Genomic DNA, 144,179 nt, shown 5'->3' on the forward strand with positions numbered 1-144,179 from the left:
ATGTTACCTATAGTAGCATGATAAGTAATCACATATCTCATTAAAGATATTAATGCCTTCATTACAATATGCTCAATTATTGATGCACAACTGTATCATGATTGAGAAGGAAGAATTTGTCTTAAATCAAAGTCTTAAACATCATGTTTGATTGTTGCCTGTATAAGAGGGTGAGAGACAAGTACCTCGGTCTATATACTAAACCAAACGAATGACCCATTGGGATCTCCATATCAAAACAATTTACCTTATGTGCGGCCAGAATCAGAAAACAACATTGAATACCGCACAGTACTTGAGCAAAATGGTTCAGTTGAGATCGGCATACGTGGGACTGATTGGGGTAGATTGTAGGGGTGACACTGAAATATAATTTTATCATATTTTTTTATTCATATATTAAATTATTGTATTTTATTCCAATCTCATTTTAATTGTCTTTTATTCCAATTCCATTTGAAATTGTTTTTATCGGATTTTAGTAATAATTTGTGTTTGGAACTCTGCACTTTGATATGGCCCATAGGCTAATCAAGAAAGTAAATTTAAACTCATTAAAGATATTAATGCCTTCATTACAATATGATCAGTTATTCATGCACAAATGTATCATGATTGAGAAGGAAGAATTTGTCTTAAAGCAAGACCTACACCAGAGGTATACAATCTTGGCAACTTTAAGACTTGTGAACTTCAGGGAGTTGAATTCTATAAATTTTAAAATTGCCAAGTTGGACACACCTGACCTACACAATGGCAGCTATTTTTTGGGAACACATTCCACACCAACCCGAAACTTATGCCTGTCCCTGAATTACAGAAACCCAACGTCTGCCATCGGAGCATCAGAGGGTTACAGAATATAAAACAATTGGTTAAGCCAACTCTACATTAATACATGTTTTAATTTCAAAACATCTGCTTTCTAGTCAATATCTTGACCTGAAAGTCCTAGATAATCAACTGTTCTTCAAGGAAACTATTGTCCTAATCAGAAACCTCGGTGGAACTGCATATATTGACTATAATATACCCTAATTTTCCCCAGGGATTTTTTCCTTTGAACATACATAGTTTATACATGTGGTAAGAACCATAATGAGGGTATGGCTATGTACTCCAGGGAACTATTTGTCTTCTTTAACATAGCGAATTTGCTACTTCTCTTATTACTTGCTAGTCTTAGTCTGCAATTCCATCTGCATTGTATTTTTTTATTATAACAACCAGTTAAGACAAATGTTCTCAGAAAGTAGAATATTTTTAGTATAATAATTGAACATATAAATATATTTATGAACATAGATTCAATATTTTTAGCTGAAAGATTGTATTTACATTACAGCATCTTGCAAATTCAAGATTTAATTAAAATAAGGATATTATGTTATTTTTGAAAAGCCATCTCTCCATCATGAGCTTTCCAGGAGCATGGAAGAAAGGTATGTACAGCCAATTGGATCTTCTGACTTAATGTCAAATCAAAAATACAGTTTACTTCAGTTTTTGAAACATATCAAATCGTTTTTGTAAAACCAAGCAGAATAAAAAGGAACCAGGTACTCTCCGATATATTTCTCTTATCTTTCTTTCTTAGTACTGCATTCATTGATTTTATTAATGTCACTTTCCCCCATAATAACATTATTTTAATTCTTTTGAATTGGACAAAATCATGGCCATTTTATAGGGAAAGTGGCTATTAGCCTTCAATATGTCAAAAATATTGATAAATTCTCTGTACTGTAATACATTTGGCATAAAATAATAATGTTAACCACCTGGTGGAGCTAGTGTTTGTAAAAAAAAATTGAAATTCTACCAAGTCTGACTTTTCCTTACTTGTTTTCTGTGTAATAGCAGAGCAATAAATATTTGCTACATAATTTGTATATTTCAGGCTAAGATGACATACCATAACAATCTGAATTGCTGTTTTTGTACTAATGCAACTGGAATTCAAAAAAGCTTCTCAAATTAGGTGTTTTAGAAATGTATTGTGCTACAACTTTTATCATCTTCAAATAGTCTGTGGAATTATGGAGTAGTCAATACATCTGGAAACCACAATGAAATGAGAAGGCCAGGTGTTACATATGAAAAATATATGAATAGCCTGTTGGGAGTTTGTTTTAGGTATTCTCAGTGAAGTATAAACACAAAACATTCATGTTTGGTATTGCTATTTGGATAGAATGCAACATGCCACTTTACAAGCCATGTAGGACAGGGGTATCAAACTCGATTTCATTGAGGATCGCATCAGGGTAGTGTTTGACCTCGGGGGGCCTGGGGTGGGTGTGGCCAGGGTAGTCATGGCCAGCTTGACATCACTTGTGTCAGGGGCGCCTGTGGTGGGCCGAGTGCTCTGCCAGCGAAAACGGGCTCACAAGCTCCGTTTTCGGCTGGGAAGGTCTCCTGCAACCCTCTACATGTGGCCCTCCCAAACTCCGTTTTCGCTGGCATAGGCACTGTGGGCCAGTCCTTCGCTGTTTCCAGGACGGCCCCATGGGCCAGATCTAAGCAGCCCATGGGCTGGATTCGGCCCACGGGCCTTGAGTTTGACATCCCTGATGTAGGGGAATTCATACCAACTTCCTGATTCAAAAAGTAGCTTTCCTCATATCATAGCCATGATACAGGATGTAAGTTGGTTATCCTGCTCTTGGATCCTGAATAGTAGGTGGTGGTTGTTTCTCCTTCTCCTTCTCCTCCTCCTCCTCGCCCTCTCTTGCCCCTTCCCTCCCCCATCCCTTCCCCCTCATATCTCAATATCCAAAGTAAAAGCTAGCCAGGGGAAGGTGACAAAACTATTTACAGGGCAGGATCCACCTTCTGATGCTCTATTACTCTTTAATGTATTAAAGTTTTTAAACAACAATTATTTGAATTTACCAGAATAATAAATAGTTCAAACCTGAACCTTTTAGCTCTGTTTTGTTTTTCTTTGGGCTCAGCATAATCTCCAGTGAATAAACTGAAGTAGTTTAGTTAGTTAAAAGAATAGCTTTGTCACATAAACAGCATGTAAAATATGAAAAAAGGTTTACATTTCAGCCTTGCACAAAAATAAAATCCCTAAAATGTAATCTATCATGTAACTATTTTCAGCCTCTTTCCCAAAAAAATGCTTGCAAATTCTCTACCCATTTCCATCATTCCTCTATATCTATTTGTATGAATCATCCGTCATAGAATATTTCCATTGCTGTATTCATATTTTACGGACAGTCTACTTACAACTGCATGCAGCTGCTTCTGGAAATCGGTGAAGGCATTTGACTTACAGAAAGAAGACTTTTCCTGACCTATAGCTGTACCATGAAATAAGGCTATTATTAGATGCTCTACTCATCCACTTGAAAGCTGACTTTACCAGGCACATATAATCTTATTGATAATAAATATTATTGCTATTTTCATTGTGATGTCCTATGGGATAAATTCTCTAGCTTTCTGAAATATCTAACATGGTTAAAAAAAATCTAATTTTTTTCTTAATCCTTTGGTTAAAATCTTCTGCTGTGGCTAGAGATATGCAGATCAATTTAAATCTCACCCAGTTTGTGAAACTGATTTCCATTCACACAGATTTGTGCCTGGGGTTTTTTTTTAGTAAAAAAACCTTCACACATAAAGATGTGGATAAATTTTGTAGGGCTTGAAGGTTATACTTTTGAAAAAGCACAAGAGGGCAAGTTTCTTGGCTTTTCCTTTTTATCAGCAAAATGGCTCTGGTTTCTGTAGCCATGCAACATCTTGATAGCTATTCCTTGTAGCCTCTCTTTGAGAATTCATGTAGCCATACAGAGCTCTGTTTTAGAAACCCATTTCATGTAACTTCCTATCTTGAGATTAAACCAGTGGTGGGTTGCCCCCGGTTCGCATTGGTTCTATAGAACCGGTAGTAAAACCAGCGGGAGGCTTTGCCCACTGGGCCTGACGTCATCAGAACGCTTCTGTGAATGCGCAGAAGAGCACGTGCGGCCCCATTGCGAACCAGTAGTAAAGGTAAGTAGAACCCACCCCTGGATTAAACTCATATGCAGCTCTCCCACATAATTTCTCTTCATATATAGGGAACTGGCTCAAACATAGCTTATGTCATGGAAGATAGAATATGCTTGCTAAAGAAAATCAACTTTGCTCAAACTAAAGTATTTAAAATACTGAACTACATATTACAGATAGTGTTTCTTTAGAACATGAGGCCCATTTGTTCATCTGGGAAGGTGGTTAAAGCAGGAAAAGAGAGTGATATATAGAGTGCAAAAAGAGTGCTGAAGAAAATGTATATTTCCTGAAGATTTAGAGTGTATATTGGTAAGAGTGAAAGCCTGGTAGTTCTAACTCATAGTTAATGATGTGTAGGTGAGAAAAATATATGACTAAAGAAAATCAGTAGTAAAAAAATAATGTTCTAAACCTTACAGTCTGCTGATCTATCTAGCTAATATTTTAAAGCTTAATGATCTGCTAGATTGTTTCTTATTCAGACTCCCTATAACCTATCATGAAATGAAAACAGATAGCAAAGAGAAGGGAGTACCTAATCTAATTTAGGAAATCTAAACAAGTCTCTCTCTAAACATATTTGATAGAAAATGACTGTTAGGTTTGAATTCACAAAATCTTTCAAGTAGTTTACTAGGACCAGGAAGATAGAGTGGGTGGATATTGAGAGAAAGTACTGATGATTAAGCACTATAGGATGAGGGAGGAAACAAGAGTTCACCCCACAGCATTCCTATTTGAAGAGTGTAATAAATGGTTGCATCAAGAAATAGAAAGTGACAATGATAAGGTTGGAAAGTCATATTTTGACTTCTCAGCAAGTGATTTTTTTGCCTACCAGTTAACTTATTTTCCCTATGCAAAGCTAATTTAAACAAAAACAAATTGGAGAGTTTTGGGGGCAAATCTGTGCATCTCTTTAGGACTTCCAAAACTTGGGAAGCCAGGAAGGGAGGGAGGGCTTCTTCTTCCCACATTGACCTGTTTCTGAAGGATAAAGCAAGGGGCCTCTTTAACAGCATCCTTGATTGTCCAGTTAGGGATTTGTGGGCTACCTATCCTAAATGAAAATCCACCCATTTAGTATGATAAGAACACCTGTGGAAGCATTACAGGTCCCATAATTAAAATAGTTGAGAACTTTTCTTAGATTCCATTTATTTATTTACCAAACATACACATTTTCAATCTCAATGAACTTTAAAAGCAGTGTGCAATGTATTTAATATAAAACATAATAAAAAATTAAATTAAACCAAAAGGGGGCATTGTCACATCTGGGATTAGTTGTTCCACTGGATCAAATTCCTACAGAGAATACCAGCTTTTGAGTCCTTTCTGGAGACCCCTTTTGTTTTCCATAAATAACAATAATTTCAATTCTTATTTATGGAAGAGGAACCCAGTATGTCACACATTCAAGAAAGAACATTATTAAATGCCATTCTGCGAATGTGTGCACTTGTCTCCTGAGTACAAGAGATGATCCTGGCAGCAGGGGATCTGGGCAATATTGGAGCGGAGCGAAATGATCCTTTTTGTGGCACAAAGATGGAGGTGATCTTGTTTTCTTGCATGGAGAGCTTGAGGCAACATTATGAGTCTATTAATGGACTGACCCATACATTACTGTAATACTATTTTACATTAGGCAACAATTGTAGGCTCCTACAAATAAAAGTGGATGCTCTTCATGTTATATGATTTTAAATAACAGATTACCCCAGATTACTTTACCTGGTAATCTGTTATTAAAAATCATATGTGCCTGTACTTAATGAAGTATGAAATGAATGAATCCAACCATTTTGGACCCTCTCTGAGTCCATGGATCTGAGTTATAAATACAGATGTAGTCTTCCTTCTTTTTAAAAAAAGAAATAGGAAGGAGACTCCCCTTTTGTGGGCTTCTCTGCACACATGTGGTGTGGGACATACTTTTTTGTACCCGGAGTCTTCCAAAATCTGTCATCAATCTGTCACCAAATGACTGCTTCCATCTGTTTCCTCCATAATCATTCTACTTCTACAGGGCTGAGAGGCTTTCTTAGGTACCCCCTGCCTGCAGGCAGCAACAAATTGTTGAAGAGTAGTCGGTCTCTTCCCCTAAATTATCCGTGTATTCGGCCGGAATAATGCAACATCCTCTGGCACAAAGGCCGGCTGGAACCTCCATTCCCGATTTGTCTCCCCTCCCCGCCTTCCTCGGGGGTTGCCCTAAAGAGCCCGCCCAGATCGGAGGTCAGGCTCGGAAGGGGAGGTCCCCGGTTCCCACCCGGCCCGTTAGTTTTCGAGAGCGATTTCTCTCCGCGCCACGCCCGGCTCGTTCCCAGGCCAAGCACCGCGCCGGGCGGCCCCACCGGCTCCCCCGCCCCCGAGTCGCTGGCTGGGAGTCTCCGAGGCGTGGCGTGCTCTCCCAAGCGCCTCTCAGGGCCAAATCAGCCGCCGCCTCGCTGACAGCACGAACGGGGAGAGGCGGCTCTGCGCTGCTTTATGTCGCCTCGGGAGTCTGACATCGCCGCCCCTGCCCCTCTGCCCCCGCCGCCGCATTGCCTCTAAGAACGAGCGCCGGGGAAATTGGGCTTTTGCGAGACCGCAACCCGGGCGCGTTTAGGCTTTGTCCCGCATCCCTTTTTAAGGCGGCTGCGGGCCGGAGGAAAGAAATAAATAAAAGAAAAGAAAAGAAAGAGAGAGAGAGAGAGAGAGAGAGAGAAAGGAAGAAAGGAGAGAGAAAGAAGAGAGAGAGACAAAGAAAAGAAGGAAGGAGAAAGAAAGAAAATACAAGAAAGAAAGAGAAAGAAAGAGAAAAGAAAGGAAGAGAGAAAGAAGAGAGAGGGAGACAAAGAAAAGAAGGAAGGAGAAAGAAAGAAAATAAAAGAAAGAGAGAAAGGAAGGAAGGAGAGAGAGAGAGAGAGAAAGGAAAGGAAGGAAGGAAGGAGAGAGAAAAAAGAGAAGAGAGAAAGAACGAAAAGGAGAAAGAAAGAAAAAGGAAGGAAGGGAGAGAGAGAGAGAGAAAGAAAGCAAGAAAGCAAGAAAGCAAGAAAGCAAGAAAGAAAGAAAGAAAGAAAGAAAGAAAGAAAGAAAGAAAGAAAGAAAGAAAGAAAGGCGGAGGAGGGGGATACGGCTTCCCCCCCTTCCCCCCCCCCAATTGAAAAGCGCCTTCCGCCAAAGGACCGGGTGCAGCCAGGGATCCCGTCCAGCCCGGCCGCTTTCACCGTCCCCAAATCCCCGTCTTAGTAATTGCTTTTTAGGTACCCCAGCGGGGAGTGAGAGGAGGGCGCTGTGGCCTCCGGTTTCTCGGCCTCTCTCTCCCCTCCCGCCCCGAAAATATGAGGGCAGCCCTTGCGGAACACGCCTGAAGGGAGGGACCCCGAGGCTCCTCCCGCGCCGCTCCAAGTGCTTTCTAGGCGCCCGCCCGCCGGAGCGGGAGATGGATAGGAGTGAGCTGGATGGCAGCAGCAGCACAGAAGCTCCCCAGCAATGCTGCCGGGAGGCTGCGCGGGCTGTCGGTGAAGCGGCCGGAGCGGCTATGGAGGAGTCCGCAGCGGAGGCTTCTTCTTCAGGGGACTCGGTTGCTTCGGCCCCCAAGGCCGTCAGCCCTGTCAGCGCTCCCCAACAGGAGCTGAAGCAGCAGCAGCAGCAGCAGCAGCAGCAAGGGGTCAAGAGGCACCATCACAAGCACAACCTGAAACATCGCTACGAGTTGCAAGAAACGCTGGGCAAGGGTACCTATGGCAAAGTCAAGAGGGCCATCGAGAGGTTCTCAGGCAGAGTGGTAAGGGCTGAAAAAGGACTGGCCCGGGAGGGGCTGCTGGACTAAGCTGCAGGGGGAGAGTTGGTGGCATTATTGAAGCATCTAAGCAGGGCACTTCTTGAGTGGACCTTTTATGTAAGGTGATGGTGATGGGGACAACTATTTTGCTTTGTAGGCTGCTTCTGGAGCAAAGGGGTTTCAACATCTTAAAAATAAAAAAAACAAAAGACATGAACTCACATCATTCTCAGCCATTAACTACAAAACCTAAGAGTCGTGGGAGTTGTAGTTCTAACACCCTGGGAGGGTACCAGCTTGGGGAAGACTATTTTGTGATACACCTAAATTTTCAAAGCTTGATGGTGACTGTAGTGCTGCTTTTGCTTTTGCTTTCTTTATCTCAAGCTGTATGTAGCCTTCTCTTAGCCTCTAGGGAGTTTTTTATGTTCTTGCCTCCTCCTCTCTTTCTGAGATCCAAAAATTCACTGGAGGAGTGTTTATGACTTCTCCAGAACTGTTTGATCATGGAATTTTATTTTGAGCCTTTCTCTCCAGATGTCAACTGAGCCCATTTATAGAAATCAGAGGTAGTTCCTTGAAATAAGGAGAACTGGATCATTTGTACATTGGCATTATTTGTCTCTTCCCTTCCAGCAACCAGACATTGCTCTGTCAAAGCATGGACATAACATCCATTGAAATACATAGCCTGGTTTTCTAACTAGAGATGCCTTTGAGATTATACAATTTTAAAGGCCAACAGTGTGTTAGTGGGGGTGATGACATGGACTATATTAACCTTTATAGCAAACACATTGATGCAATTGCTCCTATCAAAGTGAAGTTTAGAGTCCACTTTATTTTGCAAACTAATGTTGCAGTGTACTGTAACTGTCCTGGGCGCAACTTTGGTGCTTTTTGTCACCTGAATAAGTGCCTGAATATCAGAAAAATCCAGGCACATGTATCAGGTTTCATGTAATAGACTAAAAGTATGGCTATTTTCCTTTAATGCTGTCTGGCTACATCTGATGGTTCTGCATTTAAATCAGGTATGCATGTGCTTTCTGCAAAACCATACAATTGTTTGATCAAGTACTTTGCAGTAGATTTGATACATGCTCCATGTTTTGTTTGTATTTTCGATTTTTCTTATTGCTTGCTCAGTCAGTGTTTTGAACAAGAGACTCAAGTAAACAAGTAAGCAAACAATAGAGTAGTGAAAAGCACCTTAGCTACATGTGGTGTGATTGTGTATGTGAGAGTGTCCATTAAAGAACATTTTAGCTTTTCCATGGTTTGATTTGTGGTTAAAAACACTAAATCCTAGCGCAGTGGTCAAAATAAATAAATAATATCCCAGTGCTGTATAGCATGAAAAGAATCTTTAAACACCTGGTTCAGATAAGTCTTAATGTTGTATTATGCTCTCTGTCATTTTACTAAATCATTAAGATAGTTAATCAAAAGCAGAAGTGAGTGCTCATGTTCTTTTTGGCTGCCTCTTTTTTTCTTTGAAAAAGAACATTGTCTGGAGTGTATCATATTACAGGGGTTTAAAATTAGCAAAACATCTAGCTCAAAAATGTACAAGTCTAAAGAGTATCATTTCCAGATTGTATTAGTCTGCTCTTTTCAAGAATTTTGTGTTTATTAATTTTATGACAGCGCGGATAGTTTTTTAGGTTTGCTTTAGAGCAATGCAACATTTGCAGTTAGAGACAAACAGAGAAAAATGGAGTGAAATCATCAAAATGCAGTAGCAGTGATATTTATAATATATTTACTTGTTTATGATTCTTGGGTTTTAATTTGGAACGTGTGTTTTATGCCTCAACGATAATGCTTGGTTGTGTTAAAAATGGCAATGTACTTTACTGAAAAACATATAAACATCTCTGTCTGTTAATATGTGTTATATATTCATAAGAGTGTTATGAAAAGTATTTGGCCCAGAACTTAAACTGGGAATTCATTTAGCCTTCTCTTTCCTATCTGTGCTATCTTTCTTTCTCCTTAGTCATAATTTATGGAATCATTAAAGGGCTTTGATTAGAGTGACTGTATATTGTAACCAGCAGAGGGGGTCCTTGGTACAATGTGACCAGTATAATTCCCATTGTGATCTCATGTAGAGAAAAGTTTAGGACTGTATTAGAAATCTCAAGGTCATATTCTCACCTATGTAATTTGTTTGCTGTCATATTAGTAGATGACAGCAGATGAGGTAGCATTTTCCTACACAGTAGTATGTAAATATTTGGAAACATAGGGCAACATCTAGAAATATCCTTGGTAGCTTACTCTCATCAGGTTATCTAAACAAAAACATTTCCATTAATATTTTATTACTTGTAATTTTGGTTTGAAGCATACAGCTGTGGACTTTTTATAGAAAAATCAGATACCATCAATTAGAATGTCAGGTACTGGCTATTCCTTTGGCTTCTGAGTGAAATCCTATGAAATTTGCATGAAAATCTCCAAACATCCCCAAATGGGAGAAAAGATTCAAATTTGCATCCAAAAAGGTTATATAGTAAAAATTATAATCTGTGTGCACTCTTTTCTTTAGCTTTCCTACACACCACACTCCTCCAAGCTAGATATTGGCATCTAGGAATTTGACTATTTTTTTATTCTAAAAAATGCTTATAAGTTTGACATTTGTTTTGAGAAATGTATAATACTTTCTCAGCCCTAGTTTATGTGATGGCTGTTGAGCTGTGAGTTGGATTATAGATATGTTATATTTAGTTTGTTGTTAGCAGCAACTTGTTATTTACTCTTGTTTACTTAATAATGTAGTGGAGATTAGGTTGTGTACTGAATGAAATGAAAAACAGGAATACAGCCTACATATACTGAGGCAGCCTACCTGCCAAGCATTCACTGGGATTCTGAAGTTCAAGTATGATTTATATAAACATGTAACACTAGTAATCTGTAAAGTAATCTGTATGGTAGGCTGGTATTTAAGGGTTGGTTGTGTGCCATGGATTGCATAGAATTATATGCAAGGAAGAAACAATCTTTGATAAGGGTTATAGAATCAAATCTGGCCATCTAATTTCTCATTCTCTTTCATTGATTCTGCCTAGTCATGCCAGATGTTGAAGTGCTTCTTTGTGTCTCTCTTCCCAGTGAAGATAGCTAATAGCTTCTAAGTAAACCAGGCATACGATTAATTTAAAAATACATTGTGCTTTGCTGCAATTCTATCCATTCTTAAATAGACAAATTCATTTTTGCGTGGGCACATTTTCAAGGCTACTATACTGAAAAAAGTGGTCATTTTGTTAATTCACTCAGATACAGCTCAACAGAATTTTATGCTTCATGCAAAATAGGAGGAGGAAAATGGGGTATGTTTGCCGCCTTCAGTTATTTGTAAAAATATTAAAGGCGGAATACAAATAAATGAATAAATAAATAGACATTTATCCACTTTAAATTGCAATTCAGGTAGTCCTTGCATGGTGAGCACAATTGAGACCATCATCTTGGTCATTAAACAAAGCGGTTGCTAAGCGAATTTGTGATTATGCTCATTATTTTATTCAGATTTCCTTTATTTTACAGAACTGCAAAGGTTATAAATGCAAGAATTGATTGCAAAAAATTTTTATCACCATTTTATCTGTGCAAACAGTCCCTAAACAAGGCAGTTGCTAAACAAGGTCTATCTGTACTAGCAATCTGTGGGTTAATTCTTGAAGAAATATCTCCTAGAGGTCATCAACAGAACAGAATAGCTTGATTCATTAATCCCTATAAAAACTCTAACCAGTATCTACATCTACATCTGCATCTGCATCTATCCCTATCCCTATCCCTATCCCTATCCCTATCCCTATCCCTATCCCTATCCCTATCCCTATCCCTATCCCTATCCCCCAAAATAAGACCTATCCTGAAAATAAGCCCTAGCATGTTTTTATGCATGCATCTAATATAATGCCTGTTCCCAAAATAAGCCCTTCTTAAGAGCTGGCCGCCTGCCCATTCAGTCTGGTTGCTCGCGGTGCCATGGCCACGAGGCGAGGCGGGGGAGTGATGGAACTGTCCCACGTGCCCCTCACCAGCTTACATCAGGGCCCCCGCAGCCAGGCCATCCATGCCCTGACACCTGCCTCGCGGTGGCAGCACCAGCAGCTATATGCAGCAAGAGCCCATGTGGCCGCCGGCCCATTTCTTTTTCTTACTCATGGTTGCAACAGAGCAGGAGGCCAAGCAGTGTGTTGGTGTCGCTTCTGCGAGTTGAGGCATAGATGGCCTGGCTGCGGGGGCCCTGAGGGAAGCCAGGGTGGGGCGTGTGGGGCAGCTCCACCTCATGGCGGTGGTATTGGTGCGCCGCACAGCCTTCTCCCCTGCTGTGAACAAGCAGAAGTAGTGGGCCTCCCATACATAGGAAAAAAATAAGACACCTCCTGAAAATAAGCCCTAGTGCTTATTTTGGGGCCCAAAAGAAAATAAGACCCAGTCTTATTTTTGGGGAAACACGGGTATAAACACACTCACACACACCCCTATTACTGAAAGCTGAGCAGGTGGAATTGGAAAGGAGACTATTAGGAAATCTCAGAGCTTTGTACTTAAGAGGAAAGTTTAAAAAGCATCTCATAAGAGAGCCTTGGCAAATCATTCCTGCACTGTTGCCAGGAAACTCCATTGACATATCTATAAAGTTACCTGGAGTTGAACTCAATTTATTATTTAAAACCCTAAGTATAAAGAGTATTCAAGGAGGAAAATGCCTAAAACTGTCTTCTCCCTCTCCCTCCCTCCCTCCCCCTCTCTCACATACCCACACCCACCCACTCTCAAACCCACACCCACCCACCCACGAAAAGTGTTCTCTCATTGTGGTGGCATTGGGAATTCTCTTGCTTTTCTCCCATTTTCTTTTCCAAGAATTCTGCACATCAGATTGGTTGCTTGTTAGTATAAGATTTTTTTTCCTGATAGTACTTAGTATTGCATTTTACTTTCTATTCCATGTGAAAAACTATTTCCCTTATACAACATTTGTTCCTTTATTCTCACCTGAGAACTTATTTGTAATAAATAATGGCGTGCTTACAGAGGCATGTTTGTAATATCTTTGCAATTAAGGAAAAAAATTCTAACTCCATTTGTGGACTGTAGTCAAAAGAATTCATATGATATCAATTTTATCTACAAATCAGAAGGGTAATGAAGTCTATTAAATCAGGGGTCTCCAACTTTGGTAATTTCAAGATTTGTGGACTTCAACTCCCAGAATTCCTCAGCTTAGCTGGCTGAGGAATTCTGGGAGTTGAAGTCCACAAGTCTTAAAGTTGCTAAGATTGGAGAACCCAATATTAAATCATTAAATTGTTCATCAGTATTTCATAACTATATCTTAAATTCTACAAGAATACCTTCTTGACTCGCTTACAAGTATTGTTAAGACAGGGACACCAGGCAATGGCTAGTGAGCTATATGTAGTAACCCTAGGCTTTTAGAAAGGAAAATATGAATTGCATAGCAATTGCAGCACACCTACATAAACATAAAGCTACATAAAGCTTTAATTCTTGCAGGTTAATCATAAGTGAAAAAGCTACATAAAGTGAGGATAATTTCTAAAGGGAAATCTAGCAGCCATAATACAAAGTTATAATCAAGTATCATGCAAGGGTTAATAAAAAGATAACCACTCTGTTATTTTGTTTAAAGGAAAAAATAATTCTATTTATTTTTAAATCAAAATCAGTCTAGTTAAGTTTTGGCTTGTCATATGTGGAGAGATGGAGGGCTTGTTTCCATCCAGCATGAAAAAGATTCCTGGGAATGCCGAGATACATATTTCTCAAATAACTCTTCGCAGCCAATGTATGACTGATTTCTTGCTTCAGTGACAGGAACATCTTGGAGCTTAGTCATTTTATTCAATGGAATCTTTAAAAGCTATTTTTTTTAAAATATTGATAATCAATTAAAAAGCTTTGGTAATGTAAACACAAATGCTTGAGGTAACTTTACCTGAAGAGGGTATTTCTTAAGATGGTCATATTAGAGCTTTTTGGACATTACCATTATTGATAACTTCACTTGACATCTTAAGACAGCATCCTTACAGTTATTTCTATCATCTATGAAAAATTGATGAACATTTTGCCCCAAATTTAGCTGAAATAAATGAATGTGCTGTAGAATCTACTTGCCAAGTAGCTCTTAACTAAAAGCACTATTGCATTCTAACTAAAAGCACTATTGCATTCTCATAAATGGTCACTAACAATTTCAAGACCACATTTGAGAAGAAAGATCATAATCAAATTGATAAAATAATGTACTTTGCAAGTGGGTTTCTTAATATAATTATATTTGAAATTGGGAAATTATCTGACATGGAGGAAATTTAATCACTTGGGGTGAGTCACTTCAGGTGAGATAGGCAGCCATATAAATTTAATAAATAAGTAATATTTCTGGAATAAAGCTTTTCGGAACAAGCAGTTCATGCATGAGAGTATTTATTCTTCACAAAACTTGAGTCACACATTCTTTAATTGGCATACATCCTATGTAACAAATGCTGTTCCTTTTCAACAGATTCTGTGGGAGTTTATTTAGTACAATTAAAAATGCATAGTTCTCTTGCCGAATATTTTTATAGGAAGAACAGTGAGAATTATAGGAAGAACAAATATGCAATATTTGATGACTAGTTCATTAAAGCCACAAGTGTGCTGAGGCTTTCATTTGTGTTTTCCTGCTATTGTTTCTTGGACTCAGCCTGTGCAGTCAGGCATAGGATTCTCATTTGTCTTGCCCACATGAAAGTCCTCAGCATCTGTAAGCTATAGTTTGTGAAGTACAGTTTCAAACAGCACATGTGTATCACCATGTCTACACAGACAACACTGTACATTTGAATAAATTAGGAGGTTTCAGATGCAGAACATTAGGGGGATGAGTGAGATATTGCATGGGAGTTGAATGGTTGCCATGCTGATCAAATATCTTGGATTCATATCAGAAATTCCAGATGTTTAATGCATACAAAATCCCCTCAGTAATGTTCAGTTTTAAATGAGAAGGAATGCCTGTGTTCACTAGTTAAATGTAAAGTTATTTGATATCCAAACTGTAGCAATAAAATATATAAAAGAAACCACATGTATACAAATGAGTCATGTCTCCTTTACATTCAGCTATCTTAGATAATAGTTATATTTCGACTCGCTTTAGGATGAAAATTGGTTATTAACATCTATGTTTCATTAAAATGAGAGATCTTAAAAAGTAAACTGGTCTAGTATTGTAAAACTAGTGCACATATGCTTATTCAGATCTTATATATTTAGGGGATATGAATAAAAACTATTTGTGAGAAACTATTAATTTTAAGAAAGAATGGCTATGAAAAAAAGCTTCCAGGATTAGAATGATATAGGATCTGGTTATTGTCAAACAATATTTATATATTTATTACAGGGATATCAAACTGGATTTCTTTGAGGGATGGATCAGTATTGTAGTTCTCCTCCGTGGGCCGGCAGTGGGGGTTTTTTTGGCCTGGTTTTGGTCAGTTTTCAGCCTAATTTTCAGCCGGCAGAGTGCTGCAGGAGGCCATGGAGGGTGAAAATGAGGCATGGGGAGCCACACGTGGCCCCTTTTATCTGTCAGAGGCACAGCGGGCCGGTCCTTTGATATTTCCAGACCGGCCCTGTGGGCTGGATTTAAGCACCCCGTGGCCCAGATGTGGCCCGTGGGCTTTAAGTTTGACACACCTGATTTATTACATTGATAATTTACTTTACTTTGTTTACTACCTTTACTTTGTATAACTCAAAGTCGTAGCTGAGCTACTAGAACTAGTCCAACACCTTAGACACTACACTAAGTAATGCTAGACATTGAGCTAAACTATGATGGTGATTTAATTTAGTTTGGCTCAGTATGGCTTAGCATATTGTGGAAACCAAATTAATTTTTAAAGTTGACCATGGCTTAGTAGAGCTTGTTATTTTTCAATAGTATTTCATCATTTTATGTATTTCAAAGGTTTCTCTGGTTTTAGATTGTTCATACATATTCCCCAGCCATGATCCCCACTTATAAAATAGAGAGTTGAGTTAAGAAACAAAATCTGAATAGAATACAGCCTGATTCCAGACGTGCAGCCCACTTCTTAGTTTATCAAGATTGGAATCTTAATTTGTGTTGTGTGAACCACTGGGAAGTGAGCTTCTGAATTCATTTGAAGGTTCAATAAGGTTTGGAAGACCTCTATGTGAGCCCTTTTGAAGATGCCCCCAGCGCCAGAACCTGGGCTATTTGGTACATAGGAAAACATCTGCTCCAAGCTACATTTATATAAGTAGAATGATAGGGTATGCATTGAATAGCACCCATTACAGGTTTCCTATAAATTGATGTTTATGATTATAAGATGGCCACAACTTCATTAATTTGCAAGCATGGGCAAGGTTAATTTAACAAAGGCAAAAAAAAGCCATTCTTTTTATTAATCTTTTCCATCTAGTCTTACTATCATCTGGTCTACCCTGTTGAAAATAGGTATGCCTTACTAAGATCATGCTATCCCAAGGAAGATAAATAAATATCCTTAGCCAATCTAGAGGAAGTTGCTGTTTAGATTATAGAATGATTTAAAAATTACCCAAGTAGCCCTAAAAATTGTAAGATTCTTTTTTGGAGCCCAGTTTATGATGCTCAGGTTCTCAGTTACTACGAAACAATTCTGTCCAGCCTTCCTTGGGAAAATTTCCTGCTCCCAAATTGTTTTGTCTCCCTTTGGCTCCAAATTCTATCTAGTATTTCCCAATACTATGTTGATTAGTGGAAGCAGTTGAGTGTATTTCATAGTATTTGTGCATAAATGTGTAATCACTCTTTTAAAATATTATTTTTAAATCTTACTGTACAGTGTGTTTTTAAAGTGTGGTAGGAAAATGACAATTGATTTGTAGCAAAAAAATCATATTATTTAAAACATTTTTAATGTTCATATATATTTAATTTTCAACTTAAGCTTCTCCAGTAGAAATTTCAATGTAGATATATTGTAGATTGAATGCTATATCTTTCTGGGCAACTAAATATTTACAGAAATCAGGAAACATGCAAATGATGATCATTAGCATGGTTTAAATGCCTGTAATCAGGTCATAATTACACTGTCAGTATGGCTGCCAACCTGAACAAGATCCTCCCTCCCTCCTTTAATTAAGAATGATTTTCAGTTCAGTCTTGCATGATCAACCCCAGAAAATGATTTTAGAGCACTGCTTAAACCTGAACATATGATGATCTGGAATTTTTTAAAAAATAATCTTGTTTTCATATCAGTCACCTTTTATAATGGAATGCATAAATACAGTAAATTCAGATTGGTTTTTGTTACTGCATTTTATCGCTTTTTCAATCACTTTCTTTTTTCTAGCTGTTTTGCCCACTATCAGTATGATCAAAAGTTTTAGTATGATTCAGGTTTATTTATTTGTTTGATTTTAACTGTAATATATTGTTAAAATATTTTGCATATCTTTATGAGAAGAGGGCATGGATTTCCAACTGTGCATTGTGACAGAAATTCCTTATTGTACATGCATCATTTACACAATGTAAGTATGTAAGGACTAGTGCTCGTTTTGTGACATCAAAATGAATATTTTATCATTTTAGTAAAACCTTATCTTGCTGTGGACAGTGCTGGCAGGGAGTTGTGTTATCTGACATAAGTCTAATGGATCACTTCTGCCTGGGGCTCTCCTGGTTGGACACCCTCTTGGAAAAAACAGCTTCTGAGTCAGGGCTATGCTCATCTGGACTTTGGTTATCATTTGTTGGTTTGTTGTTGGAATATTTATATACTACCTACATCACTACCCAGTTTACTGTCCACAAACATAAATCAATGCTTTCTTCCCTGGGGTTTAAGTTAGTTTTGGTGTTGGGTCCCTTAACATTATCATGAAATAGGCTTGACGTGATTGTTACTGATTACTTTTTAACCTCTTCTTGTAGACCTCTTCTTATAGACCTCTTCTTGTAGATTTCTTCTTGTAGACCTCTCCACTTTTTGGATTTTCTTGACCTGTATGGAGGTTCTGTGCAACTAGAATCAAGTTGCCAAGTCTTAAGAGTTATTTATAGTTATTCAGGTAGAAACTAATTTTGCATATGTCAGCCATCTTGAAATTTATTTTATTTTTATTTTAATAAAAATTTATTTTATTGCTGAATTTTGAGACTCTTCTATGCATTGAACAGGCATACCATTGAAGTCTTAACTGGCAGTGCATAGAGAAGTCTCAAAATTCATCCTGATCAGCCTTTTTAAAGATAAAATAAAATATCTTCAAGATTTTTGAAATGAAATCTGAGAAAATTGAATTTATTGCTAGGTCCAGAAAAGAAAATGTTCAGCCAAGATATGCAGATTTTCCCACTTCAATGAAATGAATCAATATACATCTAGGATTAAAATAAATATGAGGCTACTAGCAGACACATAGATATGAATTCAGATCAAATAAATTCATATGTAAACTTATTGGAACAGATAACTGGGATTAAAAAAAAGGTAAAGGTTTCCCTTATCCAGTCATATCTAACTCTAGGGGGCAGTGTTCATTTCCATTGCCTAGCTGAGGGAGTCAGTATTGTCTGAAGACCCTTCCGTGGTCATGTGGCCCAGATGACTATAGGCCGAGGCTCACAGAATACTGTTACCTTCCCACCAAAGTGGTACCTATTTATCTACTTGGATTTGCATGCTTTCAAACTGCTAGGTTGGCAGGAGCTGGGGCTGGAATGGGAGCTCACCCTGTCATGCAGTATTTGGGTATTGAACTGCCAACCTTCTAGTTGTCAAGCCCAGTGTCTTAACCGCTAGGCCACCACACCCCTTGTCACTGGGATACTCTGAGGATAAATTAAATCAGTCACTATGTAGTGCAATTTGTCTTCTTCCAGCCTCTTGATAGTAAGAAAAGTAAGCATTGCCACATATACTATGAATTCCTGAGATTCTTGGAATTATCAGGAAAAGAAAACAGGAAATTACATGGCTGTTGGTATCTCTTGTGTCTTCAGAATTAAGTCTTTTGCTTCAGTGGAAAGTACAACAGAGAAAGTATATTAAGGATGTATTTAAAACAGTCTGTGTTATTGTCTGTTGAGCTAAGTTTGTTCTTTATGAACTGGATGATCATAAAGGCAGCATAAATCATGTAAAGAATTCTCATTTGCTGTTTCTGCTTTTTGCAGATGGAGCTTATAGAGTAGAAATCCAGTCTGCTCCAGGATATTTTAGCTGAACTGAATGAGTCCATTAAACAAATGTAATAGGTTTTTGGAAAGACTTTCCTATGCATTTGAAACCAGATGTTTTACACAGAGAACATCTGGGAAGTATGGGTGTTCGTGTATATATACAGCACATTGGAAAATAGCTTTATTGAGCCCAGCTGGGTAGCTGCTTGGGATGTTGTTGTAGAATATAACAATCCAGTTGTTATAAGAAATAATTTATTTGAAGTGTTGCCATCAAATGAATGTTTGGCACAGGAGCCAGCATCTTTGTTTCATTTTGTGCACAAATTCTTCTCATTATCATTCCAACAAAACTTGCTATGACATTTTATATCCTGTTATATAAGCTAATTCAATCACGAGCATGCTTTTAAGTTGGTATGAACATTATAGAGCACACTGCAGAACAAAGTCAGTAGTTAAAAAAAGGGGTTGCTAAGATTAGGCTATCAAATGCAGTCACAGGATTTATGAAGAAATTGTACAAATTCACTTGTCTTGTTGCAAGGTATCATTATTATTTATAGCTTCATTCCTGTGCACTTGTTAAAGCAATATAAAAGTAATTGCATGGGAATATATGTTTCATCAGAGTCTAATGAAATAATATACTATAATATGTTTTTATGTTTTCATATCATATTTTCATGCCATGTTTTCAAAGCAGTTTTCATTTTAACAATTATTGGAATTATTGATATTTGTAAAAAAAAAAAAGAGTTTAATTCTTAGTAGGATCCTTTTTTTCATTTTGTGTTAAATTGGTTTTTCCACTTCACTTGATTTGCCAAGTACAGGAAATATTTTTCTAGGTTCTGATGTAATAGCATAATAATTTCATTTCGGATAACTTAAATAGAAACTTTAAAGTCAGAAAGACTGGCTTAAATTGGTTGATTCCCATGGTGCAGTATAGGTAAACCTCAACTGACACAATTGGGACCAGAACATCCATCACTAAGTGATGCAGTCATTAAGTGAATAACACCCAATTTTATGACTTTTCCTGGGGTTAAGTGAATTGCGTGGTTGTTAAGTGAATCAAGCTTCCCCCATTGCCTTTGCTTGTCAAAAGATCCCTGGGAAGATCACAAATGGTGACCGTGTGACCCCAGGATGCTGCACAACTATTGTAAATATACGCCAATTGCCCAAATTTTGATCATGTGACTGCAGGAATGCTGCAACTGTTCTAAGTGTGAGGACAAGTTGGCATTTTTTTTCAGCATTGTAACTTCAGATCAGACAGTTATTAAACAAATGGTGTAAGTTGAGGGCTATTTGTACAAGTTTTAAAAATAGTTCTCTACGGAATGGCATGTTTTATAGTATTTGCTGAAATTAAATTCTAGCTAAAATAACCAGAATAAAATGTTCTATATGCTGGATGTGGTGGTATATCATGTTTGTGATAAAGAAATTGATTTAACTTACAATATCTGTTTTTTTAAAGGATGTGAACTAGGCAAAACTTCTTCCCCTAGTCTTATACTCTGAACAATGTATGAAGTTGAGAGTGCTGATACACATTTTTTAAAGTGACTTAATAGATTAACAAATATGTTTACCTAACACATAAAAAGGTAAAAGGTTCCCCTCGCACATATGTGCTAGTCGTTCCCGACTCTAGGGGGCAGTGCTTATCTCCATTTCAAAGCAGAAGAGTCAGTGCTGTCCAAAGACGTCTCCTTGATAATGTGGCTGGCATGACTAAATGCCAAAGGCGCACGGAATGTTGTTACCTTCCCACCAAAGATGGTCTCTATTTTTCTACTTGCATTTTTAACGTGCTTTCGAACTGCTAGGTTGGCAGAAGCTGTGACAAGTAATGGGAGCTCAGTCTGTTACGTGGCACCAGTGGTGGGTTGCCTCCGGTTTGGACCGGTTTGCAAGAAGGCTCCGCCTACTGCAGAGTCAGTGGGCGGGAGGCTCCGCCCACTGACCCGGACGTCAGCATAAGTGATCTGCACATGCGCTGAAGAGTGTGCACATGCGCACGAGCACAATGCGAACCAGTAGTAAAGTTAAGTAGGACCCACCCCTGCTAGGACCCACTAGGGATTCAAACAGCTGAACTGCCGACCTTTCGATCGACAAGCTCAGTGTCTTAGCCCTTGAGCCACCGTGTCCCTCTGCCTAACACTTAAAAGGTAAAAAAATTAAAATCAGACATAACCCTGGCAAAGAGATTCCATGACTGTGATAATCATTGCCCAAATAGTCTCAGTATCCCTCCCCAGGATGTCTCTAAATTTCATAAATAAAAATGTAGACTAGAAATGAATTGTAGGGACCTTATTAATAAATAATTTTACCTTCACAGGTTTCATAGAGAACCATTCACTATTGCAAAGTTATATTCTAATGAATCCTTGTTTTATGTTACGCCTGAATTCTTTTTAATGCTCAATCACTCCAACTTGGCTCCTGTGTCAGTGAGAACAGCTAAATTAACCAGGAGTTGCCGTATGGTACCAGTGGTGGGTTTCAAAAATTTTTACTACCGGTTTTGTGGGTGTGACTTGTGGGTGTGGCATGGCTTTGTGGGCGTGGTTTTGTGGGCATGGCAGGGGAAGGATACTGTAAAATCTCCATTCCCACCCCACTCCAGGAGAAGATTACTGGAAAATTCCCATTTCCTCCCAATCAGATGGGACTTGGGAGGCAGAGAATAGATGGCAGGGCCAGTCAGAATTTTTACTACCGGTTCTCCGAACTACTCAAAATTTTCGGTACCGGTTCTACAGAACTGGTCAGAACCTGCTGAAACCCACCTCTGGTATGTACATTGCAGTAGGGAAAAAATAGTGTTATGTCTGAAATGGGACTCCTGGTGCTGCTAGCAAACTAATAATTGAAATTAGTATTTGAAGTTGGCCTTTGAATTCAAGCTCCTTTGAAGAGCAAGAAGCCAAGATCTAGATTTGGTTATATCTCTTACCTTCTTTATCTTGCTTAGTTCTTGGTTGTTGTTTTTTTATCTTTGCATGCCTCTTACCACGGCACACACATGGTCTGGTTTATAAAAGTATGCTCATGGTTTCCCACCCACCTCCCCTTCTGTATTCTTCTGATGCCTCCTTTGTCTCATGTCCAACTGAAGCAGCTTAAAGTCATCCTTTGCTATCCCACTTCAGCTGTAGTATTTTTCCCTCTTTCCCTGGCACCTTCTTTTTTTTTTTTTTTGCTGGCTCAGGGACTACTGGTTAGCACTTTAATTCAGCCATCTGGAAGAGCTTATTTTTAATTTTTCTCTGTTTGCTATTCTTAAAAAGTTATGTTGAAGATCTTGTAATATGTTGGATGCTTTGCTTTTTCAAACAAATGGATTTAGACTTGGAAGTTGATGATTAAAAACCAAAGTTAATAAATGAAATATATTCAAATCAGGTTGAGAAACATCATGAATGAGCCAAACTGCACCTTCATGATTGAGTTTCTCTATGAGCAGAAGACTGGGAATGAAAGCTCCATTGAAAAGTGAAGTTTTCTCCTGCATGTAAAATATGATAATATGCCTCTTCTGGTGTAAAAGCAAGAGAGAAAGAATTCTTGTTATGTAAAAAAGCATTCCCTTTTCATATATATAGGAAGCAAAAAAAAATTGCATCAACCAGATAAAAGATTAAAATTAAGACAGGTATTTAGAAAAAAGAAGACACTTTGTCTAGCCCTGCACAGGATGGATAAAAAGGACTTGTAGGGCATAGTAAGGCCAGGAACAAATTTTTTACCCCTGATTTAGTTTATCATGAATGGAATGACACATGGTCAGGTTTTGAAATAGTCTGCCAATTTCAACCCATTTGTAAGAAATGCCACCAATTTGGCCAAGTGAAAATGAAGACCAAAAATAAATAAAAGTTAGGCAATTTTGATACAAACTAAATATAACTGCAGTTTTAGTTTTTTTTTGGTGGACTTGGCACTCAGTATTGGTCAACATTGCTAATGTCAAAATGATGGCTTCATGTTTACAGTTGTGGAACAGTTTTCATTTTCATTCCAGTTGTGAAACTTTCTGAGAACTTCTCCACCTCTTTTTTGGATGAGATGTGAGTTTGTTTTGAAAGATACCCGGGTTTCTTTTTATTCATGGCACTTCTTGTGGGATAATTATTGGTGCTTGTTTTCTAAAACAGGTTACGTCTTTGACGTTTTGAGAGTTCCTCCAGATTTCTCTTCTTTGTTTCAAGTTACTTCTCTCCTTCCTGCCATGTGTCATTTTGGATGACAAAATGTGTGAAGTTCTGGTAATCATAGATATTCTGTAACCACAAAGGGTTTGTTCTCCAACGCGCAGCTTGGAGAATCCAAAGCTTTGGGTTGTTCAGTAGTTGGATAGCCTACACTGAGTGTGTTCCTTTAAGAGATTTATCTTCAGACACGCCCACTTGCTCAACAGAGTCCCAGTTTAGTTCACTCAGTTGAGCCTGTGACACTGTCTGAATTTTTCTCTATATTTCTCTACTAAACTGTTCCTGAAGCTTTGGATTCTCTTCATAATTTTTCTGCATTTTTGTTGGATTAAATTTCTCTCTTCGATTGGTTGGCCAGGGGTGAGTTTTTGCCTGCCACCTCAGGCAGGCTGTCTGGGACTTTTTACCTTCTCCGGGACCCTGGCCACTTATCTGAATCCCCGTTCCACTTTATAGCCGCTGGCGTGTGGGTAGGTTTCCTGGCCTGGCCGGTAACACCGCCCCCGCCCCTTGGACTTGATCTTGGACATTAGCGGCTTGGGATAGTTGCCCTGCTCCCAGCGGCACTTTCTCATTTAAATTTGATCTGGTGGCTGGCGCTGGGATCGCTTCTGAACGATCGCGCGCCTGGGAAGCACAGGGACAACGCCGCAACTTCCCCTTGCCGATACTTCAATCAGCAGCTTCAATTTTAAATCGCAAGCGGCTTTTCTCAGCTCCAGTCGTCCCACGCAGCCCTGGAAGTTCTTCTCAGGCTTCAGCTGCTCTTCTCTATCGTTGGCTTCCCTCCTCGTCCTCTCGCTTGCTGGGCAGCGGCGCTAGGAGCATTTGACATTTTCGCGCCCTTTTTCGCCCACCTCAGCGCTCAGAGCCGCCATTTGTGACAGCTCACGCCAAGTTGCCTGTCCCTCCGGCGAGCCTTCTCTAACCCTCCCTACAGCTGGGCACCTCGCTTCCACCATCAGGGGAGGCGATAAGCAAAGGACTCCCTGCCAGAAAAAAATCATTTATTCTTCTGCAGCCCTCCCCTGAAGCCATTCCCTCCACGCTGGTGCAAGGAAGTCAACGGCTGTTTTATTCTGCCCAGCAACTGCCTTGCGCATGCGCAGTTGGCTGCTGGAAGCCAAAGCCTCCTGCTGGCAATTTCTTGGGCTTATGACATTGCCTCTGTGTTATAACTGTTGGAGTTCTTAGTTCTCCCATTGTTCTTTGGACTTACCTGCTGTGCTTCCTTTGGTTCTTCTACTGTAATCATCTGTTTTTACATTTAAAAAAAAGAGAAGAAAAGATCCTGATTAATTCACATTCAGTTATAAATATTAATTAAAAAAAAAAAAAAAAAAAAACTTATCTACATAACCATAAAAATATAAGATACTTACTTGAAATTCATCTTCATCATCTATAAAAAAAAAAAAAAAAAAAAAAAAAAATTAATAATAATAATATAATAATAATAATAATTAAAAAAAAAAAAAAAAAAAAAAACAAAAAACAACGAACGGGAAAGAGACAGAACAGGAAGCGAAGGTTCCGACATGGCGGAACGTGCTCTCTCCTCGGATCTGGAGGACAACAACAGCTCTCCCGAGCGCCTCCACGAACAGGCCAAGCAGCGTAAAAGGTCCCGGAAACGCGCTGCGCATCCGTCTTCGTCGGCTGCTCCATGTTCTAAAAAGACAAAACACTCATCAGCTGCTGACAAGGACGCCTCCAGGAGACACAAGGCCCTGGAGCGCCAGTTCGAGAAAGCGCGCAGCCAGTCAAGGCAAGCGGCACTCACTCACTTACCGACGCCACTCTCGCCCGTTGTCGAAGCTACGGTCCAGCCCGTCCATCAGGCTCCTCAACAACATTTGCAACCGTTGTATCAATCGCCAAACATGGAAGTTTTCCCTGAGGCTTTTTCGACACACTGCTTGGAACCGGTGGACCTCTCGTGTAGTGCCATTCCTCCTCGGCGGTCTCAGCCGGAGGCAACCTTTACTCCCACGGCGGCAGGCTTGCGCGCCACGGAAGCAGCTCCTCCACCTTCTCAGTATGATATTCAGCAGATCATCTCTGACACGGTTACCAGGACACTGGCAGCAACTTCTCAACAAGCTGCACCATATGGAGCCTGGCCTCAGCCACGTTTTCCTCCTCCTCCTCTGGCCCGGGACTCTCAACAGGTCCCTGCCCAGTATCAGACTATGACGCATGGGTCCGAGCTCTATCTGGACCATGGTCACCGCGAGGAGTCTTCTTCGGAGGAGGGAGAGTGCGACCCGTCGGATATGGACTTATCTGATGATGCAGATATGCCACCCGAAAAGCCAGCCTTCTCTGGGCTCTTTCGGCCCTCGCTGTTCAAATCGCTCCTGCGCAAGGCCAAGTTGGCCACAAATATGGCTGACCCAGTCTCTCAAGTTGATCAACCCGGTACCTCTCAACAACATGAGGCCTTGTTTACGGCGCCTAAGGCGCAAGCGGACTTTATTCCATGTCCACAGCTTTTTTCTGAGGTGGTCCAACGATCCTGGACCACGCCCTCCTCCTTGCCCGCTCCTTCGGGGCTAGACAAAAAGCTTTATTGTTCGGCGCCTAGTCTCCAAGATCTCCTTCAGTTGCCGACTGTAGACGCGCCAGTGGCCAATCTGACGGCTTCCTCTGTAATTTCCAACGACGTCGCCGACGGTTTGCGCTCAGAGGACCGAAAAGCTGAGTTTAACTTCCGACGTACTCACAACGCGGCCGCCTGGGCGGTTAGGGCAGCCACCTCAGCTTCCTTCTTCAGTCGTGCCTGCTTAATCTGGCTCCGCCAACTTCACGAGCGCCTTCCCCCGGCGGATTCACGCCTCCGCCAAGACGTCAACAAACTGGTGGCGGCTACTGAATATACGGCGGACGCTTCGCTCAATGCCGCGAAGTTCGCTTCGCGCGCCCTGGTGTCGTCCGTCACATCTCGCCGTCTATTATGGCTTAAAAATTGGAGAGCTGATGCCAAGTCTAGGTGGCGCCTCGCCTCAACTCCATATAAGGGTTCCCGTCTTTTTGGAGAGGCCTTAGACCCCATCCTTGTCGAGGATAAGGATAAACGGAAGGTGATGCCATCCTCGTATAAGAGGGCAGATCGTAGACCATCGTCCTACTTCACCAGGCAGCCCTTTCGGAACGACTCCGGCCCTTCGGGGTCCTTCTCCTCAAGGCCCTATTCTCAAGGATTCGACCGTTCCCTCGATAGATCCTCCTTCAGAGACCGTGGTCGAAAGGCCTCAGCACCCAAACGGCCATTTCGAGGTACGGGATCCCGTACCTTTCGAAGAGGGAAGTGACTACATCCATCTTCCCATTGGCGGCCGTCTGACTCATTTTCTTCCCCAGTGGGAGATCTCGACGTCGGACGCCTGGGTGCTCCAGACAATCCGTCTTGGCCTTACCCTGGAGTTCCGCTCCAGACCTCCCTCACACTTTGTCCAATGCCCTATTTCTCCCAACCTGGGCAAGCGCCAACTAATGGAGGCAGAAATCCATCACCTGCTTCAAATCCAAGCCATCGAACCGGTTCCCCACCATCATCGCGGGACCGGCTTCTATTCAATTTTCTTCCTGGTCCCCAAATCATCCGGGGGTCACAGAGGCATCCTAGATCTCAAGAGGCTGAACGAATTTATAGTATATCATCAGTTCAAAATGGAGTCCCTCCGATCAATTCTGGCTTCCATTCGACCATCGGACTGGATGACCTCTATCGATTTGAAAGAAGCTTACCTCCACGTACCCATACGACTGTCCCATCGTCGTTTCCTACGCTTTGCCTACAACAACAGGCATTACCAATACAGAGCAATGCCCTTCGGCCTCTCCTCCGCCCCAAGGACCTTTACAAAGCTCCTGGCAGCAGTGGCGGCCCATCTACGTCAACATCCGGTCCGGCTCCACTGCTACTTGGACGATATCCTAGTGCTCTCCCCTTCTCCGGCCCGGGCATCCCGAGACCTAGAAGCGGTGTGTCGCTGCCTTCGTCATCATGGCTTCTCCCTCAACATCCCGAAGAGCCAATTGCAGCCCACTACTTGCATTCTCCATCTTGGGACATTAATAGATTCTGTAAGGGGCCAGGTGTTCCTGTCAACGGACCGGTGTTCCAGTCTCCAGTCATTAACATCCCAGATCCTCTCCTCTCGGAAGGTGCCCTTGCTGCTCCTGTCCCGCCTGCTCGGCAAAATGATTTCCTGCCTGTCTGTCGTCCCTTGGGCGAGATTCCATTCACGCCAGCTCCAGTGGTTCCTCCTCCCCTTTCAGAGAACCAGGAGAAGCAACTCTCCCACGCAAGTTTCCCTCCCGCCAGAGGTCTCAAGGTCTCTCCTCTGGTGGTCCTCCCAGAGCCTACATCAGGGCAGCTACTTCCAGAATCTACAGCGCCTGGTAGTGACAACGGACGCCAGCCTGACGGGATGGGGAGGTCATCTTTTATCCCACGTTGCCCAGGGAACGTGGTCAGCAGAGGAGAGCCTCAACGGGATCAATTGGTTGGAACTCCGTGCGATCCGCCTCTCCCTCCAACGGTTCCAGCAGATTGTGTCGGGGCACCATGTCCTGATACGCACGGACAATGTAACAGCAAAGGCGCACGTGAACCGCCAGGGGGGGACTCGCTCGGGTCCATTGATGGAGGAAACGACCCTACTGCTGATCTGGGCGGAGACGCACGTCCTGTCCCTTGTGGCGGAGCACATCGCCGGGACCACGAACATCACAGCGGACTGGCTCAGCAGGCAACACTTGGACCACGCCGAGTGGCGACTTCACCCAGATCTGTTCGCCGAGATCGTCCGCAGATTCGGCACGCCTCTAATCGATCTATTTGCCAGCCGCGACAATACTCACCTCCCCAGGTTCTTCACCCGGTACCAGTGCCCTCAGGCGGAGGGAGTCGACGCCCTCGCCTCTCCCTGGCCCAGGGGTCTCCTCTATGCCTTTCCCCCTCTACCGCTCCTTCCTCGTCTGATCCGCAGGATAATAGCAGACAGGGCAGACGTCGTTCTGGTCGCACCCCACTGGCCTCGGAGGTCCTGGTTTGCGGATCTGGTGGACCTGTCAGTGGCACGGCCGTGGAGGATTCCAGGGGACAGGATCGTTCTCAGCCAGGGGGTCATTCTGCACCCAGACCCGCAGTGGTTGCAGTTGACCGCCTGGCGCTTGAACGGATCTTGCTAAGGCGAGCCAACGTGCCTAGCAATGCGATCCCCACGATTCAGGCGTCAAGACGGCCGTCAACATGCCGCATTTATAACGCAACCTGGAACTCCTTCTGCTCCTGGTGTGCTAAATTCCACCTGGATCCAACGTCTGCTTCTGTCCCCGAAGTGCTGGGATTCCTTCAGCGGGGCATGGACAAGCACCTTGCGCCTAACACTCTTCGTCGCCAAGTTGCTGCACTTAGTACGGTCCTTTCGACTTCTGCAAAGCTTCCTCTCTCCCAGGACCCGACGATTCGTGACTTTCTGCGAGGGGCATCCAACCTGCGCCCTCCTGTTATACATCGATACCCGACCTGGGATTTGACTCTGGTCCTTCAGGCCCTCATGCACCCTCCATTTGAACCTCTCGCCTCCATCAGCCTCCGCTTTCTGACTCTTAAGGTGGCGTTTCTGGTCGCGATTACTTCGGCTCGCCGTGTATCCGAACTAGCTGCACTGTCTGTGAGAAGCGACCTTTGTGTCTTCCACGCAAATCGCGTGGTACTAAGACTAGACCCCTCATTCCTGCCTAAAGTAAATTCCACATTCCATCGAGCCCAGGAATTGATCCTTCCGGACTTCTGCCCCGATCCTCGACATCCTCGGGAAGCGGACTGGCACCTGCTAGATGTCCGACGGGCTCTGCGCCGGTATATTAAGCGGACTGAGCATTTCCGGAAATCTGAATCGCTCTTCATTTCCTTTCTGCCCGCTTCCATGGGCCGGAAGGTTTCTTCCACGACAATTGGGAGATGGATTAAATCCTGCATCTCTAGGGCTTATTCGGCTCGGAACAAACCGGTTCCGCAGAGAATTCTTCCACACTCCACCAGGAGCGCCGCCACTACGGCCGCCTGGGCCACTAATGCCTCCATTTCCGACATATGCAGGGCGGCTACCTGGTCATCCTTGAACCCCTTCATCAGGCACTACAAGGTGGATACCTTTGCCTCGGCGGAGGCATCCTTCGGCCGCCGGGTGCTCCAAGCTGTATGCAACTCTTCAGACGACGTACAGCAGCCGGGTTCCCTCCCTGTCTGAACTTGCTTGGGTAAATCCCGAAGCTTTGGATTCTCCAAGCTGCGCGTTGGAGAACGGACGTTGCTTACCTGAACGTCCCTTCTCGACGCGCAGCTGGAGAATCCAACCCACCCAACTTGGCTGCTGGACATTCCTTCCTTACGCTCTACTGCTCCTTACTTCGTGAACAAAACTGGGACTCTGTTGAGCAAGTGGGCGTGTCTGAAGATAAATCTCTTAAAGGAACACACTCAGTGTAGGCTATCCAACTACTGAACAACCCAAAGCTTTGGATTCTCCAGCTGCGCGTCGAGAAGGGACGTTCAGGTAAGCAACGTCCGATTTCAGCTATTTGCTGTTTCGAGCTACCTTTTTTCCTCATGTTTTTAAAGTACAAAATTTAGGAAATACGTTAGCAACATTACATTCTTGTTCCTACTAACTAGACACCAAAGTATGTGTTGTTTATATCATTTGTAAACATTCCACATACTATAATCATCACTGCTCTAAGAGAGAAAAGTAATTCAGGATTCTATTACAGAACTTCTGAAGCTTTTTGTCTTTTTCTCTCTCACACACACAGACATGTATATAAGTATTAACATCATTAAATGTTGCTTCCTAGGTAAATCCTCTAAACGAAGTCTGCACTACCAGATTTACTTTGAATTAATTAAAATATGGTGCATTATTCTTTCTAAGTGCAAAAATACAATTTTCCAGAAACTTTTGCGGGATATAAGCCAAGTTGCATTTGCACTGTAAGGTACAGCAAGTATGAAACAATGAAGGGATATCATTCTTTAGCATGCAGAGTTCAGGAAGTACGCATAAAAATCCTGTTATCACATGTGGGTAGGAAGGGAGTTGCAAATGTACCTTCCACCCTTTGGCTTACGTAACTGTAGCATAAATCATTTAGGATATAATTGCTTATTTTAATTACACAGGCTCTCTTTGAATCTGTGCATCATTGAGGGACTAAATATTTTCTTCTAATCTTCTAATTTCCCTGTTGAAAGAATGTTTCTTCCAATGAGAAAAATGGAGAAAATGAAATTGCAATTTAAAAGCATCCTGGTTATTGTACAAAGAATACATCAAATTATTAAAGTAACATATTGCATTGATACTTGATTTGTGATGCCTAAAAGGGAAGTATTTTTTTCAAGCTGAAGCATATGAATTGCAAAGCATCATACATTTTTAGTCTTTTTTATATAGATATATTGAGGTTAAATATTATAGCAAACTGTTAATTATTTACATGAATTCTCTTAAACCATCACAATAAAATCATTTTAAAGTCAATGTGCAAAGAATGAAAATAAAGTCTAAGGTGTTTCGATCTCTTGACTCTTATGCATAAATAATGCATCTTTGCTCCTTGATGCTATTTGCAAGAAAAATGTAATAAAAGAGTTTAATTTTAAAGTTTCCTCTTTTGCAGTTTCATCTGTATTCTTTCTGGAATCTTTTAGGCCTCACAGGCAGATGGCATCAAGATAAATAATTGTAGAAAAATAAAATATGTAAATTGCAAAGGAAAATAATAGCAAATCCAAAACACCTGAGGACACACTTAAATTACCTTGTGTTGACTGCAAATTGTCCCACTGATTGCTCTTTAGGATTATTGTAGTAAAATCTTTTAACAGTCCCCCTAAATACTAGGTTTGTATCACTTCTAAATACAGGTAGTTTTCAATTTACAATTGTAATTGCACCTGTAATTTCCTTCGTAAGTCATGATGGTTGTAACTTGAGGCACCTACCTGACCAGATCCAATGTTATGACATGTTTTGTGGTGGTCATTAACAGATTGCAGGGATCATTAAATGAACGAAGTAGTGGACATTATACGCACCCAGTGGTTATTAGAGGAATCAATGTATTCCTAAGGTGGGTTTTTTTTGCCAGAAACTGACTGAAAAAGCTGAAAACTGGCAAAATGTGACCATGGAATGCTGCAACCGGCATGAGGTGAAATGGTTGCCAAGCGCCTGAAATGCAGTCATGTGACCGCGAGGGGAAAGGTATGCAGCCATTGGAACTCTAGAACCAGATGATAGATTGCTTTTGGGGGGTACGTTGTAACTTTGAACACTTGCTAAGCTACTGGTCATAAGTTGGGGGCTGCCTGTAATGAATTTGATTTTAGATGTACATTATTGTCTTTCTAAAGCTACACAGTATATGGAGACAACCTGGCTTAAGGGAACAGAAAAATTGATATGTGCAAGCAATTTAACTGTCCCATCCTTAACTTTCAAAACCTTGCTCTTCCTCTGGAAAATCCTCTGAAATTTCCCTGGTTTTGATTTGAAATAATTTCGTATAATAATACCAGGATCATAGTTATTCTGCAATTTGGATCACTCAATAAACCAAATAAACATACATAATTTATAATATATTATCTACCTGTGTTTCCCCGAAAATAAGACCCTGTCTTATAATTTTTTGAACCCTGAAATAAGCGCTTGGCCTTATTTTTAGGGAGGTCTTATTATTTTGGGGTGCGTGGAGCAAGATGGGGTTACTCTTGCCATCTTACCTGATTTCCAGCTCTGTCTCCCTAACCCAGGGGTCAGCAACCTGTGACTCTGGAGCAGCATGTGCAGGGTGGATTTGATTTAAATCGAGTTGATTTAAATCACAATTTAAATCATGATTTAAATCACTAGTAAAAAGGCTTGATTTAAATCAACTCGATTTAAATCATAATTTTTAAAGAGCAACTGTCATCTCTGCTACTCCTTTGACCCACTGTTGACTCACCGATAGTCCCAGTGTTGCAGAATATACAGCCTCATGCTGCATAACTAAGCTCCATTTCATGCTGAATAAACTAAATTATTTATGTATCTTAAATAGAAAACTATCTTACGATAGATTTTTACCCCAAAAGTTTTTTATTAAAATAAATTCGATAAAAATAAAAAAAATCCGATTTAAATAAAAAAAATCCGATTTAAATCAAAGAAATCTGATTTTTTTGATTTTTTTAAAAAAATCATTGATTTTTATCCACCCTGTGCATGTGGCTCTTTCACCCCCCTGCTGAGGCTCCCTGTCACTCAAAATATGCATTACAACCTCCAATGTGCAACATCCAACCCTGGTAGGTCAACCATGGATAAATCCAAGAAAAGAAAAGTTTCAGAAGAAAACAGAACATTTAATTCAACTACATATGCTAGTTTTGTGGCCACTCAAGAAATAGTCAGGCACGGGAAGGGTTTTATAGCTTCAAATGGCTCTTTGAGTGTTTAAGGTTGCAGACCCCTGCCCTAACCCTAACCAGAGGAAATGGTGTGACCTGCTGTGCATGCGTTTAAATATTTTTGGGGAGGGCTTATTTTCAGGGGAGGCTTATTTTAGCGCATGCGCTCAAAAGCCCGATTGGGCTTATTATCAGGGGATGTCTTATTTTTGGGAAAACAGGGTATATGTAATGAAGGAACTATTAAAGGTGAAAATGCTTTAAAGCAATTTGATACATTTTAAGCATATTTCCCAATGGCAGAAATATACTTCTCACCATCAGGGAACTATGTTTATTTTTATTCTTTCCTTTCCAAACTAAAATTCTGTTCCAAACATAGATTAGAATTCCAGCTGTATCAAATTACTATTTTTAAATCAGAAATCAGATGGGCTTAATAAAATGCACAAACTTAATTAGGATAGAGTGTTGGGGAAATGAAATATATTTTAAATCATTTTGTTTTTTATTGTTGGGTCTTCAAGATTAAATAACATTTATTTCTACTTATAATTTAGATATTCTTTTAAATAGAAATTTATCTTTTTGTGGAAACACAAAATGTAGATAAATAACCAGAAATTCTGAAATTCTGAGAACTATTTGTACCTAAAATTAAAATTGTAAGTGGATGAAATTAAAATTAGAGAAATTATGACAAATCATCATAATAATTCAAAATTCAAATTGCCTAGAAGGAACGTCATCTGATAATCCATCAAGTATCCTTGTTTGTCTTCCTAAGACCATAAATCATCTTTAGTTGTGGATAGTGCTGCATTTCCCCTACACATACAGAGACAGTATACAACTAGGGTTAGGGTTAGGGTAGGGAAGAGGCTGCAGCTGTGGCCAGGAGGGCCTTTGCACAGCTTCCTGTTGGTTACCAGTTGTTCTCTTTCCTGGACTACAAGGTTCTGTCCAAATAATTCATGCTTTAGTCACATTCTGAATGGACGGCAGTGCACTCTACATCTGACTGCCTTTAAAGAACATCTACGGTAGAAGATATAGCTCATTTAGAATGGTGTGGTCAGCTATGTGTACTCCTCAATCAGCACATATTACTGCTCTGCAAGCTGCAAGTTTGAGTCTGGGTTCAATTCATGATCCTGGCTGTAATTTTAAACCCTTCATGGCTTGGAACTGTGTATTTGAGGGACTGCCTCTTGCTGATTATGTCTATCTGTCCCATTAGAGACAGAAGAGGTATGCTCTGTGTTCCATTTGTCAAGGGCTGCTACCTAGTGAGGCTGAGGAAAAATGTGGTCCTCACCCTTTGGAATATGATTCCCCCAGAGATCACATTGACCTCTTCCCTCTTAGCCTTACATAAGGTCTTAAAGACTTGGTTATGTCACTAGGCCAGGGGTCAGGAAGTGGGGCTGTGCATGTCCATCAGTTACATTAATTTATGATTGTTTTACTCCTGGTTGCTGTTTTCACATGTATTGCTTTTTCTTTTCTTGTTTTTTATGTTTCTATATTTTCTTTCAACACTGTTATCATGAATTAGAAACCCTGGCCATATAAATTAAAATACATAAATCCAAATTTTGTAGAAATATTTGTCTACCTACCACGTATCCTGATTCCCCCCCCCCAAAAAAAGGGAGGGAAATGCAGGATTATTGTTTTCTCCAATAATATGAGATATAGTACTTAAGAATGAAACAAACATGTTTTCCAGGTCTTAATTCACAGTAAAATAGACATTCAAGGAGAGCAAGAGGAATGGTCTACAGCAGCAGGCTTCTCCCTGAATCTGTTTTTATTAGAATATATATAAAGAGTCGGTGTATAGTTTACTATTATTATATTTGCTTTTTACTTTCACATAAACTTGGTAGTCATATTTTACTTAAGGAAATAGCAACAACAATGTATATATTCATCTATAAGCCTGTCCTTGGATAAGCCAACTCTTGAATTTTTAATCAAAATATCATGAAAAATGCACCATCTGCGAGTAATCCAATCCTTGAAATTTTTGTATTTTTACTTTTCACAATTGGTTTATCTGTGGGTGGTGCATTTTTCATGATATTTTGAATAAAAATTTGAGGGTCTGCTTACCTGCAGAAGGGCTTATATGGATATACCTGTACTTTAAAAATATATTATCATATATACTTGCATGTAAGCCCATCTACGGCTAAAACAAACCCAATTTTTCGGGCATACTTTGGCACCTTAAATTATAATCTTATCCAGGAATCTATGCTATTGTTAAATTCTATGGCCATTTGGATAGATAATAAGTTTCAAACTATAATTATTTTTAAAAAACATTTCTGGATCATTGCAGACTTGTTGAAATATTTCCTTGGATAGTGTTATTAGAAATCAGTTCTTTTGGAATATTTTTCTATCTTGTGATAGAGTGCACAGTTGTGAGTGTCCAGCAACTGTCCTGCAGTTCTAAGAGGACTTGAAACATAGAAGAATTATTCTAGAGAAAATTGGAGACAGTGGAAGAGGAAAAGGAAGAAGGAGAAAGGGAGAGAAAAAGAGAAAGAAAAAGAAAAAGAGGAAAAATTAAAAGACAGCTTTACTAAAGTTTATGGTCAAAATATAGAATATTTTTGTGATACTATTTTTACTCTCATTGAATTATGGAACATCATTTGGATTTGCCTCTTATATTCTTATACTTGTACATATTGTGTGTTATACTTGGTGCTGCCCTTGAAGATTTCTCTCAAACTTCATTAGTTTGGGAGAAACACATTTCACTGTCCCTTAAATCAATAGCCAATAAGATGTTTTTCATTTCAGAGAAGTAGTGCTTACCTTTCAAAAATCTAAATGACTTTATATTTAGTAATCCAAAGGATGAACTTTTTTGACTGAATCCCATCCAAACTTTGTATTAATAATTTAAAGGGGGAAAAAAAAATCTCCTTTCTATTTAGAGTTGGTACGTAAGATTATCCAACACTGGATGAATTCCAGCTTTGTATGTAGAAAGTCCCAATTTAAATCCCCATCCTCTCCAAGAAGGCTAGAAACATCCTCCTCATGACAATCTGGTGTGCAATCAGTGCCAACAATAAAGGCCAGGAAGGAAAATCTTCTTACATTATAGCTTTTTATATTACCATATCAGTGCTTACTTTGAAAGATATTAATAATTAAAGCAAGTTTAATGTTTTATGAATTGAACAGTAGCTCTTAAACCTTGTAATATATTGAAGTATTCTTCTGAAGGAAGAGTATACTGGTAGTCCTTGACTTATGACTATTTGTTTAGTGAATGTTCAAATTTATGACGGCACTAAAGAAAAAGATCTATGACCCATGGCCAAAGTTATGGACATTGCAGTGTCTCTCTGGTCACAGGATCAAAGTTTTGGGCACCTGGCGGCCTGCCCACTTTTATGACTGCAGAAGCGCTGAACAGCCCCCACCTGCCCATCTCCCACCCACCCACCTGTGCACTTTTGGTCCCCTGCTGCCCAGTGCTCTGCCACCCCAGCTGACCTTCACTGTATACTTGCTTCTACTGCTGACAAGATGAAGAAGCAAGAATACCGGCTGGGGCTGACTTTGCACTGTGAAAAAAAAATAAATAAAGGAAAAAGACCCAGAACTGTTCCAAAGAGTGAATGAATGAGGCTGGGACTGGCTTTATGCTGTGAAAAAGGAGGGGGAAAGCCACAGGGGCTTGTGCTGCAAGGTGGTGAGGGAGATTAGGACTGATCTGGGGCAGCTTTCCAAGGCATGACGAGCTGCCCCATTTCTAGGGCTTACCTTGCAAGGCAGGATGCAGAGAAGCTATGTGATGTCTTGCTTTATGATTGCATCACTTAGTGACAGAAATTCAAGTCCCAGTTGTGGTTGTAAATCAAGGACTACTTGTAAAGCAACTCTTCATGAGATTTAGATCTGAATTAAAAAGAGTTTGGAAGGAACATTTGTTAAGTTTTATACAAATCAAAAATTATATTCTGTTTTTCAGGATTAGATTTTTGTACTGCATGCCATTTATGCTCTCATCTCCTATTGATCATGTAGACTGAGATCCCAAGTATATTCCCTTCCCTATGTGGTATGATTGTTTCCCTTACCCAAAATGGTGAAGAATTTATTCTTTTCTATGTTTGACAATAACATCCTTTTAACATTCTTTCTGAGAACCAAATACAGAACTATTCTATGCTATACATATTTTAAAATCAATGTCTATATTTATTTTTTTCCTTAGGAATGCATGCATGGATCCAAAAACCACCCACATGCTTTTTTTTTCATGCTTAGAATATATGCACTTTCATAGCCTCTCCCACAGAACAGAATGAAAGAAAAAGAAAAACCACACTTTTCTGAACACTTGAAACTGCTTTCTGTCCCTCAGGAATTGCTCAAGGATTTCTCTTTTTAAAAAAATACCAGGGGTTAAATGCTTCCGGTTCGGACCAGATCGCCTGGTCCAGTAGTGATGGCGGCGGGTGGTTCGGAGAACAGGTAGCAAAAATCCCTACACCCCCCCCCATGCCCAGCTGAGCCGCGCGATCATCAGAGGCTTTTTTTTTTCTTTTAAAAGCATTTTTTCTACCTCTTTGGCTGAAAAAATGCTTTTAAAAGAAAAAAAAGCCTCTGACGATCAGGCAACTCAGCTGGGATCGTCAGTGCCTTTTAAAAGCATTTTTTTAACAACCTCTTTGGCCGAAGAGGTTGTAGAAAAAATGCTTTTAAAAGGGGGGGGAGAAAGTTGGCCACACCCACCCAGTCACATTATCCACCACCACCAAGCCACGCCCACAGAACTGGTAGTAACAAATTTTACATTTCCCCACTGAAAAATATGTATTTAAAATGACATCCAGCCTAACTAACAATAAAACCGTTGAGCTGATCTCTCAAATTAAAGTTATGATATAAAAAGAATATAGAAATATAGTAAGTTCTATATTATAGGAGACCATGATGAAGATCACCTTTTTTCCTAGAAGAATAGAGGTTTTATGCAGGAAATCCTTGCAATCTTGTTTTTAAAAATGTGATGATGGACTTTACTGTTCAGGGGCAGGAACTAAAATAAATTGGCATTGCAGCCAGAAGATAGAAACATTTTTTGTTCATATTCTCCACCTAAATAAAATAAATTACTTATTTTGAAAATAATATGCAATTCTATTCCTGAGTAAATCAAATAGTAAATTAAATGTACTCTAAACAAAGCTAATGTTTCATAGCATGTGAATAATAACTTCATAGTTATTCATAAAATATTTTGTATTGTTGGTGAAATAACATGCAGAATCAGCCTTAAAAATAATAATGTATATTAAATTACATTTGATAGCCCTTTATGTATTTTCCTCTATCTTCTAGTATCTGATAGTAAAAATTAAAATCACACAATGAAATTAATAGAAAGTTTCCTACTTCATTTTAACTTAAAGATAAGACTTAATGATATATGTTTAAAAAGGACTATTATTCAGAAATATTGTGGAATGAAAAGTTATATATTTTGAACCAGATAATCTTGGTTATCAAGCAGACGGAAGCATTGACAAATAATTATATCATAAAAGTCTAAATACTATCTATTAAAATGATTCAGCTGTTGCATATCTATGTTTTGAAAACTTGCATCTTGTATTTTAAAGGAAATTATATGTATATAGAGGCAGAGGTTTATTCATTCGGAATAAGGATGGTTCAGATGTCCACATCTTGCTCAATTTGATCTTGGTAGCCTTTTAAATTCTTGCCTCTGACATGTAATATATATTTCCATGACTGCCCAATTATGATAAAGGATTGGCTATTGTTTCCTCTGTTCCCATGGATTTTTTGGGGAGGGGAGGTAGATATCTACTCAGATGATTAAGGAAGGATGCAGGAAGGGTATGGTTACTGAGTGATTACTAAGTGCTTCAGGAAATATGGAAGTTCAGGATTCAGAGAGCAATATGAGAAGTAAGACTTTCTTCTGGAATCATAGCTAATGGAAATAGATCATGAGTTCATATCTTAGATTTTTTAAAATTTGTTATACTGTAGTTTGTATATGAAATTAGACAGTAACAACAACAACAACAACAAAGAATTTTGGCCTAACCAGGAAACTTCCAATGTTTAATTTTGGAGTTAAAATTTGCACAACTCAACTCAACTTTCATTTGATTTTTATTATTTTTTCATGTGCATATATGCTGTGAAGAAACACAAGAAACCATATCAGTATAATAATCAAGCATCTTATAAATGTGTTTTGCTAGTTGGGGCATATAATCATAAAGAAAGAAATAACTAAACACATATCTCAAGTATGCTATTACTGCCTTTTTCAATGTGGATGGTATTTGGCATAATGCAAAATATATATGTATATATGTATGTATATATATGTATATATGTATGTGTGTGTGTGTGTGTGTGTGTGTGTGTGTGTGTGTATTTGCTCATATTTGTGTGTGTATATTTTGCTCATTCCATGTTTTATCAGCATCAACCATCTATATTTATTTTATGAACTCTCCTTATAGATCACTTTTATTACTTTATTTTAAGAGTAATGATCAATTTCCTGAATTTATAGGTTGCAATAAAATCCATCCGTAAAGACAAAATTAAGGATGAACAAGATATGGTACACATCAGACGGGAGATTGAGATTATGTCATCTCTCAGCCATCCTCATATCATCACCATATATGAAGGTTAGTGACATCATTTATACCATTTAAGTTTTCTTAAAAGCAGTTTAAATACCAGCAGATTTTTCTACAATAACTACTTTTCCAATGTATCTCCTTGGATGACATGGTTAAGGTATGTTCATGAATGAAGCATCACAGATATTTGATATAGAGGCACTTGTTAAAATATTTGTACCATTAGAGATTAGTTTCTCAAGGAACTTCAGGCCAAGAAACTACAACAAAATCTAGATGTCACTATGCATACTGTATATTCAAGTAGCAGTTTCCTTCCTCATTCAAGCTTCAAAAATGAATTCATCTCCAGTGTATCAAAACCATGTAACAATAGTGTCACTACCACAGAAATTGTATAGAATCCAAACTTCCAGCCATTGTTTTTCTCAGGGGGTTCATTGATAGGTATAGTATTGTGACTTTGCTTCATGCTGAATGAACTTGGATGGTTCTCAGAACTGAGAATCTGTGGAGCAAAGAATTCTGCAGACATAGGAAAAATAAATGAAGGCCAGAGACGAGGAAAGATTTTATTTAAGATTCTTTTAATCTGAGTCCAGTTTGGATCAAACTTTCAGCTGTTATGACAATAGTATAAACATTATCATCCCAGAGTAGGTGGTTGGAGCAAACCCATATGGACCTTCTAAATTGATCTTGCTTTTGCAGACATCTATTTAGCAGATGAGACTTAGAAAGTAGTGTCTTACAATAGTATATACTATATTAATTGTCTCCAGATGCTTTGTTGAATTTTTTTTGTTTTCATATTTGTCTAGTAGTGTCCATTACTTTAGATAAAGCATTTATTAAAATGTGTTCTTTTGGCAAGCAATTTTTTCCTAAGCTGCCATCCATGTCATTTACACTTGTGCTATTATAAGGAGCTATAAACTAATATAAAACATAAAACAACCTTTAAGTCCAACCTAGTTGCTTCCAGTTTATTTAATTTAAACCAGTGTAACATGGGCAAAGATGCTGTAGGTGGTTGCTTCCTACATTTGTAACTGGCACATTTGTCTGATTAGACGACTTTGATGGGAATACCAAACTCTGATTCAATTTTTCACTTGCAAATTTTCAGTCATTTAATGATTTTTATTTTATTTTATTGACATGTGGTTGTGTCATTTAAATAAGCCATATATGCCATGGGGCCTACATTGGTAACGTGGCTTAAATATTTTGATGATCAGGCTGTAGTACAAATAAAGGAAGTCCATAAAGAGCTGGCTGTTTTTGGACTATAGTGGCTGGAGCCCCCTGTGTTGAATGTTAGATGAAAATGTTTGGAATATTTACGGTCTTGTTCTTTTTCTCTTTTTTCTGCTCTGATTTGAGTTTTTTGTTTCTTGTTCTGTATTATAAAGTTTAGGGTATTGTGAGCCATCCAAATTGTTTGGAGTTGAGTGTCACACAACTAAAACAAATAAATAGCTATTCATCTGATTCGTAGTTGCAAAGGCAGAAATTGATTGTAATTATAAGTGTACATCTTACTTTTATATTCACAGATATTAAAGCAATTAAGGATAGAGGCATGTTCATGATTCACTAATTTGAAGAGTAGTTTTGAGTTCTTGATTTATATGGGCTGTATGTCTAACTGATTTGTGAAGTAAGATGGTTAGAGAGTATTCCAGCCAAAATAGCATGCTGGATCCCCAAAGCTTAGTCTGCCAGGCTTCCCAGAGAAAAAGCTAACACAATCCTGGGTTGTATAAAGAGAGACATAGAATTAAGATCACATGAAGTATTAGTACCGCTCAGCGGTGAAATCTGACCGGTTCGGATCGGATCAGGTGAACCGCTAGGGACGATTGGATTGAGTTTGCCGAACCGATAGCAATCACCCCTGGTTGGCCCTTCCCATGCCCGCCTGGTTGCCCGGTCGCCTGTTCACTGCTCACCTCTTCCGGCTCGCTCGTCCCTTTTGGCTCGCTCACCACTTCCGGCCACTCTGGGCTTCTGGCTGCTAGGCCCACTCACCCCCAATATAAGTTCCCTTCACCACACGGCCCAGCTATCACCTTGCCAGTTGCCTCGCCTGCTCAGCTCACCAAAGGTAAGCAATGCATGCTGCCCGCTCACCCTTTGCCTTGGGTCGGGGGCCAGGGCCCAGGGAAGCGCCATTCCTCAGGCCCCCGGAGCCACCACCTGCTCACCACCCACCTCATCCGGGTTGGGGAATGCACCATTCCCTGGCTCTCTGGCCTTGCCCCAGAGCCGCCGCCCACTGCCTGCTCTCCCCTTGCTATGCGGCGCGTCCTTACCTTCCTCCCATGGCTGGCTGCCAGGGAAGGCAAGCCAGGGCTGAGCCGTTGCTGCTGGGCTCCCCACCAGCCCACATCTCACTCCCTTGTCTTGAGATTCCTGCAGCCATAGCCTCTTTATTTCTGTGCTCCTGGAGGTGCTTCTTGCGCTGAAAGATGCAGAGGCTGCAGGCTTCTTGCAAACAAAAGTTACCGCGGAGCTGTTCCTCTTCTTGAATGCGCAGCCACCATCGCCGCCCTGTTCCATGCGCTGGCCATGCATACGCACACTATTCATTCATCATTCATCAGTGGCAGGTTGGGTGTGCGCGGGCGTGGCCAGCCCATGGAACACGGCGGAGATGGCGGTGGCACCTTCAAGATGGGGAACGGCTCCGCGGTAACTTTCGCTTGCAAGAAGCGTGCAGCCACTGCATCTTCCGATGCAAGAAGTGCCTCCAGGCTCACCGAAAAAAAAGAGGCTGCGGCTGCAGGCATCTCGCGACAAGGGAAAAGGAAGAATAGAACTTTTTAAAAAATTCCTACTGGGTTCTGTGGGTGTGGCTTGGTGGGAGGGGTCAATGTGATTGAGTGGGTATGGCTGTGAGTGACGTCGAGTTGGCCATGCCCTCTCAGTCACAAGACACCTCCCCCACCAAGCCACGCCCACAGAACTGGTAGGGAAAAAATTAATTTCACCACTGGTACCACTTTATAAAACCGTAGTAAGACCACACCTGGAATACTGCAACCAATTTTGGTCACCATACTACAAAAAAGATGTTGAGACTTTGGAAAAAGTTCAGAGAAGAGCAACTAAGATGATCAAAGGCTTGGAGACTAAAATGTATGAAGAACAGCTGCAGGATTTGGGTTTGGCTAATCTGAAGAAAAGAAGAATTAGGGGTGACATGATAGCAGTATTCCAGTATTTGAGGGGCTGCCACAAAAGAGGGGGTCAAATTATTCTCCAAAGTACCAGAGGGCAGGACAAGAAACAAGGGTTGGAAACTAATCAAAGAGAGAAGCAACCTGAAACTAATGAGAAACTTCCTAACAGTGAGGTCAATTAACCAGTGGAACAGCTTGCCTTCAGAAATCATAGGGCGCTCCATCACTCAAGGTTTTTAAGAAGGGACTAGACAGTCACTTATCTGAAATGGTATAGGTTCTCCTGCTTGAGCAGGGGGCTGAACTAGAAGACCTCCAAGGTTCTGTTCTGTTCCAAAAGATCACATGCTGCATGGACTACAAGTTGTGGAAGCCATGGTTCATGGCCTTGCTCCTCTAGTACAGCATTTTCATTGCTGATTGCCAGTATAAGCAAATGCTGTTAATTATTGCAAAGACAAAATGGGATCTTTGAATGTAAAATAGAAGTATGGCATATCTTTTAGCCTGATTCCAAGCTGGGGAAGATTTTAACTTTCTTGTTCATCCAGAGTAGTACGAAGAGGAGAAAATTGGCATGTCTTGCAAATGCTTCCTTTTCTCACATTCTCATTGATCAACTATGGAAAAGAATTATAATTTTCAGTTAGGACCTCTTGCACAAAGATAGTTCATATTTCATTTTTGGCAGTGCAAGAACAGACAGCATTGCCTTGGGATTGCCCTTAATCCATAGGAAGACAACCTCCACCTGAGTTTTTGTCTATCTTTTAAGGTAGGCCAGGTCAGGAAATAGACATCACATGCACCATTGGAACTCTACTTTATTGTTATAGGTTATAATGCATAATTTTGAAGGCTTGGTAAAGATTCTGTCTTACTTTTTTTACTAAGTAGAATCAAGACAAGGCAACCTTGATCCCTCCCCCTTTATCCCTCGTCTCTATCCTGTTTCCCCTAAAATAAGACATCCACTGATAATAAGCCCAATCGGGCTTTTGAGCTCATGTGCTAAAATAAGCCTCCCCTGAAAATAAGTCCTCCCTGAAAATAAGCCCTCCTCAAAAATATTTAAATGCATGCACAGCTGGTCCCCACCATTTCCTTTGGTTAGGTTTAGGGAGACAGAGCTGGAAATCAGGTAAGATGGCAAGAGGAGCCCCATCTTGCTCCACGTGCCCCAAAATAATAAAACCTCCCCGAAAATAAGGCCAAGCCTTATTTCGGGGTTCAAAAAAATATAAGACAGGGTCTTATTTTCGGGGAAACACAGTATTTGGCTATGCTGATATGTAAGTTCTTTAAATTTCTCCTTAATCCAATAGGGAATAGGGAAAAGAAAGCAGGTATATTTTGGAGATTCCATAGAGATGTTTCTTGTTATCTTATTTCCACAGAAAATTTGGGAAGGAATTACCAGTATATTTTAATCTACTGTTAGAGCTTTAGTTGCTGACCTATTAATTGAATCAGTTAAAACTTATAGGATTAATGGAAGTCCAATTCCAATTGCTTGAATCACATACTGAAGTATTTTAAAGGATTTTTGTTTGTTTGAAGAATAACTGACTTTTTTTAATTACGTAAATTTTTTAACAGGCTTTAGAAGCAGAGAAAGGGAAGATTGCTGTGTCATCATGAGGAAAACAAATGGACCAAATATTCTCCCAAAATTCTGTTTAGTGCAAATCTGTATCTGGTTTAATACTATTCATTAAAATAATTACATTACATAATGGCCCTTTCTGAAGTAGAATCAGGCAAACTTGAAGCTGTATTTCTGAGGCTGTCTGTAGACTGAAAGATACCGTAAGTGAAAACAAAGAAACATTTGTAAGAAAGTCCATCAATTAACAATTCTAGTATACTGTAGCAAAATGCTGCTTACAAGATGAATGTGTCTTACAATAGCATTACATTTTGAAAATAATCTTCAATTCTCATGTTGGATTCTCTTCTTTAAAAAAGAAATCAATCAGAAAATCAAAATTTATAACAAGAAACATTGTCATATATACTATTGAATGGTTATTGTAAACTGCTTTCAGGTTTTCTATAAAGCGGTGCTATAGAAATAATGTAATAAATAAAAAATATTAATCAGTAAAATAACTTAAATAATTAAATCCCCTTTTTTCTTCTGTAGCACACTAAATATATGAATGATGAATAAAGATGGGCGAGAGGAAGAAAATAGAAAAAAGAGAGAGAAAGAAATGAGAAGTAAGGGGGAAAGATAAGGGAGAGGAAAAACTTAACATCTGGCAAAACCTCCCCCCCCCAATCTCAAATAATAAAACCTATATTGGAGTTGAAGGTTCTGCATCTGGAAAAAATGAAGACTACTGGCTAATGAATGCACTGAGTCTCCGTAGTAAGAGCTGGAAGACCTTTAATAATATCAGGATTCCAAACATGTGCTTTCTTTAAACAGAATCCATGTTTTTGAATCTTTTAACCTTGTGTGGTTAAAGGTGATTCACTTCTGCATTTATCAATTTAGCATCAAGACAAACTAGCCATTTTCACTTGTAGCCAAATCCACATGTATATAAAAAGGATTTCTTCTTTCAGAATTCTTTTTGGAACTTGATTAAAACAAATGTGTCTCTTGTATTACCGGTAAGAAGCAGACTCACCATTCATAATCAGAAGAAATTCCATCTTCTCCGCAGGATTGTAATTGGCAGCCTTTTGATGGCAGCTGGAAGGAAAGTACTTTCAAGTAATTTTTAAGGATTGGATGGATTAAGCTGGCTTCTCCAGAAGCGTTTTGATTATCATGGCATACATTTCAACTTAAAAAGAAAAGCCCTTACTTTTCTTTTAACTTTCTCCTCCCACCCCTGAGTCCTGTATTCAATAACTAGAATAAAAAAAAGTAGAAAAATAACCCATCTGGCAATACTTCATATACTTTTAGAATTTGAAGAAAAAAATAATATATAGTTCCTTACTCATGTGGAACCCAAAAGTGATATTAACTAAGGTGTTAATAGATGGATGGTTTCAAAAAATCATTTATTTATTCTTTCATTCATTTATTCATTCATTCAATAGAGTCATAGCCCACCTTTGATTTGGAATCCCAAAGTGTTGTATATAGTGTACACTCTTCTTTTTTCCCCACAACCGTAACCCATCAAAATGCATTGGGCCACAGAAGTGCCTGACACAAAGTGAATGAACTTCTATGGCTGATATCAGTGAAGATTCTCAGTCATCCAGGTAGAGTTGTCTGGAAGTTGCATTATGGCAACTTGACTTCTTGTTGGTTTGTTGGTTTGTTGCTTATTCAAGTAGCTTCTTCAGTATGGACAAGTTGGTTATGGGAACCTCATACATGTCCTCCAGGAGAGTTTCATTTGTCACCTAATCTGGATAGGCTCATTAGGTGAGTAAGCAGAGAGTGATTGGGATGTAAATATTCTAACTCCTAAATCTTTTGCCCTAAGTGGGTTGTTAAGTCTGACCACTCTAGTGAATCTGTGAACTGGTCTTAATCTTCCTGGGTACTGATGAAAAAGCAGCATAAAAAATGGGGGACAGGTTGTGTCTGAGGCCTCCACCTTTATTGAGGGAAAGATTCCTTCCCTCTTCTCCCAACCCATGGCTGAGATCCTAGTTATGGGTCTTTGTGCTCCTAATTCAACATCTTAGTAACATGTTTTCTGTGACAAGGGAAAAAAAGGATGGAAGACAATATAGAAAGGTTACAAATGGAAAATAACATCTAAAGTACGTAATATTTCCATTGGCATGGGCCAACCTATCATTAATATATAGATGATACCCCAATTATACATCTTCATATTTGGTTGGGTAGTAAATACAGTATCTGGTAGCTCTTAGGATCTGAGTGGGGAATAACAGCTCAAACTGAATCATGGTGAGATGGAGTGACTATGTATTCAAAGATCAACCAAATTTTAGAATAATCCTTCCTTAGATCTTGAGAGTATTATTCTCTCTTGGACAGAGATTGCAATTTAGGACTCCTCCTGTTTGAGCAGAAGGTGGAATCTGTGGCCAAGAGGCCCTTCCTTGGCACATATGTTGCAACAACTGTGGCACTTTCTGGATTAGGAGGCATGATTCGCCTTCTTCTTACTTTGTAATTAGACTTATAATTTGTTCTGTATGTGTCTGTCCTTGAACACCATCCAAAATTTCAGCTGGTGGACCATGCAGTGGCCCATGTAGGTATAGATGTCCCTATATTTGTCCATAAGACTACTATGGGAGCTCGGTCTGATTCTGGTGCAATTCAAAATCATGATTAGCACATGTCATGACATTTGCTTCTGGCTGAATCTGCCCATCCAGTTAGAAGTAGGAGAAAAGATTCATTAAGGGTCTCATCATTGAGGGAATGGCATTTGCAAGAACCTCACAATCAGAATTTCTCATGAGGAAGACTAATAGTGATGAAGCTTACTATGAACATAATAATTTTAATACAAACTCTGTTTCCAATATATCTTAAATTTATATGAAAAGCGGAAAAGTCCACTCAGAGTCTCCTTGAACTGCAAGATGGTTGCAAATAAATTTGACAAATAACATAAATAAATAAAAAACAGTGTATGCTAAATTATATAGCAAACAGGAATGTATACTTCCTAAAATGTGGTTTGAAGACAGTGCAAAATCCTTACTGAAGTTAATGTCTAGAAATAACTATTTCTTTAATCCATGGGGACTCCCAGTGGCTACAGTGGGATATTGCCTAAGGCCCCTTTACATTTTAGTGCCACATGTGTTTCAGAAATTATTTAGAAGACATGCATGTCCTCTTACGTCAGTGAAGCATCTATCTGCTAGTCATTTTTCATGTGAGCATGAAAAAAACGCCAATTCAAAGCAATGTTGCTGAATCTGATCTGGGGAGGTCAGGCAGGTAGACCATTGCAGTTTCTGCAGGTTCATGTGTGAGAGCCTACTAACTGCCTCAGCACAACTGTACTAAAAGCATTTACAATCAGCTGGTTAGAACCCTGCTTACTCCTTTAGTGCTGCTTGCCTGTATTAATGGTCAGTCAGACAGAGAGAAAGTCTACTTGTCACTTTAGCCCTGCCTCTCTGCATACTCTGAGCACTGGTTCATAAAATTGGATTAGTGATTGAAAACCGGTTGGTTGAAGCATAAAAGGAGAATTATGAGCAGAAATATTCAGAAATCTGACAATAGTTGAATAATCTTGAGTACAGTTACCAATGGTGAATCTGTATGTTCTGTATAAATACAACTGCAAACTCACATATACTAACCTCCCTCTCAGAAATGTAATACATATGATAATATATATCTAAGCAGGGGATTTAATTGTGCTGGTGATGCATTCTACTCGCCTCCTTACTACTCAGAAGTTTCTATTGAGAAATATTATTGACATATTGTGTTCAAATTGTGATGGAAAAAGACGAACAATAAATTAATTGAATACATAAAATCATCAGGACATGTTTTCATAGTGGATCTGATATATAACTAAGTTAACTGTTATAAAAACTTGAAAAGTTGCTTTGTGAACAGAATATATAGATTACATGCGCACATAAAATGCACATTAATATGTGCAGAATTTGATTCCCAGTACTTCATTTTGGATTCTTTTTTCAAAATAACACGTTTAAAATTTCATTTTAAATGCTTTTAGTGCCTATTCATTGATATTCTTCATTAAAAAAATCTTCATTAAATAAAACAGGAAAAATCATGTTGGGCTGAGGTTCACCTTTGTCAACTCGAAGAATGTGTTATGTCAGCCATTTAGCTTAATTGCTTTAAAAATAGTATTTAACTATTAACTACCGTAATTCAGTTCCTTTTAGTTCAACTTTTGGCACTTCTATTTCTATTGTTTGTACATAGTAACACCCAAGACGTGTGTGTGTGTGTGTGTGTGTGTGTGTGTGTGTGTGTGTGTGTGTGTGTGTATGTAAAACCTAATGATTGAGAATCAATTAATCTAATCTCAAAATCACATGCTCCACAGTACTTGACATCCTTGCAGTCAGTATAATTTAACACCTAAAGCTCCTTATTCAAAGAAATCCAGACTATCAAGGTTAAACAAAATTGGCAATTTGCCATATTTTCTAAATTTAAATAATTTATATCATACACTGTGAGCCTGGGTTTCTCAGACCTGGGCCTCAGTCACATCTTTGTTCAATTACTGTAACCTAGTTGTAGGTAGAAAAAAAAAGCATCTTCTCTAATATCCAGATATATTTTATGGCAGTTTGTTATGAAGGCAAAATAATTTGCCTGAAAATCTGAAAACTTGTTATATGTTCATTGGGGGGAAAATATTACATTGCCCTTGAGCCTCCCGGTGGAAAAATCTGCTTATAAAAACCAGAGAATAAATAATAGAATATTACAATAATTTTTTCTGAGAAATATTGTAGGAAACTAGGCAAGTGTTGCATTCTCTTTTTAGAAGTCATGCTGTAGGCGTGACTTTCTTTTGCTGAAAGAGCTAAGCTATTATAGTATGCATTAGCTGATTCTCATACATATTGTACTGTTGTAAGATCTTATCAAAAGTAGCATAAGGGCCTCTAGAAAGCAGTAAGAATGATAACAGTCATGATTATATGAAAATGCTCATACATGTTTAATTGACATATATATGATTATAGTTATTAACTATGGTACTTTGATTTTGAAAAGATGCACTAACAAAATATTTAACTTCTTTTTAAAAGAGACATGAATATGCCTGAGTTTAAGTCTGGAACTCTAGAATTAATAGGAATCTAGATCTTAGCATTTTTTATCAACAAAATATTTCCAACTTTATTTTTTATGTATTGGTATTGTACTCAGTGTTCTATATCTAGTCAATTCATAAAGAAAACAACCTTCAGTGTTTAATACATATTGCTATTAACAAATGCTTTATAATATTATGTTTAACATTTGATGATGATGATGATTTGAATGATACCTAATTAAGTGACGTTTAGGAGACACACATTTGTACCTATTAAATTGCATGAAACATTGTTTGATAAAATTTCAATATTGATGTAATAATTTAAATCATATTCTAGAGCAGGGATCAGCAACCTGTGGCTCTTTCACCCCTCTGCTGCAACCTGTGGCTCTTTCACCCCTCTGCTGCAGCTCCCTGTCACTCAAAATGTGCTACCACCAATAGCCTCCCACCGGCCAGTACGCTCCCATAGAGAGGGGCTCCTCCGGGTGCCATCGGCCAAACAATGTCGACTGGCGGCCCCTAGGGGGAGAGCCTTCTCTGTGGGGGCACCTATGATCTGGAACGAGCTCCCCCCGGAGATACGGAGGATCCCGGATCTGCGCACCTTCCGCCGCGTGCTTAAAACGTTTTTATTTCATCAAGCTGGCCTGGCCTAAATCTTCTCCCTTTTAAAATTTTTTAAATTCAAATTTTAAACACTAATTTTAATTTGTTTAATTATGGGATATTTTTAAAATTTAGCCAAATTGTTTAATCTGTTTTAATCTATTTTAAATTTTGTATTTCTGTATTTTAACTTTTGGCTGTTCACCGCCCTGAGTCCTTCGGGAGAAGGGCGGTATAGAAATCTAATAAAATAAAATAAAATAAATAAATAAAATATGCGTCACAACCGCCAATGTGCAACACCTGCTGGCATGCGATTTATTGAGCTTTTCAACCTCCGGTAGGCCAACCATGGATAAACCAAGAAAAGAAAAGTTTCATAAGAAAACAGAACATTTAATTCAACTACATATGCTAGTTTTGTGGCCGCTCAAGAAATAGTCAGGCACAGGAAGGGTTTTGTGGCTCCCGATGTTTTCTTTTCTGTGGGAAATGGGTCCAAATGCTCTTTCAGTGTTTAAGGTTGCAGACCCCTGTTCTAGAGCATTGGTAAAGTTATATTCAAGCAATGTTAATCGTATTGGACTGAACAGATAAATTGTAATATATTTTAGATAATATTTTTCCAATCATTTAAATATATGTAAGAAAAAAAAGGCTTTTTTTTCTTGAAGAATTTTAGCTTTTGGTCAGTGAAAAAGTTATACTGGCATGTGTCTCTGAAATTATGTTCACTTGCTGTTCTGATTTGACTATCATTTAATATAGGAGCACTTTGTATCATTGCAATGGTACTTCTGACTGTTGCAATGGGGAGGGGGATGTTAATAAAAACACCATTTTATGGAAAGACACCAGATGGAAGGAATGTCAACACACTGAAACTAATTTAGAAGATTGTTCTGATATAGAGCAAAGGCATGAGGAGAATTCAGATGTTCCAGTGTGAGGCGATTGACTGCCTCTCTTAAAATAACAAACCAAAATTTTTATCCTGAGGTTACATGTAAACAAAAAGTAACCAACTTTCAAGGTAGATGTCTGTTTTTTTGGGAAAAAAATTAAGCATCTGCAGTTTTCAATGAAATTTTAGGATTCCAAAATAAAAAAATAAATTCCCATCTTAGTTATAAAGTAACACTTATAAAAGATCTAAAAACCATGTAAGAATTAGGCAGAATGGTCCATGACTGTTTAAATTCAGTTTTGTTAGAGTATGTCACCGCTCATATACCAATGTACCAGTTTCGCTTTAAAAACATGTTGGCTTAATAATGAAGTCTCAGTTTTCTTTTTAATGACCAAGTATGTTTTAAAGAGGAATATGATGCCTCACTGGATGCAAAGAATTCGAAAACTCTGAATAGGCAGAAGTAGAGGGAAGTCTTTGTGCTAGCGAGGTTTTCTGTTTTATAGCTCTAAATAGAAGCTGAGCTCATCATTTCAACATTCTAAATATAGTTAGACAAATTACATTCAGGAATTATTATGAATAGTAGAATAATGGGCTGAGAAACGCTATGTTACAAAATGTACTTTGACTCAGACATATCTTTGGTAACTAGAATTAAATTCTTTCCCAGTTTTTACATTCCTTATGTTTTAGTAAAATCCAAAACCAAAATATGTGTTTTCAATTAGATGTTCAGAAACAAGGAATTAAAAAATAATGCAGAGACAAAGATATCAAATAAACAAATTCCTTCTTAGAGTCTAAGGGCGGAAGTAAATATATTCAGTGTTTGAACATAAATACTTTAGACTAATTGCATAAAAACCTTCTGGAATAGTTTATGGAACTGGAAAAAGCATATATACACATCCAATTGAAGATAGTTCTCGACGTACAACATTCCTTTAGCAACTGTTCAAAGTTACAATACAAGTGAAAAAAGTGATTTATGATCAGTTCTCATACTTATGACCACTGATTACAGTGGTCTCACAGTCATGTGATCAGAATTGTGGTACTTGGAAACTGGAATGTATTTATGATGGTTGCATCATCCTGGGATCAGGTGATTGCCATTTACAACTTTCTGAAATAATTTCTGGCAAGCAAGCAATGGGGGAAGCTGGATTTGCTTAATGATTGTGAGATTCACTTAACAATTGCTTTGCTTAGCAACAGAAATTCTGATCCCAATTGTGGTTGTAAATCGAGGGCCACCTGTATCACATTTTAGGTTTTTTCCTGCAGTATTTATTTATTTGTATCCCACCATTATCATTTTTACAAATAAAGCAGTGAACATATCCAACACACTTTCTTCCTCCTCCTATTTTCCCCACAACAATAACAACCCTGTGAGGTGGCTTGGCCTGAGAGAGAGTTACTGGCCCAAAATCACCCAGCCAGCGTTTATGGCTAAGGCAGGACTTGAACTCATGCTCTCCCTTTCTCTAGCCTGGTGCCTTAACCACTAGACCAAACTGGCTTCTCCCTCCCCCAATGATTTTTGTAGAGATGAAATGAAATTTAGTTTGCTGGATAAATAGCAATGAGGTAATATCTGAACAGGTAAATAAATATTTATAGGAAATATTTAGTCATCCTGTAAATTCTTCCAGGGCTACATCAAAAAATCCAACTTCTATTTCAGAGTAAAGTAGTTAGTTACATAACAAGATTCTTATTTAAGGAACTTTCTTTTTTGGAAAGGATGTGGGTGGACAGGGGGCAGGTGAAGATGGAAAACATTTGAACATTGAATCAAGATGATTAACATGGATTGCCAAGACTGAAATGTAGGCAGCTGTTAGAGAATAACTTAGAATCAGAGCCAAAGAATCCCACATAACCACAAAATCCATTGTTTCTTAAACAGAATCACAACCCAAGTAGGACCTCTTTCTAATCTTTTCAGGCTAGGGGCCTTATAATAATTTTAAGTAGATGAGTTCAATGTAGGGACTGAGAATACTTCAGTTTCTCAACCTTGGTAACTTTAAGATGTGTGGACTAGAGTTGAAGTCCTCAATCTTAAAGTTGCCAGTGTTCAGAAACAGATCTAGGGTGAGGTTCTGATGACTTGCTAAAAGGCAGCAGTGCAGAACTGAAATGTAGCCATAGTAAATAGACATTCTTGATTGATAGTTCTTATTATATTATATAAGTCCTATTCAAATCAGAGGTGGGTTTCAGCAGGTTTTGACCAGTTCTGAAAAACCGGTAGCGGAAATTTTGAGTAGTTCGGAGAACTGGTAAATGCCACCTCTGACTGGCCCCGCCCCCATCTATTCTCTGCCTCCTGAGTCCCAGCTGATTGGGAGGAAATGGGGATTTTGCAGTATCCTTCCCCTGCCATGCCCACCAAGCCACGTCCACCAAGCCATGCCACACCCACCAAGCCACACCCACAGAACCGGTAGTAAAAATTTTTGAAACCCAGCACTGATTCAAATCCTTCAAAAACATGACTTGGTTGCTTATTTATTGTTTCTTATATCAGGGAATTCATTCATTCATTCATTCATTCATTCATTCATTCATTCATTCAGAAAATATATATGGCTGTCCAACTCACTCTTGGTGACTCTAGGTGGCTTACAAACATAAAATCCCAGTATAAATCCTTATGGCTTCCAACATCCCTGGCCACAACAATCAGACCAGCCACTTGATGGGCTCCATATCGTTCTAGGGTCCCTAAGCCTGTAGGCAGAACCATGTCTTCATGGCATTAAAAAAGAGTGTCAGAGTATAGGTCAAGGGATGACATTCCACAGAGAGAGAGTCACTACAGAGAAGGCCCTCCTTCTTGGTCCCACTAGATGGACTTCCTTAGGAGGGGGGATCTTCCTAAGGGAAGGTTTAGGGTTAGGGTTAGCAGCGAAAGTACTGAGTCCTCCTTAAAGTTTAAAGGTTTCCCCTGTCCAGTTGGGACTAACTTGAAGGGCTGGTGCTCATCTCTGATTCTCAACCAAGGGAGCCTGTATTGCCTGAGAGATGTATCCATCATCAGGTTGCCAGTATGAAAATACAGAATGCCTTCCTGCCAAAGTAGTACCTATTTATCTACTTGCATTTGCATGCTTTCAAATTGCTAGGTTGACAGGAGCTGGGGCACCATTGTGTGGTGCTCGGGTCTTGAACTCGCACTGTCGAGCTTCAAGCTGACAAGCTCAGTATTTTAACTGCTGAGCCATTGCCCCCCCCCCCCCGAGCCTGCAGAACCCTGTGGATGAGGGCCAGACCTCTCATTTCCTATCAATACTGACTGAGATCAACCAAAGAGGAAGGAAGTGAACCAGAGCAACATAGTACCCACCACTCCTGACCCCCCCCCGCAAAGCTCTCCAGAAGGATACTATAGTTGAGGGTACTGAAGGCTGTGGAGAGCTCAAATACAGCAAAGATGCATGCACCACCCCATCCCGTTCTTGCCAAAGGTCATCAAAAAGCACAACCAAAGCCATTATAAGGAAGGTTTTTATTTGACCAATTCATGTAAGAAAAGGAACAAATGAACCTTTCTGGTGAACAGATTCCTAACACCTATTTTAAATAATCTGCTATGTATCATAGTCACTCTACAGTATCTCGTATCTGCAAGCAGACATTTCTCATTGTATTTTTTCTGTGAATTAGTTGGTGGTAGCAGCAGCACAGAGCCTATATAGAAGCTCTCCCAGATTTAGAATAATCTGCATTACGATGACAGGTCATAAATCAAATGGAGCAAAAACACAGTGAGCCAAGCATTCCAAATAGTTATACCAGAATTGGTTATAGTATAACTGACTATATTTAAACTTGAAATTTAGATTTTAATAGGGAAGAATACATATTTAATTCTTTTTTATTTGTAATAAATAAAATTACAGCTAAAAATGTTTGCACTTAGCAGTGTTACAAAATACAGTATATTACAAGATGATCGCTTAAACGTATCAATATCTCAGAAATTGATGGCATAAATGCTTACCTAATGGAAGTGTTTATTTAAAAAGCTACCCAGAGAGATAGTTTTTCCAGGTTCACTTATGAGCAATTACCATTTGGTAATTTTATTTTACTGAGACCTGAAAAAGTATCTACTAGGAATCTTGGAAAGCTGTTATCAGTCAAGATCCATAGAATTTTATCTGATCTTAGTAAGTACAGGATGGTTCTGCCATAAACATGGAAGAAGCATGATAGACACTCTTCACTTTTCCTCACTAGCAGCTGATATGCAAGATAGGCTTCCCTTAATTCTGGACTTAGCAAACAGCCTTCCTAAGATTTACCGTAAACCCACTTCCACCAATTTATCCATCTCTTTTAAAATAACCTACTGTATACGGCCATCACTATGTGTGATAGTGAAGCTCTAAAATATATTGGTGTGGCCTTTCATAGACAGTATCTATTGGGCAATGTTGCGCTTCAGTCACCAGTTTCCTGACATTTCACAGGCAACTATGGTTGGCATCTTCAGAGGCAAGGTGGTTTGTGTGGTGCATAACTCCATACAGCTTTGGGATTATGCACCACACACTCTCTGAAGATGCCAGCCACAGTTGCCTGTGAAATGTCAGGAGACTGATCTCTGTGACACATAACCCCAAAGCTCTATGCACAGTTAAATATTTCATTGGCCTTGAATATCCACATACTTAATTTTAATAGCATATTCATTTTCCTTGACACAGGAATACACATTTATTCCATAGTGAAACCCTGGTTCTTGGAGACAGGCAAGGCAAGCGGAGTGTGTAAAGCACTAGAACATGTTTTTCTTACTTTGCAGCCTCCTATGACAGCCAGATGTCTCTTCAGTTGAGCTCACTGGATATTGTGCTTCCTTTATGAAAAATTGCTCTAATTATTTTTGTATAAGTGACTTATAATATATCCACAGCACACATTATTTTACATTTTACCTATTTACCCTCTTCAAAAGAGCATCGACCAACAGCGTAGGTTTTATATTACGTGTTGATTGCTAATTCAATAGTAATCCATTCTTCTCTCTTAATGTCAGCATGACCAAGAAAAAGGTGTAATTTCAGTTTCATTTGTGCTCCAAGTGGGAAATTAATATTTTTATTAGGCAAGGAAGGAAATGTATTAAATATTATGTTGATAATTTATTATATTCCTGAAGCAAATTCTGCAGCCCATATAAATTACTTAATTGGTTGCCTGTGCGGATCAAAGTTATTTAGTAAACATTTCCCCCCCTATTCACAATATACTTCTCTTTTTTGCTTGTTCTTTCCTAATTAAAAACAAGTCTTCAAATAAAATGTCTACTTATATTTATGAAAATGAGAAAAAGATGCAGTCACAACAATTTTAATGAGGTTACTAGAAGAACCTAGGGAAACATTATGGGAAAATGTTATTGAATTTTTATTTCTATTTGCATTTAAACACTATCTGTTGATTAGTAGGCAGATTGGAATTAATTTTCACTATTTTAAATCCTTTGGTTCAATTTATGGTTCAAAAATGTATCAGTGTTTATAAGGTATGGTGTTTATAAGATATCTACTCTATGACAAAATTTTACTTGAAATACATATTTTGATAGAAAATATGCTTAGAATTGTGAAAAATATTTCAAAGTATTATAAACTTTAAAAGTATTTTAAAATTTTAAAATGTGTCTAATTCTGTGTCTAAACTGCAAAAATGATAAATTAAGAAAGAGCATACATGAAACTATTTTTGACTTGAAACTGAGTAATTTGTGCATCTCTACATTGGAAGATGCTAGCTCTTTATTTATTTATTTATTTATTTATTTTATTAGATTTTTATACCACCCTTCTCCTACTGGACTCTTATATATGAGTATTTTGCATTTAATTCATCAATATAATAAAATAAAAGTGTTTGGTTTTATCTTATCTTAGTATTTGAGAACAAAGATAAAATAGTGATCATCATGGAATATGCAAGTAAAGGGGAATTGTATGATTACATCAGTGAGAGGCGAAGGCTAAATGAAAGAGAGACAAGACATTTCTTCCGGCAAATTGTTTCAGCAGTTCATTATTGTCATAAGGTGAGTAAAAAATATTTGGAGGTATGTGATGATAATCTTTGCATTATGTGCACTTTCTTTCATACCCGATTTCAGACTATAAGATTAAATTATATCAGAGCAACTAAAACTAGGTTTCAATTTAGTGTAGGCCTCTCTCTCAAACAAGTTGGCTTCTAGACAAATAGCAACTCCATCTTTTTGAAAATTCAGTTTCAGTCTGTTTTGTTCCATTCCACTGTTTCCACTGCTTTTCCTGTCCAATAAAATGATACCTCATCCTGAACTGACCAATATAGCATAGTCTTTGCTTATTGACTGCTGAAAAAGGAGATTTACAACCTCAAACCTGCAGCCGTCACAGCATCCCAATGGTCACCTGATCACACATTTGGGTACTTGCACACAATCAGTGTGCATTTAGAATAGTCACAGTGTCCTGTGGTCACTGGATCACCATTTGCAATCCCCCCCCCACCATAGCCAACTTCGCATAAACAAAGTCAATGGGGAAGCCTGCAGGAAGTTGCAAGTAGTGGTCACGTGATGTCGTACTTAATGTCTGCAGGTGATTTGCTTAACAACTGCAGCCAGAAGTGAGGTTAGTTGGATTCAGTCATATTTCATATTATGACTGCATTACTTAGAGATGGAGCTGCCAGTTGTGATCATTAAGTAAGGGCTACCTGTACCTTTACCCAGTAGTTTCATGTAATTCTGCTGACTGCCAGCTGCTAGCAGTTTGGCAGTTCGAGTCTCACCAACTCAAGTTTGACTCAGCTTTCCATTCTTCCAAGTTTGCTAACATGAAGACCCAGATTGTTGGGGGGAATATGCTGACTGTGTAAACTGCTTAGAGAGGTCTGTAAAGCAGTGTGAAGTGGTATATACCGTAAGTGTAAGTGCTATTGCTATTGCCAAGAGCTTGATTGCTCCCTCACTCATTATCAGTGACTGAAAATGTCCACTATGTTGCTCCCAACCCCTGCACAATGGTGCCCCCTTCCAAATGATAGTCCAAAAGAATGCCATGGTCAATAGTATCAAACCCAGCTGAGAAATTCAGTAGGCCTGTACTCTTTTACTTAAGTCTTAATCAGATCATCCATAAGAGTGACCAGTTCCGTTTCAATCTCATACCTAGATCTGAAGTGTTGAGTTTCAGGATTATTTCTAGCTTCTGTACAAGAAGGGAAAGTTGGAAACTGTGCAGGATTTATCCAACATGATGAGATGAAGAAGTGGCCTCTTCAGGAAGGGGTGTACCACAATCTTCAAGACAGGAAGCACAGCCTCTCTCAAATTCAAATGCATTCACCCTACAGTATCTAGCTTTCTGAAGAGCCTAGTGTAGCGTGAGGTCCACCCAGAGAGCTCATGCTGCCAAAAACCCTGCCCACCCTTTCAGAGTTCACAAGATCAGAAGAATCCCTGCAAGTTGTTCTTGCATAATAATGACACAGTAAGAGAACGCTCCAGGCGGATTATATTGTTGCAAAGTGGTTCCAACAGGATTAATTTACACTGTAGGGAACATAGCATGGAATACATAAAGCATTTTGAAGAGGAAGGCAGACAGTTTTCCACTTAAAACACAGGTTGTAGTTTTTACTTTTTATAATTTTAACGTTAATGAATTTTAAGAAGTTATTAGATTTCAGACTCATATTTAAGCAGCCTTTGAGGGGTACAATATAAGTCATCATGCCTAAAAAGGCGAGCTGATAGATTTATCAGGTCTTTTGCAAGTACTGTACTAACATACCTTGGTAGGGATTGTTTTCTAAAGTCTGGGAAGACTATATTACTTTTACATTGTGAAGGGCAGATTGGGGTTAGGATTAAGTTCCGAAAAGAGTTCCCCTGCTGTTTTACAGGCTTTGTGGGTGGACAAATTCCAATCATTCTTCTCCTAACCACACAGCAAGTGACTAATGCATCTCCTATCACTAGTTACTAGTATTATGACTGAAGTGTAAATGCAAAGACCACCCTGATGCTTTGCTTCTTTAATCTGGCCAATATTACACCGCCCCCCCCCCCCACATCTCTAGAATCTCCTTTATATTCATCTGCATGTTTTTTTTTTAAATTTCTTCTTTCAGAATGGTGTCGTTCACAGGGATTTAAAACTGGAAAATATTCTTCTTGATGACAATTGTAACATCAAGGTAAATATCCTTCATAATCTATCTATCTATCTATCTATCTATCTATCTATCTATCTATCTATCTATCTATCTCGCCTTAAACATTTTTATCAAGGTTGCTACTTTGCAGCATCTGTTTACAGAATATAGAGACCATCTTTGTGATGATTTAAAAATGAATTAAGACTTTTATTTAGTTTAAAACTAACGTAGCAGTTTTCCTCCCTTTTAAAAAAAGCAATAACAGCAATCAACACAAGGATCAGTAGATCCCTTTCACAGGGATCTGCATACATCAGATAATATATTTTACAGATGACTTTTTTGCTGGCTGTCAGGACTATGCACCGTTTTTTGGCTTACAAGTTTCAAGTGCTTATTTCGCCCTCTGAACATTCCTTTGATTGCATCTGAAAAATAAGCAAATCCACTTTCAAAATAAACTCAAGCAGAGCACATGTCCTTCATTAGGAAGTGGCCTTAGAACTCCAGGCACAATGATAGCTTTCACATTAGTTTTTGGTGATGTCATAACTATGTCAAAAATCTCTAGTAAAAGCATGGGAATGACCTTTTCATTCTTCTTGGAAAAAAGGAATGGCTAAGATACAAGCTACGTGATGCTTTGATGGGAAACTATTCCTGCTTCCAAAATTCACATTCCATTATTTAAAATTCTAAGTATGCTTAATTGTATAATATTATAATTATATAATGAATATTTTTCTTATATTGAATCAGGTTTCTTAAGGTATAGCATGACAGCACATGATGTTGTAACCAGGGTGGTGTAAAACAGATCTGAATCGGGTCAATAACTACAATTGGCATGCCATCTGAGAACCCCATTAGTGCTACTTGAAATATAAACACATCCCTTATTTCTCAAATATATGTAATATGTAATACTTAATGGGTTGCCACCGTTGCCAAGACTGCAACTAGAAGTCAACGTCCAGCGACCTTGCGGGTGCCCAAAACAGAGATGGCAAGACACCATCAACAAAGATATGCAAGCTGTGGGCCTGCGCCCTGGAGACACAGCTGACCATGCAAAGTGGTGCTCAATGATGTGAAAAGCGGACCCTGCACTTGCGGAAATATGCTAGGAAGGAGGAGGAAGAGGAGGAGGAGGAAGAAAAAAAATACTTAATGGATGGTATTGGTCCATATCTAAGAGACACCCTTAGTAATAATTCTTTCTCACATGATTCACGAAAGTAATATTACATATATCACACATTTATTGTATTTCGTTGCAAAGTTGCTATTTGGGTTGTCAGGTTTGGTTGCATATATTCCATAGGGATTGATCAGTTTATCCAATATAAAGTGTGTAGGAGAAGAATAGAAGATGCATTTGGTAAAGTGAGCTGTTGTTCATAAAAGCTTATACCTTTTAATGAAATGTGATAATTTGAAAAGATGCTTCCAGACTTCATGTGATCTAATATAAAGTGTATATGGATATTGATTGTATATATTACATTGAACTAGAAGTAATTGTAAGGTTCTTCCCATGAAAGTCCCTTGAGGTTCTGAATAATATTAGTGTTGCCCAGGCAGTTATTTAGTGGAAGTAACATTGGAATCTACTTCAGGACACGGGTGAGGGGGAGTGTGTGTGTGTGTGTGTGTGTGTGTGTGTGTGTGTGTGTGTAATATAAAATGTGCCTGATGTCTTCATCTAAATGTAGCAACCTATGTGGTTGCATCAGAATTTGGGGCCCAAGGACAAAATAGTGGCTTTACATTGTCATATTACTATACGTATCACCGTTCTGGCTTTCTTGTAGGTTGATGTTGAGGGTGCCTAGTATCTGATTCTTGTATTTGCGTTAGTATGAACAAAGAATTGCATAATGAAACAATATATTCTACAAATTAAATTCTTCATGAAACAATTGAACTAGAATTCATTAAAAGTTCTATCTTTTCTATGAGTTAAACAAAGTCTAGTGTTTCTTATCTTCAATACATGAATGCCTCTGTCACAGCTAACCACTGCTTCAAGGTCATTGTAATTCTTGCAGTCTCATCTCTCCTTTTATATTTCTACCTATCTTTTCCTGTTTCTCTCCTTCCCCCCCCCAATACTATACAATATGTATGTGTGTATGTGTATGTATACGTACACGTACACGTACGTACGTATACACACACACACACACACACACACGCACACACATTTTTTCAGCATTATACTTCATGAATCTCACAGTGTGGACTGGGATCCTATAAAAAAGTACATTATATGCATTTAGATGGTTTTAAGCAGTGGTGGGTTGCTCCTGGTTCGGCCCGGTTCGGGCGAGCCGGTAGTGGTAATGATGTGATGTCACCGAACCAGTTCTCTTTGACTGGGAGCTGGGCCCTCCCACCCGCCCCCCGCGTTATTCCTATCTTTATTTCTTGTTTTTTAGCCCAGCTGATAGGCGCGGCAGAGTGGATTGCCGCACCTCAGCTGGGCAGAAACCTAATGTGCTTAGGTTCGGCGTGCGTGCGAGTGAAGCGAGCATGCGTGTGGCGATCGTGCACAAAGCACGTGTGCGAAGAGAACCGGTGGTAACACCAGTTGGAACCCACCACTGGTTTTAAGATACTTTGGAGTGTATTTTTTTCATAGAAGACTATAAGGCTAGAAGGCTACCCTTTGTGGGGGAAAAGCATACAACCCTTATTAAAGTCTAATTTTAACATAATATAAGCAAGTGCTTTTTATATCATGGATATATAACTGATAATACTATATTATAATAAAACTGACAGCCTTTGACAGTGTGCTCTGAGAGATAGACCAGTGTTTGGTTTTTTGCACTATTGCCTAGATTTTTTCCCCTTGATGTTTAGAATGAGGTTTGTATTTTTTTTTATATAAACCATAATTCCCCAGAATAATTTGGCCAAAACCAGAACCCTTCTGGCAACAATCATTCTACCTAATCATGGAAATTGAATTCAGTCCTCTTCCAAGATACCCTTTGTGGGATCTCACCATATCTGTTACTTCCTTGTAAGAAATGTAGGATGGGAACTGTCCTCCTTCTACTTCTGTCTCTTTTTCCATTGTAAAAGACGTAAGTACATTTGATGGGTTTTGGCCAACATGCATTGAATTCCCCTCCCTGTTTTTTCTCTGTCTCTCTCTCCCAGTCTGAAACCGGACAAATTTGTTATGTCTGCTAGACAAGGAGTCACCTTCGGTTATGTGGCATCTCTTACAGCCTCTTCCCTTTCTCCCTCCCATTATGTATTTTTCCTAATGTGAAATTCAAGAGGAAAAAAAATGAAACTTTGCTTAGTTTCTTCCCAATGGCCCGGTATCTGAACTATGTATGAAAAATAACTAGTGAACCATAGTCTTACCCAGTGACTTACATGGTTAAGCCAGATTTACTTAACAATTGCAGTGATTCTCTTAACAACAACGTGGCAAAAAGGTCATAAAATTGGGCACAACCTACTTAACAACTGCCTTGCTTAGCAACAGAAATTCTGGTCCCAATTGTGATTGTAAATTGAGGACTATATATAAAGCCAAAAGTTGTTTTGTTACTCTTTGTACTCTTTTGGTTGCAAAATCCCTTTCAAGCCAATGCCCCTTTAATTTTGGATTCAATTTTGCTAGTATTCCATTTATATAGTGGAACAATGCAACCATTTGTCCAATAGGACAATGCAGTCCTGTTTTGAAATTTCTGTATATATACAGTACACATCTAAACCTACAGTTTTATATTTCTCAATTTTCACAGTGCTTAGGACTTCCTTTTTCTAAGTTGTTTTCTTAATAGCATTTGTTTAAAGTTTACTTGATGAGCAATTTACTCACCGAGTGTAAAGCTTAAAGCAAGTGCTCTCTCCACTATTACAATTTAGGTCAAGCTGAAATTGTTCCCTTAAAAATGTTCATTTACACTACAAATACAATGATATTTACTCACTGAGTGTGAAACTTATGGTCCGTCCAATTTTGAGTTAATTCAGATTACCCTAAACTCAAATATTGAAGAAGGTATAAGCATCATATTCAGTGAGTAAATTTCATTACATTTAATATAAGTAGTGGAAACAATCATTTCCTTGAGGGTAAGGGAATACAGCATCTGGTTTTTTAGCAACCCCTCCCTGTTTGGGAAACATTTGAATTCTTTGGCTCTGTTAAAGTGAGAAGAACTTGAAGGAATCTTGGCTACCATGATTTTGTTCTCCACAGAGGGGGAGGGGAAATGACAGTTTTAACTAGAAAATCTGATAAACTTGTGAATATAGGAGTTGGCTGAAATAGAAACACTTTTTCCTGAAGGTCAAAAATGAAAATGCTTTGGAGCCAGTTTGAGATTTAAACTTTACACACCCATTTGCATGTCGGTACCCATGTATTTTGTAGATTGTAGGACAATAAGAGCATAGATTGTCTTAATAAACTGTACAATGAATGTCAGAAAAATCTGCTCTACAGTCTAAGTAAAGGAAATCTACTGATTCATGGAGTTGTGATTATGAGCTCAAGATAAATTTCCAACACACTCCTCAGAGTGATTTGATAAGAACTTAAGGAAATTAACTGCAAACTGAACTTTGAAAATTTGCAGACTGAAGTTCTACACCAGCTGCTTCTAATGGGATTTGAGACATTCAATGAAGGCTTTACACAGGGACCTTTTTTCCTAGGATTTCTTTGTACATGCAATTCCAAAACTGTGGAACATTAATTGAGATATTGATCTTGAAATGATAATTCACTAATATAGCTACTGTCTTGTCTTGGAATATCCTTGTAATGAAATATCAAAAAGGACAGCCTGGAAAATGTTCTACAGCCTACCTATGCAGTTTTCTTACTTCAGAGTAGGACTTTCCACCACATCCAATCATTAGCTTAGTATACTCTCCATTATACTATTCAAGAAGTAGATACTGAATAATTATCTCCTGCTAGGAATGCATGTTAAATTCACAGAACACTTTAAGGCCACTTGGACAAATGACCCTGTCAATTTTTATGCTGTAGAGAAGGCAACATTCCTATCTAGTTTGATAAATTAGAGGGGAGGATTGTAGAAACCTTGCCAGTATGAGGTAAAAAGTGTTCCTATTTCATTAGCCTGCAAGATACAGGTGTTCTGAAATTGAAAGAATCCTCTTCCCCTAGTTTTATTTTCCCCCCCCCTCTATAGCAGGGGTGTCAAACTCAATTTCATTGAGGGTCGCATCAGGACCTTGGGGGGCCAAGTGGGTGTGGCAGACTGGGTGGCGTGACCAGCTTGACACCACTCTCCAAACTGCTGGCATGTTTCCTCTTCGCATGGGTAGACCAGGAACAAGTGATGCGGCCCGGCCCCTTACAATTTCCAGGATTGCCCTGTGGATTAGATCTGACCACATTGTGGGCCAGATCTTGTCCGTGGGCCTTGAGCTTGACACCCCTTCTCCATAGGGACACAGATTGCTGTGACTAAACACTAACTTTTGCTCTGTACTCAAAATCTCAAATCTCAAAGGGGGTGAGCAACAATCCTTCCTCTTCCTCTTATTTGCTATTGAATAGAGTTTCTCCCAAACAAGCTGGAGCTTATTTATTCTGAAATAGTATAGGGTCTCCTGCTCAAGCCGGGGGATGGAGTAGAAGACCTCTAAGGTCCCTTCCAACTCTATGTTCTTATTCATTAGATTTTTATCCTACCTTTTCATTCATTTTCATCCCCTCTTGTCATTCATCCCAAATATATTTTGTTATAATTTTAGGAATCTGCTCATTCTTTTTCATTTCTAAGCACATATTTGGATCAACTAGACTTCCAAATTGCCTCACTCCAAGAAAGACCCCAAATATTAGAAATTTATTTTCATTCTAAGTTTTTATTTTCCAATTTTTCAGAATACTGTTCAAGAATATTTTGCAGCCTCTAACCACTATTCTTATTCAATTAGCAGTACAATGTGTATGCAAGCATAATTTTTTTGCATAAAAATAGTTTTAGCATAACAAATATGTGCTGTATGGTTCAGAGGTGGGTTCTACTTACCTTTACTACTGGTTCACAACGGGGCTGCGTGCACACTTCTGTGCATGTGCAGATTGTCATTTATAATGTCTGGGCAGGTGGGCGGAGCCTCCTGCTGATTTTACTACCGGTTCTATAGAACCAGACAGAACCGGGAGCAACCCACCACTGGTATGGTTCCAATGTTTATTTTATTCACAATATACATGTACATTTGAGTTGTCCATAAAAGACATATAAAACATGATGTATCTTGGCTTCAATGTTTTACTAACACAATAACACATGCTTTATATAACTGAAATATAATATAATATATAATGTATAATAATAATAAAACCAGAATTAAAAGAAACATAATAGCTGTTATAAACTCTTCATGCTACTATTCTGGAACTAAGAAAGGAACAGAATGGAAAAAAACTCTTATTAATGTTACATATTATTCATCAGCCAACTGCTTCTAAATTTGTCTTTATAGATTGCAGACTTTGGTCTTTCAAATCTTTATCACAAGGATAAATTTCTCCAGACTTTCTGTGGAAGTCCACTATATGCATCTCCTGAAATTGTTAATGGAAGACCTTATCGGGGACCAGAGGTAAACAGAATTCAGAAGAAAGAAATGTTTAAAAAAAAACAGAATGAAAAATATAAAATCATTTATTGATGAATTCATTTTATATAGCTGATTTGTGTAAATCTTCTGTGTGTCTGGAATTTGGTGAAATGGTTTTTTTTTAATACATAAAGGAATAATCTTTTGCATACAAGATGTTTTAAAGTCTTGTTTTCATTGTTCATTGATGGATTTTCTACAGAATACTTATGTGTTTTTTTAATAATGGTAGATGGATGTTTTGTTTTTTTTGTAATTTCAGCATCTTCAGGAGTCACCCTATTTTACTCCTTACATTTCTTATCTTTCTGCTTTAGGTTGACAGCTGGGCTCTTGGTGTTTTACTTTATACTCTGGTTTACGGAACAATGCCCTTTGATGGCTTTGATCACAAAAATCTGATCAGGCAGATCAGTAGTGGAGAATATCGTGAGCCAACACAGCCCTCAGGTATCAAAAGATGTGTCATAGTGCATTGACATAATAGGGATTTCTAATAGCTTGTTTTACATCCTTTCTGATGTTTGATATGTGGAAGAGTTGGATGGATAAAACAGAAATACTGCAATATAAACTAAGGATTCTCAATTTGCATCAAAGGCTATCTGGCTGCTTTTGATTTTCAAAAGGGTATTGTGAGAAGTTTGAGGAAGGTAGCTGTCCAAAGCAACAAGTATTTCTGATGTATGATAGCTGGAAAGTATTATCAGCTGCCCTAAAGGGGCAAGGAGAAGCCATAAATTATTTCTCAAGTCTATACTTGAAAATATGACACTGTATATGTCCACAGCCTTTCTCAACAGAAAGAGACAAGCACTTTGGAATAGTACAAGGAAAATGGTGGATTCCAGAGAGTTACAAGTACCATTAGTTAGACAAAGCTGCAAGCTACTAGATGAATTAAATTACTTCAAGGAATTAAAGTACCAAAACCATGACGATACATAACCCATTTTTTCCCCAGTCACTGGGTCAGGAGAATTTGATTCTCAACCTGTTTGTTAGATAGAATTTTTGTTGTTAATTTTACTATATTTTATATGGAATTATTTTTGTTTTCTTGTTTTATTTCTACACTGTCCTGAATCATTTTGAAAAGGTGACTACAGAAATAAAGGCACATATATTCAATTGCAATCCACTTGAATATTTGCCACAATTTTAAGATTCTCTTTGATGTTTAATTTTCCCTTATTATGTGGGTACCATAAGGACTTCATGTTTTGTGATTCATTTTCAGTCAGTTTTCACCTCTTAGATTACAAATGGAAGCCCCTATAAAGCAGCCAGGATTTTACCAGGAAGTTCTATTGAAAATTGTTCATCAATAAACAGTTTGCCTATTCTATGACTCATTTTAATTTCTTTCTCACAGATTTGGGGTACCTAGGTTCTAATAATGTCCATGAGTTATCCTGCTGCCTTGACTTGAAACTAAATTTCTAATCTTATATTTAATAATTACTGGCCAATCATTATTCAGTCCCTTATTTCTGTAAGGGACAGAACTCCTATAATAGACAGTTTGAAGACAGAGTGAACTGTATTACAGCTTCCCTCTTAAAATGTTGGCTGCCAGGTGATTATTGCCATGTTGACAGGCTAAAATATTGCTGCTGATCATAATGTCTAATGTCCTAAACACTGACCAAGAGATATCTGCTTTTTTCCCTCATGTACCATAGCAAATCTGAGTGACAGGGACTTTTCAAATGTGCTATAGCTAGCTAGGCGATAGTCAAAAGTCTCTTAGTCTTTACAAGGAAGCTACAAAATGTTACTTGATAGAGTTTCATTTCAGCCATTAGAATTGTGTATGTGTGATTAGAAAAAATGTAACAGACTTTGGAGAGCAAATCATTGGCTTAAGAATTTAATTCTATCTTGACCATCAACAAATATTTCACAATTTATTAAATATACAGAAGGAAGAATTGCTGGCAGCAATTTAAAAAAATTAGGCTGAAAAATTAAATGACCAAATATTTTAACTTTGTTATTATGGAGATGGTAAATCTGATGGTAGGAGATAGAAGAATTGAACTAGTTGTGTTCCAAGTTACGGTATATGCATTTAACTATTAGAAAATAGTTATATAATATTTATATGCTGCCCTGAGTCTCCGGAGAAGGGCGGCATATAAATCGAACCAATAAATAAATAATATACACATACAAATGTACATTTCTTATATGCAGTCAGTCTCCAAGTAGACTATATTCGACAAATATACAGTATATGTTTTGATTTTTATACATTCTATTACAAACCCTTAATTTTACTGAAAGATAAATATTACCTTTTTTTTCGGTGTATAAGAAGCACCTTTTTCCCCCTAAAAGGGGGTGAAAATTTGGGTGCGTCTTATAACTGAATGTAGCCCCACCCACCCACTGGCCCCCACCCTTTGGCCTCTGCTTCCCAGCAGTTTATCTCCTTGCAGCAAGCAGCAAGCAGCAAGCAGTAAGCAGCAAGAAGAAACAGCTCCTTTCTGCTTCAGCACAGCCTAATTAGCACAAGTTGATTGGATCGCCTCCCGACTCTCAGCTGTTTTGATCTCAGCTGTTTTGTGCAGGCCTCTGCTGCAGATTTTTTTTTCTTGTGCTAATCAAGTTATGCTGAAAACAAAAATGAAAGTAAAGCATACTGTTTGCTGTTTGCTGCAACGAGGCAAAATTGCTAGGAGGCAGAGGCAGATTGCTTTTTCTTGTTTTCCTCACCAAAAAAGGTAGGTGCGTCCGGTGCATCTTATACTCCGAAAAATATGGTAGCCTCCAGAGTGCAAATCAGGTTGTTTTCCTTTAAAAAGCAGTCTAAATTCAAGATTTGTATAGTTGTTCAGGAAAGTCGTATAACACTTAAAACTACTGTTAGATATTTACATAATAAATATTCCTATAGATATATATCGAGAAATGGATTGTCATTTGCCTTTATCCCTACAAGCTACATACAAAGATTGATAGATTTTCTGAATCTATGTTTCTTCATATGTGCTTCCCTTTACTATATTCATTCAGCAACCTTGGGGAAAAAATAGACCGGTATGATTAAGTATTATGTATATACCATTGCCATGATATGGAAAAGTAATTTAGTGTCAGTTTGTACCAGTAATCTACCCCTAGGAAATCTTCCTACCTACTGAATCCCTTTCTTCCAGGCCAAAATATTGTCCTGCATAATTTTGGTGTCATTTGCAACTATTCCATTATATGTTAAATTCTGTATGAATGTAAAACCTTAAGCTTAAACGTCTTTAATGTATATTATTTATTAATAGATGCTCGTGGCCTGATCAGATGGATGCTGATGGTAAATCCTGAGCGCAGAGCAACCATTGAAGACATTGCCAACCACTGGTGGGTTAACTGGGGCTATAAGAGTACTGTTTGTGATTGTGATGCCTTGCAAGACTCTGAGTCCCCTCTGCTATCTAGATTCATAGACTGGCATCATCGTTCCAGTGGCCTCCAGCCAGAGACTGAGACCAAAATGAAGTGCCTTTCTAAACCAAAAGGATCCGAAGTCCATTTAGAGAGACAGAGATCCCTCAAAAAATCAAAGAAGGAAAATGACATTGCACAGTCGATCCAAGAAGGAGTTGATAACTCCTGCAAATTAAACTCCAAGAGGCCAAAAGGTATTTTGAAGAAGAGGAGCAACAGTGAACATCGGTCTCACAGTGCAGGATTCATAGAAGGAGTAGTCAATCCAGTATTGCCCTCCACTTTTAAAAAAGAACAAGAATTATGTAGAATAGGTATACCAGTTAAGAGTGTTTTGGAAGGGGATATAACGGGTAAATACAGCACTAAGCAATCTTCTTTAATGCCAAAAAAGGGAATCCTCAAGAAAACTCAGCAAAGAGAATCTGGATACTACTCATCTCCAGAAAGGAGTGAATCTTCAGAACTCCTGAATCATAATGAGGAGGTAGGAAACAGTGACACATCCCCAAATATCATCGAAACGTTAAGAATAGAGTCTTACAGTCATTCCTACAGACGGAAGGGTATTTTAAAGCACAGTAGCAAGTATTCCACCACTACTGCACATTCAGCTTTGATCCACTCTGACAGACCAGTCATGAAAGGCATGGAGGAAGCAAGTTTGGCTGTAGATGGATTATCTCGAAGTTACAGTCGCCCTTCTAGTGTGATAAGTGATGACAGCATTCTTTCCAGTGACTCTTTTGACTTGGTGGACCTGCAAGAGAACAAACTTAAAATAAGAAGCTGTGTGTCAGCTGAAAACTTCCTCCAGATCCAAGATTTCCAAGGACTTCAAAAAAACCGCTCACGACCACAGTACCTGAAGCGTTACCGAAATCGGACAAGTGATAGTTTTTCTCTTCTAACAGACATGGATGATGTCACTCAGGTCTACAAGAAGGCTCTGGAGATCTGTAACAAACTTAATTAGCAGATGGGGAAAAAGTAGGACTGTAGAGAAAGGGTCTTGGGTACCTTTATGATGGAGTTGGCCCAATTGTCAATTAGCTGACAGTGACAACATTGTTATAAGGAGAAGCCCTTTGAAAATACCACCTCATGCTTACTATTCAAACTTGGAGTTCATGCAGTTAAAATACTACCTAACGTCCAAAGAAATTATGGTAATATATGAAGAAAACTCTCTGGCAGATAGAAAAAAAAAAATCTTCCAGCGCAGTAAATTGAAACTAGATTAAATGTAAACTGGAAAAAGGTACTTTTCATTTTTGTTAGAGAAGGTAACTAACTAGTGGAAAAGCTATAACTTTAAGAGTAAAAAATAATCAACAGTTACATATAATAAATTATTGGCAAATGGATTTATCAATCTTCATACTGATGAATTAAACTTCATCTAAGTTAATGAAGTTTCTTGAATTTCAACCAAAGGTGATCCTAATTCAAAAATACATGCAAAAAGGACTGGGATGCTTGCTAAAAGCTTTGTGGGCGTACTTGCCCATCCAATTATTGGAAATGCTGGTTATAATAATTTTCTTTTGAAAAGCATTTAGCAATTTAAGTGGGAAATATTTCATTTTTTTATAGAACTTCAGTTAGCAAGAAATAGTAAAGTAGTAAAAATGATGAGTTGAGAGACAAAAACCATTTTATTTTCCTATTAGCGGGGACTCTGGAAATCTGTATGCCTGCAATTAAAAATAAATTGTTTGAAGTGCCAAGAACCTTTAATAAGTTTCTTTTCACCACTTGTGCATTTATGTAAGTTATAGGAACCATAAAGTTTTTCTAAAGGATAATTTATGAAACCATCAGTATGTTATGCAACGTGTTCTAATACTGATTTAATGAGCTGCAGAATCTAAGTTTTATTAAAGACTTTGACTTTAGTTTTTGCAGACCCCAGTTTAGGACAGATTTCCAGAGCCCTGTTAATAGGCAGTGGTGTGAATGGCTAGAAGAAACAAAGTTATGAGGATGACTAGAAGGAATACACCCAAAGGTGCTTTTTCAAAAGGCAATTGGACTTTCTTGTTTTTTCTTTGAAGATGTTTCGCTTCTCATCCAAGAAGCTTCTTCAGTTCTGACAGCCCAGTTGTCTTTTGAAAAAGCACCTTTGGGACAACCATGACTTGGATGACTGAGAATTTCCATAGATATTTAGAAGGAGTACAGTTTACGAGTAAGAAAAAGATAATAGGGTAGTAGACTTCATGAGAAATTCAATTTAAGAATATATATGTATTATAGATGATATTGTTAGATCAGTTGAATCAAATTGGAAAAAACAAGACACGATTCATGGATGTAATTCTAAAATTGCAATTAAAGGTTTCAACTCCCATAAAGGTACCGCTTGGGTTTACTGGATTATATGAATGAATGTAAGCCTCTTTTTAAATAGGCACTATGTGGTTGATAGGCCTGGGCAATTGAGACTTCTGACTTACTTTAGGTCACGCATATCCCAATAAGCAGTTCAGAGTTGCAGTACAGTAACATTATTAAGGTAGTTTACACAATCAAAGTGTTGTAACACTTTGTTGAAAAAATAGGCCAAGTCAAATCTAACTAGGCTGAGAGCACTTCCTTCATTTAAACTATGCCAGCTTCATTACAAAGAACATAATTTGCCCCCCTTTAATTAGAGGCTCCAAAATTACAGGAATCTAGTGCCAATTCCAAAAGATTTCAAAGCAGAGATATTAAAATATTAGAATCAGGGGACAGTGTGGTTGTATAGTTCTCATAATTTTGTTGAAATTATTTTGTGTTAAAACTGTCTAAACATACAAATCAGAGGTAGGAAATCTTTTTGAAAAAGTGGATGCACTTGGAATTTGGGGACTATGATGTAGATGCTTTCATGAAACAGCTGGTATGAGAAGGGAGCTTTAATGTTCTTAAAATGAATGCCATATGATCCTGTTCAATTATAAAACAAACTGTAACTGAAAGACTGGTAAGACTCTTTCGAAGCCTTCTCTAGCTTCTCTCCACAGAATGCTGTATACTCCAGCTTAATTTTGCATTATTTCTGGACAGATGTGCACATATCCAAACATTTTTATAGTCTAAGAATGCCTTTGAAGCCTATAGAGATTTGCTTTGTAGGAGATTAGCTTCTCCTTTTAAAAAGTAAAATACTGTCTTAAAAATTAAACAGAAGCAGCAGAGAACATGATGGGTACCATGACAGGTATCTGTAGACAGCATGTTGCTACCATTAAGATTAGTGAATTAATTAATTTCCTTTTCCCAAATAACAGAAAGATCACTGTATTCTTCCAAAACATATTGGATCAAATAATCCAAAATGGCACTAAATGCTTATAGTATGCCTATAGTACTGTCCATCTGGATTTGTCAAGAGAAATGCTTCCAAAGGTATTCTAGTAATATAGTAATTGATTGTATCCACCTACCATATCCTTTGTCTTCCAGTTCTTACATATTTCTCAACCTTGTCAAGCAATTCTTTTTTCTATTCCATCATCTACTTGTACCATATGTACATTTTTGCTCACTATTCATTGTCTCAAATGAGCAATCAGATTTTATTTGGGCTTGAACTGATTTACTGGTTGGTCCAGCAAGTAATGATATGTTTAAAAACTCCAAATCTATAGTTCAAAGTAATCTATCTTCTCTTTGTCTCTCAGTATCCATTTTCACAGCTATCCATTGCCACTACAATAACAATTGTTTTAAGCATTCTGAACTTTGTTGACATTGAGGTCTCTTTCACGATTTTATCTAAGTTTGTAGCTGTCTTCCTTCTTAATCAACCTACACTTTAGATTGCATACAGTTCGTCTTTATTTACTGAGTTCAAACAACTAAAACCAACTTCACATTGACAATTTGTCTTCTTAATATTTAACATTAACTTGGAAGTCTCACATTTTATTTTTACCTTCATAATGAGTTCATCCAAATCCAAGCACTAAATATGAATCCCAGAACTATGTTTACTTAATCAGCCTCACTGGATTGACTGGTAAGAACATTTGTTAAGAGATTTCCACCTTAGAAGAGTATATATGTTTCAACGCACAGCTAAAAAAAAAAAGCATAGTTCAGTAATTTCCATAAATTTTGCTTTAAGATAAAGACCATGTTTTGATTCATGAATAAGCAAACCTTTTTCCTTTGAGAACAAAGGACTGGTCTCAGTTTTCTTAGAGTAGAATAGTGCTAATTGCTACCTGTCTTCAGCAAGCCCAGTTTAACATGCAGTTGATAAATATTGAGACAAAAAGGGAACTCTCAACAGCTCCTGGGAAGAACTAGGAATTGTCCTCACACTTAGCTCTATGTTATAGCCCAGGCCTGTCATCTTGTATACAAATGTGAATGACTGATTAACTCAGTGTTTCTCAACCTTGGCAACTTTAAGATGTGTGAACTTCTACTCTTAGAATTCTGCAAGTTGAAGTCCACACATTTTAAAAGCTGTCAAGTTTGAGAAACACTGGTTTAACTGATTGCTGCCAAACTGGAAAAATATTCTGTAGGGACTTACTGGCATATTATCATTCCTAGAAGAACCAGAACTCTTGACTGCACATTGTTATTAATAGTGCTGTGTAATTTTTTTCCCTTATTTAATTTGCAAAGAATTTTTTTTGTCTTTAAAGTTGACTTTTTTATTTGTTTTCTTTTAATTTATTGGTCTGAAAGCCATTTCAAAGGTATAATAATATATTTTGGTATAATTTAATTGGTTCTGCATTATTTTACAGCTTTGGCCAAAACATTACCTTAAGAAAGTGTTTTGTTTTTCATTTTGCTTATTGGTTGGTTTGATTACTTTGAAGCAGAGGGAAACGCTGGATAATCACCCAAAGTGTTTGTATTTTTAATCTGATCCTGTCTTTTTTATTAAATAAAAATTGATAAAATGTGAATGGCGTCTGTTTCCCATCTTCAATGCATCCTCTGTGAGAGATCAGCTTTGCAGTAGTGTTTAATGGTTATTTTAAGGAACATTGTGAAATGTCCGGGAATATGCACTAGAGAGTTGATGACATCTTGACAAACAGTTTGTGCAATGCTCTAAAAATATGTGAGCATCTTTGTCATCTCACACCATTGTTTGGCAGCTCAATCTCTTAAATTTCGGATTAAGATGTAGAACACCTGGAATGACACTGAAGTTGATTTCCTAATAAACATGGAGGTTTGCAGAGCATGTGAGTGGACGGCCTTCCCATTGATGGGAACTCTTGTCTCACCCCATTCTCCAGTTGAGTTTCACCAAGCCTCTTCTCATTCTTCCTGATAAGAGATTCATTTCCTACAAACCTTTAAATATTTATAAAAGGACACATTTGTTTCCCTCTTGATGTTTTGCACATTCCCCTCTTTGCAGTTTGCCAAACTTGTGCAAATCGATACCATAAATTTAAGTTTAAAGGGGTTTCTGGTTTCTAATTAAAGTGCAGCTTAAGTTTTCAGAAGAAACTTGTATTTAATTTTACAATTTAGTACATGGACCTTGCTAATATGTGGTAAAAGAGCAGAAATCATACATTATACTAAAAGGAAAAAATAGTGTTATACAAGCTCTAATTCTGGCTACTAGTTGTTATGATGTTCAGTGGACAACAAAGAACCACAAAATTTAATTTTCAGAAACATTGCTTCCTGAGAAAATACCCTCCAAAAAAATCCCCACACCTACCAATCCACATTTTATATATTACGTTCTTTTTGACAAGAGTATTATTCCTGAAAACCATTTTGTTTTGTTTCCATACATCCTTATTTGATTTTATTGCCATGTTCTTCTTGATTTTAGCTTTGGCACAAAAACATCAGATATTTTTTGTTAATGTTGGCTATATTTGCTATGTGCCATGTCAGGTGAATGCTACCACATTTCTTTTTTTAACTTTTTTTCTCATTTGAGATAGAATGAATTTGTAACCTCTGAACTTCCTTTGCAGCATCTGACTAGGTTATCCATAATTGCATGTCACTGACCCATAGAAATTGTCAGTTGCCTGATAGAGTGGCTGACTTGTTTAGCTAAATTGTCAATGTTAATGCTGACTTCAGAAATGCAGATGATAATAAAATCAAATTGAATTAAATCAATACAGCTTGATCAGTGAAAGCCTAGCAGATGACTTGCATGTAAATCTCTAGATGTAATATTGGCAGATAATTACAGACATGAAAATTATATTCACAGTATTTTGTGCAGATTTGCTTATAACAAGAACCCTGAGCCTTTATAACTAAATACTTGGGCTTGGGAGGAGTTAAGCTTACTAACATAAAAAAGATTTTCCTTGATTGACTCTAAATTACATCAGAACTGTTGCAATAATCTGAAAAATCACATTTTTCTTTGCTGATGTTAAAATAGAATCTCTTTTTCAGATGAATTATTTTTAAATTTTCAAAATAGAAATAATTTCTTAATTTGAAATGACTAAGAATAACATGAGGTCTGGGGAGAAAAATAGTTACGACTGTACTCAAATGGAAGAAGGAATATTGAGACACATACACAGAATAATTTATCACCTGCATTGTGTGGCTAACGTAATAGTTAGTCCTTGATTTATGACCACAATTGGGAGCAGAATTTCTATTCCAAGATAGTTAAGTGAGTTGCACCCAATTTTGCAACTTTTTTTTGCCATAGTCATTTAGCAAATCATTGCAGTTGCTAAGTGAATCACATGGTGGTTAAGCAAATCTGGCTTCCCTCATTGACTTTGTCTGTCAGAAGCTGGCTGGGAACTTGCAAATGGTAGTCGCGTGGCCCCAGGATGCTACAATCATTGTAAATACATGCTGATTGCTTTGATCACATTACCATGGGGATGTTGCGATGGACATAAGTGCCCGGACTGGTTGTAAGTCACTTTTTTCAATGCGACTGAAACTTTGGTCACTCAATGAATAGTTGTAAATTAAGGATGATCTGTACTTAACTAATCCTCATTTTTAAAAAATGAATCTTAGCAACATCACCCCTTGGCACATGTTACTTGTTAAGATTGAATTGCTATCAGAGTATTTTAAAATGAAATTTAAATTCAGTTCAAGCTAATGTTTATTAACAAGTACACAGTTAACAGATTTAACTATCCCCTGGTAACATATATTTCCTCCTATAAGACAGTTTCTGTGTTGTCTTTGTCAGCAGCAATCTTCTCTGAACTCAAAGTAAAGAAACTTTCATTTAAGAAAAAATAATAAAGAGATTCTTGGAAAACGGGAATTAAAGTTAACTTAAAAGCTGTTCATAATGTGGTTAATATTTCTAAGGTTAGACAGCTGTGATGTCAGGAATGTAGGTCTGGCTGTCCTTCTCAATGTGGTAACTTTCAGATGCATTAAGAATATGAAACTATATATCTATCCACAGTAGTCAGTTCAGTCTAATAGATAATTCTTCAGAGTATTTGAGAGGTTTGTCACATATAATATATTTTGCATAAAAGTCTGAAGAATTCTATTTAATGAGACCACTGATATTCCAGAAATACAGTTCCTGTGAATTTATGAGTGCATCCATAAAAGCTAAATTACTTCATGGGTAAGAATAACTTCTGCTTTCAGTGCATTGAAAAATGCTTAAAGAAAAGAACACGGAGTGCTTCATTTTTTGTGTGTGCGAGGAAGAGAATGAAATGACCTGTTTTCTTTTGCTGTAATTATTAAATTGATTTGACTGAAGTTAACATCTTTGTAAGTAACACACTTCAAGACTTAGTGTTCATTCATGGTAACTTGAACTATCATTTGACTCAATTTTTGTCGGTCAACTAAATGAAAACTGCTAGATACATTTCAATAATTTCCACAAACTTTAAGGAATTAGAACATTTTGAGAACTGAACTATCCTTTCTAAAATTGCAACAACAATTAAAAAAAAAATCGAAAAGGCCATAGTGATTTTTTCAATTAGGTCATCTGTTGCAAAGGTCATGAAAAGCCTTGACCTTTCACCATAGAAATATCTCCAGCTGCATAGACATGCATATGAGATAGAAAGCTTTTTGTTCAGACCCAGCAGAGCAGAAACAAACTATTGTTTAAAGGTCACCTCCATTTGCTTTGGTTGTCGAAGAGGGACAAATTGCAAAAAATAACACATTTTAAAGAAGTTATTGCAGATCTGGCCTGCAAAGATTGCAGAATGTTTATTTCCTAAGAAAAGTCCTTCTGGGCTCAGATGGTAGCATGGTCATCTATCCTCAAGTATTTATGTTGGGAGCTTGCTATAATAGAAACAGGAGTAGTTAAGTTAATATCCCAGTTAAATACCATGATTAAAATATGTATCCTTTGTCTGAGAAGGCAGGGCTCCAAACCTCCACTTCCTTCAAAAATCTCACCTATTCTGTTAGCCATACCAGCTGCTCCCTTCTGCAGTTCATATTTTCTGTCAGCACTGGTTGGTGAATTTTAAAGACTGTTTCTGTTCAATCATTTTTGTCTGGCCCATCAGTTCTAATGTGAAAACTGGCTGCTGCTGGGTTTCTGTGGCCGCCTTTGCTTTTCTCCTATTCCCTATTCCTATCTCCACCTCCCAATCCTCCCAGAAACACACGAACCAACATACCCTTGAGAAGGAAAGACATAGAGGTTGCTATATACTGACATAACAGAGGTATGTTAGCATCCACTTGTTCAGCAAGCATTCAAAGTTACAACAGTGATGAACGAGGGAGGCTTATGACATGTCCCCATAGCTGCAGCCATTGCACTATCCCACCCACAGTCACATGATCACAATTCAGGAAACCAGCTCGCAGTTAGAACATTGCAATGTCCTGTGGTTTACCTAATTGTGATTTGTGACTTCCTGTCAGCCTACTCATGTACTTTTCTTCTCAGAAGCTGGCAGTGAAGATTGGCTATCACACACAGGCAGGAAGGACCCTGCAATCTCATAACCGTGAGCTGCTTGTCAAATATACAAATTGTGGTCATGTGACTATAGGACAACAATCCTGCGGAATTCACCCAAAGGCAACTGGGAGTGGTAGAACTGCTGTTATAAGTTGGTGTAGACATGTGACATTACACCTTACACTGTTGTTAAGCGAGGACTACCTGTATTTGGTACTGGAGTATTACATCTATGAACGCTTTTGAGAAGATCATAGTTGACGCTTTAAACTGCATACTCACATATATAAATACTTGATATTTTAAGAGCATTTAGGAACTTGTCATTTATATTTTATAATAAACAGAGATGCAACTATTTCTCAAGAACAGATATTTAGTCAGTAACTTTGCATGCCTCCTCTAAATAACGCTCTCTTTATAGAAGCCAAAAAACTTCACTCTCCCTCGCACTAATAGTGTTACATAGCCTGATAATAAAATTTATGCAGAAAAGTACCAAGTAACCAAGTCCAAGCTACAAATATTGATTCATTGATTTTTTAAAATGTTTTTATTTATACATTTTTCTTTAATATACATAAGTATTCAATAAACAGTGTATTGTCTGGGTCATTTTACATATGTATTTACATATGTATACATATACACAATCTCTACTTATATATAGTAATATTCTTCCTACTTCTAGTTTCTAATTTTATTATCCAACCATTGGTAAAACAAATCCCAAGTTAAAAAATATTCGGTGTCTTTTTTATCCTTTATCTTTAAAGTTAACCTATCCATTTCCACACACTCTAATATTTTTTAAATTATATTTTCATCTGGAGGAGTTTCCTCATTTTTCCAATGTTGTGCAAATACAATTCTTGCTGCCGTCAAAACATGTAATATTAAATCCCTTTATTGTATTTTTCTGGCAAAATACCTAACAAAAATATTTCTGGCTTTAATTCTATATGTTGCTTTGTCATTTTTTCTAACCATATATGCATTTTCATATTATTATTATTATTATTATTATTATTATTATTATTATTATTATTATTTTGCCTTTGAGCAGGTCCACCACATATGATAATACGATCCCGGTATCTGGTTGCATTTCCACCATTTGGCGGACATGTTTTTTTTGCTACCCTTGCCGGTGGCAAATGCCACCTGTAAAACATTTTATACAGGTTTCTTTGTATGTAATTGCCATTCTCAATTTATGGTTTCTATCCCAAAGTTTTTGCCATTTATCTAATTCTATAATATATCCAAAAAATTTTGCCCATGTTATCGTTTCTTTCACTTGTTCATCTTCCATTTAAAGACTTAATAAATAACTATATATTTTCTTTATTAGCTTTTCATCCACACCTAATAGTATCTGATCAAGTATTGTTGGTTCTTTATAGAAACCACTGATTTATTGGTTGATTGGAATGGGATGTTCAGTATAAATTGCTGGAAAGGAATATTTTCACCAATTTTTAGAAAGATAGTAGGAAAAGACAGGCCTTCCTTAGAAAATTTATTTCTCTATAGCTGTGCCTATTAATGGCTTTTGGAATGTACAGAAACATAAGCCAATCAGAGGGCAGCTAATATGTTTGAATCTCCCGGCCCTCCCCTAACTGTCACAGTTAGCAGTATAAAAGGAGATTCTTAACAGAAACCCTCGCTCTTCACTTTGCTCTTCAGTTTACTCTTCTGTCTAGTATTGTATTGTCTTCTAGGATCTTCCGTTAGATAATTGTGAGCAGTTTGGAAGTCCGTTAGAAGAGCAGTTCTGTTGTATATAATAATATTCTTCTGAGGAAGAATAGTCATAGATAACATAGCTTAGAGAGAATAGATATATATATATAGATAGATAGCTGACAGTATAATTTATCATAGTAACTAAGTGCTGTTTATTAATTGAATAGATATTGTTATGTTTTTATTATGTAAATAAAAACATTTACTGTTAACTGCTTCAGAGGCTCATTTGTTTAAGTAGAATTTCATAGAGATAAAGGTTCATGGTTCATTGATTTTATTAACCTCCACAACAAATGTGATTACTAGTCTTAGGATTCACCACAGAAACGTTTTCTAAAATTAGTTATCTAAAACAGAATAATGACCCCAAAGCCCCCTGTGAATTTTATGGCCTTGGCAGGGAGTTTGAACCAAGGTTTAAGCATCTGTGTTTTTTTGTTTCATGCTCTGAACTACAAAACAGAAACAAATAGGTTTTTTTACCTTTTGATTTTTTTTTAAAGGTGCCAACTTAATTTGATCCAATGACTATGCGTAACATTACAGTAATGTCAGGTTACATAGTTTCTATCTTGAAGATGGCAATTGAAGATGATGCACTGAATCACATACCAGACCAATTTTGTTCTCCAAATAAAAGACTTAGGAATGTATTAAAGGAAATGAGGGCTTCCCTGCTAGTTTCCTCTTAGCAATGCTGATTTACAGTAAATCTATGTCTGAAAGAATGGCATTAAAAAAATAAGAACATGTGTCAACATCAATTCAGCAGAGAGGAAATACTGAAGTGTACAAGCCAACATAATAAGGTAGAAGTCATGCTTTCCCGTATAAAGTTTGCTTCCGTTTAATGTTATATTTAAGAGGGGAATTCTGTAGACTTTCCCATTTTGTAAATAACTCAATGTCCTTTGTAAAGGAAGTAAAAACAGGGACTTGTCCAGACAGCAGTTTCCGCACTTGGGTTGGGAGTATACAGTGCTTTATTTCTTGGAAAAGAACATATATTGGAACTTAGGTCTGCAGAGAAATAACTGATTTTGATTTAAAAAGGCTTATCTAAATCCTGCTGTCTCTGGATTGTAGGAATATATGTATTTACCATAGACAAGGTCTGGATAAAGCAGCAGAGGCAATCCTACCATTTTTTCCTTAGCACAATAATTTTTCTCTGTAGGAGGACAAACTATGCATCATACAGCCCTGCCTTCTATGCCTTACATTACCTTGATCCAGCGGTGGGTTGCCCCCGGTTCGGACTGGTTCTCAAGAAGTGGTAGTAAAACTGGTGGGAGGCTCCACCCACTGACCCGGACGTCATCATAGGTGAAATAGCGCATGCACAGAAGAGCACACGTGTGTGTGAGCAAAGCAAGTGCGTGGGTGTGGGCGCAATGCAAATCGGTAATAAAGGTAAGTAGAACCCACCTCTGCCTTGATCCCTTTAAATGTAATCACGTATACCACCTTGTCCCAATATTGTTAGATTCAGCCATCAGTCTAGTTGGCTTTGTATATAATATGGGAATAACCTGTCTTCACTTCAGGCAATAACATTTCTTGACGTTACCCTGCAGTTAATAGAATCATTTAGTGAGCATGTTCCTTCTAAACAATAATGTAAGTTTTATTACAGATAGGTCTCATTTAGCAACTACCTTATTTAGTGACTATTTCCAATTACGATGGTAGTGAAAAAATAACTTTGCAAGCAATGCTTGCATTTACGACCTTCACAGGTCTGTAAAACAAAAGAAAGCTGAAGCAAGATCATAAACACAGTCTCAGTGTCAGGGTTCCAAGTAATATACCAATACCAAGCAAAACTCCGAGGCAGATGAATTCCTCAAATAATAGTTTTATTGGATATATCAATATTGGCACGAATCTGGTAAAAAATTACTCTGAAGGTTCCTGCAGTTTTCACCTAATTAAAAGTAAAAGTTTTCCCCCCAACCCCAAAACAATCAGTCACATAGTCCAATCAAGGCATTGTCTGGTGGCCTGGTGACATCACTCCTCCTTCCTCCAGCCAGGTATGAGAATGTCCTTGGTTCCCAAGAGAAAGTATTTTTATCTTGACCACACAAGCCCAGCTATCTCTAATCCCCCCTCCCTATCCTTCAGCTCCAGTGTGGCAGCCCTGAAGCTCCAAGATGGCTTCAGCCAGACCAGCTTCAGGGTTAACAATCAGTTTCATTGAGTGACTGCTTCACTTAATGACTGAGTTATGGGCCCCAAATGTGTTCACTAAACAAAGACTACCTACATGGTAATAAAAAGTAATCACACTTATTTTAGAGGTAAACCCTTGTATTGATGATTGCAGCTTTTGGATTCAAACAAAACACCAAGAAAGCAGGGGAATACCATCATGATGAAACTTATCAAGGATGTTCCCAAGTTTTAGGAGGCTGGTAAGAAGGTCAAATTGGAACTACTTGGATATTTTTAGGGTGCATCTTCTTGTCTGCTTTTAGAAATCAACGGCAGATGGGCCATTACTGTGTCTAGAAGTCCTTAGAATCCTGTCTACTCTTGGGGTTTGAGAACTGAAAAATCATATTCAGAGGGGAATAAGAAGTAAGGAAGGTGAGGCAAAATGTGATAGGACAGTACAGCTAGAAAACAATTGCCTCACACCACGAAATGAGCAGCATATAAATGTGACAAATAAACAAACAGTGAAACACTTAAAAGTCAGATAGACTGTTAAGACTTAATTATTACTATAATTTATAAACAATGTGGCTTTCCATCTCGCACATGGGTCACTTGAGGTGGTTTACAATGTTACAGATCCACTTTAAAGTGTTTTATTTCTTTAATTAATATTTAATAAATAAGACACAGTTGTTATAGTAATTAAATATATAATGATAATAAGTTAATATAAAATAAATAATAGATAAGTTCTCCTCTGGTGGCAAAGCAAGTGCAACATCTAACATTTTATGGAAAGCACTACAGAATAAAGAGAGTTTAATTTTTTTTAATTAAATGTTTATTAATTTAATGAATCAGTCTCAGCCAACCCGGAAAACATTTTATATTCTTTCTTGCCCTGAAATCTTCGAAGCTTTTATTTTGACAAAGGCTCTCCTGCAAAGAGATTTACCAAGAGTAGCAAAAGGGAAGGGTAATTTATTCCGAACTGAAGCTGTTGACCAGGAGTTCCTTCGAAAGGATGCAAAAGCCTCTCTCTTGTTCTTCACAGACAAAGGATAAATTCTCCCCTGGTGACAAAGCAAATTCAACATTTTAACATATTATGGAAAATACTACACTGGAGACACAGTGAAGTCAATTTAATTTTTTTACTTTAACAATTGTGAGCATAAACGTTAAAATGTATTTCTCATCAGTTACCTCCGCTTTAAAGCAAGCATATGAAAAACCTCTTTGAGGTTTTAGAAAAACCTGGTAAAATTACTTAAATTATGAGTCTATTTGGGGATGAATAAAAGAAGGCTTGTCTTATTTTACATGGACTGTCCCACAACTGAAAAGTTACTCTTTTTAAAAAAATTGAGATTATTTTTACATCAGTTACTGGTTTAAGGAGAATGCTTTTGATTAATGGGATTTTTCTCTTTTAAAGAGGGACAAAGTGGTGAAGTGACTTAATGACTCTGGAATTGTTGGCTAGAAATGGTCTTCACCCTGTTTGAGCCCGGCTTTTTGAGATGGAGTGAGCGCCTGTTGCTCAATCCCTAGCTCCTGCCCACCCAGCAATTCAAAAGCACGCAAGCTTGTGCGTAGGTAAATGGATTTTTCAGTGGGAAAAATTTAGCTGTGTTTGTGTATGTGGAGAGCACAAGCCAGCACTGGATCTAGTCATACAAGGGGCAATGCAACACAATATGAGGCAAGGTGAGAAAGGCAGAGGTGCCTGGACTCGAGCGCTGCTAGCTAATTGGTATAAAGTTAGTTCGCCTCTCTGTGTTGCACCAAGGATAGGTGTGCAAGTGCCTAACAGAATGAACTACGGTAGCAACCTAGCTGTCCAAACTGCATTATTTCTAGCATGTGTAGATTTCCCTGACATTGCATGCCATATGCTAAATAAATAAATCGCTTATAACTGATAGGATAAATGCTATATATTTCTGGAAGAGAAAATGTATTTCCGGAAAAGAAAAAAGAAGAAAAATATAAAGAAAAAGTATATAAAGAACTTATTTTAGAGTAACATGTTTGATTGCTACATGTTACAGTTCTTTTATTACTTTAGATTATAAATACGTAATGCAGAACATTATTTATATATTTATTTACATTTGCAGATCACAAGATTATGACCCAGTCATTTATTGCCTTTGATCAGCAGAGAAACAAATACAGATGAGCCTTAAAGAAGTTTATATTTTTCTCTTTTTATGACCCTGTAATTCCTTTTATTGGGGTGGAGTTGGGGGCGACTGAATAGTACTGAGCATTTACTGGCTGGAGGCCTTCCTGATGCCTAAACAGAATTCGCAGCATACATTTTCTTTCTGCGCTTTGATAGAGAAACATCCGTCGTTACCTAGGACTGAACTCTCAATCTTCTGAGTGGGAGGCAAGCATCTTCACCTCTAGGCCACTGCACCGCTCCAAAGAAGTTTATAATTAATACTAATATTATTGTGAAACAATGGAAAAGAAGTGACATATGCCAACACACCTGTCAACTCTGAAGCAAATCTGGCTGAAGCCATTTTGTGGAAGGAAGGGGGGGAAGTAGATAGCCCGGCTAACCGCCAAAACAAAAAGTTTTCCTATGGGAACCAAGGTCATCGTAACAGGTGGCTGTTGAAAGAAGAGAGGAGTGACCAAGCAGCCTGCCAGCTATATTCATTGGACAATGTGACCGGTGACATCTGGGAAGGGGAACTTTTGCTCTTTTAATTAGGTGAAAATCACAGGAACTTTTAGAGCTGGTTTTTACCGACTATGCCGATATGATGTATCCAATAAACATGTTCTTTGATGAATCTACCTACCTTGGAGTTCTGCTTTCAGTGGGTGCATTACCCAGAACGCTGACACCACAGTTTGCTATTGCTAATAATTAGTATAAAACTTCTGGCTCCAGGAAGCAGTTCCATATATCTTCTAAGGTCCAATTTATTCTATACGATTCAATTCTTCAAATCCGTTCCCCATTCAAATCAACATCTTGCATCAGATTTTTTAAATGTTTTTTTTTCTTTAATTCTCAAAACACATCAAGGAAGATACTGTAATGGCCATTAGGCTTCCTGTTTGGATTAAGATTTCAAGAATCATAAAGATTATTGTCTAAGTCTTCAAATAAAGGAAATAAATTTGAAGTAAGAAACCAGAAGCAAGACAGCATGCTGGTAGATTTCTGCAGAAATTTAATTTCCCTTCAGTCATAGACATCTGAATACTTAATTGAGGCCCTGGGCCATTTACATTCATTGGTTTCCCGGGTGAATAGTAGTGATTTTGAACCCGAGTCTGCCTAGTTCAACATCTTAACCACTATGCCACACTAAATTTAACAGTGATTTCTCACGGTTTTATTAAATGTGGACACTATTCCTATCTAAATATATTTCCACATGATCCATGCCATATTCTTCCACTAAATTCTGTTTATTTCAGGAATGTTTGTCCAGTGCTAACTTTCCAAAATCACAATGGTGTAACTGAAGTAAACATATCAATTAAAACATAATATAGGTAATTTAGCACTCAGCAATAGCACTTAGATTGATACACCGCTTTACAATGCTTTACAGCACTCTTTGAGGGTTCACAAATGTCAGCATATTATTCCCAATAATCTGGCTCCTCATTTTATCAACCTTGAAGGACTGGGGTCATCCTTGAACCAGTCAGGATTAAACACCTAGCTATGGGCAGAGTTAGTCTGCAATACTGCATTCTAACCACTGTGCCACCAAGAAAATGATCAATTGGGGAACAGTTCCAGAGAAGTTGTAATTATTTGGAATCCATCAACAGAAACACAGAATGTGAACAACTATTTTGCAATTCCACACAATAAGGTGATATATCATTCTAAGGCGTCTTTCTGTCCCAAAAGCCTCGTGGGACTTCAGGTACTATTTATATATTATCTTCTCCTAAGGTGTCAAATAAAGAAAAACTGTGATAGTGTAGGCCATTGCCAGAACAAAAGACATTTTTATAATCACACCATGATATTGATTTTCAGATTTTGCTTTACCTGGCTTCCTGGGTGGACATCTTAACAGTCTTAAGTCAACGGTAGGGCCTGCCATCAATTCCTTTATTGTGCTGGCAACCATAACTTGAATAATGGAAGCAAAGAATTCTCATTTTTTGGAATTAATTGGGACACATTTTATGTGTCCAAATTAAAATTCTGCTCTAAAATGGTTGGGTATTTCCTTATACCAAGAATCAGAGCATTGTTGTATAGAGGTGAAATATTAATGATTAGTAGTAACACAGGTACTTTAAAAAGCTTGCAATGGGTCAGCCAAACCTATGAACCCACCCTGGCACATACACTTGTTAAGGGACAATCTTATTATTGGTTAATGTGTCTGGTTATTTTATACAGCTAGTAAAGAAGAAATTGAGAGATGGGAGAATTCCTGTATCATATAAAGCATTTTTCCTATGTGTTTGGAGCATTGCCACTGTTTAAAAGAAAGTACATGTATTGCCTTAGCATCTGCAGCTTGATTATTTGACTATTCCTGGCTTTCCGTCAAACCACAATAGAATACCCCAGCCAGTGATTTACAGCCCAGGCTATGATTGTAATGGTTTTATTTTACTTGGATCTCTATTTGCAGGCTCACTTGTCTTGGTGCAGTTAGAGTGTTAGAATAACAATGAGAGAATGATTAGGTCTCATTAGCAGCCATCCTGCATGGCATGTAGCACTTTAGTTATAGAGCACTACTTAAGTACTCTAGTAGTCTGGCTTTGTCTGCTTTTCATACCTAGGGTGGATGTGGGAGGTTGAAGTAAAAATGGGGCTATTAATTCTCTTTTAAGCAAATAGAAAGGCCTTATTTAGTTATATTTCTTGGATTAGAAACTCTAAACAATTGTTAAGGCAAAGGTACAAAGTCATTGTTTCTGTTACCAAGGTGATGGAAGATGATAAGATGAGTTGAGATGAGTTGAGATGAGATAAGATGACAGTGGGTGGGTTTATGACAATTTGCTGTGGTCAGCTCGCCATGGCCAACTTGCTGCAGGACAATTCATTACGGCCAATTTGCAGTCACTGCAGGACAAGAGTTACAATATTATAAAAGAAATTGTGGAATAGAATTATTAAAGAAAGAATGCAAAAGGAGGGACAGAATGAAATATGAATGACAAAAATTAAAATATTTTTTTTAGTTTAAATAATTAAATTGAATTGTTACATTGTCCTATGGTGAATTGGCCACGATGAGGTGGCTGCAGAGAGTTGGCTGTGGCAAGTTATCCCATTCTAACAGTGGGCAGATGTTGATTTTGTAAGATGCAGTTTTTTGGGTTTTTTTTGATAACAGCACAGGATCCACCAACTATTACCAAAACCTCAAAGGAACCATCTCCTCTGGACACAATTTCATTTCTAAGGCATCCATTTGATTCTATTTTTGTTTAAAATGGATCAGGAGGCAAATGTTATGCAGCATACAGTCTACCAGGTCTATAGCACAAGCTAGTGCCACCCATCCATACAACATGTTCTGACATGGGTGAACTCAGCAGAGCTGAAAAAATCATGGGTACCAACATGAAAACTGAAATTGTGAGAAAAACAACAGATGATGCTGATGTCTCAGAACATGGCTTCTTTGATTTTAAGTCTGTATACAAGAGTGAAAGTTGCTTTACATAAAGCATCCTGCATGGGAAAGCTCAACACTATGAAAAGTGAAATGAATTGATATCTTGAAATGAAAAACCATACTACTTATTATTCAGGACATGACAAATGATATTGCTTTCATAATCAAGAAGGATATAACAATGGCAATACGTTGGGTACATTGTGGTTAATAACTGAATAGAGGTAATCCTCACTTAATGATTGCAGCTGGGACCAGCCACTCTGTCTTTAATTAATGAGGTTGTTAAAAGAGATATCGTGTGGCCATATCGTACGTACAACATCAGTTCCGTTGAGATTAATAAGCAAATCACTTGCAATTGTTAAGCCTGGCATCATGTGACCATGACTGGTGACTTGCTGCCAGATTTCCCATTAGCTTTACTTTGGAAAGTAAAGCAAAGTTTGGCTATGAATGTCACTAATGGCAATCACATGGATATGGGATGCTGGGACAGTCATAAATGTGCTCTGATTGCCAAGAGCTCAAATCGCAATCACATGACCACAGGGATGCTGCAATCATTGTAAGTTTGAGAACCAGTCATAAACCTACTCTTTCACTGCTATTGTAATTTTAAATGGTTGCTAAACAGGACAGTCATTAACCAAGGATAATATCAATCGTAATTGTATTGTAATATTCAGATTCCAGGGACGACTGTATTATGACAGTTATAACAATTTAAGTTCCTACCTACGATGATGGAGAACATCATACAATACAGCAAGATGTGCTGTTTCTAGTTGAAGACTGAAATACTGAATGCCAAAGCTGGAGATAGTAAAAAACAAGACATAGTTGGACTACATGGCCTAAGAAACAGTAATGAAGGAGAAAAAATATCAATTGCTGCCAATCCAGTTATTATTTTTTATTGCTTGTACATCCTTTAAAGAATCAAAACACTGACATCACAAGATATCATGGTTACTCTATTATTGGTCCATGGAGGTAGAAGAGTTATAACGGCAAAATCAGAACTGATTATGAAACACATCACAAATTGCTCATATCCAGGTTCCAAATCAAGCTAAAATGGAAGAACAAAGCCAACCAGTTTTTGCAATGTGATATTGAATATATATGCACTACTTAAAGGACAACATCAAAAATCTCTTTGAAGCTCTGAAACTCATTGATAGAGAACTAAAAAAAAAACTTTGGGATGTAATAAAAGAAATTAAGGATGAATGTGAAAAGAAGGTGCCAAAGGCCAAGAAACAAAAGAAACCAAGCTGGTTATCAGAATAGACATTGAAAGAGGAGAAAAGAAGCCAAAGAGGAGAAAAGAAGCCAAAGCTGAAAAGGATAAGATCTCACAAAGGAACTTAGTTAAGAATTTCAGAGAACAGTTAGAAGAAAGAAGAAGCAGTATTATAATAACATCTGTAAAGACACTGAAGATGGAAACACACACACAAAGTCAATTTGGCACAAAGGATAGAAGCAGTGAAAATGGCAAAAGCAGATAACTCATAAATGAACCCATAAATGAAACTTTTTTTTTATGGTGGGGCATTTCCTAATCTTAACTTACTTTATTGCAAACATATAGTGGTATCAATGAGGATATTTTTTAAAAAAAAACAATGTGTGAACATAGAGTATGATCAGAATTTTCCAAAGAATTGGGAGATATCTGCAGTTAATAAAAATTATCATATGTCAATTATAGGTAGATAGGCAGTGATGGGATTCAGCCAGTTCGCATCACTTTGGGAAAACCGGTTGTTAACTTTCTGAGCAGTTTGGTGAACTGGTTGTTGGAAGAAATAATTAGGACAGAGAACTGGTTGTTAAATTATTTGAATCCCACCACTGTAGGTAGATAGATGATAATAGATAGATAGATAGACAGAAAGACAGACAGACAGACAGACAGATTATAGGTAGATAGATGGTGTGTGTGTGTGTTTGTGTGTGTGTGTGTGTGTGAGAGAGAGAGAGAGATATGCAATATTTCAGTTATAATTTAATTATATTTCAGCATGGTTTTTACAAATAACAGAACAATAGAGTCTTCTAATCCAATCCCCTGGTCAGGCAGGAAATCCTATAACATTTGGATGACAAATGTTAGACAAATGGTTGTTCAATCTCTTCTTTAAAACCTCCAGTGTTGAAGCACCCACAACTTCTGGAGGCAAGTCGTTTCACTGTTTAATTGTTCTAACTGTCAGGAAATTTCTCCTTAGTTCTAAGCTGCTTCTCTCCTTGTTAGTTTCCATCCATTGTTTCTTGCCTGTCTTGAGGTGCTTTGGAGAATAGGTTGACTCCCTCTTCTTTGTGGCAGCCCCTTAGATATTGGAATACTGTTATCATGTCACCCCTAGCCCATCTTTTCATTAAACTAGACATGCCCAATTCCTGCAACCATTCTTCATATGTTTTGGCCTCCAGTCCCCTAATAATTTTTCTTGCTCTTTGCACTCTTTCTAGAGCCTCAACATCTTTTTTCATTGTGGTGACCAAAACTGAATGCAATATTCCAAATGTGGTCTTACCAAGGCATTATAAAGTCGTATAACGCTTCACATGATCTTGAATCTATCCGCATTGGCTTTTTTGGCAGCTGCATCACACTGCTGACTTATATTTCAGTGATTGTTCACTGGTGTTGTCTGAAAATTTGATGTTCCCCACCTATCCCCTCATCCAAATCATTCATGAAGATATTGAAGAGTACTGGGGCTAAGACAGAGGCTTGGGGTACCCCCACTCCATTCTTCTCTCAATGGAGATGCAGTTCCATTAAGGATTACAGGTTAAGTGCATTTGATCAGCCAGCTATGAATCTAGACAGGTGGTGATCCTGTCTAACCCTCATAAAGATAGTTTTCCCTATCACATGGAATAAAATGTTAGAAATGCTTCATAAAATCTGAATTTATTTCATTAATCTTGAGCCTGAACTCTTGCTAACCATTACATATAGCATCACTGGGAGCTGTTCATACAATCTTTACAGTTCTTTCACAATTACAATATCTTTGAGGGAGGTTTCATTTGAGGTTTAGGGATTTGCTCAAGGCCACCCAGCAAGCTTCACCGAGGATGAATGGCAGTTTCAATATGGATCTTTTCCTGCCAAATCCAATACACTTGCCATCACTCTATTTCCCCTATTGTAATGTAATCTAGCTACATTAACTCTGGGTCAGGAGGTGATAAAAAGACCACCCTATATATCTACACCTGTTCTCAAATGTAGTAAAAAAGATTGCAGTGAAGTGGTGAGTGGATGAATCATTAAATCTGACCTTCCCTAATGCATTGTCTAATCCAGTTGATCTGTTGTGTGGGTGGTTAATTTAATAGCAATGGGATTTAATATCAGAGCAACACAGATATATTGACTCAGAGATGTATCTCTGAGAAACAACTGTTTGGATTTTAAACCTACTTTATGTGAGAAAATCCAACTCACTTATTGGGTTGCTGTACACAGCCTTGTATATTTGCACAAAAATCTGTTGAGGGGTATGGGAAAATTAAAAGTTCTCAAAATATAAAAATCCACTTTTGAAAAATCCCTGCTGTTCCAAATGTTTGCTCAAATTAAATCAGCTCCAGGAAAGATGTCTTAAAGAACAAGTAACTTTAACCACTTCTTGCACATTAAGAAAATGTACATCATGAAAGCTGTAAAAATTACTAAGTCTTGTAAGAAGAATACCATGCAAGTCTTTGGTATCCAAAAATTAGAAGTTTGCTTGGATCTTTTTGACTAACAAATTTTATTAAAAAGCATAAATTGTAGCTCACAAAAACGTACGTCCATCACTAAATGTTGTAATTCTTCTATTTACAAGATAGACGCAGGAATGTGTAAAACACATTTTTCATAGGCATTCCTGAATTTTGCTCCAGTTTGGATTTACTGTAGGTTAAAAGTCTCTTCTCTCACTTAATTATATAAATGTTGTAGCAGTGGCATCATAAGAGAGGGAAGTGTCTCATTTTTAATCTCCCCCCCCTCCCATCTTTGTATATTCCCTCCTCCCTCCTGGCCCTTGGTTATTCAGGCACAAAGACCCTGGAAAAGACATTGTCAGGGCATTTGATATTGGTATAGACATGAGAAATATGCGGAAACTATATTTCCCAAGGGTTCTCATAGTTAGAATATTACTGAAATACTTTTCTGGTCAGGAAGGGGGAAAAAAATCTAATGGAGGAGAAAGGAAAGAGAAGGAGACAGAAAGAAAGGGAGAAGTTTATCTGATCTTAAAATTATTTTTGTAAAAGTAAAATTTAAGAAAAGCAGGTGTAATTTAGTGGAAGATTACGGGCTCCCATAAATTTGGTATCATTCCAAGCCATTTACTCTAAACTACCAAAAAAAAAAAAAAAAAAGTTAACAGCAGACTAAAGAATAAAATGATAGGCTTAAAATATAATATTAAAATTTAGGTCAGCAGGTCAAATGTCTCCTGAACCAAAATAAGATTATGAAGTTATGAAGTGCTAGAAGGCCTTTCTGGCCACAGCTGCCTCTTATGGTCTAGGTGTCCGAGTGGACCACCACTAAAGTATGATCCAGCAGTGGTGGATAATAGTACTATGTACTGTTACAGAAAAGTCCCTCTTCCTTTATGTAACCTTTATGTAAATATTTCTTATAGTGGAGTTATTTCAGCACCTTGCGACAAGATGTTTGTGACATCTTAAAGACCTGTGAAAAATGGCCATGAAGATGCTTTTGCTTTGCTACAACTGATTTATATGGTACTGTCCTGGAAATCAATAATTTTGGCTTTGAAATTTTCTGCACTTTTGTCAACCTTACCGAATCCTTTTTAAGCTCTGATTGACTTCAGCCTCAAAGCTTACTGGATGACCTAGAATTCATTATTCTAGACTGGTTTACATTGTGTAAGCATGATTCGCTCAACCATGCTTTATGATTAAAGCACATTTTTTTAAAAAAATAATCTTTATTAAGTAGGTTTTTTTAAAAACAAAAGAAGAAATTTTTACAATTTTCTTCATTTCAACATTTTCGCATCAATAAACATTTTTTACTTATCCATTTTTCTCCCTTACTTCAATTTACCATTTATACATATGATTCTAATATTGATTTGTATACATAAAGATAACAATGTACTCAATTTCAATCATACATTCTGTGTCCGTTCCATTTCCACTTGTTTGTTACTACATTTCAACTCCTATATCTTCCTCATTTACTCTTTCCTTGCCCTTTATACTTCTCCTCTAACCATTCATACCATTTCTCCCATACCATGTAGTATTCTGTTTCCTCCTTTTTTTGTATTTCTTTTGTGAGCACAATTTATACACCATGCTATACTGCATGGTTTATGCACCATGCTAAACTGTAAATCATAGTTTAGAAATCAGAACGATTGGCTTTATAAACACTCCACACCCAAACTAAACAAGCCATAGTATAAGTTAATGTCAAATGTGAATACAGTATCTCAGTCTGATGGGAGGATACAATAGGTAGCTGTAGGTCTATGTGTATTGTCTGGAACTTGTTGGCAGATAAATAGAATACCAAAGTAATAAATCAATCTGCATTTTTTCATTCTTTGTTGATTGAAGAGAAATTTTGAGTAATAGTTTAAAAGAGGGTGGAGAAAATTATATTGTAAACATAACATTTTCACCATGCATATCCAAAAGTCACATAAGAACAAATCATTCACACACCCCAAAACCTTGTTCATTGACTAACAACTATTGGACCCCAAAATGTTAGACTTTCTACTGATATCTTTCTGTCCATTATTGAATCAAGGCAAGGACTTTTCCACTAACCCCTGTTTCCATTACTAATCAAATCAAGACAAAGATGTTCTTTTTCTTTTCTTCATTAATCAGTCCAAGGTTTAATAACACATTTTTTCCCATTCACAAAAAACCACAGAGTTAAGCCAACAATTAAAAATATCTACTTTCATCCCTTTAAAGTTAATTGCTTAATTGGGAAAACGCTTCTCATGTCTGCACAAGACCAACTTTTGAAAAGAATGGATCTTTCTAGGAATTGCCAAAGCAACAACTAATTGATGCAAAGGCCAAGAAATTGGCAACCAATTATACTGTTTACACCTAGAATTTAATCCTCTGTATAAATGTACTTTTTTTTTTTTTTAACATAACAAGGTTCCATTTTCTCTGCTATTTGAAACCCAGTGATCATGGGTGAAATAAACCACTGGCCTTCTTTCACAGTGGTGAGCTCCATTCTTTCACAATTCAATTAGATACTAATCCTGAAAACTGTTGTGGTTTATTTATTTATTTTCATTATCATAGTTTATGGCAGGAAAGCTTAAAAATGTGTTTAAAAAGTGTTTAGTGGGTTCACTGTTGTTACCTGAAGCATCCAATTATGAAGAGATTTCAAAACCAATGGCACACAAACTTTATACATGTTTATATTGAAATAGGCACTATTGTGTTAAACAGGATTTCCTCATAGATTGCAGGAAGACTCAAACATTCAGGCTTGGACCTGATCACCACCTTGCTTCATATTAAATTTCATGCAAGATCTCATTGTTCTTGCGTCATTAAAACTTCACATGCCTGGGTGGTTTGGCAATATTAACATTACTATTTATTTTTATTCCACTTAACTTTGAGACAGTGTTGTTGACACCCTGACTTAGAAGACAACCCAAACTGGGAGAAGAAGGGAAGAAAATATGTTCATATTTTGATACATGCTGGCTTATAAATATGAAGATCCATTCAGGTCCATGGAATTTATTGTCTAGCACAGGGGTGGGCAACTGTGGCCCTTTTACAACCTGTGGATTTCAAGTCCCAGAATTCCTGAGCCAGCTTGGCTGTATCAGGAATTCTGGGAGTTGAAGTCCACAGATTATAAAAGGGCCACAGTTGCCCACCCCTGGTCTAGCATATGGCTTCTTTTTTTGGGGGGGGGGGAGAATAAACAAGTGAATTTATCAGATAACAGATTAACAGAGCAGGAAGGGACCTTATAGGTCGTTTAGTCCAACCCCCTGCCCAAGCAGGAGACCCTACACAATTTCTGACAAATGGCACTTATTTAATTTCTTTTTTCCCCACTGTACTAGTCAAAATATACAAATGTGATTTTTGAAGATCTCCTTTATGCTGCAAATTGCACAGAGCTGCCCATGTAGCCCCAGTGGATTGGACAAAATGTTGAGAAATACTTTATATGACCTGATGAATTGTTGATCGCTTAATAATAGGGTATACTACTATCATGTATTGGCAGAACACATATGTGGTAAGCACCATGGAATCACCAAGTAAACTCCTTATTATTTTAGACTTACAAACCAGGACACGTGTTAAATGATATTTCGGGAACCTTCAAATATAAATACCAAGCTGTTTAGCTCTGTAGAAACCTATAATTACAGTTGCACCAGAGCTATATAGTTACTGATTATGGTCCAGCTTTTTCTTTTGGCTGTTAAATTGTGCATTTCTTCTTAAAAGAAGAATACTTTCTGTACAAAATAACTGGTGAATGATTCTATTTGATCAGCCACTTCATTTATTTTTATTGTTTCAAACTGGCCAACCCATAACAGATTAAATGATCTATTGACTATTTTTAGAGTTCCTTTTAAATATCCAAAATGGGTTGGATAATAAATTCGTTAATTTATGGACCAGTTCATAAAGAACACAACTGGGGAGAAATAAAACTTCCCTGAGAGTTTTCTTTGAACTTTATTCCGTTTGGCTTCTCTCAAAATGCCTTAGATGTTTTCTTTTAGAAGGAACCCCACATTTGCTCTAAATTACACTGTAGTTATTTGAAAAATCCAATTTTATTCATCAAGGGCTCTTCAAAATAACACATTAATAAAAATGTGTATATAATCAATCAGTCTCGTGAAATGCAAAAGCTTAGCAGCAGAAAGAATACAATGCAAACCATAATAATCCATGCTAGGCCTATGTCAAGTGCCTGAGGTCAATAATCCACTTCATACCACAGTTGCAAATGTAATTTTTGGTGAGAGGATAAAGCAACAGAATTCTCAACATGGCGTGTTGTGCCACTCCAGGACTTCCAGCCAGCAATTCCATTTCAGCAGCAGCTAGAAGAAGCTTCCACATGCATACAAGAGATGTAAGACGATGCAAACAAAGCAAAGCAGCAGCTTCCTTTCGTTTTTAACATGTAGGAGATGTCATGTTCCCCAGACTGGAACTTGGAAGTGAATGTCAATCCTCTGCCTTTGCATGATTTAATCTGGCTGCAGGGGACAGACTTAATTGAAGCGTCTCAATGTAGATTAGAATCTTTATTGCAAACTAAAACAAACAGTTGCTTGACCTTTTTGAAGATTTGATTGCCGTTTCCCCTCTTATTCCCATAGCAGTTTAAATCTGATGCTGCTTCTTCCCAACTTTCAATGGACTCTTTTATCCTATGGCCTTGAACTCAAGCTGTCCTTGGTTACTGAAATTACTGACATTTCTGTCCTGCAAATCTTTGCGAGTTGGCTTTTCATTCCTCAAGGTGGATATTTCCAACAAATCATCATTAAGGCAAGGCACCTCATCATTAAGGCAAGGCAGAATATGGCATAGTCCTAACCAAAAGCCCATGCTTTAAGTGGTAAAGTCAAGATGGATTTGGAAAGACAACGTTGGGAGGAAAAATCTATACAAAATGCTTACAATGATTCCTTGTAACATAAACTAAGCAAGTGATAAAGAAACCCTATGAAATCTCTCCTAGAACCAGGGGTGGGATTCCGCCTATTCAGTCCGGTTCGGGCAAACTAGTTGCTCCAATGGTGAGCTGAGAGTGAACCAGTTCACTCAGATTGTCAGCTGGACCCTCCCGCTGCCCCTGCGCTATACTTACCTATATTCATTTTTAGCCCAGCTGATAAACACGGCAGGGCAGATTGCCATGCCTCAGCTGTTTTTAAATGAAATGCGCTTGTGCGGAGCGAAAGTTTGGTGTGCATGCAAAGCATATGTGCGAAGCGAACCGGTTGTTACACCAGATGAAACCCACCACTGCCTAGAACTACAGGAGTCTTTATCTTAAAATGTTGAATTGTGATACATGACTTCTTTTTCTAAGGATTTTGAAGAAATTTGTTACACATTTCTAGAGTCACATGAACTTTCAAGGTCAGTTGCGGACTGCTTCATGGCATGAAATTCACTGAAATTCACTACCATTATCCCTCTCAAACTTTATGGATCAAAGTTGGGAAAGTTTATACAAGTTGTAAAAAGTTGTAAATCAAAACAAATGTGAAGTTTTTTTTTCTTTTTTAAAAATGTAGGATTTGATGCATGTCATTTTTTAAATCATGGACTGGTTATAGGCAATTTTCCCCTCCCATGATGAGCGGTGATGAGCTAGCTCATGAAGATGGGCATTTAGTAGTTAACAATAAGAAATTGTGGTGTCTTCTGTTCTAGAGCAATTCTCAAACCTAGCACATGGTTCTTTGCATTATAATATTACTACTATCCTGCAAACATCGTATTATTTCATATTATTATTGTGTATGTGTGTATGTGTGTATGTATGTATGTGTGTGTACACACATTTATATATATATATATATATATATATATATATATATATATATATATATATATATATATATGTTTTCTCAGGTTTTCGCGGGTGTTTGTATGTAGGTCTTTGGTTATTCGGGTCTTCTCCCACGTAAAATTGGAAGTGTCTTGGCGACGTTTCGACGAAGTCTCATTCGTCATCTTCAGGCTGGTGTTCTGGAAGCACGAAGCCGAGAACACCAGCCTGAAGATGACGAATGAGACTTCGTCGAAACGTCGCCAAGACACTTCCAATTTTACGTGGGAGAAGACCCGAATAACCAAAGACCTACATATATATATATATATATATATATATATATATATATATATATATATATAATACTTTTTTTTTTACTCAGGGTTTTTTCCTATGTAGATCAAGTTGTTTACATGGCCATAGTGGGGTGATATCTCAAATCACCACTTTCAGGCTTTATCAGACATATTGTGTTGTTTGTTCTGAGACTTATGGGAGACTGGGATAGCACTATTTCTGTCTTTTTGGACTTCATCGGCCAGCCACACCCATATTTTATGACTCCTCCCTGTAAAGGTCAAATATTTATTCTTTTAATTCATAGGTTCAAATGTATAATACTTTTTTAGTCAGGGTTTTTTAGAAAAAAAAAATCCTGACTAAAAAAGTATTATACATTTGAACCTATGAACCCAATCAGTTCACACCACCACTGGCAGTTAAAAGGAAGAAACAGCTGCGATCACACATTGCTTCTAGAAGCACGAAGTCGAAAACACCTGCCTGAAGATGACGAATGAGACTTCGTCGAAACGTCGCCAAGACACTTCCAATTTTACGTGGGAGAAAACCCAATTAACCAAAGACCTACATACAAACACCCGCGAAAACCTAATATATATATATATATATATATATATATATATATATATATATATATATATATATATATATATATAAATAATAATAATAATAAAAGTCTGTTAGTTAAAATGCTTAACTTATCTTAGCCAGGATTTTAAACATTTTAACTAGCAGAAAAATCTTGGTTACATAGGAAAAACCTGGCTAAAAGAAAAACGCACATAAAACCTACGAAAAGTAAGAAAATAAATATAAGATGATGAATGAGACTTCGTCGAAACGTCGCCAAGACACTTCCAATTTTACGCGGGAGAAAACCCGAATAACCATATATGTGTGTGTGTGTGTGTGTGTGTGTGTGTGTGTGTGTTTTCTGAGGTTTTCATGGGTGTTTGTATGTAGGTCTTTGGTTATAGAAGCACGAAGCCGAAGACACCAGCCTGAAGATGACGAATGAGACTTCGTCGAAACGTCGCCAAGACACTTCCAATTTTACGCGGGAGAAAACCCGAATAATCAAAGACCTACATATATATATATGTATATAAACATATATATATATGTATATAAATTATCATCAGTGACAGCTTCAGTTTAGCAAAATGCGGACTAATTATGGATTGAAAAAATAAAGAAGAGAACCACAATAGGCTTAAATTTTCTATAGTCAAGAGATGAAAACAAAATTATGCATACTCCGTTTTCTGACTTACAGCTAGGATTTCATTAATACTAAAGCAGTTTGTGATACTAATTAGTTTTATATTAAAAAAAATCAGAATGATGATCTATGTTCATCTGAGTCATACATCTCAGTAGAATTTTCAGAAGGAGGATGAAGTGTAACAACCATGAAATAACAACTGAACGAAACCCAGCTAGAATAGATGGGTTAACCATATCCAAAGCACAACCTCCTTGCATGTTTTGATTCTTTTTAACCTTCCTTTTCAAAAAAAAGGAACAAAATGAGAAAATGGCCAATGTCTAATTTGAAGGAGGATCAGGACTGGAAAGCCTAAAACTCCCATTGCTCAGCTATTTCCCCTACCTTTTCAACACATTGCTCAAATTATTTTGGCAAGGTTAAGAAAAGCTACGGCTAAGAAAGACATAACAGGCTTGCAAAAATCTGAATTAAAGTAACCTCATTGTTTTGTTTCAAGGTACACAATCTACTTAAAGATTGTGCAGCCAGGGAGAAACTCGGGCTATTAACTCTTTCAAAATGATCAATAACCTGAGAGAAAATAGACAGGGAGATATATTTCCTTTCATAATACTACAAGTTAGTACATGTGAATGATGAAAAATGCAGGACACACACAGGCAAGTACATCCCTTGACCGCAGAATTCACAATAGTGCGATATAAACCAGTTCTGTGGGCGTGGCTTGGTGGGCGTGGCAGGAGAAGGATACTGCAAAATCCCCATTCCCTCCTCACTCCTGGGAGAAGGATATTGCAAAATCTCCATTCCCACCCCACTCTGGGGCCAGCCAGGGGTGGTATTTGCCGGTTCTCCGGCAGCAAAAATCCCTGCCCCCCCAATGCCCAGCTGAGCCACACAATCATCAGAGGCTTTTTTTTTACTTTTAAAAGCATTTTTTCTACTTTGGCCGAAAAAATGCTTTTAAAAGTAAAAAAAAAAAAAGCCTCTGATGATCGCGCGGCTCAGCTGGGATCGTCAAAGGCTTTTAAAAGCATTTTTTCTACAACCTCTTCAGAGAAAAAATGCTTTCAAAAGGCTCTGACGATCTCAGCTGAGTTGCCTGGTCTGCAGAGGCTTTTTTTTTTAAATGCCTCTGACGATCAGGCAACTCAACTTGGATCATCAGAGGCATTTAAAAGAAAAAAAGCCTCTGCTGATCAGGCAACTCAGCTGGGATCGTCAGAGCCTTTTGAAAGTATTTTTTTACAACCTCTTCGCCGAAGAGATTGTAGAAAAAATGGTTTTAAAAGTAAAAAATAAAATTGCCCATGCCCACCCAGTCACATTACCCCACCACCACCAAGCCACGCCCACAGAACCGGTAGTAACAAATTTTAGATTTCACCACTGGTTTGTCCCCTTATTTTCACACATAATCTTGAATTCATAGATAGATGTAATAAAAATACAGAAACTAAGTAAACCAAAATAATTTCTGGTCTCTTTTTTTAATATGATTAAATAGACTGTTTGTCCTGGTAAAGGCAAGAGAAATGGCTCCAAAGTTGCCCTGGAAAACAAGCATGAAATATGGTAAAATAAATAGCCTGCACAATGGCTGGACATTTGTAGGTCCAGTTAAAAGTAATAAAGGCATGTTTATGGTAGCAATGTTGCACTGAGGAAAGTTATTTCTGCTCCATAGGTATTCTCTTAATATTTCTGCTTGCAACAGAAAAGGGACAACCTCAGGTTGACATATCAATCAACAAATATATCGCCACATTCTAACGCTAGTTTTACTTATGAGAAAGAATCTCAGTCTAACCTGTAGCATTTACTGCACCAATTTGCTCCAAGTGTGTAGATGTGCAAAGTTGATTTTGCCTACAGTAGACTGAGCAAGCTCAAGGTGTATGAGCTTTTACTCTGAGCTGGTCTTGAAACAGCATTCATAGTAGGTTTTTTTTTTCCTCACGATAACCTGTGAGGTAAATAAAAGCAAATAAGATAAGCAAAACATGACTTGCTTAAGAATTTAAATCACCTCTCCAGATCTCTAATCATTATGAAACAGCAAGTCTTTTTTATATAGCTTTAGCCTTTTGAAAAACAAGTAAGCTGGGCAAACCACCATCAAGTCAGGATGACTTCTTTGAAGAACAGCCTACACATGAGTCCAAAATCTACAAAGTGGGCCACCCTTGTTCCTGCAACATGCGCTTGGCAGGCTTATCAGTAGCAAACCTTCATTTAATCAAAGCAGCAAGAGGCAGATAGTTGTTATGTAAAGTCTGATGTGTGGCAAACGTGCTTTCTGTCTCTACAGAAAGGCCATTTGGCACAGCCAGCTGTGTGGCTTCATTGCATGCATAGACCTGCCTGTCTTTTCATACAAAACTTGTGTGCAAGATGCCAATATGGTAGAAGTCAACCATAGCCTTTATTATTTTCAAAGAAAGTTAGCATTTTTTTTAAAAAAAGGAGGAAATTATTCTAGTACTCTTAACCTTGCATGGATTCTATGACAGCTGCACTGCATAAAAATGATTATTTAGCCCTGTAGCTTAATTATTTCATTGACTTATTTACTGTGGTTTATGTGCATCTTCAATCCAACAGGATTAGCAGCAATTTAGTATGCACTAAGAGTTTATTTTGCATTTTTAAATACACTGTTCAGTCTGATGCAACACAAAAACATCGAGATATTATTTTCAATGAAAATAAGTATGTGTGTATCTGTATGTAGTTGTAGGTCTGTGCGCATGCGCTTCAGTTATATTCCAAAAGATGACTTCATGAAGAAACTCTTTATTAGGGTGGTGCAAACTATGAATGACAGGTTTCACAGCATGTGGGAACATGAGAAAAACACCTCTTTTCTGATTATTAAAGCAGCCGTATCTTTTGCAAAGCTTCCTGTTGTGAAAAATTGGTCCTGTTTGTCCTCCTTATTCAAATGGTTTACACAGCCATACTCCTTAGATTAAGGTTTTGCAAATTAAGGTGGATAGTCCTGTAGACGTCAGAGGAACAGACACATGTAACAAAAAATACAAGTACACAACAATAAAGCTATCCATCAGTTCCAATAATGAAATTCCACTGAAGAAATGTGAAAGAAATCTCAAAGAATAGGACAGAAAAATAGAAGACTCTTTCAGGGAGGAAATACAGAAAGCTATTGATTTTAATTTCAGTTCAGAAACATCAAGGAAGAAATTAAAATTGCTATAAGCATGACCGAGAACACAGGAAAGTCTCCTATCCTAGAAAATGTAAATATTTGTTTACTCACATTGACCAATTTTAAATAAATTGTCCCATTAAAAAACCCTGACTTTTAGTAGAGGGAACATCAAGCAAAAGCTTTCAAGAAAATGGAGCCATGTGACATCCAGCAGTTTTAGTTAAAAGGCATTACAGTAAAATCTGCTTCCTGAGTTTGTTTTCTGTGGGTTCAAGTTCCCTGAGTTGACATTGGGTTTTGAGTTCCAATGGGATTCTCTCCATGGAAAATAATATCCTTGCCACGTTTTCCACCAGGAATCATCCGAGTCTACGAGGCACCACCCTTTCCAAGAGCAATTTTGCTTGAGACCTCGCTGACAATTGGCTCTGGTTTGCAGACCATAATACATTTGCTGGGAAAATGGACCCAAGCTTTAGAGTCAAGCTTTTGCTGTTTCAGGTTTCCTAAGGTATGTTTCACACTGCTATGTTATTATTAACAGCTAGCCATGACTCATTTGCAGAGGATGAAAAAAAAAAGCTATGAAACCCACAGTTTTCGATGCCTGAAAGAGCCATTAAGATTGTCTTTCAGCAGCTGCCTTTGAAAGTCATCAGAAAAGGCCCTCTTTCAAATCAGAGGTTCTGGCAGAAGTTCCTGTGGATTTTGTTCTCTATGGTACTGATGTAACTAGACAGAGGCAGCAGCTGACCAGTTTGAAAGGCCAGTATGTAATGATTTGCTCCCTGAACTTCAGAAAAAGTCAGTAGATCTCTATTTGGCTTGGTAAATCTCATGGTAGGTACCTGGTTCATTTGCTACTTATAGCTATTTTCAAAAATGATTCTTCAGGATCAGAGGTGGTATTTAGCCGGTTCTGATTGGTTCTGGAGAACCAGTAGGGGGAATTTTGAGTAGTTCAGAGAACTGGTAAATACCACCTTTGACTGGCCCTGTCCCCATCTATTCACTGCTTCCCAAGTCCCAACTGATCGAGTCCCAGCTGATCAACTGGATCTTCTTTTGTTGCCCTGCACATGGAGCTGGAAAGCAGGTTAGTGGGGTGGGGTGGGAATGGAGATTTTACAGTATCCTTCCTTTCCCTTGGAGTGGGGTGGAAATGGAGATTTTACAATATCCTTCCCCTGCCACACCCACCAAGCCACGCCCACAGAATTGGTAGTAAAAAAAAATTGAAACCAACCACTATTCAGGATGCCTCCTTTTAGTAGTATTTTTTTAATTTATTTCTTTGCTTTTTTTTATCTTTTCATGTGATGTGAGAAGCTTCCCACCATAGTATTGTTTTTCATGTCTATCTAGGATTAAACAGATCTGATTTCTTGAAGTGATTTAAAAACACACATAATATAATTAAGATTAGAACAAATGTTAGAAGCATGCTAATTAGCCTTATTTATTCAACCAGATATGTTTTCCCCTGAAGTAGTTGATACCTGAACTGTCTGAAGCAAGCTCAACTGTCAGCAAACCTTGGCACAATTCTCCTCTAATGCCAGCTGCCACCATCCAATCTAGGATTATTGTAAACCACCTGATGCCAGTACATATAACAAGAAAGCCTCAGTAGCAAGAACAAAGAAATTAACATTTGGTCCCTTGAGTCCCTTCCTTTAATCTACTGAAAAGGGCTTCCATCTAAAAACATCAATCATCGACTTTAATCAACCGCTCTGGGTTCTGTTTGCTTTTCATCCTAAATAATCTTATAAGGAAAAATTGACATGTGATTTTGAAACCTTGGAAAGGGAAGCTTAAACATCTAAGGCAAGGATGTCAGACATCATCACAGCGATGTCACGTGACATATTGGGACTTTCCCCCCCTTCACTAAACTGGGTGTGGGTGTGGCCAGCACGTGATGCATCCGGCCCGCGGGCTGGGAGTTTGACAGCCCTGATCTAAGGCATTCTAAAGAGTCTACAAAGAATGCCATTTAGAGGGGTTTTTTTTTTTGAAGGGGGCAACTACCAATCTAGAAGTATTATATACAACCATTTTAAGAAAAAGAGTGCTATAAACTGGACAACAAAGATTTTGCTTCCTGAACACTTTTTGATGTATCTTATGGATCTGTTATTGGGGCCAGAGAAAATCACCTGGAAAGCATTCAAGACTGTCACTGAGAATTTTCTTGGCAGCTACAGAGCACCAAGCTATATTCAGTTTGCTGACAAACTTCATGATGTGCAATATGTCACTGAAGATTCATCTTCTGCATTCACACTTGGACTTGAAAATGTAGGTGCAGTAAGGATGAACGTGATGAAAGATTTCAACCAGAACATTGCCACAATGGAGAAACGGTATCAGGGCAATTGGAATCCATGAGTGGCAGCTGACAATTGTTAGACCCTGCAGTGAAATGCATTGGACACTGAATACAAGCAAAAACCAGCAGCAAAACACTTTAACCCTATTGAACTCATGTGGGTCAGAAACATTATGCAATGAAGTACATTATAGGCATTAAAAGTTAATTTCATATTTCTCAAGATTCTTACATTATACAGTCATTTTGAAATTATATTTGTGTTGGGTTTGAAGGGGTCTATCATAATTAACAAAAGTTTTTCAGGAAGCAAAACTTTTGTTAAAAAAAAAAGCTGTTTTCTAGTGATTTGGCACTGATCCATTCAAAAGCTCTACCAAAGGATGGGCCACAAAAATCTCAATGACACTAAATAGCAGGAAATATGGCAATTATTTAATGATAGCCTGGATTTTTTCAGAATGGTTCTGGTAGCCCTACTGTCTCTCATGGTTATGCAACCTTCATTAAATTTGTACCAATATTCCAGGAAAAAGATGGGGCAAAGGCTAACATCACCACAGTTCAGGTCTGGATATGACCCTCTCAGTCAGAAGACATTGGTTCCATTACACATGTTCTATTGCCCTATCCAATAAGAGTTGGTGCAATAATCCTCTTATTGTTAAACTGCTGTAGTAGATCAGATTAAGAAAAAGTGATATATTTTTTGGTGGAGATGCATATAGATACCCTGAGAAAGGTAGCCATGTTCTGTCCTATTGTTATCACTGACTAGAAACTTGTCTATGGAGATTCTCAGTCATCCAGGTCATGGTTGTCCCAAAGGTGCTTTTTCAAAAGGCAAGAACGGCAAGAAAGTCCAGTTGCCCTTTGAAAAAATCATCTTTGGGATATCCAGGAACTTACAGTCTGGATCAGTGTTTCTCAATATTGGCAACTTTAAGATGTGTGGACTTCAACCACCAGAATGATTGGTTGGGGAATTCCGTGAGTTGCAGTCCACACATCTTAAAGTTACCAAGTTTGAGAAATACTGGTCTAGTCTTTACAGTTGTTCCAATTACATACATTAGAAAGTATTCTAGTGTATATATTCACTAGAAAGACCATTCAATATCCTTAGAAAATTATTGTTTCCTTTTTGTACTCTATATAAAAGGTAAAGGTAAAGGTTCCCCTTGCATATATGTGCTAGTTGTTCCCGACTCTAGGGGGCGGTGCTTATCTCTGTTTCAAAGCCGAAGAACCTGCGCTATCCGAAGACATCTTCGTGGTCATGTGGCCAGCATGACTAAACGCCAAAGGTGCAGGGAACGCTGTTACCTTCCCACCAAAGGTGATCCCTATTTTTTTACTTGCATTTTTTACGTGCTAGGTTGGCAGAAGCTGGAACAAGTAATGGAAGCTCACTCTGTTATGCGCATTAGGGATTTGAACCGCTGAACTGCCGACCTTTCGATCGACAAGCTCAGCATCTTAACCACTGAGCCACCACATCCCTTTTATAGTGTGTGTGTATGTGTATGCATGTGTGTGTGTGTATATATATATATATTCTATTTTGCTGATATATATATTATTATATATAATATAATTTATATAATTATATATTACTCTATATAGTGTACAGTTTTTTCCAGACATGTTTATCAGTTTTCCTAATAAAGCTTATTATTGTACTAGCACTAATGGTTCTCTAGTGTTGTTGAAACTATTTTTCTTAAGAGACACACAAGATCCTTTTAAACCAGAGATGGAGGAATTGAGTCTGGGCCTTAATATATTACAGTTCATGTTTTTTTTTTCCCCTGGAGGTCACCATCAATTATTCAAGACTAAATTTAGCTTCATTTTTTTTCTTCTTCTTAAGATGAAGTTGGTGTAAGCTCGTATGCAGTTCAAACTCTAAATGTTTCTCCAGAAAGATATATATATATATATAGGTGTTAAATCCATTATAGAGAGAACTTAATCCCCTGAGTGCAACTGCATGCTAATCAGCCAGGGAAACTAATCAGAGAAGGCATTTGCAATTCTTCTTTGACAGGCCGAATGAGTGGCTGGGTAAACCCATCAGTGAAGAGTGTAGTACATAAAAGCTGTCAGGTTATAGATTAGGTACTGGCCACTTGTACAGGCATCCTGATAAGAAACATTCCCAGCTATGTAAGTGCATTGCACAAACTCCCAATAGTTAAAGCCTTTGTTGATTATTTTAAGCCAACATTTAATCACACTAATTCTAATTCAATCTTCTTTTTCTTCATCTTTCTCTATGATAGCACTCAATTCGATGCCCTTTGCACATCTTCAACTTTATGGAAAGGTCCTTGCCTTGCCTTGCCTGATACAATAAACCTATTTTTCTTATTATTAATTTTATTTTATTAATATTATTTTTTTTAAAAAAAAACTCATCCCAAAATAAAAGATATGTCTAAAGAAATGTATTTTAAAGATGATTTGATAAAGTGCTACAGTACATACAATCTCTGAAGATGGAAGAATTTGACAACAAAATGAAAGTAGCATCATCATAAGAGCCACGGTGGCACAGTAATTAGAGTGCAGTACTGCAGGCTACTTCTGCTGATCACCAGCTGCTAGCAATTTGGCAGATTGAATCTTACCAGGCTCAAGGTTGATTCAGCCTTCCATCCTTCCGAGGTGGGTAAAATGAGGACCCAGATTGTTGGGGGCAATATGCTGACTCTGTAAACCACTTAGAGAGGGCTGTAAAGCACTGTGAAGCGGTATATAAATTTAAGTGCCATTGCTATCTTCTTCTTCTTCTTCTTCTTCTTCTTCTTCTTCTTCTTCTTCTTCTTCTTCTTCTTCTTCTTCTTCTTCTTCTTCTTCTTCTTCTTCTTCTTCTTCTTCTTCTTCTTCTTCTTCTTCTCCTCCTCCTCCTCCTCCTCCTCCTCCTCCTCCTCCTCCTCCTCCCCTCCTCCTCCTCCTCCTCCTTCTCCTCCTCCTCCTTCCTAGCATTATTCCCACACTATGGCAGGTCAGCTTATTAGCAAAGCAAATTTGACTCAATCCAGGCATCTTCAGGGGTAACACCCACACATTTCATGTCCTCTTTGATGCAATCCATTCATGATTTTTGAGGTCTGCCATGGGGTTTCTGGCCATCGGAGTCCAGACACGTGGCTGTCCTCACTGCTGAGTCTTCTTTACTGTGTATATCGTGTCCATACCATCTAAGTCTTCCTACCCACAGTTTTGCTACAATTGGTAGAATTCTCAGTTGATGTTGGAAGTTGTCTTGGTGTGGTCGAATTGCATTTGTCCAAGGCACCATTGGAGCATTTGCATTTCCATCACGTGTAGGGCCTGCTCATGCATTGCCCTCACTGGCCAGCAAGTATGTAAGGTATTTTACCAGTAAACAAAAGTAGCACCTATTGCTAATATATTTATAGCATAATAAATTCCCTTCTCCACAATTGAGAACACAGTTTGTGTTCTCAAATTATCATATGCATTAGTCAAACTAAGCAACCCGCCATCAGTATCTTCTAATGAACCTAGATTGCAAAAGAATATTCTCCTACCTGAAAAAATAGTGTTGCTTGTAGTTGTGAATAAATATACTTATAGGGAGAAAAAGAGCTTTGACATGCATAGATGGATGGCTGACAATTTTCAGTGGATTGTGGAAAGAAATATAAGGATGATAAAGGCTTTATCCCACAATACTCCAAATTAATTTCACAAAATAGAACTCTTGTGAAATATGAGATGATAGTCAAAAGTTCATTAATAGAACCATCTATTTACAAGATGTAGAAATACAAGGCAATGGCGGGAGACCACTGCTCTCTGAGATATATCACTAATAATGTCTGTTATGGCATTTTTTTTCTAAATCCTTTTAGGTGAATTCCAAAATGTCAGGATTCATGGAATTTCCAGAGCATCACCCTACATCAAACAGAGTAATTGTGAGCCTCTAACACTCCTGGCTGGTACAGCCAATGATATGCAATGCTCTGTACTGCAGCAATATCAAGAAATCAACAGCTTTACCATCCTTGCACTCAAGAGTGTAAGCAGATGGTTAAGTTGGCAGCTGCTCAAATGCTAAGTTTAAAAGCAAACAGCATGCTTGTTATCACATTCTCTTTGCCTGGACTAGACCAAATGAAGATGGGGATTTAGTCTCCTACAGGAATGTTTCCAAGAATTTAGCAACATAAGCACTAAGATTTACTTAAAGGCTAAAGTGGTATTATTCCTCCTATTTGATTTGCAAGGTGTATGTTTATGTATCCAGCCTCAGGCTATGTAAATAAAATATCTGGTTATGATGGATAAGAGGGTTACTTTTATGTGAAAGCCACTAAAATTAAAAGCGATCAAATTTAATTTACACCTTGAGGAGTCGCTTAAGGAGAACAGAGGACTGAAGAGCTATTTGACCTGGGTCTCAAATATATAATGAATTATTGGGAGTAGCTTTGACCCTTCTGAAGCATTATGGGGGCTGTCTCTGTACAACCAACACATAAGAAATTAGGAGGTCCAAGTCTGAAACAGGTTATTCCGTCCCACTAGAATTGTTTTGGCCCTGTTTTGATTATTTTGTAAATGTTCTGATCTAAAAAATGCCTGGTTTGATTTCTAAATAATAGTTATATTCTAGATTGTATAGCTGATTAGGTTGCAAACATCACTAATGCTTGCAATTATTGGTTGCAAGGTAAACAGGTTATTTGGCACTGGAAGAAAAATGCAAAGTGAAAGATAATAACAACTGGAAAAATGAAAGGTAATAAAAGACATTACCAATAGATGAATGAATAGGTAGCTCAGAGTTGAATCGGAGTTCTTGGTGCTCCCTGAATTTGGTTATTTACTTGCAGAGGTTTCTCAACTAGGGGTAGTAATTACGGTACCTAGTTGGGTGATGAGATGTCTGCAAGTTTAGTTAAAGTTATTATCTATAGTACCTAGATAGAACGTCCATGTTCAGAAGTCATATACCCCTGAATTCCAAGACCTGGGGAAAGACAGCCAATTTTATCTAAAGAAATAATTGACTCCCTACATTGTGAGCAGCTTTCTACAACAATCTAAAAGGAACAGATGTTACAATAAGTATTGTAATTAAATTATTTTAACTTTATTATTAGTCTGATATATTTATTGCCACTGGTTTTCAAGATAATGTACAAAACTGTTACAAAATAGAAAATACAAGACAGAATCTACAACTGGAATATTTAGCTCAGTAAAAGTTGAAAACAGCCTCTTTCCTCTTCCGAAACTAAGAGCATAATGTGCAACCAATTTTTATCCTAAATTAAACATGCCTCCCTTATCAGGAATCCTTTCATGTTCAGATGGCCAATGCCTAAATCTTAGCACTGATTGATATGGTTTCTACAGTCTCTAAACATTTGGTCTAATGACTGCGATGTTTCTTACTGGGTGCTTTTTATCATCTCCAGACAACTCCCCTACATGTGGTGAACAGGTTAGCCAAGAGCAGTGAAGTGCCTGTTTAGCACATCAAAACATATCTATCCCAAGGTGGTCTACATTTTCCTGCAAAGTAGCCATCTATCCACAGTACTTGTGACCAATAAATTGAAAACAGTGGCAATAATAGTCATCCTTTTAATCAAGCATTAAACGAGCATTACGTCTCTGTGTAAACCCTCTTGTACTAATCCATTTACAAAAAAAAAAAAAAATCAGGTTGGCATCAGCTGAATACCTAGTCTGCATATTTTTAAGAACAGGTAAGATCAAATAACTCTCAGCAGCAGAAATAAAAGCAGAATTCCCAAGATCTTAGAGACAGAAATGCTTAAAAAGTAGTGTGATCAATTTTCTTTGAATTGATATTTTGAGGGTAGATTGCCATTACATTTCCTTCATACTGTACGTATATATGTGAACATAATTAAATAAATGTTTCCATACACCACTGCATCTCTATAGCACCTTTTCCAGAAAAAGAGTAATTTGATTTAATTTGTTGCCTAAAATATTTTCCTCAGGATTATAGGACTCACACCCCATAACAATTTAAAGATGACTGCAAAACTCAAATACAAAATGTAGACAAGTCATTGATGAGCAACTACACCAAAAAGCATTTTAAATATGGACAATTTACTACAAACAGCAAAGGATAGAATATATTGTGAAGGCCTTCCTAAAAATATTTTTCATCAGTGATATAGGTATTCCTCCCAGAGCCACTAAAACATTTTGCTTCTCTTCATTGTATAAAAAATAACAATAACAAATTATTGCTTTTTAATAAGCCATTTTGGGGTGAGGGAGAAATGTCTTGGGAGCAGCATAGTGGTACACAGGGATATTTTTTGCTGAAAGTGTATTCCTTTATATCTCCAGATAGGTCTCCAAAGGCTTTTGTCTAAAGCTTTGGAGACCTGTTTTATATCATGGGTTCATTGATGAAAAGATCAGTCAGAGGATAAGCATTTCCCACACACAGAGATTAGGAAGAAGAGGCTCTGGGTATTTCTCAGAAATGTCTTCTTAGTTCATGAGGATCAGTCTGAGATTCAGCGCAGGACTGACTGGATTTCATTCCACTTGAAATGAAGATGATTTTTGAACGTGTTCCTGTGGCCTTCTTGCCATCTCTTCATCTTATTTTATTGGGTAAGAAAGGCAAAGACATCCATTTAGGGAAAGCAGGAAACATTCCTTGAGTAAACTCAACATTTATTTTTGAAGAACAATTCCCCAATAAAGGGACTCTACTGAAGAATGTGTCCCTCTAAAACCAACCCTATACTTCTGTGCTCTTCATTATGAAAGAGGATATGTGGTGGAAAGTACGCATATTTTGTGGAGATATTTTGCTCCAGCAGAAAGTCAAAGAAATAACTTGTGCATTTCACTTCATTTTGTACTGTTATATGAGTCTGGATGAGCTCTTTCCTCTCTAAATAAGCTATTATAAATATGCGTATAATTCAAACCCTTCAGCAAAGCTATATTTATTCTGTGTTATAGTCCCGAATCATCAATCAAAGCACTTGCTGGCTGTTGCAATAGGAATTTTGCTTCAACTGCAGGGCTGTACTTAGTAGGAGAAATTAACCTCTTTTCAAACCGATCATTAAGAAAATCTTATGGGTTTACTTTGTACCAGCAGCAAAATCCAAGATCTCTCAGTGGACATTAGAAAATCACACAAAGTCTCCACCACAGCCATTTCTGATCCAGTCAACTACGTGAGTTGGCTTTATGTTTGTCATATTAGGGTAGGATCAGCATTCCCAAAGGAATCTACAAACTTCACAGCAAGAAGAGTCCATAAAAGATTACGAAATATTTTTAACATCATTTTTGACGTTCCTGACTTCCTCTCACTTTTGGGTTCCAGCTGAATTTTTTCACTAAGATAATAGCAGTGTTGCCTCACTTTGGTATTACCACTCAGGACTATAAATAGACTTGCTACCTATTGAAAGAAAGGAGAAAGCCAAAATGCATTTAACCCTGGAGAAGTGATATTTAAAACCATGGCAAGTAGCACTGGCTGAAACATATATAACAACAAAGAATCTTGAAGAATATCTCAATTTAGGACAATGGTGTTCAAAACCAATCCCTCTTTTTAAAAATTTTAATAAGAAAATAATTCCTAATACATTCTTTTCTGAGTTTAGATATCTTGCTGGGCATACACACTGATTAATTCATTTATGAAGAAACAAATGTGTTGAAATATACTGTCAAATATTGTGTGGGTGTTTGCTTTTGTGATCCCCCCCTTTGTTATCCTTTTACTTTGAATATTTTGTTAATGTACTAAAACAATAGCAAGCAAGCAAGAAAGAGGGATTATATAAACTCATTCTAAAATTTTCTCCTCCTCCTCCTCCTCCTCCTCCTCCTCCTCCTCCTCCTCCTCCTCCTCCTCCTCCTCCTCATATTCTGTCATAGTTGTAAGGCTGGGAGAAGTATTGGTCCATAATTACTCAAGCACCTTTATATCTGTAGAGATTCTTCGAGCTCCTTTTTCTCTAGTCCTGATCCAACATTTCATGTTCTACTTGTAAATATTATCTAGTTATAAAACTCTCAGAAGATGTATGTATGTGTCATTCATTGCACCATTTGTTGCATGCAGCCTTTTCCTGTCAAGAATTGCCTGCCTGCAGGTGATCTATTCAAGGCCACACAATTATTTAATGATTGGTGGGCCAAATCTGTCGGTCTCTTTTTCAGGCAACCTTTCTTTCTTTCCTTTCTAATACCTTCTTCCTTTTTTCTTCATTGTGCAGAAATTGTTGAGGAAGGAAAGTTGACTGCTATCAGGAGTTTATTATTTATTTATTAATTCGATTTATATATGCCGCCCTTCTCCGGAGACTCAGGGCGGCTTACAATGCATTAAGCAATAGCCTTCATACTTTTGTATATATCTGCTTAGTAGGGCTTTTTGGGCCCCCCGAGCGGTGTTCTATTTTATACAAAGTCAGCTTATTGCCCCCACAAACCGGGTCCTCATTTTACCTACCTCGAAAGGATGGAAGGCTGAGTCAACCTTGAGTCTGGTGAGAATTGAACTCGCAGTAATTGCAGGCAGTGGCAGCTCAGTACTACTTTAACAGCAGCAGTTTAGTCCCCTGCACCACCAAGTTTGAACTGAAATGATAAGATAGTCTACCAGCATAGTTAATACACACAAGACATTCATTGCTTACAAATGGCTTTTGAAATTAGGGCAAAGAGCATTGTAGGAAGTAATGAGTGGTTTTAATCCATTTTCATGTATGCATGCATGTATTCTTCTTAATTTTTCCTTTTGGTACTCTCCTGCGAGTCCTTTGGACTGCAAGGCGATCAAAACAGGCAGTCTTAGAAGAGATCAACCCTGACTGCTCTATAGAAGGCCAGTTCCTGAAGATGAAACTCAAATACTTTGGCCACCTAATGAGAAGGAAGGACTGACTGGAGAAGAGCCTAATGCTGGGAACGATTAAGGGCTAAAGAAGAAGGGGATGGCAGAGAATGAGGTGGCTGGATGGAGTGACTGAAGCAGTCGGCGTGAGCTTAAATGGACTCCGGGGGATGGTAGAGGACAGGAAGGCCTGGAGGAACGTTGTCCATGAGGTCACAATGGGTTGGACATGACTTCACAACTAACAACAACAACAATTCTTCTTACTTAAAGAAGTCTACCACAGGCCTCAAATAAAGTCCCAATGTACTGTAAAAGTGCTTATGGCAACTGTAATTGAATCCTTCTGAAGGGTGCCAGACTACAGAAGACTATTTTTGTTCTTAACTACCACTCCTTAGTTCTGATCTTGGCAAATAAAAGTAAATGAGCCCAATCCTTTACAGTGGGAGGAGCCTTCTGAAAACTCCAGGCAAGTCTGAGCCTCTGCTGAAGGCATCTGGGGTGAGATCTGACTTCAGCAAAGTAATCAACATCTGAAATTTCATAATGTTTACTGAAGAAATTACATAACTCTCAGAGTCACTGACAGGTTTTGTTTTGACTTGCCAATTCTTTGGATGGAGTCCATAATCATTACTTTGTTTTTCCAATATTATTATTAGATTGGAGCATTAATTGCTCATTTTTGTTCTTTTTCATATGTTGTCATTTGTTTTTCACTATTACCTTTCCCCTGAAGTCATAGAATCATTATTCTATAACAGCCACATACGAATGAAGTGCTGTCATGCAGCCAGCTCTCTGAACTCAAGAGGTACCTGTAGCTGATTTTCTTTCTTGCAACCAAGCCAAGCACTTCACCAAGAGAAAAATCTTTTGCTTGGATGGTGCACCAGTGCAGGTGCATGTTCCACAAAAAGCCTGAGCAATCATATTATAAAATTAACTTTGTAGAAGATTTACAAGGCCGACCAGCAGACATACCTGAAAATAAATACACAAGTCCTCAATTTACAGCCATTTGTTTAATAACCCTTCAAAGTTACAATGGCAGTGAAAAAAGTGACTTATGACAGCATCCCCCACTGTCATGTGATCAAACTTTGGGTGCTTGGCAACTAGCATGCATTTACAATAGTTGCAGCATTCTGGGTTCCTGGGATTGTCATCTGCAATCTTCTTTTCTTTTTTTAAAATACGAATACATTTTATTAGGTTATGAAGTGTTATAAAATACAAAATACGAAAGCAAATAAAAGGACAGGGATAGGGAGGGGGAAAAGGCAGAGAAAAGTGAGGAAGGGTAAGGGAAGAAAAAGAAAAAGAACCATTGACTTCCGACTCTATCTGTTAGAATAAAATAGGGCATTAACAACAATCACAAGTTTTTGTTTTACCATAATAGTATAAACCACTCATTTCTACAAGAATCTATCAGTCTAATCTGTAAAACCCAGAATCAAAGTTTCATTCTTTTCCACATCAAGCATGAAGTTCAGAAGCGATTTCCATGTGGAAACAGAAGTACTTATGTTCTTTTAAGAAGTAGTCAATTTTGCCATTTCAGCCAACTCCATCAACTTCTGCAACAATTCATTGAAGTGTCCTTCCATTTTTGCGCATACAATAATCTTGCTGCTGTCAACATATATATATAACAAAGTTCCAAACTTTTTCTCCAATTCTTTTTCCATTAAGCTCAAGAGGAAAAGTTCTGGTTTCACACCTGCAATCTTCTTAAGGAGCTTCTGACAAGCAAAGTCAATAGGAAGGAGCCTGATTTTATTTATTTTATTATTTATTTTATTTATTTATTTATTTGTCAAACATATATAAGATAACAGATATAAGTATAAACGTGATTATGAATACAGGATAAGGATACGAATAAATGGAGACAGTAGGACAGGGACAGTAGGCACACTGGTGCGCTTATGCACGTCCCTTACAGACCTCTTAGGAATGGGGTGAGGTCCAGAGTAGACAATCTAAGGTTAAAGTTTTGGGGGTTTGGGGAAGAAACCACAGAATCAGGTAGTGCATTTCAGGCATTGACTACTCTGTTGCTGAAGTCGAGGAAAACCTCCGGAGCCCGGGGAGGGCAACCTCCCCCCCTTGGTGCAGGAGGCCAACTAGGCCACACCCACCATGGCCACGCCCACCCAGCAACCAGGCAGAGAACCCTTTGCTAAAATTTTTGAAGCCCACCCCTGAAAAGTACGTTTTGCCGAAAGGGTGTAAAAAACCGAATGGATACAGAAGAACATTCCCTGAAGTAGGAATAAGTAAATGGAATGGGGGATTAGAATCTGAGCAACTCTGAGAAGCTGGAAGTGGCAGATTCGTCCATTGCTGAAGGTGGCGTTTGTTCTGTTCCAGTTGGACACTGGCTTCCTTGTTGAACCGCTTCCTCAGCTGTGCATAAAGTGCAGCTATAAAGTTATCAGCAATTGATAAAGTCCTATTGTCAACTCATGTAGACTGGGTGTACTTAGGAGAGCTCTAAGCTCTTTTATCTCTGGCTTGGTTCCCTGACATCCTGTGGTTCAACCAGAAAGCTCTGATTTTGTATTACCTGATCTGGATTCACACACTGTACAATTAGTATGTTTTTCACATGATACACAAATCCAATTATGATTTGAAAATTTTTGGTTTATGATTTAGGGTGACATGTGAAGCTAACCACTAAATAAATAAGCCATGGTTTAAAGTGTTATCTTAACAAACACTGTCTTTTCACTCTCAGTTCCATTTCCTGCTCTAGCCTTCTGTAGCTATTATTTTGCCATTCCAGTTGTATTATCAAAAAAGCTGAAGTCTGAGATATAGAAATGGATGAATTCAACAGAACTTTAGCTATGTTTGATTAGCCTTATTTATATTTGTTTTAAAACATTTTACATGACTCTACCCTTAAAGATCTGATTTTTTTTAAAAAAAGGTACATATTAGGTAGCCCTGTTTTAATCAAGACTTTTAGGAAAGGCTGCAGATCCACAGCAGAGCACATATTTGCCTCTTCTCAGTTTCAAACTTCAGAATATCCAGGTAAGGCTGGGAAAATTTTTCATTGAAAGATTATCCTACTGCGTACTGTCAGAATGACATGAATTGGTAATAAGTAGGTTTAAAAGGGATGCAGTGGCTCAGTGGCAAGACGCTGAGCTTGTTTATCAAAAGATTGGCAGTTCAGCGGTTCGAATCCCTAGTGCCGCATAATGGGGTGAGCTCCCATTACTTGTCCCAGCTTCTGCCAACCTAGCAGTTCAAAAGCACGTAAAAAATGCAAGTAGAAAAATAGGGACCACCTTTGGTGGGAAGGTAACAGCGTTCCGTGCGCCTTTGGTGTTTAGTCATGCTGACCACATGACCATGGAATGTCTTTGGACAGCCCTAGCTCTTTGGCTTTGAAATGGAGATGAGCACCGCCCCCTAGAGTTGGGAATGACTAGCACATATGTGCGAGGGGAACCTTTACCTTTACCTTTAGGTTTACTAGGATCAACAAGTAATTGTACTAATCTTTCTTTGTTTTCATGCTCCTGTGTACATTTCTCCTACCTTTGTTTCATAGCACTGAGCCTGGTTTTAGAGGATGATATATTTTAGGGAATTGATCATCTTCCTGAGCTCCCACTCAGATGTTCCAGGTGCCATTCAATCTGTTTTCTGCCAAGCACATTCCTCAACCTTCCTTTTACTTCTGCTTCTGGCACAGAAGAAGTTACGTGCATCTTCTAGTTTTCATTCATTTCTCAACTTCCATTGTTATTTTTTTTTTCATTTGTAGCTTCTCCTATTTTAGACTTTTCTTATTTAAGCTTATTGTATAGCTTTTGTCAGGATGATCCTTGGCATGTTTCACTAATCTTTCCATGCCTTCTTTCTTCCTTCAGTATGCCACTTATATTACTCTATCAATTCTCTGATGTTGTTCATCAAATTAACATATAAGACTAAGTGGAAATACAGGAGCTTCTTGGTTAACATATATTCCAAGGAAGTGTCTGATTATTGATCACTGGAATTGTCATTCAACACATCTTCACAGCACTGTGTTGGAAAAGATTAGGAAAGGAAGTCAATTTAAATAATTACACAAGGGCAATAAATTCCTGGTGAATGTTTAGCTATGACACCATAGCTGACACTAAGAGCTGACACCAACTTGATGGCACATAATCACTTCATCAATTTAGAATACAGTCTAAGTTTGATTCTTAGAGTTGCTAAGATGAGCTATTTTCCTCCCATAAATAAAATTTGACATTAAAGAATTTGTGTGTGTCCTGGATAAAAATATAGACAGAGCTTTACAAAAAAATTCAAAGGGCTTAGTTGAATGAGTGAAATGTTCTCCTCAACATGTTCAAACAGCCAGTTCCTCTGGAAAGCTGCAGTCATCTGAGGAAAAGGAGGGTTGTATGGAAAACGCATTGTAAGCCGCCCTGAGTCTCCGGAAAAGGGTGGCATATAAATCGAACCAAATAAATAAATAAATAAATAAATAAAACAAAATAAGATCTTCTGTCCTTCAAGGCTCCAATCTAGTACCATTACCTCAGAAATTTTTTGGACATTACAGAGATCTTTGTCAAAATTTTGTTTCTATTACCAAGCATGTGACACTTTCCCTGGCTACCTATATATGCTCATGTGCTTACTAACAACTAGTGGCGAGATGGACGACAAAAATTTTAATGAATAAATAAACAATGTTTCTGCTGGGGCTGAATCAAATTGCAAATGCATTAGAGAAGATTTCTGGAGAAGATGGCTTCTGGAAGGGATGGTCTCCTCACACAATACACATAATGAAGACTCTATCATAATATTGGAAAATTCCAGGATTGTAGTTATTAGATATTGGAACACTTTTGGAAAGTAACTTCATATCATTTGGGACAAACTATGAGTTCTCCCAGTATTACATAAGCCCCAAATATCAGTAAATGTTTTTCTTCTCCAAAATTAATCTTAGCTTAGTAATAATAATCCCTGAGAGTTGTTACCTTGCAATAATGCCAATCCCTATCCCCTCCCCCCACTTTTATTGCATTCTTCAGGAGCTGTCCAGCATTACTTTCCAGGTGGTGAATAGTTAATATGAGTCTTAATTGAGGATGCACCAAAATCCTTCAATATATATTGTGGAAAACTTGCTATTTGCTTTGAGGGTCCAGGTTTCATACTTTCACTGAAATAATTCCAGTGGAAGAGTCTATTCCAGGGGTCTGCAACCTTAAACACTCAAAGAGCCATTTGGTCCCGTTTCCCACAGAAAAGAAAACACCGGGAGCCACAAAACCCTTCCCGTGCCTGACTATTTTTTGAGCGGCCACAAAACTAGCATACGTAGTTGAATTTGTTCTGTTTTCTTCTGAAACTTTTCTTTTCTTGGATTTATCCATGGTTGGCCTACCAGGGTTGAAAAGCTCAATAAATCGTGTGCTGGCAGGTGTCACATATTGGCGGTTGTAATGCATATTTTGAGTGACAGGGAGCCTCAGCAGAGGGGTGAAAGAGCCACATGCAGCTCCAGAGCCGCAGGTTGCTGACCCCTAGTCTATTCTGATTACCTGGGACCAGGTTTTTGTATGTTTGAGAGGGCCATTTTTTTGTATCAATGAGACCTTTTGTTATGCAAGAGCAACTGTTCACCTCACAGAGGTCTAAAACTATGAAATTGGTCTCCTTGAGGCATCATATGCACAAATAATAACAGAAGTTAGGCATTTTCTGAGTACTGTCTGCTTTTCTTTACTTAGTTAGGGTGGGGGAAGGTTTCTCATTGCTTCCCAAATCAGTTTTGAAAGATTATTTTATATGAACTTTCATACAAGTCAAATGCCCATTTGGGACTTCGTATAGGCCTATTTCTTTCTGTTGATGTGTTTGATGTGGTTAAAGTATCTGGGGTACTTCATTTCATTATCTCATTTTGATCTTTGCTTATTTTGGCTAGTCACAATTACAGTAGCTAAGGGGATTGACTGAGTAAATCAAATAGGTAGCAAATGTCCCTTGGCAAAAGAAGTCAAAAGCTAATTTTTCTGAAAGACAAAATTGTGTGAATATTTGTTAAGAAGTCCTCTTTGGTTCAGGTGTTTTTAAAAATTATTACTAGATGCACAGTAACAGTAGCACCTATGAGAGGGATCTAAGTGTTCTCATGGACTATCACTTAATTATGAGGCAGCAGTATCTGCAGCTACACAAAAGCCACCACAGTCTTGGACTGCATCAACAGAAGGATGGTATCTAGATCAAAGGAAGTAATAATACTGCTCCATACCGCACTGGCAAGGCCACATTTGAAATACTGTTCTGGTCACCACAGTATAAAAAAGATGCTGAGGCCCTAAAAAGGATGCAGAAAAGAGCAACAAAGATGGTAAGGGATCTGGATGCTAAAACTTATGAAGAACAGCTGAAGGAAGAGAAGACTGAGTGGAGATACGCTAGCAGTCTTCCAATAGTTGAAGGGCTGCCACAGAGAAGACAATATCAATTTATTCTCCATAGCATCTGAGGGGTGGAACAAGCAATAGGTGGAAATTTGTCAGAGGGAGAGCCAACCTGGAAATAAGGAGAAATTTCCTGACAGTGAGAACTATTGAGCAACGGATCAGCTTGCCTCCCAAAATTATGGGTTTCAATGCTGGAGGTTTAGAAGAAAAGATTGGAAACTTTGTCCAAAATGGTATGAGACTCCAGCCTTCCAAGGTTCCTTCCATTCCTATGATTCTATGATCTAATGGTTATCTATTCTTTGAACATAAGGATTATAATGTCTAGTTTCTCAAAGGAAAGTCTTGGTATGCATGATGCTCATGTTGGCTATAAATCAGGGGTGAAATGCTCACTGTTTGGACCGGATCGCCCAATCCAGTAGCGATGGTCGGAGAACTGGTAGCAAAAATCCCTGCGCCCTCCCCAATGCCCAGTTGAGCCGCGCGATCATCAGAGGCTTTTTTTTTTTTACTTTGAGGTTGTAGAAAAAAAATGCCTTTAAAAGACTCTGGTGATCCCAGCTGAGTTGCCTGATCGTCAGAGGCTTCTAAAAGCATTTTTTTCTGCAACCTCTTAAGGTTATAGAAAAAATGCTTTTAAAAGTAAAAAAAAAAAGAGTTGACCACGCCCACCCAGTCACATTTACCCCACTACCACCACCAAGCCACACCCACAGAACCAGTAGTAACAAATTTTAGATTTCACTCCTGATATAAATACTTGCACTCTAACAATTAGAATCACACCTGCTGTTATATTACTGACATGACTCATCCACAATTTTAACATTTTTATTTGAATTCCCAACAGGATAAATTGTCATCATTTATACGCACATTAAAAGACTAATCACATGCAAATACTTCTGGCTGTTTCTATTAACATTTGTACTCAGTTAGCCTGTTCTTGGAGATGCAATTCTTCTATTTCATCCCTAATGTTTAACATATCTGCAGGAATCTATAGTAGCATTTATGAAAACAGGAAGGATCGTGAAGAAAACTTCATACTTAATAGCTGTTAAAGTACTGTCCCTTTAAAAATTTGTATGTAGTGTCTCTCCCCCACCCCATTTTAATCTGTTCATATGGTCCAGCTGTGCAGTAACCAGGCCATATATGATTCAGCATTAAGGCAACGAAAATTCTTCCATTTAAAACTGGATCTAGGCACATTTCAACAGCAAAGCTATATATGATGTTATCTGACAATTTGCAATAGGTTCAGAGGCATATTTTCCCAGAAAGCAAGGTGCATACTTTGGTAAGGGGAAAATTAAAGGTTACTTCTTCAGCAACCCCCTCCCCTCCTTGTGGCACTGCAAGAAGGGAATAGAGCAGGGATGTCCAACCTTGGCAACTTTAAGATTTGTGGACTTCAACTCCCAAAATTCTGCAGCCAAGGTTAGACATGGACTGGAGAAACAGTCTTGATTGTGCCAGAGAAAAACTAAATTGACTGAAATATGTCATACGAAGCTGCTCTTAAAGAAGAACTGTGGCCAAAGAAAAAGAATTCATGAAAGATAAGTAATAGCAAATAGTCTTTTTTTGAATAAAAGAAGCCAAAAGCTCAGAATAAATCTAAAAGTTCCTAAATGGTCTTGTTTATGAGTCTCATGAAGTAGGGGACTTTTCTGCTTGGAAGGGTTTGAAATATCATAAATACAAAAAGGGATCTGTGAAGATCTTCATAAAGACTTCTTAGCTTTCACCGTAGCAGAATTTGCTGCCTAAGACATAGGCCACAGTTCAAGCACTAAGTTATTTGGCAGATTTGCAAAGTAAATTTAATAAAATTTTAACAGTGAGCAAAAGGAAGATTTCAGTAGCACAGGGCATAAAATTATACGAGGATTTCCTGTCAGTTATTAGTTATCATCCTGCTATTAATGGTTCAGGACCAGGACATATTCAACTGGAAAAAACCTGGAACTATTATAAATCATCTACTCCTCGGACTTCCATTTTTCCCTGAAAATAAGACCCTGTCTTATATTTTTTGAACCCTGAAATAAATGCTTGGCCTTATTGCCATGTGTTCAAAAGCCCGATTGGGTTTATTATCAGAGAATGTCTTATTTTGGGGAAAACAGGGTAGCATTTGTGGCAAAAGAACCTCCTGACATGTGTACTGAGCAGACAAGAAGTCATCTTCCTACTTGTAACAGCTGAAGCAGCCACAATTTATTTCCCTTATTCTTTTTAAGAAAAAGGGACAACACTATCGCTGTGAAAAGAGAGAAAAATTTCAACCACAGAAAGACATTGCTAGTATGTGGCTTACTCAGAAATCACCCCAAAGATCTGGATATGCAGCAGAAGCCTACCTGGTATTGCCTCTGTAGTTGGATTTAACCAAGCATGATGTATCAAAGGTGCTTTTTCAGGAGGCAACTGGATTTTCTTAGTTTTCCCTTGAAGACATTTCACTTGTCATCCAAGAAGCATTGTCAGTGCTGACTGGATGGTGGGGGGCATGGAAGGATTAGTTCTGTCAGAACTTTCTTTGTTTTTCCTTGAAGACATTTTGCTTCTCATCCAAGAAGGTTCATCAGTTCTGACTGATGCTGGGGGAGATGAAAGGTTTAGTGCTGTCAGAATTAATCTTTCCATCTCTCCCATCACCCAGTCAGAACTGATGGAGCTTCTTGAATGAGAAGCAAAATGTCTTCAAGGAAAAATAAAGAAATTATATATATATATATGTCTTCAAGGACAATATATATATATATATATATATATATATATATATATATATATATATATATATATGTATGTATGTATGTATGTATGTATGTATGTATGTATGTATATGTATATGTATATGTATATGTATATGTATATGTATATGTATATGTATATGTATGTATGTATATAAATGTCTTCAAGGAAAAACAAAGGACATCCAGTTGCCTCTTGAAAAAGCACCGATGGGACAACCACGGATGACTGAGAATTTCCATAGACATGCATAATGTAGTTTTATTTCCACTGATAGTACTGCAGAAGAAAAATGATAGCACGCAAGAATGAGAAATTATTCTCTTTGTGTAGGAACTTGGGCCACTTGGCATGCAATAAGATGCTAATGATGATAGCAATGATCAGCAGTTCTGCTGTGGTAGATTTAGGGGACAACTAAGTCAGGCAATGCTTAGCTAGATACTTCCCAAATATAATTATGGGGTGGGTTTTTTGTCAGAAAATGTCAGATATAAATATGGGATGGAATGCCAAACTTTGTGGGGGGAAAATGGATAATCTGCATCCAGAATTTATTCCAGGAAGAAATAATTTGGCAAAAGGCCTTAAGCCAACCTTACCCACATGGTCCAAATGTATTGGGAAGCCAGTTCTCAGTATATGAGAAGCTATCATTTTTTAAAGAAATATTTTTCTCTTTAGATTTGTTAGATAGATTAGATCTATCTGTAATAAAACTTGTTGTTTTTGTTAGTTTTTGTTAGTTGCAAAGTTGTATCCAACCCATCATGACCCCATGGACAATGTCCCCAAAGAGCAGTCAGGGTTGATCTCCTCTAGGACTCCTCTAGGATTGACCGGCCTCTTTAGATTAGGAGAACAATAATTTTGAATCACCAACCTTCATAAGCCTTGGTCAGCATAATCAGTTGTAAAACAGATTGGGATTTGTAATTCAGATTATATGATAGACAGTCGGGTTATAATCCTGGTCCAGATTCAGAAATGTGGATCTAAGTAGAGCCACAACCTAGATTTGAATTTTAACCAAGACATAAATTATTTTAGGAAAATAAGAGTTCAGATAGTCCTCAATTTATGACCACAGTTGGGATCAGAATTTCCATTGCTAAGCTAAGCAGTTCTTCAATGACTCACCCCTGATTTTACAACTTTTTTTCTGCCAGGGTTGTTAAGAAAATCACTGCAGTTGTTAAAATGAATCACATGATTGTTAAGCAAATTCAGCTTCCACAATTGATTTTGCTTGTCAGAAGCTGGATCGGAAGGTCTCAAATGGTGATCACATGACTCCAAATGCTGCAACCATCATAAATTTGTGCCAATTGCTAATCACCCAAATTTTGATCATGTGACTGTGTGAATGCTACAATGGTCAGAAATGTGATACTGGTCATAAGTCACTTTTTTTCAGTCATTATATCTTCAAATAGTTGTTAAATGAATGGGTTGTAAATTGAGAAGTACCTGTGTGCAATGTTGGTCTAGGTCAATATATTAATATTCAACTAATTGATCTAGTACAGCCTTCCCCTTCTAGTACAGGCACCACTTTTAAATTAAGGGTAGTCCCCAGTTTAAGAACAAGTTCAGTTCTTAAGATCTCTCTTTAAGTTGAATTTCTATGTAAGCTGGATGAGTATTATTGCATTATTGTAATATTGTGTAATGAATGTGAACCATTGTGTATTTAGAAATAGCACTTAGACTTATAAACCACTTCAAAATGCTTTATAGCCTTCCTTAAGGAGTTTACAGAGTTACCATCTTGCCCCCCAACAATCTTGGTCCCATTTTACTGACTTCGGAAGGATGAAAGGCTGAGTCAACCTTGAGCCAGTCAGAATCAAAGGAATCAAACTACAGCAGGGGTGAAATCCAGCAGGTTCTGACAGGTTCTGGAGAACTGGTAGTGGAAATTTTGAGTAGTTAGGAGAACTGGCAAATACCACCTCTGGTTGGCCCCAGAGTGGGGTGGGAATGGAGATTTTGCAGTATCCTTCTCCTGCCACACCCGCCAAGCTACACCACGCCCATCATGCCACGCCCACAGAACTGGTAGTAAAAAAATTTGGATTTCACCACTGAACTCCAGGCAATGTGAGCAGTTATCCTGCAATACTGCATTATAATCACTGTGCCACCATGGCTCTTAACTTGAAGTTTGCTACAATAGGGTCCATTCTTAACTGTGGCTCATCCATAAACCGGGGTATTCTTAACCCAGGGAGTGACTGAACAGCTCTTCTTATGCTCAGTCACTGATGTGTTAGTAGAATAGCAGAACTGTAAACATAATCTGCAACAATTTGAATTATTATTGTTAACTGTCTTCTGCCTCTAATCCTAGGTTGGTGGTATTTTTATTTACTGCATTAGCTAGGAACTCTATTAAATATGATGATTCAAAGCCTGTTGACCATCATGGCTGACAGTTCCAAGCTGAATGGCCCTTTGGGATCAGTTTAGACATTTTAAACTGTAAGGTCTTTGCTATCTGAACAGCTGCTATCTTTCCTGAAATGGTGTGGTCTCATAGTAGCTTTATAATACTTAAGGTTAAGCCTAGAAAGATTAGAGACACACTTAGATATTTCAAAGTCCAGCTACAAGAACAAAGATGTTATCTTCCATGGACATAATGCATACATTTATTGTTGCTGACATAGGACAAGACATCTATTGTAAGAGATGGTCTTTTTGAGAAGTATGCAATGCATAAAAGAAAGCCAATAGGAATATTCTAAAGATCATACAATCCTCTAAACCCAATACAACAGGCCAAGAAATACAGAATTAAAATGAAATTTAAGCTATCTTCCTTCCCTGACCTAGGACCATTAGGTTTGCTTGCTAAGATAAATATAGCATCTCCTAAAATAAAATATCCATACTAAGCCACAAAGCTCCAAGTAACATCTGGTTCTTTTGCTAAAGTACTACCCATTCTAGCCAGCTAAATAACCCCAGACATCCTCTTATATTTCCTATATCTATCTTGCTGTTGTTTTTCCATATGCACACATACATGCTGTTTTAGAAAACTATTGCTACATTCAGAAAGACATTAACATTGTGTAAAATTCTGGTATATTTACAGAGAAAATTATCTTAGTATAATAGCCTCACCAGAACGATATTATATTTTATAATATTATTATAAATATTATAAGACAATTTATAAACACATTTTTTCTTTGACCTGTCTCCTCAGCCGGTGTATATGCAGTCTCATCTCACACCAAACATTGGTATATATACATTGATGGTACAGTGGTCTAAGCACCCTGTTATTAACACAGCTGCCTGCAATTACTGCTGGTTCGAATCTCTCCAAGGCTCAAGATTGACTCAACCTTCCATCCTTTCTAAGGTAGGTGAAATGAGGACCCAGTTTGTGGGGGCAATAAGCTGACTTTGTATAAATATACAAAAGTATGAAGGCTATTGCTTAACGCATTGTAAGCCGCCCTGAGTCTCCGGAGAAGGGCGCCATATAAATCAAATATATATATATATATATATATATATATATATATATATATATATATATATATATATATATATATATACACACACATTATTATCTTTATATTTCAGCACACACCTCTCTTTTCAAACTCTTGATTTTATAAAATAAAATTTAAAAATAGTAATGATGAAATTGAGAGAATCCACAACTGTATTTCAGGACCAAACCTGATTGCCTGCTTCTGCTTCATAATTCCTTTTTGTCCAAATTACACATTATGATGGAGAATGTGAAGATTCTTCTCCATGACTCTTAACAAGTTTCTAATAGCATCTAACAACATGCTGTCATTGTAATGCCACTTCGGTTCACACATTTCCAGAGAGACTGTGGGTCACAGTGTACTATCATACAATATGTTAGCTCCACAGGATGTTGCATGAAATAATTCATGAGCAGAATGACACGGAGTTGCGATATTTGCTCATCTAGTGTGGCTTTCTTTTGATCTTTTTCTCCATCCCAATATGAGTGTAGGAAGCCATTTTCAAACGTTCTTTCTCATATGACAGAAGATCGTTTAGAGCATTGTTTTCATGTCAGAATAAATCTACCAATTACTGCATAAACAGATGTTTACGTAGATGGAATAAAACAGCTTTTAACTTCCTCCAGGGCTCACTAATCACTCTGAGGGAAATGGGTGGTTAAGAAATAGGAAATATAAATAAATATGAACTATTAATCAATCAAAGGTTTAGTGATTCATCAAATTGCCTGTTAACACTCATCACCTTCCAACCATATTTGAACCTTGTCAAATTGATAAAGAATGGCTCTTTTCTGTATGTATAATAACAAAAGAGAGTTTTTATTATTATGGTAATAACTTCAGTGGATATCATATGGATGAAACAGTGTACAATGTCTCAAATATGCAGAAATCAAATGGCTGCATGATCTTTCTCCAATTAAAGTTTGTTGTATCAGTAGAAAGAGACCTATATTCCTGTTCCTATTGATTTCTAAAGGCAAAAATGTAGCATTTAAACTGTGAAACCTATGAGCCTTTGAATGTTGTATTAGTAGTATTCTGGCCCACATCCCAGTTGCTGGAGTATAGATCACAAATTCTTGGTGAGACCCCTGATGTAGCAACTCAACAGATTCCCTACTGTTATAAAATGCTTTAGGAAGACATCACTTTGATTTCATTGTGTAGAATTGCATGTTTTCATATTTTGGAAAGAAATCATACGTAAGTCTGTCCACCTAGAGAATTTTAAGCTTTTAAAGTTCACGATCTTGATTTCAAATCATTTTCCTTAAATGATTTTTATCTATGTTTTAACCATTTCTGTTTATTTCATTAGCAAATACTTGGATTTCCCCTTAATACTGTAGATATTTTCCCCAGATATTGAAATAGCGTGTTTAATAGATTTCCCCCTCTTTCCTTTACTCCCCTTCTGGCAAAGGCAGGCTTTTTTCAAATGATTGCTTTATCAAAAAGAAGATATCACTATTTTGACTGAATTTTAGATCTGATTAAGATCCTGGAAAGATGGTGCTTGCTAATGATGGCAAATAAACTTGACTTTGATTATTTACTTACAAGATGTATATCAGAGGTGGGTTTCAGCAAGTTCTGACCAGTTCTGGAAAACCGGTAGCGGAAATTTTGAGACAAATAACCTGCATCTTTGCTATTCTGCACTTTAAAGGTGAAATCCTGATTGCACCTGAAAAGAAACTAGAAGCCAATAGAGCTGACAGCAGAAGCAGGGGTGGGCTGCTGGGGGTTCACAGGGGTTCAGGAGAACCTCTAGTTAAGTTTTTGTGTAGTTCAGAGAACCCCCAAATCCCACTCCTGGGTGGCCCTGCCTACCACTCCCCTCCCTTCCACTCCCAGGAGTCCCCACACAGCCCGTTTTAGATGCAGGTAAGTGCAGGAAGCATGTGGAGGCTGGGGAAGGGCAAAAAACTGGTGTACCGGAAGTTCAGGAAGGCCGGAAATGGGCCCATTTCCAGCTTCCAGAGGGCTCCTGAGCCTGGGGATGCCGTTTTCACCTTCCTGGAGGCTTGAGGAAAGCCTCCGGAGCCTGGGGGAGGCAAAAATGCCCCCCACTGTAGTGCAGGAGGCTGACTAGGCCATCCCCACCATGACTACCCCCATCCAGCAACCGGGCAGAATTTTTGAAGCCCACCCCTGAGCAGAAGTATAACATAGACCAGTGTTTCCCAAACTTGGCTATTTTAAGATGCATGGACTTAATTCCCAGAATTCCCCAACCAGTATGCCTGGTTGAGGAATTCTGGGAGTTGAAGTCCATACATCTTCAAAGGGTCAAGTTTGGGAAACACTGAGTCATAGACAAACTGTGGAGCGCCCATTTTGGGCCAGTTGTAATTTCTGTGTGAGCTTCAAGGGCATATGTAACATATGGCAATCATCCAATCAGGAAGTGACTAGGAATGGGCACAATTGGTGCAACAATGTGTATCTTTACACATTTTTACAAAGGTTCGCTCTAGCCATGGCTGCTATCTCCTCTTCAAGCAGGAGATGCAAGTCTAGGAGGACCCCAAACTGCACACTAGCTGTGTTACGGGAGTGTAACTCCAGAAAGGGACAAAGAGGATAACTCACCAGAACCAGGGTGAGTCATATCCTCCAGGCATGGCCAACACTGGGTCGGCACCACTTGATCATCCAGGAAGAGGTTATTGCTTGGTATTATCACGTACTGATGATACTGTAGCCCATTCCACTGGATGAAAACTCCCAGCAATCTCATGTTGATATTAAAGAGGAGAACCAAAAGATCCAAGACTTGAGGCCCCCACATTGTATGTCTCAATTCCCATCAACATTGACTTGAAATTGCCATCAAAGTAGGAAATAGGGCCTCCACTCTAGCCACCAGAGCCAGGCCAGAAGGCTAGCATGATTGATGGTATCAAACACCACTGAGAATCTATGGTAAGGGTATGAATACCTCCAGCCTGAGTCCTCACAGGTCACCCAAAAGTGTCATCAATACTGTTTCAGTGCTGTAAACTGGTCTGAACCCTGACTGAAGAGGATCCTGATAACCACCTTCATCTAGAGTTTTCTGAATCTGAGTGCCTACCATCTGCTCAACCATCTTTCCTATGAAGGGGAAGACAGAGACTGGACTGAAGTTGTCTAATCTGGTTGGGACCAAGAATGGCCTCTAAGAGTGGGTCATTGTGTATTGCCTTGTTGCATAAAGATTGCGACACTTGGGTTGGATCACAGCACCATTCCCTGAGGTTACCCAATGTGAATTGCACACTGGGTTACATCCTGTCATCATCCTCAAGCAGGGACAATCATCTCTTATTTGAAATGCTGTTGCCAGTCAGGTGACAATATGAGTGGAAAGGGTCTTGTCCATTCTCAGGCAAAGGACAAAGGAGCGGCGCTTCCTAAAGAGTAAACTTTGACATGTGAAGTTTGGAACTAATTATTTCTGCAAGCAAAGAATGACCTCGGTCACTAAGCTGTAGATCCCTTGCAAAACAGAATGGCAGAGCACACACTTTCCATGCAAAAGATCACAGGCTAAATAATTCCTGTGTGAAACCCTACAGAATGTATTTCTTTGTTTATTTGGTAGGACCACTCACTCCAGAGCGACTCTGGAAATGTACAATATTTAAAAACAAATTAACACGAGAAAAGAAAATAGTATTGCTGCCTGTACTGCCCGTTTTAGACTCATTTTATCATCAAAAGTCTGATGAAGCAGCTTCCTACAATACCATCCCATGAACGCAAAGATGAAGGAGGAGCGAAAAAACAGAATACCTGTGCTATTGGAACCCAATTTTCAAATATCTGGAGTATGGGACTAGGCTGGATGCAATCCAGGAGAAAAATATCCATAAAAGGAATCTGGATGCTGAAGTAATAGGAAGAAATCCATATGAAATGAAGCTAGAGGGAACTCAGGGCAGATAGCTTTCAAAATCAGAATCAGAATAGAGCTGGAAGGGATCTTGGAGGTCTTCTAGTCCAGCCCCCTGCTCAAGCAGGAGATCTATACCATTTCAGATAAGTGACTGTCCAAGCTCTTCTTAAAAACCTCCCATAATGAAGCACTCACAATGTCTGAAGGCAAGTTGTTCCATTGGTTAATTGTCCTCACTATTAGGAAGTTTCTGCTCAATTCCAGATTGCTTCTCTCCTTGATTAGTAACAGTAACAGATTAACACAGTTGTAAAGGACCTTGTAGGTCATCTAGTCCAACTTCCCACCCAAGCAGAAGACCCTACACCAGTGTTTCTCAACCTTGGAAGCTTGAAGATGGGTGGACTTCAACTCCCAGAATCCCCCAGCCAGCGCTGCTGGCTGGGGGATTCTGGGAGTTGAAGTCCACCCATCTTCAAGCTACCAAGGTTGAGAAACACTGCCCTACACCATTTCTGACAAATGGCAGTCCAATCTCTTCTTGAAAGCCTCCAGTGCTGAAGCTCCCACAGCTTCCAAAGGCAAGCTGTTCCATTGGTTGATTGTTCCCACTTAGAAAATTTCCCCTTATTTCCAGGTTGAATCTCTCCTTGATCAATTTCCATCCATTATTCCTTGTCTGGCCTTCGGGTGCCTGGAAAATAGCTTGAGCCCCTCCTCTCTGTGGCAGCCCCTCAAATATTGGAACACTGCTATCATGTCTCCCCTGGTCCTTCTGTTCTGAGAGATCCAGAAGGAAAATTAAATGAAAGAAGAAAGCAGGAAACAGAGAATGGGAAAGGTCAAACAGGCAGACCTGGCACAAGAGAAAGAGTAAGCACTGGAAGGGCAGAATCTGACTGATAACAATCCAAATCGGATGATGAAGTGTTGAATTTAAAAGGATGCACTCTGTGGAAAATAATCATCAATGTGCTTATAATCACCAATGTTTCGTTTCAAAATTTCTAGTTTAGGTCTAAGGGCAGGCCTGGGCTGATACATTCCTGTAGGAACTGAATTATAAGCACATATTTTCTCTTGCTTTGAGATTCAGGCTGTCTGATATAAAATGCTGAGCCCATGGCTGTATTCTAAAGCTGTGGAGAGAAGAGGGTCAGACACAATTCTCACAGCTGTCACTGCCAAGTTGCCAGATCATTGTGCCACCACCCATCCTGCTTTGCCTTGCTTCACTGAAGCCTATGAGAGCAGCTCCGGAGGAAACAGGATGTGAAAATGCTCTCTGTTTGCACTCTCTCATGCAACAAAAGCAGTCTGGTGAACGGAGTTTAATAAGCTGGATTTGCAGCTGAACATGCTGGGGCTGCTCTTTTATTCAGAAGATTCTGGTACTCATCTTTGAAGGATGTCTTTTAAGTCAAAAGAATACCTTTAGAACTCCAACCAACTATCTCAGGAGCTAGAACAAATGAAAAGGCTGGGAGTGGTTTGATTGGCTTCCGAGTGAACGTTTGATGATTTTGTACAGTTTATCCTAACACAATGCACTATAGTGGGCTAGAAGGATCAAGGCCAGGCACAAACAGCCTAAGACCAGTTTGGTTTGTTACAATAACAATGCAATTTAAACCACTTTACTCATTGAGAAATGGCTTGCTCTCTGTCCATTGGATGTGCAGGTAGAAAAAGACACCTGGTCTGAACTGTGGGACTGCTATATATAGCCTGAGGTTTATAATTAGCAGTTGCTGCTTTTCTAGTATCTGTAGCTTATCAAAGTACTGTTTCATTGATTGACCGAGGGAGCTCTCCTGGCATTTGAGTTCAAATAATTGTCTAGATCAGTGATGGCTAACCTTTTTGCTATTGAGTGCTGGGGGGGGGGGTGGCAGGGGGGTGGCACACGCACATGCACACCCCCATAATTCTATTATGGGTGTAGGACCAGAAGTTGTCAAATGGCTCATTTTCGGCCTCCGGAGGACCTCCCGGGGGGGGGGAGGTGCGGAAGGCCATTTTCGCCCTCCCCAGACTCCTAGAGAGGCCCTGGAGGCTGGGGCAGCAAATAACGGGCCTTCCGGTCCCACCAGAAGTTGTTAAATGGGCCATTTTTGGCCTCCAGAGGAGCTCCCGGGGTGGGGGGGTAGGCCATTTTCGCCCTCCCAGACTCCCAGACAGGCCCTGGAGCCAGGTGAGAAAGAAAAACGGGCCTTCCCCACCCCCACCCCAGGCCCTCTGGAAGCAGGAAACAGCCTGTTTCCCTACTTCTGGTGGGCCCAGAAGACCTGAAAATCGGACCTTAAGAGGTTGCAGAAAAAAATGCTTTTAAAAGCCTCTGAGATCCCAGGTGAGCCACTGGCTTTTTTTTTTTTTTTTACTTTTAAAAGCATTTTTTCGGCCAAAGAGGTTGTAGAAAAAATGCTTTTAAAAGTTAAAAAAAAAAGCCTCTGATGAGGTGGGCGGGGTAAGCGACCAGCGACCAGGCCAGGGACTGGTTTGGGGGCATGCCAGCCAATGTTATTACTGGTTCTCTGAACTACTACTAATTTTTACTACCGTTTCTTGAGAACGGGTGCAAACCGGGAGCAACCCACCACTGTATGGTACGCGTGCTACAGGTGGCACACAGCACCCTCTCTGTGGGCACGTGAGCTGTCGCCCAAGTTCAGCTCCACTGCACATGCATGCATGCCTCCCACCAGCCAGCTGGTCTTTGGGGGTGGGGCATGTGCACGGGTGTGTGCACATGTGCAGGGGGTGTGCATGCATGTGCAGGGGGTGTGCATGCATGTGCAGGGGCATGTGGGGGCTGCGTGCACATGCACGGGGTGGGATGGATGCACTGGGGGGGTCAGGGTTTCGGGCACACACACTTTGGGCACTCGGTCCAGAAAAGGTTAGCCATCACTAGTCTAATTGAAGCCTAGATAAAAATTCTGCGGTCTAAAAGGCATTTTCTAGCCTTTTTTTTTTTTTTTTAGCTCTCTTCATCCTATATGCATCCAATATGCATGGTATGTAGTTCTACTAATACTTCTTTGACATGATGGTGACTTCAGAGGCTATTTTCAGTTATAGCATGGATCACAAGTCCACAATTTCATTATATTGAACATACTTCTCCCCATCTTCCTACCCCAATCTAATCCATCCATGGTTCTAGGAGATGTCTGCTAAAATGTATCAGAACCCCATAATGCAAGACAATCACTCTCATGGGTTTGTGATATGTGTGGGTAGAAGATGAAATATATTTGGTTACCAAACGATAATCTCACAGCACACTTTCTGAATTCAGTCTGAGAGGAAGGATTGGGAATAGCCCCTAAGGTTCAATCCCACTCGATACCCACTGGGAGTTAGAAAGATATTATGGATGATACTACAGAAAATAAAATTGCAGTACCATATCCTGTCCAACATATCCACATTACAACTGCCTTTTCCAGAAATTGAATATTTAACACTGGCCTACCATTGGGCAACTGACTCAAGAGGGGGATTTCTCCCCTTAAATGTGTTTTCATTGCCTCCTTTAGTCAGGAAGGAAATCTTCCCCCCTATTTGCTGAAAGTTGATCACCTCCCTTAAATGTGATTACCTCCCAGTCAACTATCATTTTCTAAACTTTTTTTAAAAAATGAAAATATAATAATTTGTAATCTGGTAAAGCAAAAAGGCGAGTGCTGGTTTTATTTGTTTTTATCCAATGATTTTGGCTACCCTTAAGAGTTGGGTTGAAGGTATTATCTAAATTGAACTTTGATTATATTTTTATTTGGCTGGAAATAGAAGGATGAAATTTCTGGAAATCATAATCACCATCATCAACCTGGATTAGGTGGAAAGTTTGCCCTCTGTTTTCAGAATTCCCTATTCAAAAATCTGTGTAGATTCATGGGGTTTTTGCTCTGTTTTTATTCATTTTTTTAAGTTTATTCTTTCCTATTGGAGCAATGCCTATCCTGGGAAATATAACTAGTAAATTAAAAAGATTAAGTAAGCAGATGGTCCTTTTCATGTCTCTGCAACTTTGTGATTTACAAGCTGAAAGGATGCCATAATAACAAGACATGCAATTGATGAAGCTGGATCTGTTGCCCTAGCATTGAAATCCTGAGACAGATCCAACTGACCATCAGCAAAGATTGATGCAAACCTTGACAACATGCCACTGGCTATTTCCAGTACTTTTCTTGATGGAGGAAATGCTGAAAGTAATGTTGGCCACTTTTGCTTGGACATAAGAGAGGCAGAGAAATAACTGCTCCTTGCTGCTTCTGCTGCCAATAATATGACTTCAAATTAGCCTTCAGATAGATCACACTCCATGCTTGATCTCAGTGCTTCACAGATGACATCCCATCTGTTTCACCACTCTCAGTACCCTATTAATCCAAGGGCCTGATTTGGCTCTACAAGAGGTACTGCGATAGTATTTAATACTGGGCTATTTCCATATTCCACAGATCAGCCAAGATATAAATGATATAGAAAATTCCCCAACTGTATTTAGGCTCTGTCCAGAGCCATAGAACTCCTGAGGTAGATGATTTTTAACCAATCCTACACTCCACCAACAGTTGGTATCAATTGTCAATCTAAAACTAGCAAAGGAGTGATCCATTCATTGACAGCTCTTTCCTCTTCAAATGACTAGTTCAATCTAATCCAAATTCCAAATCTAATGTATGTCTTGCAGCTTAGGTGGAAGAGATACTAGCTGGGAGAGATCCTTGGTTGATTTCAAGATAAGCCTAAAAGAAGGAAGATCAGTTTAAAAAAAGAGCCATGGTGGCGCAAGGGTTAGAATGCAGTACTCCAGGCTAACTCACTGCTCACTCCGGGAGTTCGATTCTGAGCGGTTCAAGGTTGACTCAGCCTTCCATCCTTCTGAGATTGGTAAAATGAGGACCTAGATTGTTGGGGGCACTATGCTGACTCTGTAAACTTCTTAGAGGCCTGTAAAGCACTATGAAGCAGTATATAAGTCTAAGTAATATTGCCATTGCTATTGCTATCGTCTTTTCCTGATATGCTCAAATACACCACTAACATACAACCACTTACCCATTATTACTTCATGGTTTATTTTTAAGCCATTTTGTATTTTCCATTCCTCATTCTTTCCTGTTGTTTTGGTTCCAGATAGCAATGAACCAACAATCCAGAGTCACCTCCTTCTCCTGGCATCCACATATTCAGGTGGTGTGCCTTTGGTCCTGTGGCCTCCTTAAGGCTATGAAAGGTGTTGCTATGCTAACTCTATGAACAAATCTATCCCAATTTTTGCTTAATGCTTCAATGCTATAGTTTGGGGCATGAGGGAACAGAGAAAGGGAATACTTTATCAGTTTGGTTACCATAGCAATGCACTCTACAATTGGATGGTTTGTCTCAGTCTTGACAGTTGCACTTTGAAGTATGTTAAATTACTTGTTATTTTTACAAGTGGAATTAGTTTATATAATAGGTATGGTTTACATCTCCTACATTTATTTACTGCCTGTGGCATAAAGGAGGTTGCCACACAATGGATAGTTGATAGTTTTTCTATTGGAATTGCTAAGCAGCAAAAATGTGAGTCAGATATATGCTTGCACAATATTAATGTTTTTGAACAAACAAATGAGGTGTTGCCGAAAAGGTTCGTTTATCTGGCAAAAGACCAACATTCCTATACAAATTCTAAAAATAAACAAAAATGATTTGGACAAACTTAAGAGTCAGATTTTTTTTTTTTGTCAAGAAAAAATAAAATAAAAAAATAGCAGAAATAAGGAAGGATGGGAAAATTGTCAGGTGATCTGTTTATTGTTAATCTCAATGTGGATTATTAATTTTTCTTAAAGATTCAGAGGAAAGGGGATGATATAACAGTAGTTTAAGACCAAAGGAAAACAGTAGGCATATCTACCCTATGAATATATGAATCATTTGGTATCAGAGCCTTTTGTAAGAACATTGTATGTATATTATCACTGGACCCCTTTCTTAATCCCTTCTCTTCTTTTTCAGTGGATAATTTTTCTTTTTGCTGTCATTATCCAGAGCAGATTCCCCCATCACCTTCCAAATATGTTGAGACTATAATTCCTAAAATTCCTGTCTCCTTGATTTCTGGAAGTTCCAACCTATCTGGAGAATGCCAGGTCAGGAAAGGTCCTGAGATACATTCTTTTCAGATATTCTACATTAGAGTTGTAAAGACAAAAGTTCTGTAAAACAGTAGCTCAAGATCAGAACTTAAAAAGTTAAGCTGTTCAGCCTTTACATTCAGTCCTCTCTAACAAAGCATAATCTCTTCAACCACTAATGCAAGTTTAAAAAGAAACGTAGAAGGCTTCCAAAGAAATAAATAATAGTCTTGCTGAGCATGCACTGCTCACCCTGTTATTCCATTCTACGTATACATGTTCTGGGAACCGCGAACCCAACTCTGGAGGCCGCAGCTGGCCCATGGCCCAAAGTCTAAGAGTAGTCTTTCTCAATCTTGCTGGCTGGGGAATCTTGGGAGTTGAAGTCCATGTATCTTGCCAAGGTTGAATAACACTGATCTTAGAATTTCATTAAGACCAGGAAAACATTCTCATTTATGTTCATCTTCTGCTGTTGCTTACAAAGTTTTTGCTCTCACTACTGGTACTAGATGCCAAATAAATACAAATACAATTATAACTTTCAAAGCTGGTTTTGCTCTCACTTCTGGAGCTGACTTTTTATAGTTCCTTTGTTTCTGCTAATGTTTGTTTTTTAAAAAAGGATCCCGTATTATTATCAAACCTCAACGCCAACCAAGGTGAAGATTGGGCATCAGCCATGCAGATGGTGGAAGTGGCGGGAATGATATTTTTTGCTCAATTAATCAGGTTCATCCAGAATATTTCTGTAGCAATTCTGATGAAACATCTTTTGATGTATCCAGAGGTCCATAAGAACATTTCAGCTGTTCTGGCTGGTTTCTGCAAATTCCTAACTGCAAATTGAAATATTGTTTGGAAAACTATTGTTATCAATGGTGACCTTAGCTGCACAATTTCAGTCTCATCTTAAAACATCTTGTACATTTTCATAACACCCTTCTATTTTTTTAAACATTTGCACGATAGTTCAAGCATGTTTTGTTTATGATGCTTTGTTTACTGCAACATTTGTGAAAGGATTATGATTTTTTTTAAAAAGGAAATAACTTGTGCTCTGTATTTCTTAACAGATAAGTTGTTTATCAAATAAATAGTAAGCATTTGTAATAAAATTGTGAAACCAACCTGTTAATGGTTACAAGTGCTGGACTAAGACCAGGGTAAACTAATTTCTAGTCCTTTCTTACTAAATGACTTTGGCTAATCCTTGTCTCATATTCCTAGAAAGAAGGGAATGTTAAACCACCTCGAAATGTTGTCAAGAATACTACATGGACCTGTCCATGTGGTCACCAGAAGTCAGGACTAACTTGAAGAACATAACAATAGCATAGTGAATAAAATTAAGTGATGTAGTTGCATTTCTGAATCATACCCTAGCCAATATGAGCTATGGACAATGCAGAGAGACAGCATCTATGCAAAAGAAATGGTTTCAAAACTATTGGTAGACAATTTTTTCAGACTGCTGTATGGCTGCTTTCTTTAACTAGAATTTACTCCCTTGAATCTGGTTTTGTTGATTTTGATTGTATATTGCAAAGGCCACGGTTTTCTTCTCAGTATTATTGTAACCATGTCCATGAGAAATTCAAGCTTTTATTCCCTTTCATTTCAGGAATACTTAACATCAAACTCCTGTCTTGTTCTGGTCCAATTATTCCTAAGGCAATTAAGGTGAAACTTCCAAGTGGCAACAAGCAACTGGTGTTTTGAATTAGAAACAGCCCTTAAATTTGCTTATGATTAAAAACAAAACAAAGCACTACTTTGGAAATAAGCCGTTTCTCATTTCATTTGTGAGCCTATATAATTGATTGGATTCTCTACGGAGTCTATTAGAAAACTCTATTTCATTTGCTTGGATCTTAAAACAGAACACTTTACATGAGAAGTATCATTTTTCATGCTTGCTAAGAGTAGGATTACATCTTATCTTGGCCAACAGGGTTTCCTGAAACAATGTTTGCTAAAGTACGGTTGATATATGAGGAAAGATTGCAAATCCCAGTATCTCCTAGATCCGTGATGGTGAACGTATGGCACATGGAGCCATATTAGTGGGCACATGAGTATTGCCCTAGCTCAGCTCCGGCCTGAATGTGCATGCTGGCCAGCTGATTTTCGGGCCTTCCAGGCTGTTTTCGGCCTCCAGAGGGCCTCTGGGGGTGGGTGGGGAAGGCCTGTTTTTCGCTCTCCCCAGGCTCCAGAGGCTTTCTAGGGGCCTACCGTGCCATCGCATGCCAAAAGCGGGGGGCAGCGCTGGGGGAGTGCGCACGCATGCTCAGGGAGGTCGCCCGTGCATGTAGGGGGGGCGGGGCACATTGAATTATGGGTGTGGGCACGTGTGCAACCCCACCGTGCTCTCCCCGCTTTTGGCACGCAATGGCAAAAAGGTTAGCCATCACTGTCCTAGATTATATGAATTACAGTATCGGGAAAGAAATTCAGAGTATGATGACAAATGACATAACACACTGATATAAATATTTGCTGCAACTAAAGTATATTTTAATTTTTTGAAAAAAATTGTTACTGATCGAAGAACTGTAAAACAGCTAAAAAGAAAGCTTAGTGCATTTTCCTTTAGATAAAGGACTAAAAAGTTTGGAGCATTTTGTTTAGTGAAAAAGACGACTAGGAAATAATATAAGCTATTAAAAAAATTATAGTTAAGTTGAAAGAAATAGAGATTTTGAATATACTGTATATTGGTGGTGCAATATAGAACAAAGAATTCTGAACACATGCGAAGCGTACCTCACTCCATGAAACAGTATTAGAAATAGTTTATTTAGTGACCTTAAAGGTTTAGTTGCTTTTCCTTGGTAGATGATTCTAGGCTGAGCTTGATTTGCCATTAAAGTGAAGAAGTGAATCTGAGCAATTCTTCCGCCTTGCTCCTTTTTGGTTGGTCTACTCTACAAGGCTAGATATTAGTCCATTGCAAAAGCATAAGATTAGTAATTGATAAATAGATTGATAAAGAAGAGCTGAATCATTCCTTCAGCCTGTCAACTCTACCCTCCTTTGCTGATATCCCAGGCTAATAGATATTTCTCCTTTCTTTTCTCACTCTAGCACAATTATAGATGGCTCGAGTGTGTTTGTGTAGATGCTGGAAAGGATGAGTGTCTTCAGCTAACTCAGGGTTGTGTACAGAAGCAATTGTAAAGAAGGAAGGAGCAAGTTAAAATAAACACAACAACCCTTCAGATGAAAGGTGGCATTTTTCTCTTATCATGTCCATTAAAATTCCAATCTAGCAAAGAAGAGAGAAGAAGAGGCACCTCTTAGAATTTTCAGGCATCATTTAGGAGAGCAAACAGCTTGCGCTCTGTTCGTTTTTCTTCCACTGGTCTGTTATTGTCCAGAAGGGCGTGGGGTTATTACTTTAGGGATAAAGAGAAAACTACTCTAGTCTATGTGTTGTAATTCTGGGGGCAAGATTAGATAGAATGGTTGATTGAAGTAAGGTCATCTGTTACAACTATGAGAGCAGTCCTGCTCAGTTTAGCAGGGCCAACCCAAGACATTTTGCTCAGTGGTGGGATTCAATTTTTTTTAACTACTGGTTCTGTGGGAGTGGCTTGGTGGGAGTGGCATTGCTTAGTGTTGTGGGGCTTGGTGGGCATGGCAGGGGAAGGATACTGTAGAATCTCCATTCCCTCCCCACTCCAGGGGAAGGTTACTGCAAAATCCCCATTTCTTCCCGATCAGCTGGAACTTGGGAGGCAGAGAATAGATGGGGGCAGGGCCAGTCAGAGGTGGTATTTACCGGTTCTCCGAACTCAAAATTTCCGCTACCAGTTCTCCAGAACTGGTCAGAACCTGCTGAATACCACCTCTGATTTTGCTGCTTGAGCAAAGGATATCTCCTCCCATATAAAAACCAATCGATTGGCAATTGAATCAATCTTTGAGAATTGCAATGTGCCAGCAAACTCAACCACTCTAAAGGTTTAGACAGATCCATGAGCTCGTTGCTGTCCCAACCATCTATTTACATGGGGCAGTTGCTTTGCAGCCCTGTGCATTTTCAATTGCATGTAAGCTTTCCTCTACTGCTCTCCGTCATCCTTGCTATTTCTCTCTTTTTCTTCTCAAAAAAGAAAGAGAGAAATGGGAGGAGTGGGGGAGGGGTTCCGTTGGAAAAAGGAGACAACAGGTTACTTGTAACACTAGACTTCCAAATGACAGAAAGTGGGGTGCAGTGATGTTTTCCATCACCATGAGACAGAAATTTTATATCCATGAATTCAAGATTAGTAAAAATATGCAGAGATGTCAAGATGTACAAGGGAAAAGCTAAAGCAAATCAGCTAATGAAAGACTGGGAAAATGAGCAAATAATTTTGTTGAAGATTTACAAATACTTTATTCGGCTCAACAGATAATCTTGATCTTCATTGTGTTTTAATTTATTTAATTTATTTATCATTTTACATTTTTTGGGGAGAAATCTTTCAACACACCTTACAGAACTATAAAATGAGATCAAACAGTAATGTCATTGAAGCATATTGGAAAATAATGGAAACAGCAATAGCTAATAACATTCCAAATGAAATGGAAAGTGTACAAAGGCCACATAAAAGCCAATATAAATGATAGTGGATTTCATAAATCGTGGATTTAGAGCATTCCACATTAAAAACCCACTGGCATCTGCTACTTTCATGATTATTGATGGTAGGCAGGTGTTAGTTATAGCAATGGCACTTATATTCTGCTTCAAAATGTGTTACAGCCCTCTCTAAGCGGTTTGCAGAGTCAGCATTTTGCCCCTGACAATCTGGGTCCTCATTTACCGATCTCGGAAGGATGGAGGAATGAGTCAACCTTGATCCAGTGAGAATTAAACTGCCAAACTGCTGGCAGCTGGCAGTCAGCAGAAGTAGCCTGCAGTACTGCATTCTAACCACTGCGTCACCACAGCTCTTATAAGACTCATTTCAGGAATGTGAGGGAGGGTGAGTTTGGATTCAAACCAGAAAGACTTAAATGTCAAAATGAATATTTCAAAATTGATCTCTCTCCCCCCCCCAACCCGCTGTGAAGTTAGTTTTGTTTAATAGAAACAGTTTTGCACAGTTTTGGTGTAATAGAATCAGCATGTTGGGTTACACAATCCAACATGTTACATTTGGATAAAATTTCTAAATTGTCTTAAAGATAGTAGCATCTGGGCTAGATGTAATCAATGAAATTGTACTATAGATGGGAATGGCAATATGATTACAGAGAATCCAAGATACTATTCCTCCGTAGTTCAACTTTGGATGTCTCACTGTAAAGCTTCCCCACATTCAGTTCTTATCTTACCATCAGGTGCTAGGAAGAATAAATCTACCCCCATCTAACAGACTATTCTTCTACAATCACTACAATCAGTTTCTTTGGAGATTTTCTATGCTGTCAGACAGTTGTGATTCCAAAAAGGTGCGCAAGAAGAATATTGTAGAGTAAGTTCAGGAGCAGGATTTGGGGGAAGGTAAAAAGGCAGGCTTGCTTATACTAAACATTCATGGTCTTATGTTTACTTAAGCATCAGGGGGAAAAAACAGCATAATGGATCACAGATGTTAAAAAGAAGACATCTATGGGCATTGGGAATGCTTTTTGCAAATGTTATTGGGTTAGATGCATTCTGATGCAAGTGCATTTGGAAATGGAAGCAGCTAGCTATTTTAATGCAACACCCAAGTCCCCAAGGGACGCTTAATAATATGAATGGGATTCATAATGGAAAAGCAAAATTACTTGAAGGGAAGCAGTGCCAGCTGGCACATCTCATCTACCCTTGAAGATTGAAGAATAGGTTTAGCACAGGTCCAGCCTTGCCTCAAGGACAGTAAGTCCCTCCAGGCTTCTTTCTTAACAGGGTGATGTCACTATAGCTAAGTCTAAACCTGATTTAAATTGTTGGAGATGACTGATAGGCATAATCACAAAGAGAGTTAGCTGTTAATGCAAACCAATGGAATATGCACTTAAAGAGGCAGAGCAATTACCCAGCCCAAAGATTCTTGTATTGCAGAGGAAGTTTACAAGCAGCTGGTTGATAATGGCTTTCTTTTTGCAAAAATAAATGCTATCTAAATGCACCACCAGATGGTATTTTAATGGAGCTTTGATTTTGAGAGCTGGTAAATACATTATAGGTACAAACATTTATCAGAAGGTAATTTCGTTTGACTCTTGGATCATAGATATATGCAGCCCCCAAGACTTTGTGCAAAGGCTGTAGATACCTCCTAATTGGTTATCAGGACAATGCCTGATGGTACCTTGTACTTTTTCACTGCTGTCTTTAGCCTTGTTACTGCCTAAAACAGGGGTGTCAAACTTGCATCGCCACAGCAGTGTCATGTGACATATCGCGATTTCCCCCCCCTTTGCTAAACCAGGTGTGGGCATGGCCAGTGTGTGACGCATCTGGCCCACGAGTTTGACAGCTCTGGTCTAAAAGAAACTTAACAGCAAAATTCTTTTATGCCACTTGAATGTAATCGTCATCTCTAGCAGATGTCCTTTCAGGAGTCCAGTCATTTTATTGCACTATTTATAAAACGTTTATCTCACCTTTTTCACCATTAAAACTGATCCCAGGTAGTCCAACTGAATATAACATGTCATGCAGACATCTTGTGACCCTTGGAAAAGAGACTAATATATGTGGCCTAGAGATTTTTATTTTTTAATTTGATTTATATGCCGCCCTTCTCTGGAGATTCAGGGCGGCTTACAATGCGTTAAGCAATAGCCTTCATACTTTTGTATATTTATACAAAGTCAGCTTATTGCCCCCACAAACTGGGTCCTCAATTTACCTACCTTAGAAAGGATGGAAGGCTGAGTCAACCTTGAGCCTGGTGAGATTCGAACTTACAGTAATTGCAGACAGCTGGTGTTAATCACAATGCTATCAGTCTGCTGAGCCACCAGGCCCCTTGATTGAACTACTAATTTCTTCATAATAGTGAGATAGGCTGAGTCCTGTTGTTTTTCTATCTTCGTATAGCAGTGGTGGGTTTCAAATTTTTTTACTACCGGTTCTGTGGGTGTGGCTTGGTGGGTGTGGCGTGGCTTGGTGGGCATGACAGAGGAAAGATACTGCAAAATTCCCATTCTCTCCCCGCTCCAGGGGAAGGTTATTTCAAAATCTCCATTCCCTCCCCACCCCACTAACCTGCTCTGGGAAGGAATCAAACTCCCCCCTCTTCATTTCCCCAAATAAAATATTATTCATAAGAAAAGGCTCCCAGAAAAGCAAGGAAAAATCAAGCTGCTAACAAGGAACCTGCCTGATCCTCATTCCACATTCCTGCCAGCTGCATAAAGGAAACTTTGTAAGAAGAAAACAGCTACCGGTGCGTAGAGATAATAGAAGGTGAAAGCCGGAAGTTTGGTTCCATTTACAAGCAGGCAGAAAACTCATTCAAGACAGGATATTTCACAATGGAAATCGCCCAAACCTTTTTAGAAACACAAAGCCCATGTTGCACAAAGCCCAAAACTTCAAAAACATAGAACCATATAAGAACCCTTCCTCTTATCCAGTTTGTTGTTCAGTTGACCCAGAAATGAACTGCTGAATGTCACTTCACTTCTGCAAGTTAAAAACCTCCTTTTAGCAGCTGCTTCTTGGCTTGTCAATTTAAAGCGATGGCATCTTTTTCCACCCCCTTCTTCTTTGCCAAGGGATCTTCTGGCTGAAAAGCGAGCTCTGATTTTTTCCTTCTAGCCAATCAGTTGAGAGGCTTCTTAATTTAAAGTGACGGTGTCTTGTTTTTTTTCCCTCTTCTTTGTCAAATGAGCCCTGATTTTTTCCTTCTAGCTGATCAGCTGGGACTCAGGAGGCAGCAAATAGATTAGGGGCAGGGCCAGGCAGAGGTGGTATATACCAGTTCTCCGAACTATTCAAAATTTCCACTACCGGTTCGCAAGAACTGGGGAGAACCGGTAGCAACCCACCACTGAGAAATAGGGAGCTTGCCTTAAAAAGGGTGCTAGAAGTTCTCATACTGTGTGCTACAACAATTGTTTATTCTTTGTCCACATCTATACTTGGAAAATATGTAAAATTAGACATACAAGAGGTGCATATGAGAAACATAAAAGAATCTGAGTGGTTCACTTGCCTGATTTACTGGTCAATCTTTACAGTCCAAAGGATTGCTTACTCTTCAGCTTTGGTTTCTGTGGGAAAGCTCTGGCACCATTTGGAGCTGTCAGTT

At 38.3% G+C, this 144,179-nt stretch overlaps 1 protein-coding gene across 1 annotated transcript; it reads left to right on the forward strand.

The window, feature by feature from the left end:
- Positions 1-7,444: 7,444 nt before the first annotated feature.
- Positions 7,445-70,211, forward strand: NUAK1 (NUAK family kinase 1). The gene is made up of 7 exons (XM_070947281.1): positions 7,445-7,789; positions 39,349-39,469; positions 56,796-56,947; positions 59,032-59,097; positions 65,566-65,685; positions 66,021-66,153; positions 68,988-70,211. Exons 1-7 carry the CDS (start codon positions 7,445-7,447, stop codon positions 70,127-70,129), a joined length of 2,079 nt encoding a protein of 692 aa, XP_070803382.1. The 3' UTR covers positions 70,130-70,211.
- Positions 70,212-144,179: the final 73,968 nt, after the last annotated feature.

The sequence above is a fragment of the Pituophis catenifer genome, unplaced genomic scaffold (assembly GCF_029215685.1).
Source record: "Pituophis catenifer annectens isolate HBS135680 unplaced genomic scaffold, rPitCat1.0.hap2 SCAF_7, whole genome shotgun sequence".
In the NCBI taxonomy this organism is placed as follows: Eukaryota; Metazoa; Chordata; class Lepidosauria; order Squamata; family Colubridae; genus Pituophis; species Pituophis catenifer.

Bases quoted from the DNA above. Each gene is read 5' to 3' on its own strand.
- NUAK1 (XM_070947281.1), top strand. From the start codon at position 7,445: ATGGATAGGAGTGAGCTGGATGGCAGCAGCAGCACAGAAGCTCCCCAG. The intron at 39,470-56,795 runs GTTAGTGACATC...ATCTTATCTTAG, and splicing joins TATCATCACCATATATGAAG to TATTTGAGAACAAAGATAAA. The intron at 66,154-68,987 runs GTATCAAAAGAT...ATTTATTAATAG, and splicing joins TGAGCCAACACAGCCCTCAG to ATGCTCGTGGCCTGATCAGA.